General features: G+C 41.4%; 2 protein-coding genes across 3 annotated transcripts; both read left to right on the forward strand.

The window, feature by feature from the left end:
* Nucleotides 1-13,102: 13,102 nt before the first annotated feature.
* Nucleotides 13,103-92,886, forward strand: PLCXD3 (phosphatidylinositol specific phospholipase C X domain containing 3). The gene is made up of 3 exons (XM_059836551.1): nt 13,103-13,254; nt 59,514-60,222; nt 85,555-92,886. The coding sequence occupies exons 1-3, from the start codon at nt 13,152-13,154 to the stop codon at nt 85,709-85,711; spliced, it is 969 nt and encodes a 322-aa protein (XP_059692534.1). The 5' UTR covers nt 13,103-13,151; the 3' UTR covers nt 85,712-92,886.
* A 25,525-nt stretch (nt 92,887-118,411) lies between these two features.
* C6 (complement C6) lies at nt 118,412-141,945 on the forward strand. 2 transcript variants are annotated; one of them, XM_059836539.1, is made up of 19 exons: nt 118,412-118,785; nt 119,032-119,086; nt 120,327-120,484; nt 121,309-121,465; nt 123,691-123,835; nt 124,458-124,599; nt 125,456-125,594; nt 127,545-127,745; nt 129,404-129,644; nt 130,325-130,447; nt 131,425-131,591; nt 132,489-132,714; nt 133,898-134,069; nt 134,973-135,084; nt 135,521-135,653; nt 136,646-136,837; nt 137,359-137,449; nt 138,860-139,101; nt 141,029-141,945. In XM_059836539.1, the coding sequence occupies exons 3-19, from the start codon at nt 120,327-120,329 to the stop codon at nt 141,208-141,210; spliced, it is 2,823 nt and encodes a 940-aa protein (XP_059692522.1). In that variant the 5' UTR covers nt 118,412-118,785; nt 119,032-119,086; the 3' UTR covers nt 141,211-141,945. The 2 variants fall into 2 exon arrangements, with proteins under 2 accessions (XP_059692522.1, XP_059692521.1); XM_059836538.1 differs by lacking the exon at nt 118,412-118,785 and having other exon boundaries at nt 118,908-119,086.
* Nucleotides 141,946-144,179: the final 2,234 nt, after the last annotated feature.

Here is a 144,179-nt window from a genome sequence, read left to right on the forward strand (position 1 = left end):
GGAAGCTGGATTACAACTACTCTTCTGTATCACAGCAGAGTACTGCGTGGTATGCTCTGTGTAGAGCCTCACCTTTAATACCCCTAATGGCAGAACAGGCTATAGACTCCAGCTGACATCCAAAGACTACCAAAATCCCTAAAAAACAATGGTGGACCCAGAATACTGTTACTTTCAAGTAAGACAGAGGTGATAAAAAAAAATTAATTACTGGGCCAAGAAAAACTGTATTCAATTTTTGTATTGAACAACAGTTTTCTTCTACTCTGTACACTCTGTGACTAGGACTGCCACAGTGCAGAAGAGTTAGAAATTCAGATCAGGACCAAGCTGTCTACTGGCTCACTCACAGCACTGAAGTGCATCAAATTGTGAGATGTTGACTCTTGCTGTCACTCCATCATAGAAGGTCAGCAGAGTGGTCAGGCATGATCTGCCCTTTGTAAGGCCATGCTGTTTTGTCTCAGATCACCTCCTTGATCACCTGTCTTGTATGTGATTTAAAAGTGCTTCCATGAGGATCTGCAACATTAAATTCCCAGGTACAGAGGTCAGGCTAAGAGGTTTGTAATTCCCCACACCTTCCTTACTTCCGTTCTTAAAAATGGAGCAATGTTTCCCTTTTTCTAGTCACTAGGTACTTGGCCTTGCTGCCACCACTTTTCAAATACTATGACAAAAGTTTGCCAATGGCATCACTCAGTTCCCCAGCTCCCACCTAAATTTTAAGAACTTGAGAGATATGGTAAGCTGACTACAAGCCGGTGAACACTGAGGGGAGGAACTCATTGAGTAATTCAGCTTTCTCTGTATCTGCTGTTACCAGTTCTCCATTCTCACTTAAACGGGACAGTTGCTTCCTTGGCCTTTCCCTTCTTACCTATATCCTTACTAAAATTCCTTCTTGTTATGCTTCACATGTCTTGCCAAGCCCAGTTTCATCTGTGCCTTGGCTTTCCTCATGCTGTCTGTACACATCTGAGTCATATCCCAGTGCTCTCCCCAAGTCACCTGTCCCTCCTCCACTGGCTGTGCATTTCCTTCTTTCTTCTCAATTTGAGGAGCAGATCTTTGCTCAGCTGTGCCTTTTTCTTTCCTGCCTGGCAAGATTTCCTACACATCGTGATGGTGAGCTCTTGTGCTCTAAGAAAAATGGCCTTAAAGTGCTGCTGGCTTGGGTCAGCCCCGTGTCCTTAAGGACAGTTTCCCAAGGCATCTCATTCACTAACTTCTTCAACAGGTCAAAGTTTTCTTTTCTAACCTTCAGTGTCCTGACCATTCTCCCTGCCAGGCCCACGCTCCATGAGATGATGCATTTCACCAGGGCATGGTCACTACAGCCCAGGCAGTGTCCAGACTTAACCCCTCAAATGAGCTCATCCTCCTCAGTGAGCACCAGGCCCGGCCATGCTTCTCCTCAGTTGGTCAGGCCAATACCTGGACCACGAAGTTGTCCTCTGCACACTCCAGGAGTGTGCTGGATTGCTTACAGCTGGCTGTATTGCTCTCCCAGCAGAAGTCTGGGTGGTTGGACCCTCCCATCAGGATGAGAGGTGGTGAGGATGATGTGTCCTGCAGCCAAACCAAGAAGGCCTCATCAACAGGCTTCTCCGGATCAGCGGCCTGTATGTGACCTCGACTGCCAGGTATCCTTTCTTGGTCTCGCTGCCCAACTTCTCCTGTTCAGCCCAGTGTTGTCCACCACTGTTACTGCTCCTCTCACCAAAGGAAGATTCCTGTGTCACTGAAATGTGCCATGGTTGCCTGTGTCAACACCCTTGACACATCACCCTGCTTGAGAGAGCTGCGTCCGGGTCCCTCAGCTCTTCAGGGAACCACAGAATCTCCTGAGTTTGAAGGGACTTATCAGGATCATTGTGTCTATCACACAGCCCCATCCCGAGGATTGTGCCTGAGAATGTTCAAACACTTCTTGAACTCTGTCAGGCTTGGTGCTGTGACCACTTCCCTTGGAACCTGTTCCAGTGCCCAGCTGCCCTCCAGGTGAAGAACCATTTCACAACACCCAACCTGAACCTTCCCTGACACAGCTTCCTGGTGTTCCCTTGGGTTCTGTCACTGAGCAGAGATCAGTGCCTGCCCCTCTTGTGAGGAATCTGCAGGCAGCTATGAGGTCTCCTCTTGGCCAGGCTGAACAAGCCGGGTGAAAGCAGCTCCTTGTATGATTTCTTTAGGCCCTTGCTTGGGTGTCCCTGACTCCAGGAACCCCCTGCCCTGCTCATTCTCATGGTCAGCCCCCAGAACTTACTATAGCTGCCACTGCTGTCCCTGCTGCTTGTGCCTCACTGACTGTCCCTAAGCCTTCCTCATAACTTTTGAGATTTATTTCACACTTCTCAAGCTTTATCAGATGTAGCACAAGCAACACTTGTTCCCTCTTACAAATCATTTAAAGACACTAGATGGGCACTTAAAGGCCCATTGTTCATCCTTCTGAGAAGTTTTTCCTTCAAAATTCCAGAATGGAGTTGGGCTTCATAGGTTTGACCAGAATATCTTCCTTTGGGCAAAACAATAATGTTAAACAAGACAAACCTTCCCCAGTAACTCCTCCCCTCTACTGCAGGGCAAGGCCTTGAGTGGTCAGTCCTTGTGATGACTGGCAGAAGTTCTGCAGGTTTCCCCCCTAAAGAGGACTTTGAAGCTGTGGGAGCCACCAAGTTGAGCTGTAGAGATTGCAAAGCAAAAGCCCACCAAAGACTTCACATGCATGTTTAACCACATGAATAATAGTATGCTAATAATTCCTTCATGTTAATAATTTCTATTGCATTGATGGGTAGAGGTCCCTATTAGCATGTCACTGTGAACAATACCTGAGCTGAAGCATTCACTCCTTTAGAAAAAAAAGTGAACTGCAAGGAAATGGAAAAGTGAGGGAACAGTGAGAGTACTTATTTCTGCCAGAGCATCTGCCCAGTCATTGCAAGGTGTTTTGTAGGTGCTGTGCTGTAAGTAAATGGATTACAAGAATAATTTAAAAGAAATTACTGTTCTTTCTCCTTCCTCCTGCCCTCTTATCTCTTACAGACACAGACAGTTTTAGCAGAGAGATTCATTGCCTTTTCATACTAATGTTTTCAAACATTTTTTTATGTGTGTAAATGAAATGCCAGAATCTCCTTCGGCATATAGTAAGACTTCCTTTTTTTCAAGTATTGGGTGCACAGTAAAAGGGCATTCAGATTATACCAATGTACTTTTGTGAGGATTTTTTTTCCCGAAGGCATTATACTTCAATCAGCAAACCATTTACCTGCTGCTGGCACACACACAACTTCTGAAATCCTTTCCTCTCATATTTTTCCTAATTATCCTCCTTCTTTGTCCTACAGTTCCTCAGCGTGCAGCAGAAAGAAGGTGGCACTTCAAACCAATCTCAACTAAACTCTAATTTATTGAAAGTTGCTCAAACAGCTTCTCCCTATAAGGAGTATTTCTAGAATATTTTATAGAAAGAAGTATTGGAAAAGAGAGTTTTAGTGGTGACTAGTTATATCCTCTCAGAGTGTTGAAACCCATTTAGTGTGAGTGGTGAACTACATTCAGATGGGCTTCCAACTGCACGTGTGTGTGCTTGAGCCATGTTTCTCAAAATGCTCTTCCTGGGGGCAGCTTGGTTTCAAAGCTTTTCTTTAGTTTCATGTCTTAAAGACATCTGTCTCCCCACATGCAAGAAAATTTTCAACTGAGATCCAAAGTCTAGTTCGAGGGAATAAAACTGATGCAGATCAGTATTTCTGACTGTCACTTGCAATAGAAAAAGTACCTCCTGCTTTTCCTTCTCCTTCCACAACACTTGGTCTGTTTAGCAAACAAAATTATGTACAAAACCCTTGCAACATTGTAGGGAAAGCCAAAACAGCACTTGTGCAGGTTGCCTATCTCCCATCAACTTCAGAGGGGGGAGGATTTGAACCACTGTGACTCCTCAGTCTGTGTGTGATTCAAGTTATTTATCATCTAGACCATTCACAAAACTCCCACTGTTACTTCCCTTTCAGCAGTGGAAAATTCTTCCAAAAACTGAATACTAAAAACAGGACACAGTTTTGGTGTTTCTCTCCCTTCATATGGCTTGTGGAATAGCACATCATGTTTCTCAGATAGCATAAGCTTAACACAACAGTGAGGAGACTTCAGCATTCTATCTTTATAATTCAGCTGCTGCTGAATCATTTCCACACAGAGATTTCAAACAGAATACTTATGCCTAGAATCAATGTCCATTTTCTTCTACTCATACGTATGTGTTTTCTGATTTTGACATGATTACATATGTACAGTTACAAAAATTTGTTGATTTACACAGAACTGCACCACACTTTAACTGAAAAAGAATCCTGTGAAAACAAAGGACTACTTAAAAATCTTCAAATTGAATCTAGTACTAATTAAATGCAATAATAAATACTTTGTTATGTTCTGCCACTGTGCTCTGCTCAGAAAGATTTTTTCTTTAGTCTGCAGAGTAATGAAACTGAACACTGGGCTTTCATCTCCCGCTTCTTCCACTCCTACAAGTCCATCTAAGCCTTGTTTCACAGTGCCTTTGTAGGCACTGGTGGGTTACAAAGCTGTTAATCACCATGAGGAAAATGCCTTGGATCTCCCCTAGGTGAATTAAGACAGCATGTTCACTGGTTGAATTAAGTTTTTGTTTTCCACAGTAGCAGAAATTGGAAATCTGTTGCTTCACACACACAAGAAAGAATATTTCAGTGAAGTCTGTATGTCTGTGTGCAGATTTGTGCAGAATTCTTTTGCTTTTCATTGTCTTGTCTGGGCTGAGCCCCCACTAATCTCCACAGGGCCTGCAGCCAACATGAAGAAGAGCAGACACTGCACATTACAGCACAGTCATGCTCTGACCTGTCCAGCCCTTGAAAAGCACCTGTTAAAGCGTCTGGTTTGTGGATAGGACAGGGAATATCTATTTCTATAAAGAATTGCTTTTCTCTATTGCCCTTAAAACTTGTAAATAGAAAACTGAGTATCTGAAAAAACCTCACAACATCTCAGACATATATTAAGGCAAAGTGATGGCATGCTGAGTTCAGTCTATGTATCAAGGAAAGGAGCTGTCCAGTGCTATTGTGGGAAGAACTGGGGCTTTGTTTGATCATCGAGGTGATGCTCTGGGTTTGCAAGTCTCCACTTTTGATGAGTAATCCTCCTCCCTTATATAAATACAGTGGATGATCCACAGTGCTTGCAGTGGTTGTTGGGATAAGGCAGAAACAGCCACACTCCCCACTCCATGCTAGTCCTGCTGGCAAGGTGCAAGCACTGTTGTCTCCTCCAGCTGCTCATCTCAAATGGCCTCATCCCTCCCTCTACTGTGCTGCTGTGATCAATCTTGACTTAGTCATATCCAAAGACTTTTAATTTGACCAATGTGTATATTTCAACAGGACTCAGGACGTCAAGAAAACACAACCCAACTTTATCATCTTGAATCCCAAAAAGCAGGTGCTGAAACCCTCTTCGTTAGGATATAGCCATACTAGGTGCCTCAGTGGATGAAGGCATTATTCTGATTACTAAGCTACTGCATGAAATGAAAAAGAGTAAAAATGGTTAAATGGGAGAACATTGCTAAAGTACTGTCAGGTTGTCAGAGTCAATGTATTAAAGCTGCAACCTTTAAGAGCTGCTGGAATAGTGCAGCATATGCAGCATATTGGAGGATGAATTGCAGGCTTTCCTTCCTGCTGATGAGCAGATGAAGGAGCCCGGCTAGAGTAAGACTGCACCTTCTGTCCTTTCCATTGGTTTATGGTGCCTGTTGGTTACCTGGGGAAAAGCCTCTGATCCTATTTAATCCCTTGGCCTATGTAATCTCAATTTTTCCCCCAAGAAAATTAGGAAAATACTTTGTGGCCTAGACACTAAAATGTTTGAGTTTATATTGCAAAGAATAATGAATTTTAGTCTTAAGGGGATTGTACTCATATTAGGAATTCCTGATAGCTTTTATTCATTCAGTGTCATATGGATCATTGCAAACTTAATTATCTTGATAATCCTGAGCTGTGCTGCATTTAATGAAACTGTTTTTAACAAGCAGCAAGTTGCGATGAACAGGAATTAGAGCCCAGTCCTGAAGGCAGAGAATTCTTTCAGAAACTGATGTCTGATTTCCAATCTCTAGCTAGAAATATTAACAGATTTTTGGAATAGTCCACAAGGTATAGTGCAGTTGTGAGATTAAAGTGTTAGGTGCATAATTTAATTTGCCATGAAGTCCAAGGGTGAGGCAGCAATTCAAAGCAGTGAGATGTTGAGATGAATCCAGAAAAAACAGGAGATAGATGGCAGTGGAACAGACACTCTATAAAGGAAAAGCAAGACCAGCTCCTCCACTCCATTGTCCATGAGAATGAACGTTCAGGTGCAGATATAAATCCCAAAACTTGATTTCTAAGCTCTTGGTGATACCACCACCTTTGGATATCAACTTTCTCCATGCTTATGGGGGATTCCTTTCCTTTCTTTCCAATCATCCACATTTTCCATTCTGCTGTTCTATCTCCTTTTCTCTCTCACCCTATTTTCTTGGCTAGAAAAATAAAAATCCCTGGCTTCAGGTAAGAAGTTTTTGAGTAATGACCACTTAGTGTTCCATCATATCACAAAGTGGAGTGGGGAAGAGAAGACCATGCAAAAGTTTTCTTCTTTCACGTAATTGTCACCTCTCTTTCTCTAGCATTTGTACCAACTTGTTCCCCTAGAGAAGTCTGATGCACTGCCCTTTTGTCTGGGGTTGAGACACTGCCCTGCATCCTGTACTACCCAACCTGCAAAGGCCAGGCTGAAACAACAGCACTGCTCGCTGATCATGGGGTACGCGTAATTAAAAAGGAACATGACCTCTCATCCACTCAGCAGGCACCAACTGCAGCCTGTGAAATGTGGCTGGCATACTGATTTGAGTCATATGCTAAAAAACTTATCAGTCCTGTTGACTATTTTCAACACCATTTGGGAGTGCTTCATTACCATGCAAACAGCAAGAGCTTGTTTGGAAAGCCTCATCTGGGATGCAGACATGCATCTGTCATGTAACATGACTCCAGTTGCCAAGAGTAGAAGTGACCACTGTTAACACACTTTTCAACAGGCAGCTCCTGTTGAAAAGTCTTCTGTGTCATCCATCATCTTTTTTATTTAAAAACAGAAAAGACTTTTCATCTCCAGTGGCTTAGGATACAAGTGCAGTAGGCACATCAGCTGTTAACCAACTGATACTAGTTTTATATCCAGGAGATCCAAATTTAGTGGAGTATTTTCATCATCCCACTGATTTTGAACTATTCTCCAACAGGTACAGAAATAAAAATACTTATTATTGCCTAATATTCATTGCTTAAGCAGTCATTATACATTTATTTGCTTTCACAATTTTTTCATTTAATGAAGTTCCCATTTCTTTTAAAATGTTTTAAAAAACTCTTAGTACAGATCATGAACTGTTTGACATATGTCTACTCTTTTAAAAGTAATCATACAGCAAACAGATGGGAACTATGTAAAAGTATGTCTGCTGCTAGTCAAATCCAGGATCAATTACAAAATGCCACTCTAAATATCTTGATGGCAAAGAAAAAGTTGTAAAACAAGTGTTTCTTTTTATAGCAATTTATTTCCATACCTCGACAAATCAAAAAGTACTTTAATATCTATTTAGAAATACTATTTTCCTTTTTTCTCTCCTTTCTAAATACCACGCATGGTGGTTCTGAACTACATCCTAAATGATTTACGCATACAAGCAGATTGCATCTTCTGTTTCTGGTGGTTCACTATATGCATTATCTACTTCTGATTATCTCATCCATTTAATTCTGGCAACTTTCACTGATTTTTCTGTGTATGGACTTGTTGTTATTTACCACTATATATAGTCAATGAAAATAATTTTTTTTATTTCACTTGGTTTGGTCTTGCATTTTTAACAGTCTTTACCCTGCCTTGAACATTCCTTATTTGCCTGTGCTAGTTACAATGCCCAAGCAGACCTGATACCATCCAAACAGTCTTCTGGAATGTTTTGTCTATTATTACTTTTTAGGGAAGATTTTAGTTAGACTGTTCAAAATTTTATATTCATGCAAAGGGCTGTGTTTTATGACAAAACTAAGAGTCACAGAGTATCTAACGGCCTCAAAAACTTCTCATTCCTTTTTGACAGGGCTGGGAAACATAGCAGAAGAGAGGTTGTTTTGGGTTTTTCAAGCTTTTTTTTTTTTAACTAAAGGTAGATATTTTCATGTTGATAAGGTCTTTTGTGACCATGTCAACACTGCGTTGGGAGACTACAAGGACTATGATTAGCATTTATGCTTCTTTCTGCATTGCCTGTGGTAAACTAAACTAAACTAAACTATCTCATTTTGCTTTTGTTTTCAATAAAACAACAGTTTTCTACCTAGAGAATGAGCTCACATTCAAATGCTTGAATCAAGATTTCTCTGCAAGTTCCTAACCATGCCAAATGTGGGGCCTTCAAGTCTCAGAAACACTTATTCATATCAAAATGTTCATGAGCTTCTACAAAAACCTGTGAACATGGTCAAGTTGGTCTAGAAATAAAAAGCAATCTGTATCTCACCCTTCCCTGCACCAAATTTACATACTTTGCTGTGATCTGACAGCACTGGTTCTAGGAAAATAGGGGTTTTCATGTTCTGCCACTGCTGTTCTTGATAATGCCATTAGAGTCTTTTCAGTAACACAACCAAACCTCTTTGTTTTTAACCAGGTAAAAAAGTAGACTGTGGTGTGCTTTGATGCTAGGTGAGACATAGGATTCTGCTTGACAAAGTTAAAAAAGAAAAAGACAAAAGAAACCTTCTTCCAGAAACCTGATAAACACTCTTTCAAAAGAACTATCTAAGGTGAAACTGATTTCCACCTGAGGATTGGATACAAAGACTCTAATTTGCCTTTTATCCTGTTTGTTTCAAGTTTCCAGAATTTGGTTAACTATAACGAACTGTCTTGTTATACGTCTTGTTTAATTTTCTGTATATTTTTGTAATGCTTTTGCTTTGGTTATAAAGTATGCAAGTAAAAACATGTGTTGTACCTTTATATTAACCCATCATCTTCCCAGTCAGTGTAATTTACCACAAGAGAGTAGGGATAACACTAGCATCATCTTGATATTTGTCAGCTGCTTGGAACAATATTGTTTTTTAGATTCATTACTGGCACAAGGAAGGATGCTCCAGTTTTCTCAGAAGAGAATAACGAATCAGAGTACAGAATAAACCACATTTTCTTCTGCTTGAAAATCAGAAACAGGTTTATTTTTTCAGATAAAATGAAAAAAATACTATTTTCCTGTTTCTACAAGGTTTCTGACTACTGAGGAATTTCGTAATCTGTTTTGACAGGACAAATACTGCTAAAAAGAGATTGCTTAATGAATGCAGGATGAGGTTCTCAAAGTAGCCACGCAGAGTATAAAATGACAGTGAAATACCTGTCACAACTTCTATTCACCCTTGTGGCTATTGAATGAATTATCTAATTCAGTCAATCTACTTTGACTCTTTGAGATTTTATGTACTTGTCCCACTTGATATACCTGTTAGCCATGAGAAGTAGCAAAATTGAGAATATCATGGATCCACTGTCTTCCCAAGTAACAAAAATATAATTAGCAACTCAGCTGCAAACAACCGGAAAGGCTTTACTGCCCAAATGTTACCGATAGAGTCACTGAAAGCCATAAGAGATGCAAACATGGGATGGCAGCCAGGATTTGTTCTGAAAAACTTCTAATAATAGAAATGAATAGTAAGAAGGAGGAAGAAACCAACCTCAGAAGCAGAATCCACTGAAAAAGTTCAAGTATTTAAACAATACTAATTCTTCAGTTCCAAGACTCATTTTGAATTCATTAACAATATATTTAAAGTAAATAAATAATTTTTCTATATAATAGGATAGTCACAGAAACACAATGCCCCATTAAGTAATTTTTTCTTTTACCTTTTAGAGTGGAATGTACTTTATGTAACTTACAGAAAAAGATCCTGTAAGTCCTTTGTTATTCACATGATTAAAACAGATGCCAAGGACATATGAAAAAGCAAACTATGTAATGGCTAAAATGAAAAAGAGTAACAGTGAATGCATACTGTTAAAATGCTATTTTTTTAGGAGATAAAAACAACAGTAAGTATTTTTTAATAGTGTAATTAGTTTTGAATGCTGAAGAACATTCCTATTGGCTAAATTACTCTATTTTGCCATTCCATGGAAGCAGAGGTGTCTCTATTCATACACAGTGCAGACTGGAGAGAACACAGTACATGATGAACAGATAGCACAATTTCAATTTTCCGTCTCTTCATGGCATCTTCAGTGAGCTCAGCATAGCTGTGAATAAAAGAGCAAAGATGGTATTTTCTTGTATCTTGCTTTAAATTTTCATTTTACCTGATATTTTCAAGCTTTTAAATTATTTCATACCTGGAATCTACTTTCTTTAACAGTTCAGACTTGCTACGTGTAAGGATTTCAATAACATAGTAAAAAATGTGATTTTTTTGTTTCTTACTGTTTTTAAATAGGAGCAAAAGCTTGTACAGATAATCTGCCTTTGATTTACAGGCTATCATTGTTTATAAATCAGTGAAAATGAGTCAAATAACAGGTTCAAACTAAACCACAATAAGATGCTCTTTAATCAAGATAAATGGTTTGCCTTTTTTTTATTAAACACCTCCCAAGCAGATACACAAGTATGTTTTACATACCACTGAAAAGCTAAAAAAAATACCTTTTTATTTGAAGTCAAAGCTTCCAAGTCAGTGTTTCTTAGTTTGTTCTATGAATGTTTCTCACTTTCTATCCTATAAAAGTCTCCTTTCCTCTCCCACCTCCCTTCAAATTAAGCCTGCGATTTAAGCCTGTGATACCCAAGTTCATAGAGACTCAATGACAGATTTTAAGCCTGCTATCTTAGCAGTTACATTGCACTACAAACAGAGGCAGACCTCTTCAAGCATGATTTCTGTGAGCCACGTTAGAGTGGGCCAGTTTTCATGAAGCAGAGTATCCACGGTTTTAAAATCCAGACTATGAAGAATCTTACTTCAGGTGTCAAAAAAGAAAATACAAAAGCCCAAATTATTTGCAAAAGCAAATGCCAACAAGTTTCTAATCAGTACAGAGAGGAATAGTTACAAGTCTTCATCAGAGTAGAAAGCACTACTAAAAGGTAGACATTATTTTACATATTAATGTATTTTAAAGTGGTAAGCTTGCAGGTATTTGTTTTATTTTGCTCTGAGCTATCCCCAAAACTTCAGAGATCAACAACAGCACTAACAATGTTTAATCTTTCAAAAAGATGTATATTTCAGTTAAACTCAGAAAAGATAGGCCACATAGTGAAATGGATGAAAGCTCATCAGCAATTTTCCATGTGACCAGTGCAATTCATGAACAACTTTGCCCCTTAAATAAAAAATCTGATTTGATGTAATCATGTTGATAGAAACATGAATTGAGCCTTACTGGAATGCTGTTTAAAATCTTGAAATTTTTACTTAAATTTCTTCCGTTCTTTGAAGATGATGTAAGGTAACATCTTCCACCTTTATGCGAGTAATATCTTCCATGTTTTTAGTGAGGTTTATGTCTTCATACCCAGAATGTGGATTTGTCTTTTTTTCCAGCTTGCTAATATCAGTGATTTTGGAAGGGGCAGAATTAGCATCTTCATACACAGGAAACAGGACTTCAAAACCTTGACAGGCCTTGGTGACTGTTTGCTTTCTCCTTCTCCTTTTTCAAGTATTGTTCAAATCAGACTCAACATCTTCCCCAAGGTCAGCCATATGATCACATTTCCCCTGTCAAATACCTCCTCAAGAGCTATTTCTATTGCAGAAAGTGAGTCAGCAAAATTTCCTTTATTTAAATACCTCAGAAACAGTCACTCACTTTTCATGAAATTGTGGCCAAAGGATGAGTTTCTCATCATACTTGCTCTAGAAACTTTAGACAGAGAGAGAAGGGAGGGCTATTATTAGTTGTTCCCTGAAGTTTTATTTTCAAACTCAGCTGTTATGGAAGGGTTTGAGTAAGAACATAAGCTACAGAACCAGAGCTGACCCTCATAAGAATTCAAGGTGAACTGATAAAGTGAACCTGCCTCAATCATGGCTCTCTCTCTGGGCACTGTTTTTGACAGCTCCACCATATGAACTTCTACACATGTATAAACAACATTCACAAAAATGGGTAACGCTGAAGGTGAAAAGGCCACGTTTGTTCTAACAGTTCAAAATGGCTCACAGAGCTTTATAAGGTTCATTCATTCATCCATCCTGAGGCAACCATGCAAATGCTTCTTTACTGCCAACGCTAAGATGTTTCTCCAAAGACAGGCTGGAAATGATAATAGAATATACTACTTTGGATCATGCTCAAAGAAGAATAAAAAATTCTTGCCAAAAAATCAGATCTCCACGGCATGTTCAACTAAGGTGCACCGATTCTTTTTCGTTTGAACAAGTCATTGCAAAAAGAGACGTTCGTATCAGGGGCAGATGGAGCTGCCTGGGAGCCGGCTGCGAGGGATGTCGGATCTCGGCGCGGGGCATTCAGCCGAACCATCGCCAAGGTCAGGGAGGTTCTGCTGAGGCCCAGGGCCACCAGCCGCCAGCCGGGGCCCCGAGCGCCATCCCAGGCACAGACGCCCGGCCGGCGGCAGCCCCGTGCTCCCGGGGCGGGCTCTGCTGCCGGCTCCCGGGCAGGGCCGGCTCCCGGGCCGGGCCGGGGCGCCGGGGCCCGGGGCAGTGCGAACCCGCCACGACCGGGCCGTGATGCCGCTCCCTCCCCGGACCCCCGCGGTACTTGGGGTGGGATCGCCCACCGAGTGTCCGGGCCGAGCCCGGCGGTGCCGTCCGGTCGCGCCACGCTCGGTGCCGGCCCCGAGGGCTCTCACGCCGCGCCGCGGGGAGGCGGCGGGGGCTCGGCGGGGCGGGGGGAGGCGGTGCCAGGCGGGCGGGGCCCGGGCTCGGCGGGGCTGTAGCAGTGTCTGTGGCCGTGGCCGGGACTGGGCTAGTTGGAACGAGCGGCGGCGGCGGTACAGCTGCGGCGGCAGCATGGCTTCGTCGCAGGGGAAGAACGAGCTGCTCTTCGCCGACTGGATGGCAGCACTGCCGGGCAGCCTCCACAGCACCCCGCTCACCAACCTGGCCATCCCCGGTGGGTGCTCCCGGCTGCCCGCCCCGCGGCCGCCCTGCGCCGGGAAGGCGAAGCGCTCGGCGCGGTTCAGCGCTCCACGTTCTGGGGAGGCGGCGCGCCCCGGCCGTGCTGCCGCGGGGCTCCGCGCCCGTCCCTTACCGCGCTGCCTTGCACCGCCTGTGGGAGAGGGTGGGAGCGAGCGGGGCAGGTGCGGGCAGAGGCGCCGGCGGGACGCGGCTCCGGCGGCCCCGCTCTGTGAGCGGCTGTGGGGCGGCGGGTGCGGAGTGCGCGGCTGTACCTGGTGTCGGGGAGGGAAGGGAGCCTGTTCATGTACCGCCGGACTGGCGTAACAGCCCGAGCAATAAACCTCGCCTAGGACCTAAATGCCACATACTGCCCCTTTCCCCGTAAACTTGTGCGGCGAGATCGGTCGGAGCGGGGACGGACGCAGGGCTGCGGCTGCGGGAGGGGAGGCAGGCTGCGGCAGTGTGCAGCTTCATGTCATGTCGCTGTCAGAAAACGCTCGATCTCAACACAATTTTAAATAAGATGAGGCGTAGCAGGTGATGGTGTTCATGGTGTTCAGACTACGAACTCTTTCCTGTCCTGCCTCAGTATTTTTTTTTTTTTTTTGGTACGATATTAAGTATGGTTGTAGACTTAGGCAAAATACATGTTAGAATGCAAACCAGTAATTGTTTCAGATGATCTCTGGTTTGAAGGAGCACCTCAAGGTTTTGCAAGACCTCTTTACCAGCATCTTTCCTCTCTAAGGTGTCTAACTGGAATGAGATTTCAGAGATGCTGAAGCTCTAATGTCTTTTAAGCTTCTTATGAGAAATGTTCACTTCTTGCAAGTTTTGTGTAGTAGGTGCTCGTGTTGCACCAGTTTTTTTAGTACTAAAGGTACTTTAGGACAATGTAATAGCAGCTGATATTTGTGATTATGTGTTTTCTATCGTTTCATTTAGACACAGATGTGCCCTTCTGAAATTGTCTCTTAGTTTCTTATGGTTTACACAAGCCATATCTAGCATTTTACATGCTACACTGAGTGTTGCTGTTGGTTGAATATATCCTGTATAAAATTGTGTCCCTCCAAGGCATAGGAACCTGGCATCTGCAATTGTTCCATCAAATTCTGTTGGACCTGTAAAAATCTTCCAGTGTAATAACTTTTCATTAACCCACAAACTGTGGAACACTCTTATGGAGTATTGGCATGATGAGAAGCTATTCTCTTTGGGATGCATGGTGGTTTTTCAGGAGGATGCATGGAGACTTTTTCCTGGTTTGAGGAGATATGATGAAACTTAACTTGCTTCCTGATGCAAAAAAACTGCCTTTGTTATGCATCACCATTAAGTGACTTCCTTTACTGAAGGAGGTTGTTACTAATGAGGATGTTACTGATACATCTATCTCACCAACATCTCTCTGTTACTTTCTTACTGTCCACAGTTTTTCAAAGCGGACATTTCTCAGAGCTTTGGCAGTAATAATACAAGTTTTCACACCTTGTTAACATGTTTAAATTAAAAACAAATAAACCAATTTGCCGTGGGCTGTGCCGGTTAATCTCAATATAGCATTTAGCAGTGGGCAAGTTCTGCAGGCTGTAAGTGCAGAGACTGAGCCCTTACATTGGCAGAACTATTTTGTTCATGTAACAGCAATGCACACAGACTTGCTTTTTGTGAAATTAGCAGAAAAACTTACAGGATTTGAGTGGCATAGTATTAAGACCTTTGAAATTTGTCCTTCTGTTAGTGTAAATTGACACAGACCTTTTATCTCCCTGTCTCACTTTTAAAATGCCAGGTTTGGCAAACAGAGTCTTATGGGGAGGGTGGCAGTATAGTTCATGTGAATTTGTCAACTAGGGAGCATGGCACACAGACTATAGGTATCAGTGTAGTTTAAGCACTATCTTTTAACAGTTGATTTATTATTATATTCAACATACTATGTGGACATGCACAATATTAAGGAAAAGGGCTAACATGGGATTGGTTTCATCCTTTAAGAATAAATAACCTTTTGGACATTCATAATATTTATATGAAAGTTTTCTCCCATATGTCTACATCTGAGCATTAATAACGTGCATATTAGCTGTTAGCATATTGCTAGTATTCAAGTAGTTAATGCAAGGAATGTGTGTAATCCAAACCTTCATGTGTCAAGGTAGTGTTAACTTGTGAATTTTTCACTGTTTTTGAAGTTAATGTTTAAGAATGAAAGTATTCATAGCATTTTATTTACATTGTCTTTTTTTTTTTCTCCATACCAGAAGTTAACAGTACATTTATTTTTTTTTCCCAGCAGGATTTAAACTTCCCTTGCGCAGTAGGAATACTGATTTTGACCTTATTTCAACTGGATGAAATTCAGTTCTGGAGCCAGAGTCCAACAATGCTAATGTTGAAGAAAACAAACTATTAGCTTGAAAATGTTAGAATGAATTTTTCATTACAAAGGGTGTTCCACTGTATTAGGGGTGAAATTTTGTTTTAGAAACCATCAGAACATTTCTCATTGTCTAGAAAGAGTGCTTGGAACTGAGGTGATACACTCAGTTGTTTTTGCAGAGATACTTGCTTATATCATTTTAGCTGTTGCAAAGAGAAGCATAAGTCCCATAATACTCTGTCATGATTGTATTTAAACTATATTGTTGAAGGAATTTTCTGTTCATAATATGTTTAAAACCTTTTTATTGTTCAGTTGCTAAGCTTATGCAGGTACAAATTTATACTATTTACCATCCCTTATGCTTTTGTAAATTACAAATCTGTGCTGGATTTTTCTAGTATTTCAGTAAGTTCTTCTACTCATTTCCTTTTCCACAGTTCAAGCTAGGTCCTTTTGTTTTCCCAACTGCAGGAACCCTCTAGATGAGACAGAAATCTCTAATATAACTTGTGCCAGCTTTGTCTGTCAGAAACTTTTCTATTTTAATTTCTTCCACATACAAGGATGATGCATTTTCTATGAGGTTTTTGTCTTTCTTTGAACTGACTATATCTGTGTTCTCTTATGCTGCAAATGACAGATTTTCCTCAAGTGATAATGGTAGCAAAAACAGTATACACTCTTTGGAAATAAAATGATCTGGTAGTTCCCAGAAAATGCCACACAAATTTAATCTTTTATGACAATTAGAATAATGAAAGGATATAGTCTTAGAACTTTGGGTCAAGGTGTACATGTTCTAGTGCTTGCAGACTGTCTCTTGTGTTAAAGGATCTGTCTGGCTAAACTCTCAACAGTTTGTCTAAGAAAAAGGTGGAAGACTTGTTTCTGGTCTTTGGGGGAAGGGTATCTTTCAGTAGTTGATAAAATGTGGCTTTGCCAGTGCCTGTGCCTCTTTGACCCAGATAAGAAATAGGTTTTTGGAGGTATTGCATGTTTATAGGACTGAAATCTCCCAAGCTGAGGCTGAAAGGTGAGCTATGGAGAGCCTGTGTATTCTGCTGTGTCAATGCACCTTCCTTAATCTGAGCTGATCATATCAGTTACATGCAGTGCAGTAAATAGACATCAGTAGGCAGCATTTCCTTATGAATTGTTCCACTTACTGTTCCACTTACTATCTCATTGACAGTCTTCAAATATGTGTCTAGTTTAATATCAGAGTCTTTATATGAATAATTTGTGCAATCGTTGTTGCCTTTCCCCCTGCTGCTAATATTCCAAGACTCTGAGAAGTCCATGAGAATAATTTATGATTGGAAAGAGTGTTTTCTTCCATAAGTAACTCATCCCTCCACCAAAACTGGTACGACCTCAAGATTCTGCCATATGAGCAGTCATGATGCATGCTAGGGCCATGTCTGTAGAGTGTGGGTAAAATGTTCTGAATGAATTTAAGACCCAGAATATCTCTTGAGTGCATAACTTTCTGGAGATGTGATACTTCAGACTTTTGTTTCTGATTTCCTTGAGCAGATGAAACCTCTGACCTCAGCATGTGTTCTTGTTTCTCGAAAATGTAACATGAACAATACAATTCTCGTGGAAAGTATTTTCCCAGGACCTCATTGGCTTCTGTCATTTTTCAGATGGGATTTAAATTTTTTTTATTTTGACATATAAATTTCTTTGTCCATCAACTGGAAAGCAATTGCTAGACACAACAGAGCTAGCTTGGCTCACCTCAAATAAGAAGCAAGTTGTCATGTGGAATTTTTTTGTACTACCCATCTTTAGAAAAAGGCTCTGAGACTTGAAATTTCTATTTTCCACTATCATCATACTTTGGAAAGAAAGAGCAAGACCTCATAGGGAGTTATTTTACAAGGAGGAGGATGTGTGGTAGTGTCAAATGTCAAAGATGTATTAGGATATTGAAGATGGTAGGGGGAGACTTGGGAGAAGAAAGTTAGTGCAACCCAAATATTTTAGCCTTTTTTGTGAACAACAGTGCTGCTGCATTAACATAACAGCTCTGTTTGAAATATTTTAACTTCCGTTGTAATAGCTTGCAAATGTTGAAGTGATATTTTGTTTCTTGGACAGTCATTTCCCATTCTTGGCCTCCTGGCGAAATTCTTTCACCTTAAAAAAGGCTAGAACTTCTTCCTTTTGGTTATGTAGACACACGGCATTTTCACTGTTTAAATGTTATTTGGAAACTCTTTAATTTTGATCTTGAATAGCCAATGATTTGTATTTGGCTTAAGAGTGATGGATGATTGTCTTTGAGATGCGGGATCTGTTTCAGCCTTTTCTATCTGCCCCTGGTCAGCAGAATACCTCTGCTTCACTTGCCTGGGTCCAGTTCTGTACAAAATTAGCTTTGCCTAAAGCTCTAAACTGATGATGCAGTTTATAAATAAAACTTATAATTATAATGCTAGTCGCCCATTAGCTTTTGACGTGTATATGTACCTAGAAGAGTTCTTTCTTTTCTGCTGTGCCTTGCACTCAGTTTTCAGTGGTTTTCTGCCAAAAGTATCTTATGCTTTCTTTTTTTCTGATCAGAAAATGAGCAAATATCCTTATAACTTTTCTTTAGGATAGCTCTTTTTTAATTTGTTGACGATCTTTTTAAATCAATCACTTTTGTCCACAAAACAGTTTCTCACTGGCCTTGCATGTGCTAATGTGTCATTTCCAACCCTTTCAGAAATATTTCTGTGTGATACAGTTTCCTGTGGCATTCACCATTAATTTCTCCTGCTGTGACATATTTCTAGCACGCACAAAATAAAGCTCTTTGTTTACTCACACTGCCGTAAAAATCAAACAGTTCAAACCCTTCGGTTACTTGCCCATCTGCTACCAGAGGTAATTCGAAACTGCCTTTGCTTGGTTTCCCAACAGGGGCTGTTTATTAATCCAGCAATCTCTGTCCACCGTGTCTCCTGCGGCTCAGTTCCAGCAGAACTGCCTTCTCCAACCTGCCTTGCATCCTGCCACCGTGGCAGGTGTGGCAGAGGGAACAGCTTTGTTGCCATCTGGAATTATTTCTGTCTTTCCAACTCAATGAACTGCTGGGGTTTTTAATCTCTTGTCTGAAAATTTCTTGACTGTTCTGTGTATCCAAACTGCTCTTAACCTTCTGACAGACTTTAACGTTGTGTTTGGTCATTTCCTGTGGTTTGGTCATTTCCTGTGGTTTGGTCATTTCCTGTGGTTCTTACTATACTGCAACTTGAACTCTTGTCTTTCATGCAAAATGGATCTTGCTTTGAAGATGCTCAAATGTGTCACGCTCTCAACTGTGTAAGTAGTTTAAAATGCAGATCCTAGGTAGACAAAGTTTTGCAGACTGTAACTTTAAACCCCCTAAGAGTGCTGTGCAATCTCTTCTACTGTTCTGTATAGAAATAATAATTAAAATACTCACTACTTTTTAGAAATTAATTGTATATAATTTATAAATAGTATTCAGATTTAGTAGACAGATTTGTGTTTAACTGTTCTACTCTTCAAAGAGCAGACAGTTCCAGGGAGAATAACTTTCATTCCAATCTTATCCTTTCTTCAAAGTAGGTTCAAATTATAGGTGCTTAATTTGTGAACAGATCTCCTTGTGCAATCCCTACAGTATATCCCTTGGGACACCGCAAACAATATAATTGGGAAGAAATGTGGTTGAAAATCTGAAAGTTTGGATTTTAAATCTAAATTTTTGCTAAGTTGAATGGTTTTTCATTTGACCTGCTGTAGCAAATCTTGGTTTAATCTTTTCCATTACTTTGAATAGCCATATAGTGTCAGCTAATAATGATACATAAAGGCCAAAATAAAAAAATTCATTTTAGAAAGTCCAAGTTTCTATTTTTCTGTCTATTTTAACACCATCTCAGTTTTCACCATAATCTATTTAAAACAAATTGCTAAAACAGTTTTCAAATACTTTGCCATCTTTTGAAATGGTGTCTCTCTTCATATTAAAAAAGTTGATCTTTGGCTCATCCAATCTCTTACCTGGTTAGCTCACATACCTCATGCTTAAATACTTAGTGTTTCAACTGTGAAAATAAAATGTTGCAGAACACTTGAAAAAGATAGAGGATGTAAAGAAGAAAGGGATTTCCCTTGTTTTGGTTCCAGGTTTTGCTCCCTTCTGTGTATGTCGCTTAGGATGTTTCATATGATTGGAGATACATGACATGTGCTGCTGCCATCAAGGCAAAAACCCATCTATGATGTCTACTGCATTATCAATTTTGCTTGTAATTTAAAAAAGCCAGGATAAAGGACACTGAACTAATCTAGCCTTTAATAAATTCTGTAGCCATTTTTTTAACAACAAACTCCAGTGAGATGAATAGTTTATTTCATGCTTTACCTTGTCATGCTGTCATCCATAGTAGTTCTGTGTTTGAATAGAATTTTTTTTTTTAATCCTATTAAACACTTGACTTTTCTTTAGACATTGGCAGTCATGCAGCTTGGTTTTATAATTATGAAAGGTTGCTAAACTGGGATTTAAGTGAGAGTAAGAAAAATGTAGAAAAGATGAGTTATATGTAGTGTTGTGCAATCAATTTGATGCTTTAGAGCCTCAAAGGTTAATAGTTTGTTAGCTTTGCTAAATCCTGCTGTACTGTCAAGGAGACCACTGATACTGAGGCTGGCCTTGCTCTTAGGAGGAGAGCTGGGTTAGGAAATCTGCTCAGTGGGTTGTGGAAAATTTCACTGACCCCTAGTCTGCGCTTTGGAAGAAAAGGTGTTTGTTTTATACTGCAAAGCTCACAAAAGCTTTTGGTGGAGTTCTGCTTTCCAGCTGTTGTGCATGCTACCCAAAAGTTGCTTTGTCAGTGGGGAAGTTTGAGCAGTTGCTCATTCTAGGTGCTAGCACAGGAATCCCAAGAAATTTGCTATTTTAGGATTAGTCTTCTTTCTTTCTGTTGAAACTCTCAAATTTTGAGAGACTGTTCTAATTGTGTAGATCATGTTCATAATTACTGTATCAGAAGCCATGCAAGCTGGGGTAGTGGTGTCTCTTGTATTTCACGTGTGAAGAAGATTTTCATGTATTCCCATCATGTGGTCAAAAAATGGGAGACACTTGGATGGTTCCCTCAGACTTGAAGTGCCTGCATGTCCAAAGGGGCTCATCTGTGTGTGTTGGGCAGATCAGGAGATCACTTTGAAGCTGCTGCAGGAGGCAGTTGCCAGTTACTTTTTCCATTCTGGAAAGCAATGAAGATTGTGTTGGCACTCTGCATGGCATGACGGTAGGAGTAATTCATCCACTGGGGTAAACAGGCTGGATGAAGCTGGTTTTGGACAGAAATTCCCAGCTAACCTAAGCCACAAAAAGGGGGAGGATATTAAATGGAAGAGGCAAAGATCTAGCTTGGACACTGAGTAGCAGATGCTGTCTTTGTATTCATCTGCATCCTCACTGAACTAGAAAAAATCACTTTTAAGGGGTTGCATCAGTATTTTTTTTTATAGATTGGTATATATTTGGTATATATTTTGGTATGTTTAGATTTGGAACACGTAGACCATGTGAATCCAAACCTGGAATTGTCTATTTTGGGCCACGTTTGTGAGTTAGTTTATATGGTTTGGTTTGTTTTTAATGCTTTAACTTTTCCTCCACCTTGTATAGTTATCTCACCATTTCTGTGACTGAAGTGAAACTTTGCCAGTGGTATGGAAATACTCAGTTTTGATGAACTGTGATCTGCAAAGCATTGCTCAGTTGGAGTTCTGCCTTCCTCTGCTTCTGGTGCAAAATTGACAGCCGTTCTTTCAAATAGGAGAGATCACCTCAAAACAGGTGCTGTCCAGGATGGGAATGGGGAACACATGTCAAGACATGCCTCAAGGCTTATCTAGGAGTGCAGGCTCTTGCTGTGAGTGGCAGCTGGACTCATGCTGTTAGCCAAGTGATATTTAGTGCATGTGCTGAGTGAGTGTTTTGGGAAACACTTTATAAGTTGACAATACATAAGGAGAAAACAAGCCAGCTTCAGTAATTTTTGGATGTAAAATAGGGGAAACAAGCCAAGGGACACTGTGAAGGACATCAACAGCACATGTACAAATGAATGCTGTTGCTTCTGGTGTGCATGAGGCAGGATTTCCTTTAGAAATCAAAATGTGGAATATGGAGAAAAACTGGGATTTCTAAGAGCAGTTTTAATGAACTGGCCAGCAATGCTTCAGACTTTCCTCACTGAAAACAGTGTATGAACCAATAAAACTAACAGTGACTTCTTTGGGAGCTTAGGTTGGTGTGTTGGTGGTGCCGCAAAGAAATGGTTAGCTTTGTGCCATTATGTATTTGGTCCTGTCACATCCTCCTGCCCTGCAGGGGTCAAAATAAGTCACTGCAAGGTTGGGTGATCTGGTCCATGTGGGATTTCAGTTCCTAGCTGCTTATTAATATGCTTTGTACACCACAGAATTCTTACTGTTTTCTTTGAGGCTGCATTCTTCATGAAACCAAGAGTAATCTCTGCAATTAGAAAGTGACTTCCGTTTTGCAGGAGAGCCCTGTTTGTATCTGGATTGAAAAGGGGTTAAACTGGGTGAAGGTGGAGGCCTAGGACCAGGGAGAAATGCTGTGCTGAAGGGAGGTCAAAGGTGCAGTAAGTTCAGTGCCTCGGCTCTGGTGTCATCTCTGATCTACTGACAGAAGAGGCTCAAGGACCAGGTGAGAAAAAGGGATGTTCCCCTCTACTCATATCCCTTTACTCTTCTGGCCTGTGTACTTTTCAGAACTGGATTTTACCTTTTTTCAGCATGGCTCTCCCAGATATGCTAAGAGAGATAAAGCTTCTTAATCTTCAAACCATCTATCCTAGGCTGTGGATTACCTTGAATTTTCCCATTGAGAAGGAAGATGATGGTGTTTTGTTGTAATTTTTAGGGTTTATTAATTGGTTTTGTATTTCAAAAGGTATCCAGAAGTGCTGATAAACAAATTAAATTCCTTGAAAGCAGCTTCTCCAAGTCAAGTGAGAGATAATGCCTTTTTATTTTGAAATTGCTATTGTCTACATGAGCATGCTGTTCTTGCAATGCAGAAGCCAAGAAGCAAAATGCAATCCCATTTAGATCTCACTTTCCATCAGGTGTTACTTCAGCTCTGTCTTAAGAGTCGGATACAGGCCAGAAATAGAGGATATGTAAAACCAATAGAGATATGGAGAAGTATTCTAATTGGAAATGACACTTGAAAGTAAGTGGGGATAGGATAACATGCCTGTTTTTCTGCCTGCTAGATTAAAACAGTGCTTAAAAATTACTATGTAAGACAAAATTATGTGTTTTAAAAATTTGCACCAGCTCACAGACAATCCAGGAAAGATCCAGGGTGAAAGAAGGGGACTACTGTGTTTAAAGTGATCTTTTTTATAAGTTCTACTCAGTTCATGGTTCGGGTGCTTTTTTTTCTTTCAGATTAATTTTCAGCAGTTTATTGGATAACAGGATTCACTCACTAAGAGGTGAAATTTTAACATGAATCTAACTGAGTCTGGTTTTCCACTGCCTTATACCATGTGTAAATGCAGATCTGTATGAAATGTCACTAAATTAGGGCAGTAACTGTGTTTTTACTTTGTGCATTATGTAGGGTGGAACTGAGTCTGCCTCAGTTAGCTCTTGATGTATAAATTGCTCTGAGCAGCTGAAGAAAGCAATGCTGACTAGATGATGAACTTAAATATGGCCCTTTAAAATACCCACTGAAATGCGTTTGTCAGAAAGAAAAGTACTGGCTTATGTTGCTTATAGTCTTTAAGTGAACCATTATTAAATAGCTACATTAAAGAAAAAATAATCTGTCTTCAGAGTGAAAAAATCACAAGATTTACAGTTCAGCTTTATTCAAAAATTCCATTGTCTTTGCTTATGACCTAAATATAAATCAGGCAACAACAAGAGAAAAGCAGGTTTGGGGATTTTGCCTATTGCATTGCAATCAGCTGACACACTGTGATGACTAATGGTGCTAGATCAAACCCTTATGTACAGAAGAGGAGGAAATAACATATAGTCTAATTGATTATTTTGAAGCTGAAATATCACTAATATTTTGGGGTTTTTCTGTATTGTAATGGTGTTTGAGGTAGCAGGCCTTTCATAGACTTGCTCCTTTTTACTGTAGAAAATATGGTGTATTAACATTTATTTGTAATAATATGCTTTAATATTTAGACCAAAGTATTTCAAAGACAAGCTAACTTATTTTCAAAGTCTCAACATATCTTCTAAGATGTTGGCATATTTGAATTCTGGAGAACTCTTGGAACAAGAGTAAGTGAAGGTTGAAATTTCTGGGTGTTGTCTCCCAATGCAGATGTAGTGATTTTTTTCCTGGAATTACTCTGGAATTGAAATAGGCATTGAAACAGAAAATACTTTTCAAGAAAGGTCTTTAAAATTTGGGTTATTTGAGGCTGCATATGGTTCTTTCATAACAGCAGTATTGCTCTGTTTTCTGAAACCCTGGAACACCAAGGCTCATCATACCTCTTTTGAACAGCTTCTTCCAAAAGACCAATCGTCTTCCTCTGGTCTTTGATCTAGGCTGGATTTTCATGTTGCATTGCTATATGATGGCTTGAAAACAGATAGTTTAAATTATGGTGGGGAGAATAGAAGAGTAGCTGTCAAAAACACTGCCTGGATTTCTATGTTGCATTGAAGATAAGGATTTAGGGAGTTTTGATACCTGGACAGGGCACTGAGAAGAGCAGTAGTGCTGGAGACCCTTGAGACGTCACAGTGCAAGTGATCAGACTTGGTGACTTCGACATTAGTCCTGCCAAGTGGATACAGCCCTCTACCAGCATGTGAAAACACTGGTGACTGGTGGTGGGGCTGGTCTAGGGCAGGGCTTCTGACTTCTGCCTTTTGCTGATGCTTGAGCCAAAGACATAGGCTTAAAGCTTATCTGAAAAAAATGATCAGAACATGGAAAGTGTGTGCATGCTTTATCCATCTCCATAGCCTTCATGTTAGACACAAATTATAAAGGATTCATTTTCTCTATCATGACAGGATGTTTTCCATGTTTGTTGACAAGAAAACTAAATTACTTGATTAAAATAAGGGATGCTGAGGCAGGAATAGAAAATGAACCTGTGTTTTATTGATCTTAATTTAGTGACTTGACCTTTAAGCCATGCATTTTCCCAAGCATAGAGGAGAAAAGTTTTTTTTGACAGCAGATGCATCAGGTTTTTTATATCTTGTACATGAGATTTGTGTGCTTTGCACCTATATCACACCAGCAAGGAAAGGAAACATTTTTCACAGGAAAGCAACACGTGCATCAAATGTGATGGCATACAGAGCACTGCATTGCATCACCCACCTCTGAAGTGGTCTCTGAAAAGAAGGACCAGTCAGAGGTGAAACCAGGCTGTAAATGGTTTGGCAGATCTCCATGGATTAGAGGGTGAGCTGCAGGAGATAAGGTTTCTGGCCTCACTTGAGAATCAAATAAAGGGCTACAATAGCTCCAGCTAGATTGAGGTTTGCAAGCTCTGCAGCGCAAGGAAGGCCAGTTAGCAGCACATTCTGAGCTACATTAGGGGCTGCATGTGCTGTGTTGGCGTTATATGCAAGCACTGCCTTGACCCTGCACTGGATGTTCCCTAGTGGCATCTGGCAGCACTTCTTCCTCTTTCAGTCTGGGAACCACAGACAGGTGGTTTTGTCTGCATAGTGTGGAATTGTTTCCTGATGTGTAGGTTGTTAAGCAAGTTACATATTGCTGTAATCTTTAATGTATTCTAGAGGGGAGAGAGGCAAGGTGTGAGCTCTTGGAAGCCTCATAGGCATTGCCTGAAAGCATGAAGGCACCAGTAGTTTCATCCATGCTCCCAAAATGATGCAAGAGAGAGACTAAAGTGAAAAAAAGAAATAAATATTCTGAAGGATGGAGGGATGCAGATGAGCCATTTAGGTTACTACCCTAATCTTTGCCTGGAGATTAGGGTGTGAACACTGCCAGATTCAGCTCCATCTCTTTGCAAAGCATTGCTTCAGAAAGCATCTAGAGCATAGCCCAGGAGTCTTTTGTTGGCTGATTTTGCTTTGAAGACTTCAGCAAAAGTTAAGGAAAATGTGTGCTCAGAAAAAGGGACACAGGTATTAATTACACGGCTGTTGGGGAAAATAAGTGAAATTTACAATAACAAGGCCCACATTTTACTGCTAAATAATAGGATATACCCAGGCATTTCACCAGCTGCTAAGTTTTTTGTGGGCTCTGAAAAGACTATTTTACTTCTGCTGTTCTTATGTGTGTTCCAAACATACGCATTACTGCAATACCCCTGTCTAATAAATTTTGTACTCAGGACCCCTGTTTGGAGAAAACCATTTATATACCATTGCAGCCCAGACCTTACTTTAAAAAAAATGTGAGTGTGAGAGAATTTGCTGTGAAGTTTGAGTAAAGTGAGTAATAAACCATGCAGGTAAAAGATTTCTGCAAGCTCACAGCAGAATGGGGCTGTGTTCTGACAATTTGGTGCTGCGATCAAGCAATGTTGCAGTATTGAAAAACTTTATGAGTGCCAAGCTTGGATGTTTAAAGTGAAAACTGTTGAAAAAAAAATTTCATAGCTTTTATTTCAATCAGAATATCAAATTACTGAAACCCTAAAAGAATGTTTGCCAGTAGGCCTATGCCTACTGTTAGACACTTCCTGCTGCTCTTCTTGGCAATGAATTCATGATTTCAGAAAAATAAGCTTCAAGGAATTTCGTTGGGGATGAAGAGCGATGCTGATTAATGACTTTGTCGAAGCAACAGGTTAAAATTTCTTTACAGTGGTCCTGTTGTGTGCAATACTTCCTAAAAAATCCAAAATAAATCTTGGTAGCAGTGTTTGCATCCAGTCAATCTGAATGGCTTGCTGGTGAAGGCAGCACTGAACTGCTAAAACTGAGTACTGAACATGGCGCTTCTTCACTGCTGCTATGTTTGGGTCCTGTTTTAATTTAATTTTTTTTCACTAACAACCAAGCTGATAACAAGCTCATTATGGAAGTATACGAGGAATACCAATGTAAAGAAGCACATGAAAAAAGCAGCCTTTATTGCATCACAGGGAAATGGACTTGATCTGGATAAAAATAAACTGAAAGTCAGGCTTTCTTTTTTGAAGGGGGATTTTTAAACATGTTAAATTCAGAAAGAGACTTGGAAGGTGGCAGGAGCTGGGATTATGACAGGTGAGGCAGCTGGGAAGAAATCACCACTGCTGTTGTTGTCCTGTCTTGGTTTGAAAAGACAGGTGTCTGCTAAGGAAGGCAGGAGTCTCCCTTGAAATGGAAAATGTAAACCTCCTCCCTCCAAATTACTACAATTTTGCAATTAAGGCACTTTCAGGCAAAGATATGGGAGTAGGAATAACAGTTCTCTATTAGGAAAAATAAAAATAAAAATGTAGCAATACAAAACAACAGTGACAGAGTCAGAATACGACCTGACACCCTGTGGCTCAGGGTGTTGTATCAGTCCCATTAAATGGTGGCTGCAGTCCCTGCAAAGACAGGTGTGGCTCTGTTGAAGCAGTGATCCTGTAGAAGGGTGTAGTTTTCCTCTGAAGGTCCAGTGGTGGTGTAGACGGGCCTGGTCTTCCTCTGGGAATCCAGAGGGAAAAGAAAGCTGCTCCTCTGGGAATCCAGTGGGAAAAGGCTGCCTGTGGTGTTCCAAGGCTCAGATTATTTCCAGGTAGGAATGCTTGGCTCCTCCCCCTGGGCAGAGCATCTCCCAGTGGAATGATGGAATTTTATCAGTCATGCAGTGAGACTCAGTGGCCCCTTAACAGAAGATATCTCCCAAGAGGGAAGATTGTTGTGGAAGAGATAAAGAAAACTGCCCCACCTGGTTTTAAGAGGTGGCCCAATTAACAGAAGACAACTGCCCCACCTCTGACAGATAGCAATAGAATACACACCCCTAGGTATATCTTGCATTTGCAACCTAAGACAGCCACATGCTCAGAACTGTGGTGGTTAATGAAGAGGAGGTGGGTCTGGTGTGGTTGCAAATGAGATACAGCATTTACAGAATAAGCTAGTTGGGAGGGACTGACAAGGCCCTGCACAGGACCATCCCTGAGAATCACATGTTACACTGCATGTGGATAATGTCAGATGGATCCCAGGAGCACTGGTTGTTGTCTGTTGCAGCTAATGCACCTGTCTGCTGCACGTTGGTGAAGTTTACTTCTGAGGCAACTCTCCACAAAACACTTCCAGAAACTTCTTAAGAGATGAAAAATGTTCATCCATGCCTTGTTGATTTCTCTTGAATTGAGATTACTTTCTGGCAGAAAGCATTTAGAAGGGGTTTAGAGAGTAGCAATTAAAATGCTTTTATTATTCTTCATCAGGGACAAGTTTGGAAGGGTATTGTAAATTTAGAGACTTTGCTGCTAATCCAGACAATGGGTGATTTACCACAACTGTTGCTGTATAAAACTTGATGCTGTGAATGCCTTGGTAAATGGTTTTCCCATACCATATGAGAAGCCTGGGCAGGCATTGGAAGACTGAATTTTTGTACATGACTTGATTTGTTCCCTGAGCTCTTCTTTGCAGGGGGCATTTTAAGCTCTGTCAAAATGCAGTACTCTTTTATTGTGAAGTTTTGTGATGAGTATCTCTGTCTGGTAAAGTGCCAACATCTGTGACCTTGGAGCCCGTGTCTAGGTTGTTGTTGCGTGTGTGACAGAGTCTGAACCAATTGAATTACAGCCTGATGATTATGCAGAAGTCACTACTTAACAAGCAGCAAATTTTGGATTCTTTTTCTCTTACCAGTGAGGTGTTTTACATGAACCAGCCTGCTGATAGGACTGTTTATAGTATAAGAAACCTCTCCTTAACTGGAGGATGGCAACCTCCAGTCGGGCCTTAATTAGTCATTGCTGTAACTCAGTGAGAAGTAAATTTATATTTTAGTTATTTGCTGTAGTCAAAGCACATTCTATCCTAGAAGAAAATGTAAAGCAGGGAAGACGCATTAAAAGTAAGAAGACACAAAAGAAGCATTAAAAGTAATGCTACTTTTCAATATGCAGATGTACTTTTAGGTTAGCTGTCCCTGACCGATGGGACACACCTGACCACATAATGTATCAGCTATAGCTGTTGTCTATAGCTCACTTCCCATCAGATCTCTGCTAGGCTGCCTCAACTATTATTTTTGGGTACTGCCTACACTGTTGTTGTTCTCTGGCAGCATTTCATCCTTAACATCTGCAAGATCCAGACAGAAAATTTGATCTCTCCATGAGTTGTTCTGGGGTGCTAGTCGCGTCTTGTGTTGTAGAAATACTTCCATAAGATGAAAAATGAAAGGTCTGGTGATGTGGAAAAAATGACTAGTGTCTCCCTCTCTGGAGCTTTTCTTGTACTATGCACAGAAAAAAAATCCTGTTACTTTAAATTTGCACAGTTTCTAAATATGTGTGTTAAAATGCTGGAGTACCTACTGGGGAGTCCACTTGATACCAGACTATCATCTTCTTTTTTAGGCAGTGATGCTGACTTTCTGAGCTGTCTCTGTATGTGCAAATGAAAGAAAGAACCAAGCCAAAACCCCACAATCACCACAGTATTTGTTACTCTGTTCATTCTGCTTGAACAGCCCTTCCAGCCTCAATGCAATCCTCTTTTTACCCTCATAAATGCATTATGCCTTTCAAAGTGTATTCGAGGTCCAAGTATGTGACCGTGTAATTCTGTATAAAAGTATGTTTTCTGCCTATGCTGTGCTCCATAATCATAGTTCTCTGGTTGCCTGGAAAGAGGGTATTGCTGTTTAGTATGTCAAAGCTGAATTTCAAAGCCTCAAGAAGAGCAAATGGTGAGAAATTGCTTATCCCGGCTAAAGGGAAGAGGAGGAAGCTGGGGATACCAGGAGAAGATGTTGAGATCTTTGGCCTGCCTGTGCATTTCGACCTCTGTATCCTTGGGTGTCAGTTGAAGATGATGTCCTGTAAATTGTTCCATGAGCTCTCCTTTTAAAGCTTTTAATGACACATTTTATTCCGATACTAGAAATTATGAAATCCTGAAGAGATCATTTGCTACATCAAGACCATGAAGAGAGTTGGTGTTAGAGACCCGGTGAGAGTCATATTTTTGATGGAGCTGTCTCTTCCTACAGGGTATGAAAATGTTTCTGAGTCTGATTAAAGAATATGAGCAATGATTTTTCAGAATGGCTTTCTGGTAGGATTATAACTATCACAGCATACTCTGGGGGTAGTCAAGAAGTGAAATATAAATGTCATTTTTCTCCATATATATTCAGCTTGAAATTAAACTGAATGTTTTTACCGATGAGACTGCTAGAACAACTGATAGATTGGGAAATCTGTTAAAAGTGAGATCAGAGTTCTTTCCAGAAAAAGCACTCCCTCTTAGTATGAGGTTTCAGAGTTGCTGTAGAGTCTATTGAATTGAATTATTCCATGGCTTGAACTGATTTCTTCCATGCAAGGCAACAGTCCAGCATCAATAACCATTACCTATTGTGGCCTTAGAGGTAAAGCAACCTTGATCTGAAATGCCCTTACTGTTGTTGTCCATTTTCCAGTAAATGCTGTATTGTGAGGAAAACAACTTGGAAAGTTACAAATGCGTTTCTTTATCCACAGCTGATGAAAGACTGCAAAAAATGGATACTCCATTTGGGATGGATTGTAAGCATTCCCTAATTCAAAAATGAAAAATTTCTTGTTGAAAGCTTCCCTGTCTGAAATACAGATTATTTTTTTTTAAATTTTTTTTTTAACTGCTTATGTTACATATTTCATATTTTTGTGGGTATGGACTTAGATCAGATATAGGAGTTGTGGTATGGAAACTCCTGGCAAAGAGCCAAGATGAGCTGGAAGTACTCAATACTCAAGAATTAAAGTATATTCCAGCCTCCAGTGTTTTAAAGCTACTTCTCTTGTGGAGCTAGCTGTTGCAATCTATGTTTGTTGAACAGCCTATTCTAATATGATTTTGGTGGGAATCTATTGATATTGTTAGGTAATCCCCTTGGGTTTTTCTATTCCGTAAACCAACCATGTAAAATTACTTTCCTCTAAAATACTACCTTTCAGGCGCTCTTGAACAATAGAATGCATAAGTGTAGATTGATAGTTGAACACACATAAAAAATTAACGTTATTTCTTAGCGACGTAAATAATATAGGAAATATTTTATGAAATGACATGTTGTGTTAATTTAGGTCTAACAAAAGTTAGACCTATTTTCTATTACCTACATGTCCTGGAAAGTATGCTAGTCTCACCTCTTTGCAGAGACTTCTGTAGAAATCCAAACCATTATCACCACTTTTTATTAAAAAAATAAAATTTTTAAAAATTCTTCAAGAGACAGAGGCTACTTCTGGCAAGATTGTGAAAGGATATTTCACTGCAATGCCAATTTTGCTGTCTGCTTCAGGAAGAGCATCACCTGGATGACTAAATAATTGCTTCACCTGTACATGCCCTGAAGCATGGAATCATTTTTTGGCTTTTAGGAGCAGAAATTGAGTTTTTAGGAGCCAGAAGCAGGCAGTGATACCTGAAAATATTCACTTAGACATTATATAGAGAGTATGTAGGCTGGGACAATATTGCTCTCCAGACTGAACAAGGAACAGTAGTTGTGGAACAGTTAATCAAGGACATTTAATCATGGCTTCAACAATTTCTTATAAGTAGGTTTTTTTCTTACTTTATTTCTTCCCTTCATAGTTATTAGACTTAATTATTTGCTTTGGATAACAGATAGTGTAATCACATTGACTTGTAGAATTTTTGTTTTCCTTACTCTTACTGTCTTTTCACCTTAGTTGTGATATTTTTTCCTCTTCAATATTGTAAAAATCAAACTTATATTTTGTGGCATTGGAATTGGGTGCTTTATCTTCTAATCCTTTTTTGGAAGAAAAAAGTAATGTTTGTTAAGGGTTTTTCTTTGGATTTTTGCATTTCCCGCAGCAGAGTAAGGTGCCTAATATGGACTGTTTAGAATGAATTTATAAACATAGACCACGGTGGGTTAGATGGGGTTAGACAGAACAAGGTATAGCAATAAGGAAACACATTGTTTCAGCAATACTTTGTATTCAGTTTTTCTGTCTAAACTATAATCCTTTCATCATCAGAATTGCCAGGTAGAGCTTTGTTCTCAAAATGTTTTATAGAAGTTTAAATTCTAAATGTTTACCTATATGCTCAAAACAGGAAAAGTCAGAATGTGAATAGGGTGCAGTGTGGCTGTGACCCTGGTTCAGTAGCTTACAAACACTTGGGAGGTACTAAATTAAGATTACAAAAAGGTCCTCCTTGAATGCACTGACCAAGTGAACTTCCCTGAACACTTGCCTAACATTTCTTACACTAAGCAATTATGTGTGGGTCAACAATTAATGTGAGTTTACTTACCACTGCTCACAGGAGAATAAATTGATGAATCTGACTGATAAATAGGCTGCAAAGTTCAGACAGTACTATTAGTCCCAGCCAAATTCACTGTTTCAAAGCAAACTGTGGACTAAGATACATAATATGAACAGTGAATCCTATGCTGGAGTGTGAACAGCTGAGCTTTAAGATAATGAATAAAAGCACACAAGCCATATAAAAACAGGGAGCCTTTTTGGTAGGTGATCAACAGAAGAGTAAAGTTGATGAAAACATATTTAATTCCTTGTTTATGACTTGCACTGGCATCAGAAGAAACAAATATCTGTATATATTTTCAGGCTTCCACATGTTTAATATCACGTGAAGATTAACAAAATGCAAATATTTTTTTGTGAGACGATGTATTTAACAAGTGCTCTTTGGCATTTTGGCTGACTTGTTCAGGTAACGTGGATATATAATTTCATTTTCATAGGAACTGGTATAAGTTCAAATTTGAATTTCTAAATGCATCTGGAATTAATGAAACCATGCTCTCAAGAAGTCAGAGTTAGGTCACTGCTGAGGTCCATGTACATGTTGCCCTAAACTGACCCACCTGAGGCAAAGTGACCCCATTCTGTGACCATGTTCAGGGTGTTTCCCTCTTCCTAATGCAGGGCAGACTACAGTCTGTCTCAGTCTGGATGTCTTGCTAATTTCACCATGTGTTCTTTAATTCCTGGAAAGGACAGTGAGTGGGATTAGATTGTAACAAATGATTGCAAGGATCTGTCCCAGCCTTTTGAAGTTGTCTGTACATGTTGCAGGTGTACTCTTTAGGCTCACATTCAAAGGAGTCTTGCAAACTTTTAAATTCATATATATATATATATATATGTATGTATGTATGTAAGAGGATTTTTTTAAAATTTGTGTATGTGTATATATATATATTTATGTGTGTGTGTGTGTGTGTGTGTGTCTGTATGTGTGTAATTCATTCATTCATGGCTTTTTCCAGCAGTTGAGTTAGGCTTTCACCCATAGTGATCTGTGCAATTCATTATCCTCTGTGTATAGTTCTTTAGGGTAAAGAGGTTAAAACACAGTAGGGCTTTTCTTCTCAGAGTTCATCACTACTTAACTGATACATTGGAGCTGGCAATATTTGGGTGTCCTCACCCTTGTGTCAGACACCAGCTGTGCCACTGATTTGAGAAGTGAAACCTGAAAGATTAACCATCTCTTTCTCAGGTATTGTAACCAGCTGAACACAGAGCTTTGTAGCTAACTTATCTCCTTGAGTCTGAGTGAAAGGACTAGTATCAGTCATGCCTGGGCTTCAAGACAACTTACTCACTTTTACTACAAAGAGATGCTTCAGTCACTGGGGTTTCTTTCTTGATTATAGAAGTCAGCTCTTTGAAAGACATTGTTAAAAATGGACCCACAGGACCAACCTGCCCCTCTGCCCTCTGTGCAAACCTGAGTGTTCTCACTTGGGTGTCTTACTTGAGGGCTTGAAGATCAAAGATCTGCGCTGGACTTGGGCACAGGCCTTGTGTGCTGAAAGGAGTAGTTATGTGCTATTTTAAGTCTTGTTGAATTTGTGCAGCTGCTTAGAATTGTAGAGTCACAGAATAGTTTCATGTGGAAGGGACCTTGAAAGTTGATCTCATCCAAGCCCCCTGCAACAAGCAGAGGCATCTTCATAAGCAAACACTTGCCAGAGATGAGCATGGTCTTACTTTGAGTCAGGTCCTTGTTAAGCCATCCTTCCATGCAGGAGAGCTGAGGACGGTTCCTCTTCCTGTGGGATACAGGAGGCCAAACCAACATTGACATTAATAGGGATTTGAAATTTCTCTTCATTTTTGACTGCCACCAGTAGTTTTCTTTCTCTTCCTCTGCACTTTTTTTTATCTGTCGATCTCTTCTCCTTGTAGACTGTAAGATATCCAGAGCGGACACCACCTGTGGCTTAGCTAATTTAAGTTCTACAAAGGGGTAATTTTAGTAAAATTTTTAATTATTTATAAAAACCCCTATAAACAACAAAACAAATCAAAACCACAAAAACTCCACAACACAAACAAACAAACAAACAACCAGAAAAACCCCACTCCAAAACCAAACAAGATAACGAGCCACACTTGGAGTTGGACTGGCTGCTGGCCTTTTTTTGATTGTGTGAGATTGCTAGTCCTGGGCCAAATCCTGGTGGTTTCAAAATCTGTGTTTTTGAAGACACAAGAAAATTTTCCTCCCCAGGAACGCAGATTTCCCCATCAACTTGTAAAGAGTAAGGTTTCACATGATGTACACTAATCATTTGGTTAGTAGATATAATAATTTGGATGTGTTTTAATCATTGCATTGACTCCAGTGTCTATGTGTGTATGGCTGTGTTTGCATATGTGCATGTATATTTTTCTATCTTCTTTTCCTTCAGGTGACAGCTCCTTGTTGAAACTGTTAAGGGATGAAATTAAACTCTATTTTGCAAGACACACAAAGAATATGGGACAAATCAAGTGATAGATGAACAAGTTAGAAAAGGAGGACCTGTTTATGTCTTTGTAGGAAACCCTCATAAGTCCTTTTACAGAGTGAACGTTGCCATAGTTTTCTGCAGTTCTCTATTCCTCTCTGTTCTGTGTGTGTGGCAGTTGCACACATGGGTGCCCTACACCAGGTAGTGCAGAAGCAGTTGAGCAGCAAGAACCCATGTAGAACCTCTCAGAGAACATGTGTAAGTTGTGTCTGTTCAGGTATGTTATAGGGATTCCTGTACTGTTTGCCAGAGAAAAACAGCGTATTTTTTGAGGCAAATTATATTTATTCACTATTTAATAGCTTGACCTCTTTACCACTTGTAAATACCAGAGAAGTTAATTTAAATTGCCAGATCACATAGTGTCTGGACAACTCTCATTTAGAGAGCTAGATTATTGTTGTTTCCTTTCTCTCAATTTATTTTCCCCCCCAACACCTGTACATGACCTGTCTTATTTGGTTGGAGAAATCTGACAGAGGAAAAAAAAACTAGATACAGGAATTGTGTTTTGCTGTGGGGGAACTTTAATTCCCCAGAAGTCCTTTGTGTGAGAGGTACAACCTACTTTCCTTCTGCAGATGGGTACCAGGCACTTACAGCATCCCCATGCTTTGAATTTACATTTTTTCAAGATTGCACTTCATCTCAGTAACCCTGTCAGGGACATGTTCTCTGTGAGTGACTTGGAATTGATGCTTTGTCTCTTCTGCTAAAACTGTAGGATTTAGGGCCAAAGATCTAATGCCATTTCTCTGCCTTCAAGCCTCTTTAGTAGCTAAAATGTCCCTAGGAAAGTACTGTCTCTGTGTGGTCAGCAGAGCAGGGTGAGCTCCTTCAGGACTTCTGACCAACATCAGAGGGAACCTTCTATGGAATGCACAGATTTCATCTGTAGACTAACTTGTGTCATCTGAAGCAATGTATCTTTTAGCAATGAAAAGGGCCATAATTCTGTGCCCTTCTAATTTCTTCAGTTAAGTGCTTGTCATCCTCTCCAGCTTTGCTGTGATTGTTTTGTAAGGACATGTGCTAAGGACATTCTCTACTGAATGGAACCTAATAGGCCATTGAAATATTGATGAGTAAAAGGTTAATTTTTAATTCCCCATCAGTCTGGACTGCTAGAAATTCAGTGTGCTTCTGTCTAAGAGACTTGCTGACATTATATGGTTTAATGCATCTGCAAGTTAAATGAGCATGGAGCTACAGGATTTTATTTTGCCCAAGACCAAGGTACTTTGTGCAATAGAAGAAAATCATAGAATCATTTCAGTTGGAAAAGACCTCTAGAATTGACAAGTCAACCATTAACCTAAAACTACCAGATTCACCACAAAGCCATGTCCCTCAATGCCACATCTGCCCATCTTTTAAATACCTCCCGTGATGGTGACTCTGCTGCTTCCCTGCGTAGCTGGTTCCAATGCTTGCAATCCCTTCAGTGAAGAAATTCTTCCCAATACCCAATCTAAACCTTCCCTGGCACAATTTGAGGACATCTCCTTTTCATTTAATTTGTCACTTGGAGAAAGAGGTGGAGGCCCCACCTGGCTACACCCTCCTTTCAGGGAGCTTCAGAGAGCAACGAAGTCCCCCCCGAGCCTCCTCCAAGCTAAACCACTCCACTACCTCAGCCGCTTCTAACAAGACCTGTGCTCCACACCCTTCTCTTTGTTGCCCTTCTCTAGACATGCTCCAGGACATCAAAGTCTTTCTTACTGTGTGCTACTGTTTGTAATTGTGCTCATGCCCCAAATTCTGCTCTTGCATACCCTTTGATGGTCATCATGTAATGCTGCGCCCATTGAGCTAAACCAGCCATAAGGTCTTCAAAAGCTCATGCCAGAAATAATATATTAATACATTATTATATCTGAAGCATAATCTGAAGAATTGTATACCTGAGCATATCTGAATAATAATATAATGTAGGCAGAGATGCAAAAGGTACATAATTGCACATTCCTTCTTTGTGCCAGATCAATGGCTTCCAGTCTTGAATACTTGCATTTCTGATAGTGTCTTGGGAGACCTGAGCCTGCTAGAGGGATAGTTGTCTCATTTCTGTCCTCATTTGTGTTTTGGTTGTTTGATGGTTTTGCCTGATTAAAATGCATTAATTTTTATTATGTTTGCATTTTTAATTACATGAAGATGGTCACAAATCCTGATTTTTATTAGTGAGATATCACTTAAGAAAATGTAATGGAAAAGAAATGCTACTACCAGCTTTTCATGGTCAAATGTCTCATTGAAATGGATGAAACAGAGTTAACATATTGGAGCCTCTTCATGCTCCAAGATTAAGCAACAGTTCAAGAAAAAAAGACAAAGAACTTCAGAAGGTAAGGAAATGTTTCCTACTGCCCCAGGAAAATATATTATTCAGTGACCTCCCCTGTGCCTGACTGAGCCAAAATCCATCAGAGTCGGTGCTCAGGATGCATTTCTGCTTGAGAGAACTTAGATTGCAATTGCATGAATCACAGATTCTCAGTAGGTTTGGCCACAAGGAGAAGTTGCTAAGGGTAGGTCACCAAAATATCTGCTTCACTGGTGACTGTCCAAAAGATTGGTTCCATTTATGCATTTGCCATCAAAGCATTTAAGTGAGGCCATCTCTGGCGTTGTAAGCTTAGCTTATAAACCTTCACTGCCACAAGAGACAAACTTGGACTGTTTCGCTCTTGCCTCCTTAATGTTTTTTGTGGGTTTTTTTCCCTGCAAAACCGGGGAGATGATTGCTGGTATATGCACAGTAATAAAGCTTGTCAGACACAGACAGTCAGAATTCTTCTGAATTCACATTTAATTTATTCACAGCACAGCACGCAGCAGAGCTGATGGCAAGTTAATGTGCTGCACTTTAATGAGATAACTGTTTCCCTCCCAGGTTTTGAAGTTTATGCTAGTTTTATTTGTCAACCTGGCTAAAGCCATACGGAATCACAGCTCTATACTAAAATATTTTATTTGCTTAGCTGATGCTTTTGCCAGAGGAGAAAATGGTGAAGTAATTAAATAGCACTGCTTTTATTTTAGAACAGGAATGTTTTAGGGTTTTTTTGAGTTTACAATATGTCCTTGTCAGAGTTCTGGCTCAAAATACTACCTAGATAAAAATATTCTATTCAAAATTTTCCAGTTTTGGTGGAATAAATTTCCATCTATCTTTTAATTATGTCCTCTTCTCTTTTCCTTTATAGTATACATTTCTGGGGAGGGGTTGCAGGGTGGAAATTTCTGGGGAGGAGGTGCAGGCTGGTGTATCTGTAGTATCAAATAAATGTACAAACTTCAGTGTGACAGAGCTGCAAAGTCTCCCATTAAACAACAGATGATGTGGCTCCACTCAGATTTTGAAATGTAGTTCATGCCAATTGGGTTCTTGTGTTACAACTTTGCCTTTCAGCTATGGCAGACCCTCCTCTTTGATTAATTTTTGCATCTGTAATGAAAAGAAGATGAACCCTAGTCAGGAAAAATAAAGTTAGGATGTATCATTAACAAAACCATTTCTGTGGCACGGAGGGGACACGCAGGGGTTGGGAGGCACCCGGGTGGATCCCCTGCAGGTGGCTGTGGGGTGCCAGTCCCTTGCAGGGTGGATGGAGGAGAGCAGAGTGTGTGGACACAGTGTCCTGCAGCAGTCCCACAGTCCAAGCTGCATGTGTCAGTGTCGGTGTCCTCTGACAGGCTTGCATTAATTTGTCTAAAGCCACTTAAAATGTCATTTTAAGTCTTGCTTGTGCCTGTGCCTGTCTTTGGTGGGCTCGGAGTCCAACAATGAATGTTCTTGGATTCGATGGTCCTGAAAGTATTTTCCAATGCAACTGATTCTGTGATTCTGCATAGAAACATTGTTTCTGTACACAAAAGAGCGCTTGGAAAAGGGGCTTTGAGACAGAGCTAGCATTTTCTGGGTGTATTAACCTTTAATGTCTAAAACCTGTCAAAGTGAAGGTCAGATTGACCTTTCAATTCACCATTGTACCTTTGCATTATGTTTTCTGCAAAGCTACAGCCACCTTCTGCAGGAGGAATGCAGCCAGATTAAGAAACTGTATAGTTATCTGTCCATTTTGTGCACCTTTGCATAAATAAATAATTAATGGGAAATAACCAATAGATTTATGGAAAAATGCTGTTACAGGCTTCACTTGAAATGTACCTCATGTTGGTTATAATTTCCCCTTGTTTCTTTGCTGGAAACAGAAGGTTGAGAGAATTGAGAGGCATGGGGCGGGAGTGTATAGGAGTGGATATGCCACTGAGCATAATCAGTTTTGGGAAGAAGGAAAATCAAATTTTGTCCAGCCCTTTGCTGAGACTGTTCAGAAAAATACATGCAAGGTCTATATTTGGAAATACCAAACTGTGTTTGGCATTCAAGTCAGGTAATATAATCCATAAAAATCACAAGATTGAGCCGACCTTCTGTGTGTTTCTTCAAGCAAATTGAGAAAATGTTAATTTCCAGTGCTGTGCAGGTGGGAAGATGCACACAGATGAAATATCAGCACATTTGCCAATGTGTAATGCTTTTTATTTATAGATGTATTTCTTTTCTGTTGGACCATGAGCTGCCTTTCTGCTGCCTGTTAGGCTGTGTCTCTCCTCAGATGTCAGTAGCATATCAAAGCAAATATTCAGTCATGTTGGTAGGGAGGGCTGGTGGAGGTGACTGGGGGAAAAGGGCTCTGCCTCCCAAAAAGTGCCACCTCTGTACCCTGACAGTTCACACATCTTCTGTAGTTTCTTTCTCATCTGAAAAATGGAGCCTTTGATATCAGATCAGTCTTAGTTCAGAGGTTATGTACTTGGCAGAGGGAAAATGTAAACTTCTAGCACAGCTTCTGGGTGTTGTTGCCTGTATTGTTAGGATCTGGCAGCCAAGTTTATTGACCAGGCATTACAGGGATTAGTTTACTGAATAATTTAGAGTTAACAAAAAATATTAAAGGGTTAAGAGGTTTGGGTTTTTATTAGTCTCCTTCTACTGAAGAAATTTTTTAAGGGCTTAACTTTAAGTTTGTGTCCAAGGGTGCTGATAATGACGTTGTTACTTCTTGATGCATTCGTAGGGCTTCCAGGTTAATTTGTTGCTGGCAGTGGCGTGTTTTCATCCTAATGAGATTTTTCTCCCCTTGTTTTGTCTGCTACCAGATTATTTTGGCAGTGTAATAGGCTTTGCTATGTAGTGCTTAGTTTTGTTGCATGAATGTTTAAGTGTTTGGGAGCACTTTTCTTGTTTCTGTTATTTCCTGAGGAGTTGAGTTCTCTGAGTGAAACAGATGATTTCTCAGTGTTTGACGTTCTCTACTTAGTTGTATATAGTAGTTAAAAATGAGTAATACTTAGAGGTTTAGGGGTATAGGTCTTCTGGGCATGGTGTGCAAATTTGAGAATTAAGTGGTAATGTGACTTCATTTTTCTTCATTTTGGGCCGTCTCCATTCAGACACCGAATTCAGTGTTTTCCCATATTGCAGTAGTTTCCTTATGACTGTGATGGTCCCAGGCACATAGGAAAGGTAATAACTTTTGACGACCAGCAGCTATAATTGGAAAAAATTGGATAAACTTTTAGATATAGAAAGCTTTCTTGAGGCCTGAAATGGAAGCAGCAGACTTCAAGCTATATACGAAAATACAACCTGACACTAATACTAGTGCCATCTAAGTATATAAGCAGTCTGAATAGCTCTGTCTGTGAAATCTGAAAGTGTTACTGTCTGGATATTGAGTGTATTCCAGCCTGGGTTGTGCTGACTGTGTTTCAAAAAATGCTTTCCTTCAGTACACCAAGGACTGACCGTCTGGGCACTGTTCTTGTGTCATGTTGGGAGAAATACCAAATTGGCTTGTGTAATTTTAGTTTGTCAAACAGAAAGTGTTATGGGGGGTATGCTGTTTCTCCCAATAGGATTTCTGTCTCTCTTGCAGCTTACAAGAGAGCTGGATTTCTCTGGGCTGTCTGAAGCCATGTGCATTTGTGCCAACACCACTCACGTACAACAAACAGGCAGAAAAGGGTGTGGGTCCCAGCAGGTATTTCTGCAGGACCTGTAGCAGCAACTCGGGTCTTGTAGGCTCTCCCTCTTTTGTCCTTGTGCACACCTCCCTGCCCACAACACTGAACACAGGGTGCTCGCACCTGGTTTCAGAGCCCAGTTTGCCTCTGCCCATCTAGTGAGTTCTGGTAGCTGTGGGGAGTTGGTTCTTGCCAGCATCCCTTTAGTAATGGCCTCTACTCTTGAACCTGAGTCAGCATTTCCCACAAAACACAATCCTCTTTTTATCTTTTATGCTTCTGTGTATTACTGCAGTGGAGAAACACTCTTTTGGACTGGGAGTCCTATTCCAGTCTGTCACGGTTTAACCCTAGGCAGCCACTAAGTACCACACAGCTGCTGGCTCATTGCACCACTAGCAGAATCAGGGAGAGAACTGGAAGAGTAAAAGCTGGAAAACTCAGAGATAAAGACAGTTTGTTCGGGAAGGAAAAACCCATGTGTACAAAAAAAAACAACACAAAGAACTCATCCACCACTTCCCATGGACTGTCAGGTGTTTAGCCAGCTCCAGGAAAGCAAGGCTCTATCACATGGAGTGTTTACTTTGGAAGACAAATGCCATCATTCCAAATATCTCTCCCACTTTCTTCTTCTTTCCCCCTACCTTATATCCTAAGTCAGATGGTCTGAAATATCCCTTTGGTCAGCTGGGGTCACCTGTCCTGCCTGTGTCTCCCTCCAGCCTCCTATGCTGGGTCCTTCCTAGCATGGCACTATAAAAAACAGAAAAGCAGAAAAGCCCTTGGCTCTGCATAAGCCCTGCCCAGCAATAACACAAGCATCCCTGTGTTATGTCTCTGTGGAAGTTTCTCCAGCTCCTACCTAAAGCAAAACAGACATGCTTCTTGTTGAACCCTTCAAGCTGTCCTGTACAGGTCTAACTCCTATAATTGGACCTCAGTGAGACAGAAAAGAGGTAAGACTTTCTATTCATTACCTGCTGCAGAGGGGTTTTCAGGGTTACAGTTTTAGACTTTAATTTCTTTGAAAGTACAACTTAGAGCCTCTCCGGACCCTAATTTGCCCATTAGTAACAAAGGGATGATATTTCCCTCCCCTTAAAGACTCATTCATTAGTAGCAGAGATATGTATGCTGGGATACATCTCACCTAATTTCAGCTGACTGAAGTGAGCAGTTTTTTCCTCATTCAAAAAGGGAGAAAAAGAATCACCTTCACTAATGAAGTGTCCTAACTTACATTAGTCACAGATATGTGAACAAGGTAAATAGACACCAGAGGTCTTTCTCTTTCACCTCAGAAGGAATTTAGATAACCCATGTCAGTTTAGGCAAGAGGCTTCATTTCTACCTGGTTGCAACTTGATGAAGTAGTTGGTGTGATAAGCATGGGCCCGCTAAGTGAATGTGCTACTGTGTGATGAAATTAAATACCCAATAAATGGCTGCTTCTGCATACAGAACTTCTTCAGCTGAGGGCAGTTTTAATGCTATAATTTTGTAGTGATTTCCAAATTCCTGATTTCTAATGATGAGGATTCAAATCCATCCTAAAAGTCTCTAGGTCTAAATATCACCGCACAATTGTAGGGGCAAAGTCATAAAAGCATATCTTTCCTTTGGCTTCGTTTCAAACAGGGTGACATAATTTTTATCAAACTGCCTCTATTAATGCTTTAATTCAGCTGAGATTGCTAAGTAAGGTTCCTTTTCTAGCCAAAATGTCAATCAGAACTATGTGCTCCACAGAGTACTGTACAAATTAACATTTAAACACTGCTAGTGTAGTAATTATTTTGAGCATCTTTTTTATGACACTCAGAAGAAAAGGGATGACTTTTTGGTGAATTTCCAGACTCTAATTTTCTCCCTATATAAGTGTGCTCTGCTGACATGTCTTTCCCCTCTGGCTGTGCAGTATTTCTCTACTGCTGATACCCAGCTGGGAGCTCCCTGTCTTAGTTATTGAGCTGCCACAATAGAGGCAGGAAGGATCCAAACAGCCTTTGTGTATGTGGTTTGAATGTTCAGGGGATTTGATGAATAGACAAACATATGATCTGAATGCTAGGGAGATGATTTGATGGCAAACAAAAGGTCACATACCAGCAAAACTGTTAAATGGTGCCATGAGGGTGGGAACTGCTGTTCTGCTCACTGTTCCTTTTCCTCCTACACTGAGGGCCAGATTCTGCCTCCATTGCAGCTGCTCTTGCTGCGCAGGATGGGGGAGCCTTTTGGGTGATGTGCCTATGTGCAGCCACTAAAAGGAGCATGCAGCATGTGTGGATTTCAGCACAGATTGCCTCCTATCCCTCCTTATGGGCTGTTGATGTGCAGCATCATACACAAACCCATGTCTAGCACTTACATTCACACTTGGCTCGTTATCCTTGAATGTCATTAACTGTCCAGAGCATAATGCCCTTTTGTGCCTCTCTTCTGCTTGGCTGGTGAAAATCAGTCAGTGTCATGAAAGTTGGCTCTTTGTCTGCAAATAATTGAACTGTCTTGTTTCTGGAGTTCTTCAAAAGATGCTGACTTGTGAAAGAAGGAAACAATTAGTGATTAATGTAGATTTATACCTTGTCACAGATGGGTATGGAAGATGAAATAAGGCAAAAGGTGGAATGTATCTTCTGCTTTCCTGGGTAGCTAAGCTCATGGAGCAAGAAGTTCCTGTGCTTCAAGTGCACTTCAACAAATATAGAAGGCATTGTATTGCCAGTCTCTTCTCAGACAATTGCGTTTGCAATCTGAAAGGCTTTCTTCTCAAGACTTTGTGCTGATTATTCCTTTGGCTCGCACTTACCTGCACCATGTTTGGTTTTCATTATTAGTGCTTCAGGAAGATTACATTTCACCTAGAACATTCAGCAAATGAATAAAACTCTGCACTTGAAAACTGAGCTCAAATAAAACTGCCTGGAATAATGCTTGGAAGTCAACTGTGAATGTTGAAGAACTGTATGAGACCTGAACTTCAGTAACACCATCAGCTGTATCACTATTCTACAGAGTTGAAATCTTTCATTTCAATTTTAAAATTGTGTTTCTTCAATAGGAGTATGGCTGCATGTTTAGTTAAACACCAGCAGGCTTAAAACTGTCTCATTTGGAAGAGCCTAGATATCATTGACTCACAGCAATAGACAGAATCCCACAAGTCAGGGTCTCAAAGGTCCTTGGGAGCAGAAAGATAGAACGATACACCCAAGAGTTTTTTTGTAAAGAACCGATGATTGGTTTCTGTGCCCTTTTGAAATGTATTTGAGAAAAGGACTAGTCCCTGTAGAAAAGGAGTGATTTTTTTTTTCCTTTTTGTTTGATTGTTTTCAATGAACAGAGATTTTAATGCTTTTAGCTAGTAGTTTGCACACGATTTTTAGAAAACCAGAGCACTTAAGTGGAAGACAGGTATGTCATAATTCATGATGGGAAAAGGAACCTTTTTTTTGCATTAGTGAATTCTGTAGGAATAAGGTGACTGCATGTTGATAAGGATGCAAAACTGCTTCATAAAAAATGTGTCACAATTTTTCTAGACAGTGATTATAATTTGTGAATTAGAGCTAATTAAAGTATGGCAGTAACCTAATGTAAAAAATGGCTGACTGCCAGTTGTAGAAAAGATTTTGGAGCTTCCTACAAATTTTAATTTTGATGAATATATTTAGATCTAAAAACACACACTCTGATAAGAGGCATGTATTTTTTGTTTATATGTCAATGGTATTGTTAATAACAGAAGATTTATAGACTAGGTGCTTTCATAGGTGATAAACACTGCCATGCAATTATTTTTATATGTCCTTTTTAAAACACGAAACATTTTAACCATTCGCAAGGTTTAGTGTCGTGAGCCCAACACAAAACTGAACCTGAGTGAAAAGGCCTTCTCTGCTGTCTGATAGCTCGTGTTGCTCCCAGGGCAGGAGGGGTGGACAATGTCCTTGCAGCACCATCTGGAGCACCGTATGCCTGCAAGGGCAGAGTACAGGCTCTGCAGCTGCCGTGGTGGCTGGTTTTGGCTGGATGAACTGGCAGCAGAGCTGAGGGCTCCTGGCTGCCCGTGGTGTGCAGGTTTGCAGGCTGAAGGGTGGCAGTGCAGCTGCACTGTTGTGGGCAACGCAGATACTCTTATGGTCCCTGGTTGGCATCAGTGAGGATGTTGTGGAGACATTGACTGTCTGTTTGCACCAAAGTGCCCCAACTGAAAATCCAGCAATACCCAGTTCCTGTGTGGCACTTCTTACTAGGACATTACTGTAATGTGGGACAGTGTATTACTAGCTCAGTATTGCAGAAATGACTATTTAGTGATTAAGAGATTTCCAAGAGATACCAAAGCCATGTCCTGAATTTGTCTTTCACACCTCCCTCTGGATCACAGCTGTGGACTGGGGGAAGGAAAGGTCCTGGGAATGTCAGTTTCATATGCTCCAAAGCTTCAGTGATACCCCAGCAGGAGGGCAGTTCTAAATCCAAGAGAGAGATTAAAATTGTGGAAAAGGTTTTTACATAGTTACATGTGAAGATCTGAGTCTTTTGCCAGTTGATCCTCTTTAAGGTAACTGCAAGTTGCTTGCTGTATTGTTATTTTACTGAGTAGAGCTCATCCTAAAATGAGTAAACAGGACTTTATTTTTCAAAATATCTCAGTTGCTCAAAATTTTTCAAATTGCTGAATTAATGTATTTGTCTGGAGGAAAGGTAGAGAGACATAACTGGAGGAAAGGTAGAGAGATTTAAAAAAAAGCCACTGATCATGGTGCAACTTTGACCGTCTCCTTGAAAAACAGCACGAGCAGCATTGTGAAACAGCTGCCATTTTTGTGTTTGACTATGAGGTGCAACTGTTGAACAGAGATACTGTCTGCCAGTGTCGTTTTGAAGAATTATTTAATGATAAAAGGAAAAGGAAAAGGAAAAGGGAAAAGGGTCTCCTTCCTTGCAGGCCACTCACATTCTCATGCAATTGGGTCAGAAATTAGCAAGTCCTTGCAAGTACCTTGAAGATATTCAGGATGACATAGAGCTAAAAAGTGGAGAGAAGGAGGATGTTAAGGCAGTTCGATCTGTTATATTCTTGACCAAGGAATAAAGGCAATCTCTATCCAGAAGAAAAGTATGATGCATAGGTTGTTTGAGAATTTAAAAGAAGCATGAAAGAATATGTGTTGGCATCATGACCACATTGTAAATGTCAGCTTTACTAATACCCTCAACTTTACCAGTATCACCAGCTGTGGAATTATTGCAGATAACAATATTTTGACTTCTAAGCTGTGTGTCACACTGAAGCCAAAACAATGTCAGTCTAGGTGGAGTGCAGTCATTGCCATTATGTTCAGAGAAGACACGGCTTCTTTTTTGAGCATATGCAAGACTGAAAACATTCCATTTACGTTCCATTTTAAGGACATTAGGGAAATGTCCTTACAATGCATTTACTAATTTTAAGTTTTACTGAATTAAAGTTAGCTTTTGAATCCTGGAAAACAGCTGAAATTAGTTAGAGCATGACAATAGTATGCAATTACATGTTAGGAAAATATTATGAAATTATGGTATTTTACTTAGTGTTAGTATGAAACAGCTAAACTAATAATTGCTTTTGAAGGCACAAGCATATCCAGTGTAAATTGGTTGTATCCTGAGTCTGGAAAAAGGACAGATCATCTGTCTGTTTTTTCAGTTAATCAATAGCACCACCTGTGCTTTTTCATTGACTTCTTGATGCTAAAGTCTAACACTAACAGCCAGATCTGCAGCAGTCTAAATTGGCCTAATGGGTCATTAAGAGCTATACTGATAAATGCCAACTGGGGATCTGGTGTGGACTGTAGGCTGGAAACTTAGGAAATGAAATAACATCAATACTGTTTTATAACTGGTTTCATTCATTTCTTGTAGCCCTCTGTATTGTGTAGTGGCTTATTTGATTGCTGTGTTGAATCAAGCAGGGATAATGTTAGCAGCAAATAATGCAAGGAGAACTGATTGAAATTGGATTGCTAGGCGTTACAAGGTGTCTGACAGGAGTCTAGGTTCATTGATCATGCAGACCTTTAAATTCCCTCTTTAGTGATGTTAGAAGAGATGTGTAGAATACAGGTATTGACAGTTCAAGTTCTCTCTATTCTGTGTGTCTTGTCTTTGTTCTGATTGCAAAATGAAATTAAAAGAGGTTTTGTGTTACTGGGCTGGAAGGATATAGACCAGGTGATGAGGCAGGTAGATACATTTTGCAATGTTAGCTAAGACTCTTCCAAGAGTGGCACTTGTAATTCTTTCGTGTATCATAGTGTGGTGGTTTGTTTTGATTGTTTGTTTTTTATTTCATCTGCTGGCTAATTAATATAGCATGCAGGTGTGTCCTGTTTCCTGTCTGTTGATTTAGATTGATACCTCTGGTGTTTTCCTGTGTTTTCTGTTCTTTTTGATATATTTTCATGGCTAAAAAACCAGCTCACCTTAGCTTATATTTCCATTTAGCAATGACCAAATAAATATTTTATTGAAAGGTGTTCTCTGGGTCCTTCTTTTCCCGATGGGTACATGTCTCTGCTGCTTCCATTTTTAAAGCCTCTTGGCTCATTGTCTTCCAGTTTTGGTGCCACCTCACAGGGGGAGGCTGTTTTCTGGCATTGTTCCTGTGTTTTACAGGTGTTGTAGTTGGTTTTCTTCATTCAGGGTGTAGCAAGTCACATTTTTATCCTCTGCACGTGCTCCTAGAATGGATAGTCTACAGTGAGTAAACATGACTGGAGAACTTCTGAGGGAATCTGAGCAGCAGGACGGGACTGTCTAAGGAGGACCTGCCATGGGCTTGGGGTGCCAGCGAGCTCAGAATGTGGCATTGCCTGATGGCTCATGAGGCCTTGCAGCTGATGATTAGGAAAGCCACAACTTGAATGCTCACGTACAAAAATTTTTGGATGAGACTCTTTTCCTTGTTATGCAGTTGGATGTAAAGACAAATACTGATTATGTGGAGGAGACAGTGAGGCCTCCTAGAAAGGTTTTTTTCTCTGTAGTTACTTTCTGAGGCAGACAAGCAGTAGTGTACGTAACAAAGCTGAAGCTGTGCTGTTATTTGCAGACCTCCGGGCTTGAGAAGGCCAGTGACACCATGGTGTGGTAACTTGGCAGAGAGGTTATATTTATGGCCAGCTGAATGAGCCCGTGTGCTTCCTTGTGGTGATACTGCTCCACTTGCCCATTCCTTTTTCCAGTCTCTTGAGTTACAGTTCCTGACTGCGTGGGAACCCCTGGGCTGGAGGGGTGCTCCATTTGAGCATGTGTAGCTGGTGAATTCCTAGTTTGGGCTTCAAGCACTTAAGGATGTTTCTCTAGAGTTTGGCAGGAAAAAAATGCTTTGGCAGAAAGGATACAGATGTTTTCCATCTGTATCTCAGGGTCTTAGGGAAATTGCTTCAGTATTTTCCTCTAGGCTACGTGAAGTTGAACATTACAATGTCTTTGCTTATAGTTGAGAGGACCTTGGATGAGAGATTTCTTTTAGAGCACCTGGTCTCAGAGGACGAGTCTTGCATTCAACAGATTGGCTTAGGGAGTTTGTTTATTGCTCTTTGTCAAATCTCCCAAGCAGTGCACAAAAGTAGAGATATGTCTAATGTGAACGTTTGAGGCAACCAAATGGTAAGGAAGGGTGCCTAACAAGGGCAGTGGTCAAAATATAAAACACCTGACAAGCATCCATCTTACCTCTTCTTACTTTGCACATTTTACATCCTTTTGTTATCTCTCAGGCATGGTGTGGTCAGTCAGCTAAGTATTTATGCACAGGTTTTTAAAATTATACTTGCAGAGTGTTTCTTTGTGAAAACCTTTGCAAACTGACTCAGAAAAGGGTATAATATTTCTCCTATCACAGGCTATAATATTTTGCAGCTTTTCTCCCTAAGCATCAAGTGAACTGCTTAGATTTACCTCAGTTTTTCAAACTCAGTGACTGAGAAAAGGAAAAGAAAGCTAGCCTGGATTTCTTGTGTGGTAATAGAAATCTTTATCCATATTGTCTTTAGGCTGTCCCATTCTAGAGTTCTGGTAAACTGACTGTCAGTGTACACATTACAGTACAGGAAGAGTCCTTCTTCTCTGCATTGCAGAGGTTCTTGCAGCACAGTTTGATATTTATAAAATTGAAAAACCTTGCCTTTTAAATTTCTTGTGGTGATCCATCTCAGATCACAGTGCTTGTCCTGTAGGGATCTTAAAATTAACAGGAAACCTGATTGGAGTGATCATTCTTCCCAATGGCTTTGCAATGCAGTTTCATTTTTTCCAGACACACCTCTTGTTGTCCTTTTCTTGGCTTAAAACTATGGGTAAAGATATGCAGAAACTATATATGCTGTGCAAGTAGTTTCTGTCAGCTACAAGATCACTAGAACTGTTTGGAAGGGATGCTCACATTGAGTAGAAAATATTGCACCTTTTTCATTTTGTTGGGTGTTTAAAATTACTGTTACTGATTTTTAAATAGAAGGAAGAGCTTAATGAAATAAGAACTATACTGAGGCTAGTAGATGTGTCAGTGCAGTCGTGAGTTAGGAAAAGGCTGCACTGTGTATTTCAGAGAAAAAAAATCAAAGAAGAGGTGAGGGAAAGGCAAAATCAAGTATCCAAAACTTTCTGTGTTGCCAAAAAGATACAATAGGTGGCAAGAGATATATCAGTGTAATCAGAGGCAATTATTTTAAGGGAAATTTCTCATGTTTCAAAGTACTAAAGAATGTTTTTCATGACAGTAAATCAAATAAAAGCTTAAGAAGCAGAAGTTGTCTGATTTGACAACTATTTTAGAGTGTGAACATTGAATTGCCTGTGCTGTTTGTGTGCATGGAGAGAAAGAAATATGAGCATTCTCTCTTTTAGGAGCTTTCTCAGGTGCATGCTGTCCTTCAAGGCTTTTCTCTCAATAACAGCATTTGGATCATGAACCAGAATTATGGTTGGAAGGTGTTCACTGTTGGCAGATGCCATTTCACAGGCTCAGCGAAGCTGCCTGGGATCATCACAGCCTCTCACTAGTCCCAAAGCTATTGGCTCACAGTTCTAGTGCTTGTGATTGCCCCAGGAGATATGACTAGGATGCTGATGACATGCTCAGACAGACTGAGCTGGTGCTGGAACAAAATATGCCCCAAACTATTCCTGGCACATTAATTTTATGCTTAGAATCAGATATACCTCTTGCTATTTTTTTCCTCCCTTTTTCTTTCCTTCCTTCACATTCTTGTCTGCTAGTCCCTAAATCAAGATGAAAAATAGCTATTACAGTACTTCTGAGACTAGTCTTTAACTAAAATGTGAGATCTGATAGAGATCTCTGATGCATCTGAGCACACAGCAGTGAGCATGCAGAGTGAAAACAAAAGGTGTAATACCAGATTTGTTTGCACAGTTCACAGAAAAGCAGAGACTTGAAAGAATTTTCATTTGTGGAGTTTGGGTAATAGACAGTAGCTACAGCTCTGCCCCAATGAATTTTATTTTCCAGTGATTAAGTAGTTAATTTGTCTTCAAATTTTAGTTGGGCATAAAATACAAGGTTATATGTGATGCTAATTTATGTGATCTAGAATATTCTATACAATCTCCATATATGCAGACACATAGACAAGAAGACCATGCCACTCTGCAAACCACAGCACTTGACCTGTCCCATGCAAGCTGTGGTGGTGTGTCCAGTCTGCTGCTGAAGGTATAAATTCTGATGATCTTAAACCATATGTTTTAGGTGCTTGGTCAATCCTGATGTAAAGATTATTTTTACAAACTGTTAGTATTTTTTTTCACTCTTGCTCTGCCAAAAATGAGGAGCTGATTTACTAAGTTATGTAAGTTTAGGTTGAAGTTTTTCCATGAATTCTTCTGTGTTTTATCCTGATAGGTGAAGGGAGCCTTCTTCTATTACAGAATTTGTGCTTTGGTCTGCTCACTAAACACTGTGAAATCATGTTTGCAGTTTTTCTTGACTGAACAAATAAAAATAACTTTTTTTAGTGGCTTGTTGTGGGCAGGTTTTAAAGTTTTAAACCTTTTGCACCTGTTAAAATTTTCAGTGCAGTGCCCAAATGTTCAAGGAGTTGTTTTTTTTAATGTGGTACATGCACAAGTAGTATCACTGCCTTCCTCCTTCACCTTTTCTTCTGTGTACAGATGAGAAGTTTGGAACACATTTGAAAAAAAACAGTGAAGACACACCAGCTGAGTCGCTCAGTCCTCAGCGTGATCCTTTCCACTTTTACATCTATAATGCAAAAATGTTCCCCACACTTCTGTTTGCCTTTGAGTCCCTGCAGGAGTTCTGGTGGCCTGACTTGCTCTGGATGAGCAGTGGGGAATGGCTCTGGGCATGGTTCTGCTGCCCTGAGCTGCCCTGCTGCCCCACAGCTGCCCCACTGCTCCTGCAGCACTGGGCAAGGGCTTTGCTGCGCTGGGCAAACAGGAGAAGGAGCCTTCTCCACCCTGTGCTGTGTCCTGGCCTCACTGCCTTTTTTCTGGTTTCCAGCTGTGTTAATCTTACATTTGCCTGTGTAATATCTGCCTTGTTTAGAGCCTGCATTTGATTAACTAGTTATTCACTTAAAGGTGAGCTTTTAGAAGACATAGTCTGGGACTCTTAGAAAGCCCCTGCCATCCATGTGCTGCTGCACCATGCTGCCTTCTGAGTGCTGGCTGCATGGAGCCTCCAAGGAAATCTGTCAGGAGGTGATTTGCCTGGGAAGAAGTGGGAGGCTATCTGCACTTGGCAATGTCTCAGAAAAAGTTACTTCATCTCATCCTACACAAACAATTACAGGACAGTAAAGAAGTTAGTAAGTAAGAGGGAAAACTCTCAGGAGGGCAGCATGTGCTAAACTTCTGTTAAAGAACAGTTTCTTTAGCAAAACTGAGCTTGTGATGGCTGTGATTGTGAATGTGCTCACACAGTTTGGAGAGCTAGAAATATAATTACATATTGGGTTTTTTATTTCTCTACTTTTCAACACAGTATTGAGGATTTGAAAAATGGAATTGACTGATACAGTGTTCTGAAAGGAACGGGAGCTGGTCTTTGTGTTGGCAGGAGGGAACTTTGAGAAATTGCATGTGGGTACTTTTCTATACACCAAACATATTAGCATGAATTGAATAATGAGTAATCTAATCAGATTTGTAGCCAAGCTTGTCTGTCATACTGTGATAATTACTAGCTACCCAGGACCTTAATACCAACCAGATCGCTCCCCACATCCCAACCTGTTTAATTTTTTAGAAGTGAGTTCTTTATAGGAATGAAGCAGTGCTTAGGCAAGGCACTGATCTTGGCTCAATCCAGTGACCAGAAACACTTCCCAATGCAGGCACTGCCATATTTCATAAGCTGTTTCTTAAGAGCTTCAAATGGTAACAACTTTAGCCTGAGTGAGGAGCAGTTCATCATGGTCATGGAGTACTGGCAATATCAACAGCAGCAACCTCCCCATGGAAGCAATTATAGCCAAGTTCAAAAGTACAAACCAAAATTATTCTCAAGAGTATTTCACAGGTGATAAGGACATGTAAGAGGAACAAGAGCAAATAATTGGTTAAAATCCTCTCTTGCTGCATGAAATTTTTCTTTTTTTATAGGGAGGGCAAAACAGAGTCATTCCAGGTCTGAAAGTTGGTCATTACCTATGGAATGCCATTTTGGGACTGATGGCCTTCCAGTTCTGCTTTCTTCCTGGCTAATGAGCTGCTTCAGCAAGGTGTTTTGGGAAGTCTTCAATGATCTGCTGTCAAGTCTGCATATTTTTTTTTTAAATTTCACTCAGGAGAAGGGAGGATTGGACCAGATGATCTCCAGAGTTTTCTTCCAAACTGAGCTGTTCTGTGAATCCTTGAAAATAAACTCTCTGTTCTGTATTACACTGAACAAGAAGCAGTTGCTTGGTGCTGAGTCTTGAATGTTTGGTATGTGCAGTTCTAGGCTGTGTCCTAGGTTGGTCCAGTAGCTGGTGAGTCTGTTGAAGTTGTGCTTGAACATTTGATATGGACTGAGGGGCTCCAGCTGAGATGCTTTGGCTGGGAAATGCTGAGTTTCACGCATGGCAGAAGTAGCATTAGAAACCCAGATAGAAGTTGCAAAATACAATACAAAGTAGTTCAGCTCACCCTTGCAAGCAAACCACGTTAAAATGTTTGCATGGTGGTTTACTGTGCTCCTGCCTGGTTTCTCAGCTTGTCCCTTTTGTCTGCAGGACAGTCTCAATAAAGCAGCACAGTCCAGACTGCCAATGATGTATTCCCATGCATAGCACCAGAGTCCAAGTTACATTTCTGTGCAATTCCTGTGGCTGGTTCAGAACTCACCTGGTGGTGGGTGGTGGAGAGAATATGCAGGAGGAGGCGGGGGGAGCTGTCACTTCTGGGAAGTGATGGGGCAAGAAGGAAGCAAACCATTCCTTTCCTTGCTGTTTCACACATTGTAACCAATGTCTTCAAGGCAGAATGAGATACAAGTACAAGAAGAGGGCAATTTCTTGGAGGACACGAGCGTGTATATATGTGTATATATGTATATATATATATATATATATGCTGTATACATGTACATGTATGCCAATTTTTAATGTCATGCTAGTATTCCTGTTTTCAGGACTTGTTCACTATCTGGATTTCTGGATTTTTGCTTTATCAGAGGTACTGTGTACTTAGATTGTGGACTCCTGAGTGAGAATATGGGACTAAGCCCTGTGACCTTCAGGGACACACAGCTGATGATGAACACTGGAAGAACAACTGGAAAGTGAGGCAGTTACGTGTACGGACACTTGGACACTGGGCAATCTATAATCTCTCTGTTTCTCCCAGTTTTGGTTTTGTTTGCCTGTTTAGTGTTTTCATCAAAGCTGGTATCACCCAAGCATTTTGCATGCTAAAGGGAACTAGACTTTTAAGTCTGAATTACATTGCTCTTGGCAGCACCTTTTGACTTCCTGAGATGTGCTGTGGCTTTGATGAAGAGAACAGTGCTCAGCCATCTCAAAAAGAAGGCAAAACACAGTATTGAGGTGCATTAATCTAGTGTTCATGACTAGGCTTTACTATTGCTTGAAATGGCAGTGCAACTAGCTGACAATTCCTAGGGCTTCTCCCTTGACTGATTTTTAAGGTCAAAAAAGACAGGGAGAACAGACCAAATGAGATTGTAAGAACGTTTGTGTTGAACTCCTGTGTACCAGAGGTCGTGGGCTTTGTCCTAGCTATTCTCTGCACCATCCAAGAAACGTTTCCTGCTGTCAGTCACTATAGAGCCTTCATTGATAAGGATGTCTTTAAAGAAATTATGTGGCGCTGCATGTGCCATTTCAGCAACAGTCACAAAGAGGTGACATCTCCTAAATACAGAAAGCAACAGGTAAAGCTTTTAATGACACTCAAAGCACTAGTAAAACATTCCACTTCCAAAAGCTTTTGGATGACTCCTAGCACAGAGACAAGAGATCCACGGAAGAGCAAAACATGCTAAAACCTGTGAACTCTTGCTTCTATTTGTGTTTTTTTTCTGGTACTTGTGGATCATCAAGGTGTGATAGCTGCTGTCAGAAGCATATTGGTCAGTGCTGTTCAATTCTAGGTGCTGTTTACAAGGCTGTATTTGCCAAGGGATGGCCAGAGATGACAGAGAAGCAAGGAAAAGCATGGCAAAGTTCAGCTACACTTGTCAGCTTTGTGAATGATTTATTTAAATTTAGCCACCAAAACCAGCAGATTTGCCATGCCTCTGTGTAAATCTCCAAGAGACTGAAGAAACAATTCTGAACTAAAATGTATTCATCCTTAGGGACTTCTTTCAGCACCAAGTCAAATCACTTTTTAAATGGGGGGGGGGGTAGCCCTCCAGGGAAGCCACAAATATGTCCATAGTGAGTGGTAGTGGGTTAATTATTCCCAACTGCCCTATTACAGGAATCCAGTAAAGAAAAGAGTAGACAGTTCTCCATAGTAAAAATACTAGCAGGTGATTTCTAGCAATCTAAGATACTGCACAATTTATTCTTTAATATCTAGTTTACGAAAAATTTAGTGTCTCAGTGGTTGAAACAGGCCACTTTTCTTTGAGTCATGGCTGGTGTAGACACTTTAAGTGCCTCTTGATAATTTCTTATGGAATAATGGAATGGTTTGAGTTGGAAAGAATCTTAAAGATCATTTGTTCCAACCCCTTTGCTGAGGTCAGGTACATGTTTCACTAGTCCAGATTACAAATGCTATCCAGAGCTTGGCCTTGAACACTTTCAGGGGTGGGGCATCCACAACTTCCTTGGGCAACCTGATGCAGTGCCTCAATGCCCTCTGAGTAACACTGCCCTCTTTTTGACATCTAATCTAAATTTCTCCTCTTTAATTTAAAACTTTTCTTCCTTGTCCTATGGCTGTCCATGTGAAAAGTTGCTCTCCCTCTTCTAAATAAGACCCCTTTAGGTACTGGAAAGCTGCTATTCAGCAGCTTTCTGTTCTCCAAGCTTAACAACCCCAGCTTTCTCAGCCTGTCCTTGGAGGAGAAGCCCTTTCATCATCTTCATGATCAGAGGCACTGCTCTGGACTCAACCCAGCAGGTCCATTCTTTTTTATGCTGGAGCCCAGCTCTGGATGCAGTGCTCCAGGTGGCTCTCACCAGAGCAGAGCAGAGCAGAGCAGAGGGGCAGAACCCCCTCCCTGCCCTGCTGCCCACAGGGCTCTGGATGCAGTCCAGGACAAGTTTGGCTCTCTGGGCTGTGAGTGCCATGGCAGAGCATGTGCAGCCTCTCACCCACAGCACCCCAAGTCCTTCTGGGCAGGGCTGCTCTGGGGCTGTTCATGCCCAGCCTGTGCTGATACCAGGGGTTGTTCCTACCCAGGTGCAGCACCAGCACTTGGCCTTGTTAAACTTCATTTTATTCTCATGGGTTACTTCTCAAACTTCTCCAGGTCACTGTGGATGACATTCCATCCTTCAGGTCTCCTGCCCTGTTCTGTAGTGGACCAGCTTTCTCTGTGCTTTCTCTTGTTGTTGATATGTCAGCAGAAGCTGTCTATGCTTTTCCCATCCCTTGCAGGTCTCCCTTCCCAGCTGTACCCTTCCTAACTCCCTCTGTGCCTTTGTGCTCTGTGCCTCCCTGGCAACCTGTCCTTGCTAAAACCTTCTGTAGTGGCTTTTTAAGTTTGATGCCACTCAGTAGTTACTCCTTCAGCCAAACTTGCCTCTTGCCTTACCTCCTTGTTTCTTCAAACTCTATTCATATGCTTTAGAGAAGTTGCTTTTCAAGTTCAGCCCTTTCTGCTGAGTCTCTTGGCATTTAAGGTAATTGAGTTCTTCCAGGCTACCACTTACCAATTTCCTGAACAAGCTGAGACAGTTGCTCTGAAATCCAGGATTTTTATTCTGCTTTTTCCTTCATTGCTTTCCTGAGTATTTCAAATTCTTATTTCTCCTCGTAGTCACTCAGTCTAAGGCTGTCATCAGCCTTTATGTTCCTATCAATTTCTTCCTTAATTCATACAACATCCAGCAGTGCAACTTCACTACTTAGAGGAGTATCTGCAGAAAAAATAAGTCTCTGATGCTCTCTGAATTTCCTGCACTCTGCTGTTCTGCTCTGCCAGCAAAAATCTCAAAATTCCCCCACGAAAACATATAATTATGAAGTTTCTTCCAGTTCTTTATAGGCTTCATCCACTTTCTCTTCTTGAATGGGCAGTCCTTAGTATGTGCACACCATGTTAACTCCTTGTTTTCTACCCCCATCATGCTGATTCATGAGCCTTCATCCTTGAATTCTTGGATATGCCGGGTTGTTGAAATAGTGGGGAAGCAGTGTGCAATATTTTAAGGAAATTTTAGACACTAAGTAAACTGGTGAGAAAATATGTTTGCACACAAGCGGGATATCATCTTTTGCTCCCTGAATGACTTGGGATGAGTAATTTTCCCACTTTGCTTCTCCAGGTCTCAGACTGTGAAGTCTCTGTGGTACAGACCTGCCATACCAGAGACAGATGATGTGCAAGCACTGCCACCTTCCAAAGATTGCAAGCCTCATTGCATTTGTGTTCCTAAATGTAACTTGTGTCCTCTCTTCATGGAAGCTGAAGTTTGGTGATACAGAGAACCTACAAGAACACTTTCCAGTGAAAATGTATTGGGGGGGGGAATGTCCCTAAGCACAAAAGAAAGATTTGGAAGGAAACATGGTTGCCAAAAGCATGTTTGTACAGGATTCCCTTATTACCAGGAATACAGTGATTTTGGGCATGACAGTGGAAAAGGTCATACCCCAATTTGCTCTGCTAAGTGTAAGGATTTTGAATTTCTGTGAGCTACACAAGTAACCTATCTGAGACAGCAAGGCTTGATTAAGGCAAAAGGAAATGTAGATGAGTGCATGATGAAAATTAATATGTAATTGATCTGTGCCAAGTAGTTATACATATGGGAAGACAAAATATTTGCTGTATTTTTTGTTCAGCAGGAATGTTTCCATACTTTTGAACAGCTGACTGCTGCTTCATTTTGCATCAACCAAGTTAAGCCTTATTTCCTTTTTGTATTATGCTGTAGGGCTTCCTTGTTTGGGTTACAAAACATGAAAATTCTCAGAGCACTGTGCAGTTTTCTCATTACTGTCCACATAGGAAATACCTATTTTTAGGCTCAAATATGTGCACAAAGACTTTAATAAGGAAAAAGTATTTTTCTGACCTGTCCTCCTTGCAGTGTTCAGGTATTTCACACACACAGATACACACACACACACACACACACACACACACACACACTTACTTCCCTGTGCTTTTCATCACCAGTAGCTAAAATCTACCTGTTGACAGGTTGTTCACCTTAGTTTTCTGCTGTGAGAATTGTGCTTCCTTTCTTGACTATAGTAGTTTTAAGAAAGTATTTTAAACCAATATGTGCCTCCTGGCAGTGCTGGGGTCAGGTTTAGCTACTACCTTTTCTGCAACTTCGGGTTGCCCATGTCTGCAGATCAGAAGATAAAAGACAAATGGTTTAATTAGTACCATTTTGAGCCTACTGCTCTAATCAGTTGATCAGGTTTACACAGGTACTTAATCTGGCATAAAACTCTACAAAAATAAAATGGGCTTGAATGGACAAAGGGGGGAGAGGTTTATAAAATCCATCCCTTCCTAATATCAATAGCTGTGCCTTGTTTTAAACAAGACTGGATTTACTTTGATTTCTAGGTTAGTGCAGGTTACAGTGAGCAGAACATTTAATGCATCTCATTGATTTTCCCTGTAATAGTGTTGATACACAGGTCACGGCTCTAATAATTTGTTTTACCATTAGAATTCTGTATGCAGATGTAGTCCCCAAGGATATCAATATGTAACCAGATACTGCGTGATCTAATCAGGTACTGCAGGAAATATATTATCACTTCAACACCTAGCAGTAGAAAGCTTCATCAAAATGGAAAAGTTATTTAATATTTAAAGCAAAATGCAGCTCGAAGAGACAACCATGAGAAGCAGGTGTGTACAAAATTTAAAGAGATTTCTCAGATTAAACAAAGCCAAATCCAAGCCAGGGTCTAGGATGATTTGTCATAACTCCATTTGTTGTTAAAGAAGAAAATGTTATAGCTGCTGCTTCTGTTTATAGGGTTTATTCCAGTTCAGGTAAAGAAGCATCACTCTCAGAAATGACTGACTAGCAGAATTTCGTTAATGTGATACTTACTTGCTACAGCATGCGTGCTTTGGAAAGCAATTTTGAAAAGCACCTGCAAAAGCATTGGTGACAGACAAGACCAGTGCTCTGAACTCATTTTGATGTAGGATCTGGATCTCTGAGCGCCTAGTACTGCAATCCATTTCCAGAATACAAGTGCTGCTGACTTTGAAGGAGTTTTGCAAGCAGTGTGTCTCAGGCTGAGCAGCAGACCTGCTTGCTGCTGCGAGTCTGACCAGAACCATCTACGGCTGGAACAGCAGGAGTGTGGCTCTGCCAGCAGCTGGACAGTGTTTCTGTGTAACTGCCAGGTGCAAACACCAGGTGTTCAGCAGGGTAATGGTTGGCAGAGGTGATAAGCATCTCCTAGGGTCAGCTCATATCGCCATGTAACTGCTTTCATGTTGATGTCTGAATGCTGAGCATTGTTAATTGTGGCTTTTGTCTGAGCTCCTGAATTTTATCAGTGGAATGCAATGCTATTCTTGGCTCTACCTCTTGTACTTATTTAGCAAAGGAAAGTAAAGAATTTTAGAAGTAAATTTAAGAAGGAAAACCATTCAGTAACCTTGTGTATGACCAGATGAGACTTGATTTAAGATAAAAAATAAGACATTTATGTTCCTTGACATTTTTCCAGCTCCTATTTTATCTGGCTATAATGGTGTGTGTGGAAGGATATTGGTTTGCTTTGTTTTTTTTCTTTGGTTCTACAGACTAGACAGTGAACAATTCAGTGTGCAGGGCCAAACTCTCCTCCTTGGCTCAAGGGATTTATTGTGTGACTAGCTTTGCTACCAGAATTGCTTTGATCTTCAGAGACCACTGGGTTCATTGAGCCTAAGTAAGAGCTGGAAGAGAGTGACTGAGCATCTAGACAAGCAGTGAAACAGACTTTTTTTACAGTTTCTACAGTGTGTTGTTGGGGCAAATGCTGCCAGACAAATGTCAAACTGTTGTTTAAGGAAAGGGTGGGAGAGGTGGTTGGTGGGTGTTGGTACAGGTCAGAAAATTATTTTCATTGAGAAAAAACCCACTAAAGACTTTTAATATATTTTTTATAATTTTTCTCTCTTGTGTTTTAGGGTCTCATGACTCTTTTAGCTTCTACATTGATGAAGCCTCTCCGGTTGGGCCTGAACAGCCGGAGACAGTCCAGAATTTTGTGTCAGTTTTTGGGACTGTGGCTAAAAAGCTGATGAGGAAGTGGCTGGCTACACAGACCATGAACTTCACCAGCCAGCTGGGGGCAGGTATACGGTACTTTGATCTCAGAATTTCCACCAAGCCCAGAGACCCAGACAATGAACTCTACTTCGCTCATGGTTTATTCAGTGCCAAAGTCAAGGAAGGCCTGGAGGAGATCAATGCGTTTCTCACTGAGCACCCAAAAGAAGTGGTCTTCTTGGACTTCAATCATTTCTACGGGATGCAGAAATGCCATCACGAAAAGCTTGTCCAGATGCTCAAAGACACTTACGGAAACAAAATGTGTCCTGCTATATTTGCCCATGAAGTCAGCCTCCAGTACCTGTGGGAAAAGGAGCACCAAGTGCTGGTGTTCTACCACAGTCCAGTGGCCGTCGAGGTAGCCTTCCTGTGGCCAGGCCAGATGATGCCAGCTCCCTGGGCAAACACAACGGATACGGAAAAGTTGATTCAGTTCCTGCAGGCATCAATCACTGAAAGGAGAAAGAAAGGCTCCTTTTTCATATCTCAAGTAGTGCTGACACCAAAGGCTAGTACGGTGGTCAAAGGGGTTGCAAGTGGTCTCAGAGAAACGATCACAGAAAGGTGAGTTTGTGGCTGGTAAGGTCTGCTGACTGTGCTGAATGTGTATTGGTAGTGCTGTTTTTCCAATTCCTTTTAAAGGCACTCTAGCAGATGCATTTCTTCCATGCTACTGTGGGCTAGTCAGAATTTGGAATAATCCTAAAATATTTAAAGAGAAACACATTGAAGGACAAGCTTTTGCATCTTGAAAGAAAATCTGCCACTGAAGCATAATGAGATATTAGGGGATTGGCTTAACCTTCTCTTTTTTCTGAATGCAGGTTTTACTAATTTTCCAAATGTGGTTTCTTTCCATAAGCACTGAACATCATGTCTAGAATTTCCTTACCGGAAAATCTTGTCTGTATGATCTAGACAAATCTATCTGTATGATCTAGATAATTTTTTATTTGTGCATCAGGCTTAGATATTGGATAAAATATAAATTTTTCCTTTGCTCATCAGGCAAAGCCTGATGCTGCAGGATTTGTAATTACACACCTCAAAGATGCATGGTTTCTCTGTCTCTATACCATCACATTTTGTATCAAAGACAGCACGACACCATTAGAGAGAATTTGACTCCTTAAAGACTTTCTTCATTTACCACACAGGAAAGAGATGGCAGACCATTGTATAGCTTCTGTATATGGAGCAGCTTGTTGATAGGCCATTAGTTGTTATATTACAAAAAAATATAAGTGCAAGACATGCATTATTTATACCATTCTGACTTTGATAAATCACAGCCAGTTTTGAGCTTAAAGGCATATATTTGTGACTATGTTCTTGACAACTTGGTAGGAAAACTGAAATTTAATGCCAAGACAAAAGAGCTATTTTATTTTTTTCCTTAAAAATAAAGAAGGGTTGCAGAGTGTAAAAAAAAATTACAATGAGGGTCAGTGGCCTGCTAATGTTTTGCTCTTTGCACGGATGTGCCTCTGACAGGAAGGTCTGTTGGGAGCATATCCCGTTCTATGAAATGGAAGATGCAGTGTCTGCAAAGAAAACATGCCTCATATTTGAGAAGGGTTGAGCTGGTTTTACAGCAGCTTTCCAAAGCAGCTCTTGACTAGAAAAAATAGGTAAAAACTTTACCTGACATGGTAAAACACTGACATAGAAGGTTTTATGAGCAGTGGAACGTGATTTGGAAGCGCTTGTGTGACTGCACTTGCAGCTGTTGGTATATCCTTCATCTGTGTTTTAGGGGCTCCATTGGACTGGGGAGTCTCCCGCTCTCCTGAGTATGAAGAGCACTTCTCTGTACTAAAACACTGCTTTGTTGATGGATTTTACTGATAAGCACCTTGTTGTTAGGGAACTTTTTCCTCTGGTAAGCATCTTCCTGAGTGTTCTTTAGAACATGAGGTAGGACGATCAGGAAACTAACAAGTTGTTCTTAAAGCTTGTTGTACCAATAAAATAGCCATCAGACCCCATTTTCTTCATCTTTGGCTTATAATGTGCTTTTTAGAAGCTGCTTATAAAGCAAAGACTTGAAATAAATGCTGAAAACGTTTGACTGAGTTTTGAATGTCGTTGGACTCTTAATATGCCTTTCCCAAATCTTGAAATTATAACTACCTTCGAAATTAATAAGTAAGTAACTGGGCTGAAAAACCTGGAAATGTTGCTTTGCCAGATTTCAATGGAGACTTTTCACATGATTCCAAAGTGTGTAGTCATGTTTCTACATGGAAAGTTGTTTCCTTTTTTGCATAATTCTTTTAGCCATTATGAGAAAAATAGATCTTCAAAATAATCTCCAAGGTCAATATTTAGTCTTCCAAGTATGGCATCTCGTTTTTAATTTTTATTTTTAATACAAAAATATACTGTAGGAAGAAATGAGCTTGGAATTTATGATAATGTTGATAGAAACTGTGCCTGTATTTTGAGTTAAGTGCTTGAAAAGTAAACATCAAATATATTCAGAAATGCTCCTCATTTTATGGTGATTCTGTTAAAAATAAATAGGAAAGCAATTAAAAGATGAAGTACAATTTACACAGTAGTATTTGCACAGTTGTCTTCAATCTCCCTGCCTTGATATTTCAGTAGCTTAAAAATATATAATCTACACCAAAAGAAACAAAATGTACGTTCCAGCTGTGCTGTGTTTGCTATCTTGAACCATCACTCAGTAAAAATATTATTTTGTCCTTTTCAAAATAAATACTCAGATCAAATCCCATCTTTGTGTCCAGGTAGATAACATATGTGCTTTTGTTGCCAGTTACTGCATAGACTTATACATTATACTGTTTTCTCCTTTTTAAGAAATGCTGGTGAAGAGCCTTACATTAAGAATGCAGTTATCTTGCTTTTGGAAGCGTTTTTGTAATCATACTTGGATGGGGTTCTTCCCTGTCATTGAATTTTAGAAGTATTGAAGGCAAATTAATAAGGTTGAATTTTTCAAATAATTCTGGTGTAGGGGTTTGTTGTTTGGTTTGGTTTGCTTTGGTTTGGATTTTTTTTCCCTAATTAAGTATTACATTTAAGAAATTTTCCTTTTGCATTTTGAATAAAACATATTTCTTTTCTTTTGTTTCTCCACCTGCACAGGGGCGTTTTACATATTGACTTTTAGTTTTGAAAATAGGGCAAAGTTTAGACTCTCTCAGATGCAATGAAACATGCCAGGTTTTGATCTCTGAAGTTGTTTTTTAATAATGAAATTGTTTATGATTTGAAGAGCAGTGGCTGCCTTAGAAGGAGAGCATGGTTTCCCTCAGTCACAGCATCTGTAGGACTGGAAATCTGTGAGCAGACTCCATACAGCAATCCCATCGGGACTCCATTCTGCTGTTTTGCAGCTTTCTTTGGGAAAGAGCGCATGAAATATTCCTCTTAGCCAAGATGGTTGGTTTAATGGCTTTTCATCGTGATTGCCTGTGGTGGTGGAGGCCCACACGCACACTGCAGTAGAGCAGCCTTCCAAGGCAGCATATTTCAGAAGGGGAAGGGATGTTATTCCTTAGCCTGTTCCCTAGAGCACAGATATGCAAGCTGTGAGGCCCAAAATAACCTCAATTAAAAAAACCCACAAAAAAACCCAAAACATTTTCATGCTCCTAAGACTCAATTCAGTGAAGGTATGTCAGGAGCTTTCTACTGATAATGCTTGCTCAAGGTTTGCTGTCATAACAGGTAGTATTCTGTGGTACAGTAATTAGGATGAAGGAGAAACTAAAAGTTTTGAAGCTTTTTGTCCTGCACAAATACGTGAGGGCAAAGCTATTTCTTGTAAGGTCTTCCTAGGACCACAGTTCAGTGTAACAAAACTTGGTAACACAGATTTCACCTTCACTACTTGAACGAGGAGAATTGTTTGCATGTGTGCACATTATGTTTCTTGGATTTGATGAAAAACTTTGAGGACTATCAATGTGTTTCCAGGCTTAACATTCCTTCACACACGCAGTTTAGATGCCAAGAAATGCTCTTTGATTAGCAAACAATATATGCCAAATGAATTACATTTGCTGTGCTCATTGAATTAACTTCACAGTGAAGCAGCTGCCTTCAGTATATCTGAAAGGTGGTTCTGAGACACCCTTTTGATTAGTGTAGAGCTGTTCCTAATAATCTAGTTTGCTTTCTGATTTGCAGTGAAATTACTAAATTTATCTATGACACTTGAGACAAGCGTGATACTCTCTTTGTTGTCTCTGTCATTTATTAATGTACCAGAAAATAGATCTCCTTCAGAGGATGCAGAAACCCTGTGATACTTGTAAAGCTTTCATAAAATAGAAAGTAAACACATACCCTGCCAATTGTCACTTGATTTCCAAATTAATCTCTAAGGATAATGTTCCCTGTGGCTCACATATGACTAAATCCTTGCCTACCATGCTAAAGCTTCCTCCTTAGCAACCAAACCAAATTTAAAAAAAAAAAAATATCCTGCACATGAGAATAAACCTTTTGAAATGGAGGCAAAGCATCCAATTCACACTATTAACAGAAGGGATGGTAAGTAGGCCACAGAAACTGTCAGGAGAAAATCCATCTCTGGGTACAGTCATGAACTAAGCAGAGTCAGATTTAGCTAGAGTATGGATATTAGATGATTAGGGGGATATTGTATGGAGAATGATTCCTGAAGTTGCAAGAAGTAGGATTTTTCGAGTCAGTTACTGATGGTGCCACACCTCCCTCAGCTGAATTTTTGTGTTTCTGTGTGACAGGAAGAGTGGGAATTGATCATATTTTAATCCGCACTCCATATTGACTGATGCCATTCTTAAACTATTTTATATGAAAAAGAAAAACCACGGAAATGGCAACTGTGTTTTCCTAATTTTCTGCATTCTTCTGGATTGTAACCTTGATGTCTGTCTCCATTATAGATTTGCAGGAGAGCAGCAGGCTCCAGTGAGCTGGTTCCAATTTTAGGACTCGAGAAGCTGATGTGTCAGCTCTTTAGCTGCTGAGAGGTGAGGGGAGACTCAGTCCCTCACTAATGTGTGTGGTACAAGCACACCTGACCACACATGTTTGCTTTGGGATGCAGCTGTCTTTTCCTTTTCTTCTGTTGTTTTTTTTGATTGTTATTTCCTGACCACAGAAGGCACAAAATGGCTTTCTGGTATATTAGCAAGCTATTCAAAAGAGTTCTGGGCAATCCAGACAAATCCTTAGTATTTCTGTTCTTCCTCAAACTATGCTTAATTACTTTTCCCGTCTTTCTACACAACAGACAATCACTGTGCACACAGAACAGCACAGGGAGATTTCATTGGAAGAATCTATCCACCACGTCAGCTGGCCTGCACAATGAAACCCCCCAATGGGCTGTGTATTTGTAGCAGCATTTCATCACGGACCATCTGTCTGCATGAGAATTTTAGTATAGCCCTCCCACAGGAAGGGCTGTGTGGCTGTGTCTGATGGCTCTGGTCATGAACTTGGAACAGTATTGAATTGTCACAAAATACAGGAGCACAGGTTTTTAATGGCTTTGCTAAGGTATTTATCTACGTACCCAGTAGTAGCCTGTGGTGAAGAAAGAAGATTGGCATGGTGATCACCATGGTGACCTCTGTGATCAGTGGCTTCACTTTTGGGTGTTTGTTTGGGGCAGTCGTTCTGATGTTTTCTTGTGGCACGTATGGGTGTCTCATAGTTTCCCCCTCTGCTTGGTGTGCTTGTGAGTTTTATCATGTTGGCCATCAAAACACCTGCTTACAGTTACTGTGTGTGCTGTGTGACTGTTGTAAATATACTTTATGTTTTCCTGTCATTGCACTCTGGGCACGGTGTGACCCTGCACATACAGACAGCAGCAAGTGCTTTTCATCACAAAATGTTCATTCTCTCAGCTCCACTGCTGTAAGCTCTCTCTAACATCTACTTGTCTCAAAGATTTCACACTTCACTCTTTATGGCTGCTGTAGTGAAATTGCAAATGTCTCATTAAGTCGCTTGGGTTTTCTTTGATCTTTCTGTATTACTCAGATCACTAAGGAAACTCAAAAGCTAGTAAATGCTAACAAGTGCTGACCCCAGGGAAAATGCATTAATAATATACAGACCCAGGCCCAAATAATGTTGGGCCTGGGTCTGTGTAGCTGCCTCTACCTCATTGGAAAGGAAATGGATCCTTGATGGGTTGGTCCTTCTGCTCTTCATTTATAAGGTACAAAATGAGCCCAGAGATTTACACAAACAAGCTTTTCCACATATATTCAGAAGGTGGTGTTCATGTTGGTAATAATTTTCTGTAAACAAAGATGTTTCACGCAAACACAAGCAAATACAAACTCAGTAGATATGGCAACGTCCATGTCTCTGTGTTGTGTTAGCTCTTGCATGCTGCAAACCACTGCTGAAACCCTTGCTAGTCTACTTATAGGACTATACATGTAGATCTATATGCACATCCTTGTCACAGTTTAAGCAGAGGACTGGACAGTTCTGCACGAACTAACATGCTCATTATATGTTTGGATCAAACTTCCAAAAAAAACCCTTCCATTTTTAACCTTCTGATGCTGCTCCACTGTCCTAGAGGGGTAGGATGTGAATAGAAATGTCAAAACAAAATCCCGTCAGCTTGTAAAACCATGTTGAACATGCTGTATCATTTTTGATTGGTTTGAGAAATTATCAGCCTCTAAAACCTTAGAAGGCTTTCAAATGCAATCTGGAGAGAGTGCATCCACACTCTCCCTGGAGAAGTCACCTGCATATCCCCAGCTTCTGCAGTGGGTATCTCCACTTGGCTGGTAGGAAAGATTTAAGACAGGAAGAGGTGGTAAAGGAACCTTAGCGACAGAAACCCCTAAAATCCATTTTCAGGAGATACACCAAGCCTGCAATTAATTTAGTTAAATGCTGCCCTGTGCTTACAAACAGGTAGCCTTTGTGGGCTGAGTGAGCAGTTGGCCATGCAGGCTACAACCAGAGAATTGTTGGGTGAAGCATGCAGAGGAAGCAGTAGGGATTCTGGCACACAGCTGCCACAATTGTACAAAGAGATCACTGCATCGGGGGGCTGGAAATAGTGAAAGCAGGCAGGCCAAATGTCTTGTTGATGTATGATGCAGAATTTGCATAAGCCGTAAAAATGCTCATGCTTTTTTTCTGTTAAAGCAGAGGTGATAAGGTTTTTTCCCTAGGAATTTGGTAATGTCTGTGGGTTGCAATGAAATTTTTTCTTAAGGAGCCACTGTCACTGTGAAAGATGCTGGTTTCATGCGTAGAAATCCTCCAAATATCCAGCCTTCCTTTATTGATCTTTTCTTTACAACTTTCCTTTAGGGCAAATTTTTAATGACAATATTTTTCTCCGGGAATGATTTTTTTTTTTTTTTTGGAGGAGGGGAGGGCTAGGTCTAGTACACCAACTTTATGTAGTCAAAGTTTATAATAAGAATTTTACTGTAATTATAATGATATAATTGCATGTATTGTCCTGGGTTGTATAGTTGCCCTAGAGAGCACAGCCCGTTTTATTAAAATGTCTTTCAGTATTTATTTCAGACACTAAGAAAAATAATAAAAGACATATCTATAAGATGCTGAATGATCATACAATGGGATTTGACCTTTGGCAATATTTTAATACTGTAGCTGTTGATCTGAGGGTTTTTGTAGCTAAGCAACTGTCATCCAGAATGTATTATATCATAAAAGAGTATTAAGATATGAAGGAGACTAAGTAGTTAGAGTGAAATAGGAGCCATGGTGAGATGCAGGCACTTTCCTATTGAACATTCTTGTTTTCAGAGGTATAGCACAAAGGATGAACCTTACCATGATTTGTTCCATGGTGGAGTGTTGAAACCTGCACCTGCACTCTCAGTTCTGTGAGCAGGCACTGTTGTGTAGTAAATCAAGTATGAAATTTGATCTTGGGTAACAGACACATTAATTTTGCTGCAAGACAGCAAAGAGGGACTGCCATGGATCTTTATTCTCTTCTTCCTTGGATTTAGTATCAAAAAGCTTGGAAGAAGTCTCAAAGATCACTGAGTCCAACCTTTGAATACCATCATGCCAAATAAACTGTACCACAAAGTGCTGTGTCCAGTAGTTTCCTGGACACTTCCAGGGATGGTGAATCCAGCACCCCTTTAGGCAGACAGATCCAATCCCTATTGACCCTTTCAGTGAAGATGTTCTTCCTGAACCTCCTAATGTCCAACCTGAACCTCCTCTAGTGCACCTTGGGCCATTTCCCATGTCCTGTCTCTGGTTGCCTGGTAGAGCAGGTCAACCCCACCATGTTGCAACCTGTACAGATATGCAGAGAGAAAAAAGTTGACTGCTGAGCCTCTTTTTCTGCAAGCAAAACAACCCCAGTCACTCAGCCACTCCTCATTTGACTTACTCTCTAGACTCTCAGTTCTGATGCCTTTCTCTGGACTCAGTCCAGCACCTCCCTGTCTTTTTTGGAGTGAGGGGCCCAAAGCTGGACACAGCACTCGAGGTGTGCCCTCAGCAGTGCCCAGTACAGGGGGACAATCCCTGCCCTGGCCCTGCTGGCCACACCATGGCTGATCCAGGCCAGGATGCCATTGGCCTTCTTGGCCACCTGGGCACACCCTGGCTCATGTTCAGCTGCTGTCACCAGCACCCCCAGCTCCTTTCCAGCCACTCTGTCCCAGCCTGTGGCACTGCCTGGGGCTGTTGTGACCCAAGGGCAGGATCTGGCACTTGGCCTTGTTGAGCCTCACTCCATTGGCCTCAGCCCATCGATGCAGCCTGACCAGGTCCCTCTGCAGAGCCTTCCTGCCCTCCAGCAGATCAACACTCCAACCCAAATTATTTACATACTCTGATGTCTGAAACTGGCATCTTTGCTTTTCCAGTGAGACCTGTTCAAATTACAGCTCTGAGGCAAGGCTGTAATCCCAAATTATTCCTGTAGGAATGGTAGTGCACTGTGTTGCTTAAATAATGGGAAAGTGGTAATTTTGTCCAGAGTGTTCATTGCTGTTTCTCAAGGTTTGAATGGATATTGAAAAGAAGCTTGCCTCCTTGTGAGCAGGCTTTTTCATCAGAACTAAGTTCATTAAGATTTGTCTTGGATTTGCGCGTCTTACCAGAGAAAAGCAACTATAGGACCATCTCTCTGTTCCCTGCTTTTGGCTGAGGAATACGCTGAAACAGTGAGGACTTGGCTCCCCACGACTTTCCATATTCTCTCAGCTGACCTCCAGCTGTGTGGGTCTTGTGCCAACCACCCGTGTCAGGAGGAGGATCTGTCTCTGCTAAAGGAGCACTGTTGTCACATCCTTTCCTTAGCCCCTTTCTTCACCTCTCTCCTCCCACATGTTGTTTTTACCTAGATTTGCTTTCTTCCTCTAAACTATTGCAAGTAGTCACCCCAGCTGCTTAATTTCTGCTTCAGCTGCATGTGAGGTGCTGGTTAGGGTTTGGGTGATTAGGGTGAGAATAAAAACCTGAAGCCAGATTGTTACCAGCCTTTAAAGATGGTAAAGATTTAGGGAAGGATGTTTCGTAGGCAGGGATGCTGTTTCAGGCTGTTGTCAGGTGCCAGGAGGGTGGTCCTGAAGCTCATTGCTGGAATGTTATCAAGGTACTTGTGTGTTGTCCAAGACGGGTGCTGTTCTGTGAAGAGTAGGAGCACATGGCATGGGGAGTGTCTGTGCCCAGTTTGTTAAGTGTCCTTCTGCTAGAGGCAAAGGATAGGACTCAGCTGAGAGATGTGAGCAAGGTCCCTGCAGTGGCACTGCAAACAAGAGCAGTGCCGTGCCTCTTGCCCTGTTTTCACACCAGGCACAATGAGTTCTTCTGAGCCTGTTGCTAATTGCAGCTCAGAACATTTGGCTGATAATGATCTGTCTTGCCTAGTGGCATTTGCTGCTGGCTTCCTCTCTCCATCAGACAGCATTTCACTGCTGTTAATGTCTGGCTGTGCTGGAACAGGAGAAACATAAATCCAGATGAATGGTTTTCTCTTGGTGGAAAGCACCCTCATTTGAGCTCAGCAGTCTGAAGAACATTTGTGGAAGTATTAATCCATGTGATGAACACCTGGTTTGTTCGGTTTGTTTTTTTCTTCTTATCTATTTCTAATAAGAAATACAGATGGACTGTTTGAAAAATACATTTCAGCTCTGGAAGGATACTGCTTTTTCCTTTAGTAACTGGAAATATAAGTATCCAAAAGAGAGCTACAAAGATGCTGAAGAGTCTAGAGGAGATATTGTATGAAGAGTGGCTGAGTTCACTTGGCTTGTTCAGCCTGGAAGAGACCTCCTAGCAGATTGGAGATTCATTGCGAGGGGAAACAGAGAGGCAGGCACTGGTCTCTTCTGTCTATTCACTGTGACAGGACCATGGGTACGGCATGAAGCTGTGTCAGGGGAGGTTGAGGTTAGATACCAGGGCAACTTTGTTTACCTGGAGGGTGGTCAGGCACAGGAGCAGCTCCCCAGGGCAGCGGTCACAGCACCAAATGTGACGGAGTCCAAGAAGAGTTTGGACAATGCTCTCAGGCACATGGTGTGACTCTTGGGGTTGTCTTGTGCAGGCCAGGAGTTGGATTTCGATGATCCTTGTGGGTTCCTTCCAAGTCAAAAGATTCTATGATTCTATGAAATAATGCATTGGATGGACTGATATCCAGGGTCAGTTACTGTAATTTTCTTTTCAGTAACTTTCTTGATTCCTCTCCTGTACCAGCTGCCCAGAGAGGGTGTATCTCTGGAGATACAGATTCACATCTGCTTGTTGAAGTGGTGTGTGTGTTTCTCCAGGCCACGCTTTGTGAACTCATGTTGTCTCTTAAATAATGTCTCTGTTGACGCACATTATGCCAGTGCACTGGGTGGCACTGACAGAGGTTGTGCTGTCCAGCAGAGCTACCCCTCTGTCTGTGCTGAGGCAGAGGTGTGCAAGGTCTGTCTGCTGGCCTTTGATGCAAGACAAGTGCTTAGCCAAGGCTGACCACCATTAGCCTCTGGTGTGAGAAGTTTACTGGAGTAAGAGGACTGCAGCATCTCTGTGGTGAATGTGCAGCTTGGTCTGCATTCCAAGAGACGAGCATGAGCCGCTGCAGGGACTCTCAGGCACCATATATGGCTGAGGTGGCAGGTCTGCTTTTCCTTGTGCTGATGAAGCAGCATGGCTCAATGCTATGATGATGGAGAAGGGAATGACTTCTCTGGCAGCCTTTCTTCCCAGATATCTCGAGTGAATTGGCATTAAAGCAGGGAGGAAAACCACTATAAGAGGGAGATCAGATATGTGTTCTTTTCAGGAACTTGGTAGTATGTAAGTGTATGGGACCTGATGAGATGCATCCTAAAGTCCTGAGGGAATTGGCTGTTAGAGCACCAAGCTGCCGTCCATGGTGTTTGAAAATTCATGGCTGTCAGGTGAAGTCCCAGGTAAGTGGAAAAAGGGGAATGTTGTACTCATTTTTAAGAAGGGTAGAAGGGAGGAACTCTGGGAACTCTGACCTGTCAGCCTCCCATCTGTGCCAGGGAAGATGATAAAATACTTCCTCATGGAAGTTATGTTAAGTCACTGGGAGGACAGGGAGGTGATTCAAGACAGCCATCACAGCTTCACTGAGGGCAAGTATTGCCTGGCCAACCTGCTAGGCTTCTATGATGGAATGACCACAACAGTGGGCAGGAGATGTCATCTGTGTGGACAGATATCTGTGTAAAACCTTTGACGTGGTCCCCCACAACACCTTTCTCTCAAAATCAGAGATGGATTTGATGAGTAGACTTTGGTGAATGAGGAATGGCTTGGACAGATATCCAGAGTATAGCTGTTAACAGCTCAGAGTCCTTCTGATGGACATCAGTGACAAGTTGTGTCTCTCAGATGACTTTTAAACATCCATTTTAACCCAAACAGTTCAGTTATTCCATGACCTCTTTGCTGAAGTGTTTCTCAACCAAGTACCTCTCTTCTCTTCTCTCCTTGGGGATTTTACTTTATTGCTGATGCATCCTCTGTAGTCCCTTGGTAAATTTTTACAAGATATATAATGTATTTTTTAGTCTGCCTTTCCCTGTGGTTGGTAACCATGGTTCATTGCTGTGGAGTTCTTGTTAAATAAAATATGAGATCAATTCAAAAGTTATCAGTATTACTGGAAACATGAGACTTCTCACAATGTCTGCCTATTTTTAGTGCTGATCAGAACAGTAAGAGTGCTCCAAGCCACCAAATAATTTTTTGTTTTTAAAGGTAATTTGAGATCACATCAGTGGCATATTGTTTAATATTTAATTTCCTTTGTAAAGAGTTTGGTCTACAGTTTTTAGTTTTCTAGATGTGACATCAAGTGCATGTTTCTGTGTTTTTTTTCAACCCAGAGATTACAAAGCCATTTTTTCTTTTTCCCATCAATGCTGCTTTTTATTGACAACTGCCGGTATTTTGAAGTCTATTCTTTTTTTTTTTTTTCCAAGAATGTTTCTTTCTGTGTTTTCCCCAGGGAAAAGACTATTTTAGCAAAATACTTGCTGTCAAAACATTTCGATTTTCACTCCTATTAATTCAGTCTTGTCTTTAGATTTATGTTACACTCTTAATTGCAATATTTAATGTTGTTTCTATATTCACAGCTTTTCATTTTTTTATTCAGAAATAGGTCTTGAACTTTGTTTTGTGGAATGGCCAAAATTTTTGTTTTGCTTTCTAATGTGAAACAAAACCGCATTTTGAAATGCTGGAGCTGCACAGAACAGCAGTTCTTGGTTTCAGAATCTTGGTTGCACATCTATTTAGTACCACAGTGGATGTCTAGCACTGAAGCATCCAGCCTTCGCCTGCCCCTTTGTATCACAGTTGATCAAGTGACAGTCTTTATGTCCCATTCTCAATATCCATTTTAACTTTACTCATGACATTTAGAACCTACAGTTTTATCTGCTATCTATAAGGTGAATACCACCAGCCAAGCAAAGCAGCAGTATTATGTTAATATTAATTATTATGTTAATATTAATTAACATGGTGTGCACAATCATAAGCACTGTAGAAGGATGGAGTTCTTCAGGGAGACTCTAAGTAATCCTGTGGGACACTTCAGGATCCATTCCTTTTTGCAGGAGACATGAATCAGAATCTGTCCTTAATTTTTCTCTGAGAAAATTCAACTGCTTTATTTTGGATAGAAGTTCAATGACCAAACTGACTTCTCTAAAATTTAAGATTATTTGAAATCAAGGCACACAGCATTTTGGCAGATGTAGTCTAGAGGTAGTGATTCAGGACTATGGAATGTGGAGGAGTCTGACTTAGCTTTTTGACTGATCTGAATTTTGCAGTCTGTCATGTTATGATGCCGGTGATGGTAGCATATCGACTTTTCAAGACTGTTGGCTAAAAGGTTGAGTTAAAAGAAAAAAATAGTCTTATTGTTTGATTACAAAATATGCCAGTAATGAATGTTAGAAAGCGTTGCTTAGAGGTCAGCAGAACTATCTAACAGAATGAAAGAAGCAGATATTGTTTCCTCTAGAGCCTCCCCAAAGCCTTCTCTAGGCAGAATAGCCCCAGCTCTCTCCTACTGATCGAGGTGCTTTAATTCTCTGATCATCTTTGTGGCCTTCTCTGGATCCACTCCAACAGGTACATGTCTTTCCTGTGCTGAGGACCTGAGAGCTGGACACAGTGCTCCAGGTGAGGTCTCATGAGGGCAGAGGGGCATACTTACCTCCCTTGACCTGTTTGTCACACCTGAGATGGCCCGGTGCAGCTGGTAAATAATGCATGATGCAGTTGGTAAAGTGTTAAGGAGTGTATTATCAACTGAAATGGAGTTTGGAAATCAGAAATTAAGTTGGACTTGTTAGAAGTACCAGACTGTAGAAATGGTAGCTTTCCTCAAAGACCCTGGTTTTCTTTAATTTTGCCAGTAAGGACCTTACCTTGAACTCTGCTGTAAATAGGGAGTTTGCTGCTGACACAAAGTAAGAGTCTGTCATTGTAACTGAGGAAAGCTGAGGGTTAACAAGACCTGGATGCCTGCAGAAGAACTGAGATGAAATTCAGTGGTATAAAATGTATGGTCATGATGATGGCATCATGCTTTTGTAAGGCAGGATCTCATCAGCTGGGATTGCCAGGCAAGGTAGCTGCTGTAGTGTCACCCATCATTGGCTAAATCTTAGCCCTTGGTGGAAACCATGTAGAAAAAAGGGTGGTACCCTCATATTATGCACCTAGACATTTACAGCATGCACAGAAAGATGCTGACACTACCATCTAAGGTATGATAGGATATCTTTTCAGATGTTCAATGCAATTTTGGTCATCCATGTTCTGAGTAGATAATACTGGCACAGCTGAAGAGAGGGACTACTAACTAGGATAAACAGGGAGTGAATTGATGAAGACGTCAAGAAAACGCATCTTGTTTATCCTGGCACAGTGAATCCTGAGAGGTTCTGTGATTACCTACTCACTGTAAATATCATGGGAATAAATACCAGTGAGGGAAAACAGTTTAGGCTAAGGGCCAGCATTCTTAGAAGAGCAACACTGACTAAATAAATTTAAGCTGGAAGTGAGAGAAGGGCTCCCTGCAGTGAAGTTTTCCAGCTGGAAAAGTGGGAGTGAGAAAACTGACTGCTTTTAAGATGAGCTTCATCAACTTTTGAAAAAGGAACAAAGATCACTAGTTGGCAAGTTCCTCCCGGACACCATTCTACAAAAGAATGTCATGGCTGCTCAGCTGCCTTACCAAAGTGTCTCACCATGGCACTTGCTTTGTCACTGGAGATGAGAGGACAGGACCTCACTCTGCTCTGCTCCCCACTGGTCTGCTTGTGGGAACCCTGGGAGAACTCTGGTCTTGAGAGGTGGGATGGGAACTCTCACGTCGGGGTGGGGAAACAGGTGCTCTTGCAGTATTCATTCATCACCCCACTGATTATTGAGGAGTCAGGGAAGTCAGCGTTAGGGGCAGAGTTCCCACCTCAGCAGAAAGATAACCTGGTGAGCCTGTCTCCACCAGCTGTAACCAGGACAAACATTTCTCACTGTAAAAGAGCAGTGACTATTTTGTAATATCTCCTGGGTACTATATTTTAGATAATTATAATTGGCATAGTAAAGGGTTTATCATATGAATGCTTTGGGCTTGTTAATTCTTGGTTGTGAGGAAAGTTGAGCAGAAGGAATGAGGAATAGCTCTGGGAAGGCTGCTCCTGGTAAATGATTCACAGCAATGCCCAGGATGCTATTTAGGAGGATAGTGCCTCTGGGATCCAGCTGATTAACAAAGATGGTTTAGCTGTGGGAGTCCAGAGCTAGAAGCCAGAAGATGTATAAATTATAATAAGCAGCTTGATCCTTCTCTGTGGTGAGGTGAAGCAGTTTTTGTGGAGGAGTTAATAGGAGAGTGCCTGTGGTCCAGGCACCAAGCTGGGATTTTGGGGCACCGCTGCACTAGAGTTGGCCATGACAGCAGTGAAATAAGCATCCTTATTATATGTGCTGTGAATCCTTTGGTACATGCCTTGCAATGGAAATTATAAAGCCAGCCTTGCAGGTGAAGGCTTGGTGAAGAAAATAAAAGAGATGTCAGGAAGAAGAAGTGATGCCTCAGGTGTAGAGAGGTACAGCAGAGAGGATTTTGTGGGCTAATGAAATGTACTGGGAAAACAGAATTGTGAATGTTGATTCTATTTGTGAAATGGGAACAAACTTGAAGACTAGTTGTATATGACAAAAATATGTAAGAAAACATTTACATGTGATATTTTCAACCTTAGTGTTTTAGAAATATTGAAGTGTTTTGACAGTTTTAAGAGACGAAAGAGTGAGAAAAGAATGTTTAATTGGCTGTGCTGAACATGAGCTACACATTTAATATATTTTTAATTAACTGAAAAACTGTGTGTTCCTATGTCATTTTGTTTCCACCATCTAATTTTCTGACTTGTTTTAATCACAACATCATTCAAATCAGAGCTGAAATTATGCCCAATTTCTGTTACTTGGATGTGCTGCCTGAAACCTTTACTATATTCTTTGCTTCTTGCTGTCCAAATAGCACTAGGGATGAAAAAATACTATTTCCTTTCTTTGGAGGTAATTCTTTCTCTTATAATTTCCCCTTTCAACTTTATTAGGTGGATTACTTCATCATAATCTGTTTGCTGAATGTTTCATGAACAAAGCACATTTTCACCTTTATTCTAAATAGTAAGAAAGTATTAAACTCCTGGGAACCATAAGATGCATCTCTTTACTGTAACTTTCTCTTATTTGAATACAGTTATTTTCCTTGCAATTTTCAACTTTGCCTTCCAAATGAATTATTCTGCATATGTATTTCTGAATAACATATTGTGGAATATACTGAATAAGGTACTATGGCAAACAGTCAGCTGCAGATTTTTACTTTTTGGTTGTCTCTGTATTCAATAGTAAAGAATTAAAATATTGGTGAGATTCACTTTCATTTAAGGTATCTGCAGGAAGAAACAGTTTTTCAGGCTACACTATTAGCCTGAAAAAACGCATGTTTTATCTAGTTACTTAAGTAATTTAGATTTGTTGTAGCAACGATGTCAGTGGAAACTGCAATAATGTGTGAAATTCTGTTACAAGTCATACAGCAGAGAAATAGTGCTGGCAGTCAGAAGTTTCTTAAATAAACCTTGCCCTCCACCTAACTGCTCTGCTTTCTCTGCTAATGTTACCTACCTTTTTACTAACTTTTCCTGTTACTCAAAAGTGGGATTTTCATAATCACTCTGCTAATTCATCTCTGTTTCAAGGTCTGGGCAGGGCTAAATGCTTGTAAAAATCACCTCTTCTACTTTGTTGTGGTAGATTCTCTTTCATGTTTCTCCACATTAAATTTCAGAGTATTTCCTCCATGCACTACCTTCTACTTTTTTTTCCCCTCTAAATCTCTGTCTTTCTTGAATCATTCAGATTTTACATTTTCAAGATTTTGAGTTTGTAACAAGGAGATGAGCCAGCAGCAGCAAGTGAAACTCCAAAATAGGGGATAGCTGAACAGTTCTATGCCTCGAGTACCCAGTTAAGTTCCCCAGCAGGACAGCTCTTTCAAAGATCCCAGACAACACATGGTGGCAGCTCCTGGAGAAAACGAAGCCCTTGGCTGAGTCTGGTGGAGGAAACCTTGGCTGTGAATGGTCTGGTACTGGCTACAACATACGTCTGTGTCAAAGGAGTTCCAGCTCTGCTGTCAGATTCTAACACCTGATCTGGATGCTTTAATACAGTAATTCAAGTGTAATGGATGTATGAATAAATCATATCTCCTTTTTTAAAGAACTAGAAGATAGGGGAGGAAAAAAAAACCCAAACTTGTAGCTGTTCCTTTGATTGGTGACAGATATTTTCTTCTGTAAAGCAGAGGTTTTCTGTTTCACAGAGAGTGGAATAAGTTCCAATTCCTGTTTCCATATTCCAGGCATATAGTCATTTATGTGAATTTTTAAATGTTTTTTTGAACACTCAGATTTCTATGTGGAATTGGGAGCAGGACTGGCTGTCTCACGCAGATAAAATATACCTCATCCAGGTACCTGTGTTAATGAATGTTCAAGCTTTGTGTTTGTGCTACAAGAGGTTAAAAGGGCTAATGACTGAACACTGCTCTGACCTCCCTGATCACCACTCTGTGATCTCCAAGAGATAACTGATTAACGTAGAATCATAGAATGTTTTGTGTTGTAAGAGACCTTTTAAAGGTCATACTATGCCAACCCCTGCCATGGGCAGGGACACCTTCCTCTAGATTTGGTTGCTCAAAGCCCCGTCCAAGCTGGACTTGAACACTTCCAGGTATGGGGCATCTGTGACTTCTCTGTCTCATCACACTCATGGCAAAAAATTGCTTCCTAACATCTAATCTGAACCTGCTCCTTTTCAGTTTGAAGACATTCCTCTTGTCTCGTCACTCCATGCCCTTGTGAAGAATTCCTCTTCAGCTTTCCTGTAGGCCTCATTTAGGTACTGGAATGTGCTCTATGGTCTCCCTAAAGCCTTCTCTTCCTGCTGAACAATCCCAATTCTCTCAGTCTGTGCTCACAGGAGTGGTACTCCAGCCTTCTTCTTCAGCCCATCATCTTCATGGCCCCCTCTGAACTTATTCCAAGATCCATTTCCTTCTTTTTTTGGGGGCTCCAGACTTGTATGCAGCAGCCCAGGTGGGGTTTCACCCCAGTGGAGCTGAGAGGCAGAATCCCCTCCTCCAGCCTCCTGGCCACACTGCTCTGGGTGCAGCCCAGCTTGGCTTTCTGGGCTGCAAGTGCACATTGCTGAGTCATGTTGGGCTTCTCATCCACCAACACCTCAAAGGACATCCCTGCAGGACTTTTCTCAATCCCATCAGCCCCCAGCCTGGGGATTGGCCTGACTCATGTGCAGGACCTTGCATTTGACCTTGAACTTCATGAGGTTTGCAAAGACCTGCCTCTCAAGCCTGTCAAGGTCCCCCTGGATGCCATCCCTTTCCGCCCATGTGTTGATTGCCCCACACAGCTCAGGTTCATCAGCAAACTTGCTGAGGGAATCCTCAATCCCACTGTCCGTGTGACCAGCAAACATGTTAAACAGCACCAGTCCCAATACCAATCCTTGGGGAGCACCACTTGACACAGCTTCCCTCCTGGACATTAAGCCACTGACCACAGCGCTTCGAGTGTGACTGTCCAGCCAATTCCTTATCCACCAAGTGATCCATCCACCAAATCTCTGTTTCCTCAATTTAGAGACAAGGATATCATGACCATGTCAAATGCTTTGCACAGCTCCAGGTTAGAGAAGCAATTGATGAGATTGTCCTATTTGATCTGCTGAATCACTGAGAAAAAACAGCCTTTGAACAGAGACATCCTCATAGCAAGTAATACTTCTCCTTTAAATCCTTTGGCTATTGTCTATTTTCCATACAAGGGTAATTACATGTTTTACAAGCCTTTTTCAGTCATAATGTAAAAGCTAAACACCATGGTTTGTATGGCAGCAGCTCAGACTTTCAGCTCTGTCTTTTCTACTTCAGTTCCCCACTGCAATAACCAAGAGAGTAACCAAAATATTGCAGCTGTCTACTTAAAGACAGCTCTTATACTACTGTGTCCACTGAGTCCTTTTCCTCCTGCCTGCATTCCTAATGCTACTAGTTAATGCTCTAGATGCAATGGCTGAAAACAGGGAAAAAGGGAAAAATGGGATGTTGAACATTAATTACCTCCAGAAACCACCATTTGCTGCCATTAAATATCCCATTACATTTTTTTACAAGATGTAGGTTTAACGAATTCAGCTGAAACACTTTTTGAAGGGAGGCCAGGAATATTCCTTTTGAGCTCACTTCTGCCTCCCTTTATAAATGAAACCCAGAAAGCCAACACCAGTTCAATCTGTGAAGGAAGACATCTGGCCCTTGGCGACTCTAAGAGGTATGCTGCTAAAATAATTACATTAAAAGATGCATCTGACCCCAGCATGCTTGTCTGTGGCATTTGAATAGATGCATTTCCAAATTGTATAAAGCAGTTGAGGGTGACTAAATTACAGACAAGCTTTTCAGAAGAATAGATTCAAAGTTGTTAGATATTAATGTAGGTTGTTCTTGCAACATGGCACCTCACGTGTAATCTTGAGTAACGTCCACTCAAGATCCAGGGAAAGCAATTCCCACTCAATGTTGCCCAAATTTTGTGGTTTGAGTCAATCTGACCTTGGTGGTGCCAGGTTTATGACAATGCTCCTGCTGCCTAAAGAGGATCCAAGAGGTGTGGAAGTGCATCTGAGGGGTTCCTTTCCAGCCTTTTTGTGCTGAGCTCGTGTAAATCTCTGTGCTTCTGTTAATTTTCTCCTTGTTTGTCACATTTCAGCAGTTAGTGAGGACATGTTACAAACTAAAATTTGTCAATGAATCAGGGACAGAGGGAGAGCCAAACCACTTGTTCTGTTTCTGTTGATTCAGACCATTTCCATGTGCTGTGTTAATTTTGTGTCTACAGGTCTCTTAGCACAACTGAGAGAATTGCAAATTTTGATCAGGGAGTGGAAACAAATGGCTAGAATATAAAAGAGGAGGACCTTTTAAAGAGGTTTTGCCACAGAGAAAATTCTGGTAGAATTTTCTGGTGTAGTGTGGAATGGAACCTCAGGCTCATCCTTTGCAGGGAAACTTATTTACAGATGCAGAGTAAATCTTCAAAAGGAGCAGAGTGAAGGCATGGTGAACACTCTTGAGCAGCCTGCCACAATGCCATTATTTCTAGGTACCCCAGCTGAAGCAAATGAGGATGTATAAGGATTTCTGTATAGGGGTGCTCTGACTACACAGAAAGGTTGTGACATCTCCCTCACTGGGGGCTTATAAATAGATTAAACTGAACCAGGAGTGGTTTGTATCACTGATCTTAGTGCAGTTGATCCTGTTGAAGGTGGGCTGGATGAACTTGGATGACTTTTCTAAGTTCTTTCCAGTCGTGATTTTCATGCTTCAGTGACACACAGGAAATCTGCTGCTCCCACTGGAGCGATGAATTCTCAGCATCCTTGAAAAGCCAAGGTGAGCATATGCTGAATTATGGCTCTAGAATTCAGTGTTGTTGCAGACAGTGGTAAAATTGAATGGAGAGTAGGGAGATTAAGGAATATAGGGATGCTGAGTCGGGCTTGTGTAAGCACAGCCTCCTGCAAAAGGGTGCTGGTTTTGTTCAGCCATAACAGCTATTTGCAAAAGGCTGCAGGAAGCAGGGTGTGTGCTTCACTGGAGAGGGAAGAAATGCCACATGTCACTTTGCCCTGAGCATGGAGACCTGCTGCAGTTCTCACTGGTGTTACTGGGAATGGGCACTTAATGCTCGGCAGCATCACACCCTGTGAATGGGACCAATTTCTCACTGTGGATTAGGTTGTACTGACTCCCTGCACTCCAGAAGAAAACGTGTTCTTTGCCTTTAGTGATCAAACTCTCATTAAACAGTGAATAGCCATTCTGTTTTGTGTTTGTGAAGTTGCTTTTCCTTCTCCTCTCCTGTGGAAGCTCTGCAGAGAGGAACGGCTGTTCCGCCACGGGAGGTCCTGTCTTATAGCACTGCTGTCATTAGTCTTCTGTTGCACTCTCAGGCTTTCATGACTCAGGCTTTAAAAAAACCAAATAACCAGCCTTCTCCCTGAACTAAAATAGCCTAAGAACAGTATTTTAAAGACAAATCTTAATACAAATAATTAGGTCATATTTTCTTTCTGAAAGCTTTTAATGGGACTCATGATTTTACTGCTTGAACTGAAGCAAGTTGAATGCTAAATTATTATTTTTGAACAAAATTCAATGCCATTGAAGTCACTCGAGAGCTTTGATAGATTAAAAAAAAAGAAGAAAGAGGTCTTGAATATTCAGTAACTTTAAAAAGGGCTATGCCTATTTTGTAGTTGAGGTCAGTATTTCTCAGCAGATCTCTAATGCATCAGAAAATGTTTCCTGAAAGAGGAGAAAAACTTAAAAACAAATATGTGCACATTCCTGCTTATATAAGCAAGCAAGCAGAACAGGGAAAATAGAGGTAATAAAATAAGTGTCAAAGCTGAGCCTAGATTTTACTGTCTTGTAAGTGAAAATTGCTGTAGAAATGCTGTATGAGAAAGTACATGGCCCCTCAAAAAAAGCCAAAACGGCTGAGGATGGTGATGTAAGGCATGCTTGCAGTCCTGATGTAAACCATCCTGATACCCAGTCATGCTCAAGTTATGAGTACCTACAGCCAGATCTCCTCCACTCTCCCCCTTCTCATGCAGTCTTTGGCAAGTGGAAATGCTGCTCCAGAAGGCCGCTGGCCATCATGGGTGGTGGATCTGTCTGCTTCTGTGGAGGTGCAGAGGTGGTGGCTGGGGCTGGACCACAGCCCTTCCCATGAGGTCCTTCCACATCAGTCAGTCACATGGCTTTACTCCCACCATCCTGGCAGTGAGGGGAAGCTGTCTGGCACCTCCTCCTTTCCAGTTTGTGAAAAGAAATGAGATACTCTGCACGTTCCTTCAGGCCAGAAAATTTATCACCAAGATTACTGATCTCAATCCAGGGTCAAATCAAGGAAACATGCCATTCACCTCCTTCCCTGCCAATACTCATGCCCCCCAGCCGTGTGTCTTTGCCCTCCCTAGACCACTGTTTCCATTAACCCCTCTGCTTCCACCGGAGATGTGGAAAAGCTAATTGACTTCAGATGCTGGTATGTGGGGCAGTGCTGCACTGGCCTGGCAGGATCAGATCTGGCCAACTCCACCCCAGGTCAGAGGAACTGCAGCAGAATGAAAACAGTGCCCCAGGAAGTGAGGTAAGAGGAGAGGACTCCTCTCTTTCTCCTGGCACAGCTCTTGTGGAGGAGCACACCTACTCTCCTCCCTGGCTCTGTGCAAAGACAAGCAGCACCTTCTGTGCACATGGCTCTGGGTAACATGGTGGCTCTGGAACCCATAGGCATTAGAAATGATTCCTTGTGAGAATTGGGATTGTGGCCATAAGGGCTGGCCTGTATCAGCTGTGGGAGGCGCCCTCTCCACAGGAGAGCCAGGACCTGCCTAACACAGAGGCAGTGATGCTTCTAGGAGTTTGCAGGCTGAGAGGCTTCTGCTCGTGCATAAAATAATTTCTTACCTACCCAGCAAGATGGGCTGGGTTTGAGTAGCATGGTTTTGGAAGATGGGGTTACTACAGGGGTGGCTTCTGTGAGAAGTTTCTAGAAGCTTCCCCCATGTCTGACAGAGAACCGCATAAGAATATCTATGAAGATTATGGTACATACTGGTCTTTGGTGAGCTCAGTCATGTAGCTGGTTTGTTCGCCTGAGTAAAACCTTTGGTGAGAACAATCACTAGTTTGAGGCCCAATTTGGAAATTACAAGGCAGGGTGAGCAAGGTTTGTACTACTACCACAAAGGCACCCCGAGGAATATTAAAGCAGGCTTATTCCAATAATTACTGTGAGCATTTGAGATGAACACTGAAACTGAGCAACATGTGGTTTTTAGAGTCATTGGTGTAATCCACTCTCAAGATGGCACATGGGGAAGAGATCATCTGTATGGTTTTTGTATTAACTTTTGTCATAAAGAGAGCTACAGAGCCTACATCAAATCTTTAAGGTCGGTGGAATGTTTTCTTTGAATACCTTTTTTTTAATAGGATTGTGTTATTTGGCTTTGCTATGCAAATAAGCTTTTTGTTTGATAATGTGATTCATTTCTGACTTATCTTTAAATGCTTTCTAGTCTCATGAACAAAAGATTTCCGTCACTTTATCTAGCAATTTACGTATGAGCAGAGGGTCACACATTCCTTTGTGAAATATCAGTAAAACAAAAATAACCCATTCAACTAACCAAGCCAGCTGTGGATGAAATGGCAAGGCAGGCTGACTTTAGGATAAAGCAAAAGGAGGCATGACTTTTTGGTGGAGTCTAACTTACTAAGAACACATCAGGAAAAGGAAAATAGTATTTTGGTCAATATGGGTCAGTGTATGGACAGCAAACTGTACAGTGTGAAGAAAGAATGACATCAGAACCAGCTTCAGAACAAGTAAAAGACACCAAAAGAAGTTAATTATGCCTTGAAGGAGGAAGGGAAGGAGGGAGGGAGAGAGGAAAGGAGGGAGGGAGGGAGGGAGGGAGGGAGGGAGGGAGGGAGGAAGGAAGGAAGGAAGGAAGGAAGGAAGGAAGGAAGGAAGGAAGGAAGGAAGGAAGGAAGGAAGGAAGGAAGGAAGGAAGGAAGGAAGGAAGGAAGGAAGGAAGGAAGGAAGGAAGGAAGGAAGGAAGGAAGGAAGGAAGGAAGGAAGGAAGGAAGGAAGGAAGGAAGGAAGGAAGGAAGGAAGGAAGGAAGGAAGGAAGGAAGGAAGGAAGGAAGGAAGGAAGGAAGGAAGGAAGGAAGGAAGGAAGGAAGGAAGGAAGGAAGGAAGGAAGGAAGGAAGGAAGGAAGGAAGGAAGGAAGGAAGGAAGGAAGGAAGGAAGGATGCCTACAATGAATTAGTCAGCCTTTAAACCTCTAACTCTTTGGGCCTAAATAGGATGGTATTAAATAAAAAAGCAACATACTGCCATCTCGTAGGTTCGACCTTGTATTTGTGCTGAGTTCAGCATTGCCTTTCACATGTGAAGATGCAGTGGAGTTTACAGCTGCTCTGAGCTGCTTTTTGTCACCTTGGTGGTCTATGCTGTTCTGCTGAAATCTGTCCTTGTTCTGGTTGCTTGCAGATCTTTTCAAGCAGTCCAGGCATTGCCAGGTATTTTAACGCCTGACCTGTGCCCTGTTACAGTTCTGCAGAGTGCAGCTTTTCAGGGTTACATAAACTTACAGCTAAAGATGCTGGCTGGGCTCATAAACAGCAGAATGCTTGAGTCTGGTTTTATGAGCTGGTGTGCAAACATACAAGTGCTTCAGTCACACTGAATCAATGACTGAAATAAAATGTATTGCTGATATGTGGATCTTACAGTAGATTCAAGTATATTTTGGTGAAATAAAACCTTGGTATTCTCCTGTGAAAGCACAGAGGGGAATAATTTTAGCTGCTTGGGTTTTATTCTGTATTAAATTATTTTTAAAACTGATACTAGTAGCCATTGACAAGTCCAATCTCTGCTAACAGTTCTCTTTTCTTTAGACCTGTTTTCCTAAAACTTTTGAGAAAAGATATAGGTTCAACATGTTCACCTTCATTTAAATTACTGTCAGACCAAAATTTTCCACGTACCTTGTGTCTGTGAAAAAGGCTGCATAACATGCTGGTTTAGGGGACTCACAGACTTATAGATCTTAGAGCAAAGGGAGAACATGGTGTTCATCTAAACTGACTGCAGCCCTGCCCAGACTTTAGGTTCTTTTATTTAACTCAACAGCTTGAGGTTGACCAAAAGTATAATTTTGGAACAATACCCAGGCTTGATTTAAAGACTGCTGCAGAGTCACAGTCATTGGGATTTTGTACCAATGGTCAATTACCCTTTCTCTGAAAAATGCCCTTTCTCTGAAAAATACCCTTTCTCTGAAAAATGTGTACCTTATTTTTTTGGAACTCTGTTAACTTCTTTCTTCTAAAACCTGGATTTTGCTGCTTGACAGCCTCAGGAGGACTAAGGAGCCTTTTATTTTTCTCACAGATGTTTCTTGTGATTGTTAGTTTGTATTTGCACAGAAAAATGTCAGAAAAATTTCTTTATGTTCAGAAGCACAGTTAGGCAGATATCCTTTAGACTCCAGTATTCCTGTGCTAATGATCTGACATAATTAAAATCTGCCATCTTAGAAAAGAGTTTATATGACTGTGGTGCTTTCTATTCCAGTTACCAACCACTGGTTTATTATTAAGTCTAATTAATTCATGGCTTGGTTATCAGTACTTATGAAGAAAGGGTCTTTGGTATATGCTGTACTTATACTGTAGGAGTCATGGTTGTTTCTGTGTTCCTTGAAATACTATTTTCCTCATTTCCTTGAGTCTATCAAACATGCTTTGCAAATGGCTTGAGTTCTCTGTTAGTGGTTTTTCCATAAGCAATTCCCTTGGAGTCGTATGGCCAGATGATATCAAAAAGTGTCTGGTCCATGGTCCAATTTTGTCTTGTGCCTAGGCAAAATCAATAGTTACTCTAAGCCTGCACTATCTTCCTTCCATTCTTTTCCACTGAGAAGTTGAAGTGCAATCAACATATTATTTCCCCAGAGAATGAAAATTAAAAAGAGTTTTTAAAAAGCTTGAGCCGTAACCTGTGTCCTCTCTCACTTGGTTTCTTTCCCTTAGAAACTAAGTAAGATCGATGGGAGGCACTGTCAGTAGATCCTGCCTTGATGCATTTGTCTCACTGATTTATGATTAATTATTGTTCCTCTTTTCTCCTTAGGGCTCTTCCTGCAATGATGGAGTGGGTCCGAACTCAGAAAGCAGGAGAGAGTGGTGTGAATATTATCACTGCAGATTTTGTAGAACTTGGTGACTTTATCAGCACAGTCATAAAGCTCAACTATTCTCTGGATGAAGGTGAAGATGACACTACTTGATAGTACTGTGATATGTGTGTTGTTGCGTTATTCAGAATTTAAAAAAAAAAAAGAAAGATTGTACTCTAAAGGGATTACATTGTAAAACACTCATCTTGTAACACACTGAGGTGTTTAGGGCTTTAGTGGGTGGGCATAAGGGAAATGTTTTCATCATTTATGATCATTTTTCATATTTGTGTTTAGTGTGAAGAGCAAAACTAAACATGTTTACAGTGTTTGATAAAAGAAGGCCATTTACAGGTTCTCCATGAGGTACCAAATGTGATTCATGTGTCTTCTGTGGTTATGAACAGTGCCAAGAAATTTGTTGTTTTCAGAGCAAGGGGATGTGTATATTGTCCTTTTCCTGCTCACAGCAGGATTCCCAACGGTGTGAGCATTGCACCAGGAGACTGAGGACAGTATATCTGGCACACAATTTTAAGCTGCTACATTTCATCTGTTAGGTGGTTTAACTGATCATATTTATCAATGAGCTGCAGGTTTAAATGCCTTTGTGATGTAAATCCAAAGTCATGCTTCTAACACATGCATAATCAGTAGGCAGTAAACATGACGTGCTATGCACCATAATCAGTGAACAGTGAACATCGTGTACTGTGTAGCTTGCACAGATGAAATCCTGCTTGCTTTTCATTCTCAAAATGGGGTTTTCCAATGTCTCTGCCTCAGATCAAGCCAGCAGGTATGTGATACTGGCCTAACTCTGTAATCACAGAATGGCCTGGGTTGGAACCTTAAAGATCATTTGGTTCCAACACTCTGGCCATTGGCAGGACATTTTTTCACTAGACCAGGCTGCTTCAAGCTCCATCCAAAGCCTGGCTTTACACACTTTCAGGCACGGGGCATCCACAGCTTCACTTGCCAACATGTTCTAGTGTCTCATCACCCTCACAGCAAAGAATTTTTTCCTAATATCTAATCTAAACCTACTTTCAGTAGCCATTCCCCCTTGGCTGTCACTACATGCCCTTGTAAAAAGTCCACCTTTCTTGTAGACTCCCATCAGGTACTGGATGGCCAAAATTAGGTCACCCCAAAGCCTTCTCTTCTCCAGATGGAACAATCCCAACTCTCTCAGCCTTTCTTCATAGGAGAGGTGTTCCATCCTTCTAATCAACTTCATGGCCTCCTCTGGGCTTGCTCCAGCAGGTCTGTGTCCTTTTTATGCTGGGAGCCCAGAGTTGGATGCAGTGCTCCAGGTGGGTCTCACCAGAGCAGAGCAGAGGGGCAGAATCCCCTCCCTGCCCTGCTGCCCATGGGGCTCTGGATACAGCCCAGGACACGTTTGGCTCTCTGGGCTGTGAGTGCCATGGCAGGGCATGTGCAGCCTCTCACCCACAGCACCCCAATCCCTTCTGGGCAGGGCTGCTCTGGGGCTGCTCATGACCAGCCTGTGCTGGTACCAGGGGCTGCCTGTGCACTTAGTTTTGTTAAACCATATGGAATTCCCATGGACACACTTCTTGAGCTTGTCCACATTCATCTGGATGGTTTCCTATCCTTCAGGTGTGTCAACAGTGCCGCTCAGCTTGGTGTTACCTGCAAATTTGCTGAGGGTGCACTTGATTCCTTCATATATGTCATTAATGAAGATATTAAATAATGCTGGTCACAATATGAACTCTAAAGAACAGCTGCTGGTCCATATTTTCCCTGGTTCCATCAGGAACACAGTTAGGCCAGCTTTGAGCGCCACTTCTCCCCAGGATTAATCTTATGTAAGAGCCTGATCCCGTGTCCTGAATATGAAAACAAGTGTGTTTAGTGTGGATTGAGCACATGGTGAGCTGTGCATACTCTAACACAGACAGTATTTTGTCCCGTGGTGGAAACCTGATTTCTGCAAGACTGAAACTGCACTTAAAAATAGATGCAGTCTAAGCTTCTCTTTAAGGCAGCTATGAGCAGAACACTTTTCCACTGATTACAAAAAATCAGTGCCAGTTTCATCAGTGAAAAGTTCCTGTACTAAAGAATGTAGTAGTTCAATTCTAGTTAATAGCAGTACTCTATAGTCCTTAAATTGTCTGTGGGATATAATACTGCATAACACAAGATTGAAAATCTACTGAATGGCACTGTTCCAGGAACAAAATCATTGATCATTCTAGCTTTAAAGAAATGTATATAAAAAGGAAATGGAAAATTTGGTAATTTATAAAATGAGAGCTTTGCAACTGTATGACACCTAACTGGATAAAATACAGGCAGTCTTATCTCCTGGACACATCAATACAGACATACACAACTTTGGAAAGTAAAATGTCTCATCTGTACAAAACAATAGATGCTATAGCATCTTACAAGGAAATGGACTTTGAAATATTGCAAGGATTTATGGGGTAGAATTAAGGTCAAATTTCTGTTGATATTACGAGAACTTTTGGTTGAGTAAGAAGAGAGAATTGATCATACAGTCCATTGCTCTTTTCTGTCAGATGATAATGACTACTATCACCCATAAGAATTTAGAAATTCAAAAATGGCCATATTGAACAGATGGGCAACAAGCATTATAGGGGGTTTGTTGGCTTTAGTTTAGGGAGTGAAATAAAAAGAACACTTCCTGCTGTTTTGTACTGAGAGGGTGCCTTGGAAAAAGTGTATGCACATGTGAGTGTAGAATAAAGAATAATTTAAGTGTATGTGTAGTATAATGACACATTTAAATGTGTGTGTATAACACATGCATCCTTGTACACTTGCATAATGATCTTTGGAGTTCTGGACAGGACTACTGTAAATTTGTTCAAAAAAACCCCATGCAGCTGTTATGAAATCATGATGGCTCTTTCAGCAGCATTTTCTTCTGTATAGCTTAGGACTGTACAAGTCATCCCAAATGAAATCTGTGATCTAAGCTAGTTAGGTTTTTTATGGCGTTTAAACTTCATCCAGACCATGTCAAAAATTTACCTAGAGTCACAAGTCATGCTTTAGTTGAACAAGGGGTATGACTTTAATGCTTTCACCCACAACTAAGCAAGTTATAGAGTGGCTTGATAGTCTTTGTTTCTAGTTTCCACAGGCTCTTCAAGTAAAATTTATGTAACAGACATATAAAATGAAACATGAAAATAAATTTTGAATTCACACCTATGTGGGTGTCCTACATAAAAATGTGAAAATGTTTGCTTATTTATTGGCAGTGTAGTGCAAAAAGCCCTTTTTTCCATTTAGCTGGAGTTAGTTGTTTCCAGACTCCTCCTGTGATTCTTCAGCTGCTCAAATGTAGCCAAAAGAGGTAATCTATCATTCTAATACAGTAAAGTGATCCGAATCCTTGGGTGGAGTGAAATTTAGGTTTCTTTTTTTTCTTTTTTTTTTTTTTTTCTTTTCTTTTTTTTTTTTTTTGGATTCTGGCTGAAATTCGGTTGCATCTGAGACCATCAACACCAGATTTCTGCTGGTATCCCTGCTCAAACACACACCAGACACACCAGGCTTTTCGCTCGCTCAGAGGTGTACTCAAGGCAAATGCTTTGCTGTATTTTAAAAAGTGTATGTGTGTGTGCCTGTATATATGAATAAGTATAGAGCTATCTAGAGTTTGTTACTATTGTTATGAAATGTTTGCTTACTGTCAGTTTTATTCTAATTCTCATTTGGAAATTAATAGAAAGTAAAAGCAAAGCAAAAAAAAAATCCTCTGACAAGAAACAATAATAGACAAATTGTATCATTTGTCCATTAATGGGGAAGAATACTAGCAAAATCTTAAATTCTGGTCAGAAAAGATATGTTTTCATTTAGCTGTCGATCTTTCTATTGGAGAAGCACAGCACTTTATGGTAGGAACAGGTAAACAAACTTGCCTTAATTACTAAAAGAAAAAAGTGCATGTGGGGATACACTATCCATGCTCTTCTGAAGACTTCATCTGTGAGGGCCTAAAACTGTAAGTCCTGATAGAGATGCACTCCCTGTTGATGTTGTTTGGGGATCTTGCCAAAAAAGAACAAGCCAGAAAGTACTATGCAGCACAACTGGACCATTCAAGAGCCCAGTTTTGCCACCCATATGCAGCTAAAATTGTCTTTGATTTCAACCAGAAATATCCTTGCAGGGTTGGGTCAGATGTGTTTTTCTGATCCCATGAACTTGTAAGGTTTCTTCACATGTATTATGAGGAATCTTGCATGGGAAATTAGTTGACTGTAATCAGCCCATCAAGGAAAAATATCTGTCTACACTATTGATCTGTATAAGCATCTACTTAAACTGTCATGTCATTCACTGCCAAAACATTTTTTTCCTTCTTCTGCTTATTTTCTCCCTCACTATGTTCACCATGTATACATGGAGTGCTGTTGTTTTCTGGCAGTTTCATGTGATTACTTGATCCTTTCTTTTCACCCGTACTTGAAAAATGGCAACTGTGCTGCAGAAACAGAATGTCTCAGCTGTGTAAATCCACCTGGCTCCATTTTTCAGTTTACACATGCTGAGACATCTTTGTTCCATACTGATCTAACCTGCAGAAATCCAGTCCAAACAGAAGGTGGTTCCTGGAGTGCAATTCCTACCTTGTATGGTGAGGGGTGAATTGGAATCAGACCACAGGAACGTAGTTTTAGAATTAGTGGGTTATTTACATTCTTTTGCTGTTGGATACATTACGGGTTTTGTAGGTCCTGCTGTTTCAAAACATTATTTTGAATGTACTCATGTATGTGTATATAAATATATATGCATGCATGGCTGAGAGGGAATGTACGATCCTGTATGCTGGGCTCAATCTTTCTGTCATACTGATACAAATCTAGGCAGTTTCTACTAACTTCAAAGTAGTTACTAAGCCTTTACCCTGAGATGAGAGTGAGCAGAGAGTCACTGTGTAGTAATTATAGGCTGTGTTGCAAATTGAATTTAACACTGAGCTTAAATTCACACAATAAAAAAAGAAAGCAGAGTGCCCTGAAAACACAGTTCCAGTGCTGTTTATCCTCAATTTAGTAGATGAAGCACTAGTTATTAGCAATTGATTAGGCCATTTGGTGATTTCAAGAGTTCAGGTAACACTGTTTCAAAGTTCTAAATTCTTTTCAGTGAAGTAAAAGCTAATAGTGTATGATGTATTTGCCATATCTCAGTGGTAGCTTCTGTGTTACATACAGTCAATGTTGTTCTGAATTGTATATGTTTACCCAATGATGAGGTTAAAATATGCTGTATAGTATGTGTAATTTATTGATTACAAGTATTTGGAGTTTGGTGGTCTATTTAGTTTTTACTGTGCTGCTGTTTCGTAGATATGTGTGTAAATGGGATTATGGATTGTCAACAGTGTACAAGGAAATAATAGTTAATCCTAAAGGAAAAGGGCAGTTATGTGACCTGCCTTAATGCATTAGGATAATATTGTTAAATCTCATAATTATCGGTTCTGTTTCAGATGTTACCAAGGGTTGTCCGTAGAGCTGACTCCCTCACTTTCTGGCACGAAGGAGTTAAACTTGGAGCTCATTTACAGATTTGTAAATACAGAATAGGATGTTTGCCTGATCAACTGCCTTGACTGTACAAGGTGGCACAGACATGGTTTCCCGTGTGTTACAGATCAAATCACTTCTGCGCACACACAACCCCTGCTGATGTCAGCAGGAATTGTGATCATGTAATTGAGTGGCCTCAAATTCATCTTCTGGAACATAGTCATGATAGGAGGATGGGGATATCCTGGCTTTAAGGAAGTGCCTGGATGCTACGCAATACTGCTCATGTCCTGTGTTGGAACATAGCTTTAAATTTGCAAGAAGAGCTTTGAACTTTGCTCCAGTGTAGGTTGGACCTATCAAAAAAAAAAAAAAAAAAAAAAAATCCTTATGTAAAGATTGTGAATGCCATAGGCTGATCAGCATGGCCTGTCCTGCCCATGTACAGCATTCTGCTTTCAGGAATTGTGGCAGCTTTAAATAAAAAAACTCTAATAATTCTCTGTCCCTGCCAGACCACCTTAGGAATCTCCGCATTGCCTACACTCCTGTACTGTTCCCACACCCGGGTCTAGCTCTCCCTTCATGGTTCATATTAAAGATGCCTGATGCCAAGAGTAATTAGGATAGAGGTACTAACCAAACACAGGGAGTGTCCACCTTGTGCCTGGCTGGTTGGAGTAGGGTGCCTGCCCTCCAGCAGCACGTTTGGTATGAGGTCATCTTCAGTCAAATCCACCTGAACAGTGACTGAGGGAAGGCACAAGTCTGATTTCAGAGCCTCTTCAGCTGTCCAGTTAAAATGCAGCATCTTCCCAATTCTCTCCTTTGCCTCTGCTCAGTGCTGCTTATCTGGACTTGTGCATACACATCCCTTTACCTGCCAGCTGTGAATATCAGATATTTGTCAGCCCCAGTGCATCATAGCAGTCCACATGGTCGTAAAGGATGCTCAGTGTGTGGGGCTAAAATCTGGAAGTGGGCCACATCTGATGTCCCAGGGTGGTTTATGCACACACATCCTCTTGAAGAGGTGTCACCTTGGCCAATGAGTATCTCCTCAGCAGGAGGTGCAATTAGGGGTTTTTGTTTCTGCAGTAAGATTGTATGTACTAATCTCTTCCTTCAGCCTTTGGTCCTACAAAAGTCAGTTTGATTGGAAGAAATTCCTGAAGTACCTGCAGTTAGTTTTGCTGTGAAGCAGGGATCCTTAAAGCAGAATCCTGGAGTTATTTGTAATTACTATTACTGAAAATACAAATACGTGGTTAAAAACACAGTTTTAAAAAGTAAAAGAAAAATTATATGGGCTTGCCAGGACAGTTAAGTTTTTGAATGCCTCAGTCATCAGTAGTTTAGTATCATCTAGGTGATGATTTTTAGCATGTTATTGCCACACTGCCTCCTGACATCGTTCAGGGTCTCTGTACAGAAGCCTTATTATTCCCAGTGAGCATTTGAATGACTTGTCTCCGTTTTGGTGGGAAGGATGATTGTGTAACACTGAGAACATGGAGCTCCCTGTGTGTTGTGCCCACAAAGGTTCACAGAGCTGCACCTTCTCGTTTTAGGATCTGTTTAATGGTACTTTAATAAATGTTGTGTTAAAAATGCCTACAGTTCTGTATAGCAAATGTGAATTTTTATGACAAGAATGTGTATTTAGAGTAAAAAAAAGTAATATAAAATCCAGTTTCTTTGTATCCAGTGAAACATCTAATAAAGCTCTGGTACCTGTATTCTTGTTTTATGGCTTCATTGCTTCATTTAAGGCTTTTCATGTGGGAGGCTTTTTTAGCACAGTTTGGGGTTATGGGGTGGAGCCATATATTAGACACAGGCTGTGCTGTTATGTTAGGGAGTGCCTTTTTAGAGCGTTGCACTGGGAGTGCCTTTTTTACTTGGTTATTATAGGGACCCTGCAATACCACAGGAGACTGTGAGTGTCCATGCTGTCCATAGTGTATCCATGCTGTCCATGGTGTGTCCATGGTGTGTCCATGCTGTGAGTGTCCATGCTGTCCGTGGTGTGTCCATGCTGTCCATGGTGTGTCCATGCTGTGAGTGTCCATGCTGTCCATGGTGTGTCCATGCTGTCCATGGTGTGTCTCCATGCTGTCCATGGTGTGTCCATGCTGTGAGTGCCCATGCTGTCCATAGTGTATCCATGCTGTCAATGGTGTGTCCATGCTGTCCATGGTGTGTCCATGCTGTGAGTGTCCATGCTGCCAGGCACACAGCGGGCTCTTGGCTGCCTCTTTTCCCCAGTGGGGCTCTCCAGCCCCAGTCTGCCTCAGGCAGCAAAGCCAAGACCTGGCATTGCAGCCTGCTGGCTCATGCCCCTGGTGGTGTCTGGAACGCAGGGGACTGCCCTTGTGAAGTGCCACCTGTCTCGTTGTCCCCCGGGCTGTCCCTCATTGCTGCCCTGCTCAGCACTGCCCACCATTGAGGCAAACCAAGCCCTGCTTGCCTGCAGGTGCAGTGGTGCAAACTGACTGCTGCCCCAAGTCTGGCTCCAGGACACACCAGTGAGGAGGGGAGTCCCTCCAACTTCTCCCTGGTGTCTCCTGTGGGGTGCAGGGACCCCCTTCAGAACCAGGCATGGGCAACTTCCCAGCAAGAGTGCTCTATACACAGGAGCAGGGCCAGCAGCTCAGCTTCCAGCCAAAGTTGGCTGTGGCATGTTAAAAGCTTAAAGGCTTGCTGCATGGCTCAACCTTGAAATTTAAGGTTTGGGTTGCTTTTTCTCCCTAACAAGGCCAGAAATTTTGTTTTCCAGGACAAACTTCTGTTGCTCAGTTCTCCTACTGTGTCACAGGCAAACCCAGCCCAAGTACAGTGCCCTCCTACTCTTTGTGACCTGTCACTTGGCCCAGGTGAAGGCTGCAGGGTTGCAGTAGAAGAGGCCATGAACGATGAACAAGTCTGTCAGTGTCTCCCTGCAGAAACCCATTAATTAAATTTGCCTGCTGCTTAAAATGTCTTCCTACTTCTTCCTACCCCACAGGTACTTTCTGAGCAACAGAGGAGCCTGTTAATTGGTCAGTACACAAAATAAATTTTCAACATGGCTAAAGTGGCTACTAAACAGTAAATGTAGCCTTTACTTTGGATCAGTATCAATCAACAAAGCTTCAATCTCTTCTTTAAAATGTTGCAAGTGATACCAAATTTTCATATGGTCATTGAAAGCTAGCCAAAATGCACACAGAGAAGTAAAAATCTGCAGCTCTTGGCAGTGTAGTGCTACTGAACTATAGCATGTGGGGGGTGGCATGAATTGCAGCAGGAGCTGGTCAGCTGGAAGGGACATCAGACACGAGGTTGAGTTTAGCATGATGGCTCTTAGAGTTTTTACTCACACATCCAATAGCAGGCGTTCAGTCTGGATGAGATCTACGGGCATCCATGCTGGCAAGGGGCAGGGGGATGTGGGGGTGGGGTTGCAGAGGAATATGCCCACAAAAGCTGCCTGCAATCTTGGAAGACCCATTCGTTCCAGTCTCCAGCAGCATTTCATACCCTTGGTGCCCGAAAGGCTGGAAATAAATCCCCATAGTCCACTGTCTATAGAGCAAGTATTTGTTTATGGCAGTGCTGGTGGTGAGGGGCATTTCTCCTCCTAACTCACTCACCTTTGTCTAGTCCTGTGGTTCATTTATACAGTAAGTGTTGCTCAGTGTCACTATGTCACTACAACATCATGACATATGTGCCAGAACTAATTTACGTGGCATGAACCCATGGTTATACATCGTTCTTTTGCACTGCACTTGTGCCTCCCCACTTCAGGGGTTGTCTGGGCTCTTTGATGAAGGCTTCCAAGGTTGTCTTCACATCCGAACTTTTCAACTTTGTCTTCAGAGCATGTGCAGTTATGATGTTCCTTGGTCTGTCTGGTCCTAAATTCTTTGTTTTGTGGCTAATTGGCTTTGCACTTGCCAGTTTCTCATTAGTACTGCACTTATCTATCTAAAGTTATCCACCTGGCAAGTTTTTTCTTCTTTTTTTGTCTATTCAGCATTAAGTAACTAGATAACCTTATACTAGCCATTACATTGTATAAAAAGTTATTTATATCAGGTTAGATAGGTATAAAAAGCTATGAGTCAGATTATGTAAGTATCAGGTTATACAGATATATAAAAACTCATGATTTAGGTTATACTGATATCAGGTTATATAGATATATCAGGTTATATTGATATCTTATAATTCAAGCTATATAAGCACCTTGTAAATTTGATCTAAGCTACATAGGCATCACCCTTCAGCAGGCCAATGTGAACCAAAGTCAATAGAAGCATCTCAGCTCCCTCATCTCTGGAATATATTGTGCAGCCACACAGACAATTCCTCCTGCAATACCCACCTTGGTGTTCCTGTCTTAGACAAACTACACTGAACATCAGAGACCTTGGAAAGGGAGAGGGGGTTTGTTGGAGAGGGAGAGGGATGCACTTGAAGACCCGACCCTCTTTTGTCTCTATCACATTCTTGAGGTTTAGGGCCCAGGGGTGATAAGCTTTAGAAGAAAGTGCTACATGCTTTTTTGTTGTTGTTGTATAAACAACTATTAGCAAGTCTGGTTCTTAGTTTGTAGGCCATACTTTTAGGTTGGGATGAATGGCCTACCTGAGCACCTTCATCCCCAAACAAAAATATTTGAGCCAGATGAAGCCAAGGAAATAAAGAAACTTAAAGACTGAACAATAATCTGCAGGCAGGTAGGAGTTTGCAGTGCTTCTTGCTAACCATTGCTCCCTCACAGCATTCTGATTAAAAGGAAGCAAGTTTTAAAAATCTCCTGTCTGATCTACAGGATACACATGCTCCTTTCTTGTTAATGTCATGCCATCTATCCAGATACATTTTGTTTCCTTGTTCCGGTACAGTTTCCAGGGTTGCAAACACCACCCTCATTAGCAACACTATTGTCCGAACAAACCACTTCTGTTCCCTGAGTAGCCATCACATTTCTGAAGCTTGTAAAGTTTTCAAGGAAGAATTTGAGGGCATGAGCTGGGGTGTGTTTTGTAGGTGTCAGGTGTCACACTGGTGAAACAGTCAGGATAGATCCTACCTAGGAGTGCCAAAAAAAAAAAAAAGCCTGCAGTCTAAGTCTTCTGGCTTTGCTTTTCTAGAAACTCAGAAACATAGAACCTGTCTCTCAGTTTGCATTCAAATCCAAGAGGAGGGGGAGTCATGTTACTGGGTGATACCTGAATTAATTCCTTGTTCTCAAATTTCCAAGCCCTGCCTGCCCCAGTGCAGATGTGAACTGCTGTGGCCAAGAACACTGACAGCAGTCAAGTTTTGCCACTTTCACCTTTCCCTAGTGCTCTACTCATCAACCTGGCAGTCATATGACACAAGTCATCAGAGATTCTGTAAGAGGTTTTAGAGGGTTAGTTTCTTAATAAAAAAATCACCACGTTATTTTCCTGCAGTAATGGGAAGATTTGCCCATATTCATTAAACACTTGACACAAAATCTGAACAAACTTCTTTTCCATTGTGTCATGCAACCCTATAAAATACATCTCTGCTTTTCCTCCAATTAAAGCATTGAGAAAGAAAGCTGTCGAAAAGAAAAAAAAGGTAAAAGTACACTCTTTCCAACAGTGAAGGCTAAAAGAAAACATTCTGAGTGTAGTTTTACCTACTTTAGACCTTGTTGGTCATATAGAGTCAACTGCATGCTCCCAAAGTGGCCAATACATTTTAATAATCCCATTGGGATTGCTTCAAGAGTGGCTGGTTTTATATTCTAACTGAAATGAAATACGCAATTAACAGTGAATACAAACAGTAAATGTCTGCAGTCTATTTTCCAGGCTATTGAGAAATGTGGATTTGTCATCTCACTGTCTGCCTTTCAATCCTCTATTGACCGTTGCCATCAGCACTGAAACAAACTTTAAATAATGAAGCAATAAAGTTCATTTGCTTTGGCAGTCAAGAAAGCAAACCACAGTAGGGATCATGGGGAAAGAGACAGGAACAAAGCAGAGCACATCCACCAACACTAGTGCAGTTTGGTTAGCCAGCACTAAGGAGCATGTGACAGGCCTAAAAAGACACACAGGGCAACAAGGATGAGCAAAGCTACAGCAAACTTCCAGCTCAGGAAAGATGAAGTCAGCACTGCGTGGACTGGAGATGAGGCTGGTAGGGGGAGGTATTATAGCTGGCTATCAAGCTGGCTATCACAGCTGTAAGTGGTGTCCCACAAGCAATAGGATGAGACATTACCAGAATCTTTCTAGAGGCATGTCCAGAGAGACATAAGGAGAGGATTTCCCCTGCTGGCTAGTTATACCACTGCCCTTCTTACAATGGGATGCTAGGAAGGATGTTGAATGTTTTCATTAGCCCAAAGGAAGATTAGGTAGATTCATGAACAGCAAATTTGTTGAAGGTTGCTAGTACAGAGAGTGGATTCATCTCACGAAATTTCTATGCTGTGAGTAGTTTGGTGCTGGGAGAGTGCTTAGAAGCAGTTTTTTCCTAACAGAAAGAAGCAAATACTATTTTTTATACTAAATAAGGTAATCTTTCACACAAATCAAAATCTGATATCACTTATTCAGTGATGAATAGAAAAAAGTTAATTAATATTATTTGCATGTGATGATAAGCTCTGCTTGGATAGCGCCCCCTTGAGCACCCTTCTGATTTGTTATCATAGGGTCACAGAATGCTTCAGCTTCAGTTATTTCCATATTTAATCCTTCCTAATACCCTTGGCTAGATGGGATTATCAGGGGCTGAAAACACTTCCTGGGAGGAAAAGATTTTGCTGTGTCTTCGTTTGTCTATTTGATGTACTGATTTTCATAAGACTGCCTGGATATTTTCCCAGTCCACATTTGGGCGACAATAGTTTTGTGGGATAAATATTTGTGCTTATAATGTAGAGCTGAGTGGAGAGCCAGGAGTACTTCATTAGCTGCAGGCACAGCTTGTCACAGAGCCTGGTATCAAACTCATCCACATGCTTTGCCCCACAGTCCAACCTAACAAGCTATTGTGTCTTCCCGCTCCATGTTCAAGGAAACGAGGACTATGATAGCCTTTTCCAGATCAAAAGCAAACTTCCACATGGAATGCTTTGGGGTGATTAACTAGGTAGTTAAGCAAACAGGTAATCATAGCCACAATTCATTGACTTGTGCAAAATAGCAGCGCTGCAATTAATCAAATATTTTGGAGATGAATTTGTTGCCTACTTGAATTACTGCATCTCTAAAGCACTAATATGGTCAGATCAGGTGCTTTTTTGGTAATATGAGGATTATTACTCTGTACATCTGTTTGTGCAAACAACACAGCCTGCAAGAAAATCACATAATCTATATTCTCCTTACTACAACAGTTAAATGAGCAGGCTAAACCTGGCTGGAACTTTTTGTACATCTGCATAATTGGTCTGTGTGTAGTGGGGAAGGCAGGAAGAAGCTTTTTCAAAAATCTTGCAAAATCAAAGAGTACCATTGTAAGAACTGACCACAGGGTCTGAATATTGTGATTTTGAACACTGTCATTTTGAACATTGTGATTTTGAGCCTGCAAGCTCAAAGCTGAGTGGGAGGTGCGGGGTAGGGCCATTAGCTGCCCCTCTTTGGCAAGCAGCAAGGCCAAGCTTGTGGATGTCGAGGCTGCTGAAAGCTAATGGGGGCTGTTATACCACATGTTGCTAGCAAGTGCTGAAGTACACTTGATGTTTCAGCAAGGACTAAGGCTAGTTACATTCACGGCAGAAGAGGAGCATGAAAAAACCAGCCAGCCATTACTGAGTACTTAAGATACAAGAAATGTAGGCCTTTAGCTTTTATTTGCAATAATTTATTAAGAGCTGGTGCCCTGGGCTGGCTACCCATCCACTCTGTCCAGTGGAACACACATCAGGTAGGATCTCAAGTTTCTAAGGGTTCAGCTAAATGGTTCAGACTTCATAAAATTTGGCTGCAGTTTAGCCTGATTAGGAGGAATCGGTGATTTTAAACCAGAAATAGAAGCAGATAAAGCAAATGCAAATTTGCTTTCTGGGCTGTTTGCTTGTGAGGGGGGAAACATGGCCACTGCTGCTGCTCTCAGACGTCTGTCATTTTCTCTCTGCTTTAGTTTTAATTAAACCTTCAGTCCTCAATTAGGGCTAAAAGGACTTGACAAAGAGAAATGTAAATCAACAATTTGTGATGAAGTTGCTTTTCAGCTTTCAGGGCTGTTCTTTCTGTACGTTGAAACCATCAGATGTGCAAAGGCTGCAGTTAGCAAATATGTATGTGCAAAGAGCTTTAATTTGCCTGTAATCATAATGTTTATCAAAGGAGAGCTCTGAGGAGCTTTTCCTCTGATGTTCTCTTTGTGCAATGAAGATAAGATTTTGGATTAAATAAATACAACTCTTAGAGTAAAATAAAGAAGCTTAATTTGAAAAACCAAGTCACTGCTACTGAGAATTTTACTAAATTACTCAGTGTACCCCCTGCTGCTTTTTTTTTTAATTGGTCCTTTTCACAGACGATCAGATGAAATCTCTTGACCTTCAAGAAAAATAAAATAAATAACTTGGAGAATTATGCTCACAATTTTTGTAATAACTTTTAGTTCCACAGCTCTGAGTAGAATAATAGAGAATTGGACTGGAATGTCTCACTTTTCATATCACCAAAATGCATGGACCTGCTGCTGTTGCAGGGCACTCCTTTCTTCTCTTTCTTGGGCCTGAAGGACAAAAACAGGACAAAACCCTTATACTGTTAAGCAGTGGTGTGTCATGGCAATGTTTGGCAGCTCCTATTATGGCATTTTAGGATTGCTTAGATCAGGTGAGTGGAAGGAAGTGTTTCAGTGGAATTCCATGGGGCAAAATATCAGCATTAACTTTTGCTCTGTTTTATCTGGTGGGACCCAGTGCACGTTCAGAAATTGTTTATTAAGAAATACAAATGGGATTTATTCACAGGTTTGTAGAAGTTCTCTCTTACCTAAAGGCAAGTGATAAATACTGTATCATTAATGATCTGAGTGCCATTTAGGTACATTTGGAATTTATCCTCCCGAGTTGCAAGAACTTTGTCCATTTTTTTGAAAAGCCATGAAAAGGAGCTGAACCAAACTATATTTACAAAGATTTCTCAGTAAATCCGTGTATTTTTATTTTCTATATATTTTATTGTCTCAGAAAATGAGAAACAGTGATTCTGCCCCATTGAGTGTCATGCATGCATACGTGTGAGCACTTTCGTGCACTTAAAGGATAGAGAGGACCTACTTCAAAGAGGAATTGTCCTGTGTTTTTATAATTTATAAGATTATGTATTATTTTGGGGTTGGGGTTTTTTTTCTCCTGTTTTGAAGCCTTTTTCCAGAAGTACATGCTACTTCAACACAAAGTTGCTAACATGTCTCATGTTAGAGAAATATTTTTGTGATGAAAGATCACTGGGCTTTAGCCCCAGGCAACTCCCCATGAAGAGATCTATATGCCAACTGGTCTGAAGCTCTTCCATTCTCTCCTCCTGGGGCTCTTTAATGTTGTGTGGACCACTTAAATACTGATAGACACGGAAAATAGAATATCTTGATTCTAGTCCACACTCTCCTAAAAATTGGACAAGTTGTAAGGGAACAAAATGATTTGGGGACTTTTATGTTGTTATTTTGTGATTACAAAGGGGATGGGTAGCTTCAGATGAGTAAAAGAGAAGAGAGGACAAAACATATTGGTCTACTGTTTTTTTCTCATACATCTTTCCTTGAATTGCTGTAGAAAACCTCTGGGGCAGATGGTTCAGAGCACCCTGACCTTCCAAACAGAAAACCCTCTACAAACAGATGCTGATTCTGTCTGGGGATCATGGGCAATTTTTTAATGGGTAGTTGTCTTCTGCTTGCCTCTTACAGCATTTCTGGTGTAGGGTTGCACCCTGGTAATTCCCTTTTGTCTTGGAGCTTCCCTCATAGGCATTTATACCTCTGCAAAGTGCATAGATAATATGGGAGCTTTAATTTGCCAACACTTTGTATTCACTTGGAAAAAGCATAAAGCCTTGGGGATGGGAGCTTCTCTGTGGATTTTTCAAACAGCTGGGGACAGCAGTGGTAGAGGCCTGTGGTCCCTCACATGCCCAGCTGCCCAAGGGTGAAAAGAAGAAGCCTCCCCATCTGCTGGGGGAGGCTTTGCATCATTTTGCAAAGGATACTACATTTTAAAGTACAATATGACTGTCAGTTTCCATGCCTTCGAGCTGTTTTTAAAAGCAGCATTTTCCTTAACTCACTGTTGTATCTAAGCTGTGTTATTTGAGATCCTGGTAATTGATTATATTTGATGGAGATGGCTCTTCTATTTTTTCACTGCACCTCAAAGTTTGTCTTCAAAGGGGCAGCTGGCTCTTGTGTCTGGGTAACACCTTCCTGATAGCTCCCAGTCATGTCAGGATATCAGCACGGCTCCACAGCAAGTCCAGGTGCCCCTGTGCTGCTGCTGTGTGTTCAGATGGCAGAAAGAATACTTCCTTTGAAACACTGTCTCCATGCTACACTGATCCTGTTGCTTTGAAGGTGATGAAGTGTGCAACTCTGAGCATATTTGTGTGTCGCTGAAAGAATTTCCAGGAAATTCAGGAGAGACATCTGACTCTGTAATGAGCTCATTCTTCAGACTAAGCTGGGGCTTGTGCAAACCTCATCCTTTAAGGACCCACTTCATAGTAATTATATAATCCATGAGGTCCTGCTGCTGTTACTGAAGCAGCACATGTATTAGCTTATTGTCTGGATCTCATCTGTGTTTATGTCTCACTTATGTTTAATCAAACTGAATCCATCCCCTTGGGAATCATCGGTGGTCCAAAACACTCCATGTCAGACTGACCTACATTTTCCATGAAAAGATTGTTTTACTGGTATTGATAGTTTTACAGGAATTTTGCAGTGGCTAATTGTGAACTTAGCCATCCTCAGACATCTCTACTGGTTCTTCTATTTTCTTCTATTTTGCTAAAGTCTAGCATGGACTTTTTTCTTCATGGGAAGGGACAAGAAAACATCTGTTTTCAGGACAGTATCCCATCCTTCTCCATCCTCTCCCTACACAAAACTGTGCTTGTGAAACCAAAATGCACGGAATTCTGATAGCACTTAGAGGATCTTGGTTGCATCAGTCTGTGATAATTCCTTTCACAGGTTGCTCAAGGATCAAATCAGGTGAAAAAGGGCTTTTGACAAACAAAGAATGTGTAATGTGAGCAGTTGTGAGGCTGTGGGCACAATTTACCTTAGTACCACCAGCCAGACATTGAAACCTGTTTGTGTGGTACTCCAAACAAATCAAGACTTAAATCAAGATGAGTTTCTGCTTTACAGCAGTCAGCAACCCTCAAAATCCGACATTAAGGACCCAAAGGCAAGACATGCTTGTCTTGTCCTGAAGTCCATAACTTGCTCTACAAGTGCTCACTGCATTATTTCCAGTGCCACCCACTGTTAATGGTGGCATGACTTGTTTTGTTAGCTGCTGCTAGATTCAGCAGTGTTGTAACCTAAAAGTGATATTGCCATATCCTACAAAACACAATGATGCTTACACTGATCCATACAGTCTGACCACGTGTTAGCCCTGGACTTAGCACTGAAAACTAAGGCACTAAATATTAGTGTTTGCTTCCCCTTAGGGAATCAGGGAGTGGTGGTGGGTCTGCAAATCACACTCCTGAGTGCAAACAACAAGGTTCTGCTGTGACTCCTTACAGATCTGTCTTTCATGGCTACCCCCAACAACTTGAAAAAGATTGGTTATTGCTCATATTTATAAATTCTTAAGTGAAAAGTGCAGTGAGACTTCAAGTGACGCTTAAGAAACTAAATCAATATTATAGTAGCACATCTTCAGCATTCTTGTCTTGTGTTAGGCAGTGTTAGGCAGTGAGCCTGGCTATAATAAACACGCATGCATGCTCAAGGCTATATTTGTATCAAATAAGTTGTGATTCCTCTTGGGAGGATATTCAGCCCAAGCTCCCTCTTGTACAGCACTGTGCTGAATGTGTCTTACAAATGCACCATATATAGTTTGGGTTGTATCTTGCTTTATTTAATCTAGTAGTCCTAAAACTCCTTCTGTACTATATCATCTTTCCTTTTAGTCAGATTGTGAGGGTTCTAGAAAGGGCAGTCTATATGCACAGCTACTATGAGACATTAACTGGTTCATGTATAAATAGATAGCTTGTATTTTGGGTAATTTTTTTTCTGTAGGCCACGGCTCCTTCCTTTCCTCAACTGTACTAATGCTCCCACCAGGATTTTATGGTCGTCAGACCAGTAAAACCAAATTCCTGTCAGTAAAGTTGAATGTCAGCTAGTTCATTCACAAGGAGAAATGAAGCTGAGTGAATGTGGTGACACAAAACCTTTTTATTGATGTATCTCATTCAAGAATAAATAAAATTCCTTCATGAGCTTGGTCACACAGAATGTGGCCATCTTTACTGTCATAAGCTTCTCCAAACTTCCAGCTCCTACTTGCTCTTCTAATCCCTCCTCTTCATAGTTGTGTTTTGTTACACTCATTGAGTCTGACAGAAAGAGAGAAGCTTCTCATTTGATTTGCCCTTATTTCCTTAATAATAATAATAATAATAATAATAATAATAATAATAATAATAATAATCCAGCCAGTATTGTCACAAAATTCCAAAATCATTTTAAAATGAAGAATCCTCTACTGTTCTTCCCAATGTCTGTTTATGACCTTTCTAGTCAGCCTGTGTGGCGGGCTGACCCTGGCTGGGTGCCAGGTGCCCTCTCAGTTGCTCTGTCACTCCCTTTCCCACTGGGACAGGGGAGAGGATAAGATGGAACACAACCAGCAGGGTGAGATAAGGCAGTTTTATTACAGCACAAAGAAAGAAACCAGCAGAGATGTGCGTGTGCAGGAGCTATAGAGGAAGATCAGTCTCTACTTCCCATCAGCCACGATGTTTGGACACTTCTCGGGAAGCAGGGCTTCAGCACACCCTCCTCCAGAAGACAAACACTGAAAACTCACTAATGCTCCCCCTTCCTCCTCTCTCCCTTATCTTAAATATCTGAGCTGGCATCATATGGTATGGACTATCCCTTTGGCTAGTTTGGATCAGCTGGCCTGGTTGTGTCCCCTCCCAGGATCTTGCCCACTCCCACCCCCTTTGGTAGGGGAAGGGATGTCAGAGGGACAGCGCTGCTCGGCAGTAGCCAAAATACTGATCTCTTATCAACACCCATCCAGCTACCAGTACAAAGCATAGCACTGTAAGGGCTGTGAACTTTACTTCAATCAGACCCAATACAGCATGACCTTTCTAATCCTTGTCTGAAGGAACAGCCTGTTTATACCCAGAGATGGAACTGACCTTCGCTGCAGCACTGCAATTTCACTGTGTTTATGCAAAATTCAGGTCACTGGCCATTTTCTTACCTCTGTAGACCAGAATTAACACTACAGTGTCAGCTTGATGTTAATGACTCAAATTGCCTGAAATGAAATGAAAGATATTTTGCATGACCTTGTTAGCCAGGGTGAATAGCAAAAAAAAGAAGGCAAATCTGTGATTTATGTTGCCTCATTTGTTTCTACAGGTTCCCTTGGGCTAAATTACTGCAGTCAGCTTTCTTCACCATCATTAGCAGTGCTGAAAACCCTCTCATTACTACTATCTTTAAGGGGCAAAGGTGGTGTTGAGCAAGTGTTCATGTAATGTTCTGCGTGGCTGACAATTGCAATATGCTGATGCTGCAGTAAGTGTTGAGCTTGTTCCAGATTTTTCACCAAGACTGACTTCAAATTTTGAAATGGGAACCTGCAGAGCCAAACCCACCATCTTGGAATACCCTTTCACAGTCACCACTGATTCCTTAAGGTTTAGTTTTTATATTTTTCAGATCCTGTACTGCATTAGTGTATAACTCTGAACTTCATATATTGTAAGTTCTCTTCACAGTTCTATCAGACAAAACAATCCTCTCTCAGATGGGATTTAAGGTCATCATCTCAGCCTCAGGCCCGAAAAGTATAAACAAAAGTGAATTGAGGGGAGCAAACTGGGGAAATGTGACCTAATTATTTGAAGCTGTAATTGGACAATTAACACCTGATATGCAAGTAGACGAAACTTATATCTGAGAAAACTGATGACTGTTGTCCTTGTAGCCTCTAGGAGGCTCCTGCGCTACCCAAGGTGTATCCTTTGAAGGCGTTTCAAGAAATACCTACTTTATTTTCTAACTCTGTCTAGCCTCTGTTCTAGGTAGCCTCTGCAAGGCATCACCACGAGGCTTCATGCAGACTGTGGTGCCATGATGGCAGAGTGGAGCAGGCTGTGAAGGAGAACCCATAGCCAGGGCAGCCCAGGGGGGTGCCAAGGCTCTGGGCAGATTGGATGGGGTGGCTGCACGGAGGGCTGGAGAGAAAGGGATCCATGGATGTCAGTGGCAGCAGGTCATTGCTGCGTTACCCTCTGGGCAAGGAAAGATGAGGGCTATAGCTGTGCTGTAGCAGTGTAGTTACATACTGTGAATGTATAAAGAACCTGGGAGCAGGGCTGTCCATGCCCAAACACTGGGAATAGGTGGATTTAGAGGAGGAGGTGTGGGTGGGAAAGCAAGCCTCAAAATGCCTGCAGTTAGCAATGATGATGCACCAGGAGCCTGAGCGTGCTGTGTTAGTCATGAAACCTCCTTCCCGAGGGGTTAAATCCCAGAGGGCACTTCAGGCTTGAATCTTTACCAGCTTCCTCCATCAGCAGATTTCTTGCCTCCTGTGTCCCTGAGGTTTAAAAAGCACAGAACAAAAGCCTTCATGGTATATTCCCCTTTCCTGCACAGCATTGTCTTTTGTCTCTTGTGTGAGTTCATACAGTTGCAGGCAGTGAAAAGGGAAGTCAAGGCTGTTCCAAAATGCGTGATGAGAGGCAGACCCGGCTGTCAGTGATGTCTTTATCCAAGAAAATTAATAACTTGAAGATCATGTAGGGGACACAGAGATGAACAGATCTTTTTTTAAGTAGGTGAATAAACCCCTGAGTCTAAAAATAGATGAAGAAAAGGGCAAGAAAAGTGAGTGACTTGGCATAATCCATAGAAAAGGAGGTATGGGACTGGGTGTTGTAATTTCTAGCTCCTGTAATTTCTGGTGTTTGGTTGTCTGGACTACACTTCCCTCTGCTTCCCTATCTTGAATTTCATTAATTTAATTACTTCAATGACAATAGGAGCAAGACATTAGATTAGGGTTTTCAGGAACAGTTGAGGGAGTCCGAGACTCATTGCTGGTTTCTGGAATGATTTTGTTGGTTTTGAAACCAATTAGAAAGGTCAAGATTTCAGTTACTTGAAAATGGTATTTTGGGGGATTTGAAGTTCCTTTATTTGCCTCCTGCTTCTAAAGTAGGAGGTAAGAAGAATTATGTGGATCCTGGTCAAGCTGTCAGTTGATTGTTATGTTTGTTGGCACTTGCATATAACCACTCATACAACAGTTCCTTTATAAATATATACATAAGCCACCTGCAATACATTTTTAAGACAACTAAAAATAAATGTAAATCTATGAATCATGTGATGGGAAGACACACTGTGTCTACCCATTTTAAACAAAATCACAATGTGTCCTACTGGATCCATGTCTTGAACACCTCAAAATGTGTCAATACAGGTAAGGCCAAATATCAGAAACTCAAAAAGGACTCACTGAGGATCTACTGACACCTTGGGCAGGGGAAAGGACAGCCTGTGACTGCATGAATATTCACAATGAGGGACAAGGCAGAAGCTGGTTTTCTCCCTTCATCAGTCTAACTGTACAGGTTTCCACCTATGTCTGCTGCAGAGGAAATAGCAGCATGAGCAAGCACAATTTAGATCCCCCTTTATTTTCCTGGCTATGGAAGGCTTTACAGCAGAGCTCAGAGGTAGCCAAGCTGGGGTCAGTCTGGGGGTCTCTCCACTCTGAAGGAGCTTGATGGGAAGAGTGAGAAGGTGACTGCCTGAACCATAAGACGTAGTGTATCGTTTTCTCCTCCATCTTCATACACGTGTTCAAGCAGTCATGCATGCAAATTTACACTGCCAGCTGTGTTCTGCATGCAGGTCACAAGCAGATAAATGCACATGCAGCAGGTTCAGAATGCAACTCTCCTTCAAACATGCAATGTCAGGGTAAAGCATGAGAATTAGGGACTCAGAGCCGGAACCCTTGCCATTAGCATGCAAAGGAGTTCCAGTATCATCAGAGTTCCCTGCGCTTTGTCTTAGCATAAATGGATCATGAATAAAACATTCTGAGTCATGGAGAAGAGTGCAGCTCCCATAATTGCAGGTGAGTGATGTAAAGGTGGCATGGCAACACCAGCAGCTTCATCCTGCTGTAGAACACGAGAGTGACAGAGAAGCAGTGATGCTGGCTCCACCAGCAGACCACCTTGAAAACCTGTCTGCCTGCTGAGGCACGTGTGCACCTGCAAACATGCCAGCTCTGCTGGGATGTCAGACTGGGAGTTTAGGGCCATCCCAAGACTTGGCTGGAGAGCTTAGGGAATGCCTTTCTAATGCAATTCCCCCACTGACATGTGTCTTTCATCAGGAAGTTCTGTCCAGCATGGAACAGATTTGCCTCAAAGCAAAAATTCATACATATAAACATTAATTCATCTTTGCAGAACTGCAACTGAAAAAGGGACACAGCTGACTTTGAGAAAAAGAATCCTCTCAAGATTTGTGGAAAGCTGTGGTCATTTGCCACTTGCATTGTGCCCATGGCAAAGATGTTACTATCCAGCAGGAACTGTGGCAAAACCCATCACCTCTGAAGATTTTCCATAGGGATAGGGACACTAATGGCAGAAGAAATACATCACATTTATGAAAAGGAAAGCAAAACATCATTTTCAGATTTGCCCTTTGTATAGTTTTCACTCTATAAAGAAAAATCTTCTGCTTCATCCTCTACTTCTGTTATGGGTGACCTGTAAGAGAGGGACACTAATACAGCATGCACACGCCTGTCACTCCAGCTGCAGCTTTCATTACAAAGATCTAACCACATACTTATTCAAGTTACTTTCTAAACCATCGTGATTAGTATTGTGTCATGTTTCTTGGAAGCAGCCCGCTTCAGGTCACAGAGTGTAATTAAATGCAATTAATGCAATTACTCACAACTATGCTACTGATAATGCTCCAGATGCCATTACAGCACTGTGCCTCCTGCTACTGGTCCTCACAGGCTGTGCCTTTATGCTCTCCTAGTGTTGTTATTGTGGTTAAACCAGGGGGCTGAAAATGGGAGTACAATTTATTGCTCCTAACTCCCTTCTCTCTGAAAATTTCAACTGTGCTAGGCAGAGCCTGAACTCATTAGCTTATTCACTGACTGATGAAGAATAAGAAAGAGAGACGACTGAAGATTGCTATGGAAAATGATCATAGTTGAAAGGTTATTAAAAAAAATATGCAAAAGTGTGTTTTACAGTAGTCTGTTCTACAACTAGACATATACTAAATGTGCTGATTTCTTCTAATGAGCTTTATAATTATGGAGTAAATTTTCAAAGGAACTATAACTTTAGGCAGTAAAATCTGAAAGACTTTAATTAGCTGTGAACTTCAAACTTTTCCTTTGCAATCCAGCCCTGCCTTTCCCTTTTGTCTCAGCCACTGCCAAGTAATTTACAGTTCAAGAAAGGCTAATGGAGCTATAAACACAGCACAGATGCCTCTCACATTTCCTTTATTGGGCTGAGGTATGAAAATAGCCACTGCTTCCAGAGAAGGGCACACATGTAATTATAGAATTATCTCAAGTCTTCTGCTTATCTGCAGAACAGGTACACCATAAACCATCTTTCATCTTCAGTGGGGTTTGCTTAGGGGCCTGAAACCTACCTGAATTCACTCCCTGCCCTCTGGGTTTATTTTTGTAAAGTGAGTGTTGGTTTATTGGGATGATTGTTAAACTCATTAAGTCTCTAAAGAAGGATTGACTTCTGTAAGCTCGATTTTAAAAGCTGTCTCAGACAGATAGTGAGATATCTTTGGATCCCCTTGTGAGCCTGTCAATCACTGCAAGTACATTAGAGTTCAACATTTCCCACTTGCACCAGCACGAAACAAAAATATCTCATCCGAGCTGAATGGTGTTGAAACAGTTTTATAGCAATGCAGTTGTGACTGAGTTCATTAGCACCAGGTCAGGGTTGCCTCCTGTTCACCTGGGCCTTTCTCAAAACGCAGGTTCAGCAGGACTGGAGCCTGGGCAAACAACACTGTCCTGCAGCAGCTGATGTCTAGAAACACAGCCTGTCTCCAGGACCAGATCCTCCTGCTGCTGCTGGGACAGGGGCTTGGAGTTGTCCAGGAGAACTGAAAGCTTTGGCAGACTGCTTAGTCCACTGCTTCCCTTCTTCCCGTGGGGGTGGTTGCAGTAAAGGGGAGCCTGTATCCTTGGAAAAATGCAGTAGAATGCATATATGCTTTGTTTGAAGAAGGCTAACTGTGAGCAGATGCTCTAGCTGATGGTCAGAAGCACTGCAAACAGGGTGTGTTGGTGCATGCAGGGGTATTTCAGCACATTAGTGGAGATGAGCAGAGATCAGCAGCCTGCATGTGCACCTGGCAGTTCACCCCCCATTTGCTGGCTGTGGGGACCTTGCAGGGCAGGCAGTCCTGTCAGACACAGGCTCTGTGCAAAGCTGAGGCTGATCTTCAGCTCTAGTAGCTCTAGTGCCCTGCAGTGTGTAAGCTGGGTCACATCTGTACCAGCCAGAAGAACATCTTCCCAAAAGAGTGTTCACGAGCCCTGATAATCATTTGCGTCTCAACTGACAAGAGCTATGGTTTGATTTTTAGGTCTGCTCAGACATACCATTGGTCAAATCTCAGCAGAACTGTAACAGAGACCTTGGGACCCCTCACAGCTCAGGGCTCCTTTCATGCACTCCTGCCTGACACTAAACTTTGTAGGTTTGTTCCACTGAGAGTGTGGCTCACAAGAACTTTGGAGAGCAGACCTTTACATGGGTGCTATGGCTGTAAAGGCAGGTCAGCTATGGCTATAAAGGCAGGTCTAAAAAACAGGAATTAGTAGTTCTTGTATTAAAAAGGAAGTATCACCTGCCAACATAGGGCATTGTTTCATTTCTGCTTTCTGTAGTCCATACAACGCCCAGAAACCCTCAAGACTTTCACCTTCTGTATGATTTCTCCTATCCAGCTTTGGAGAGTGTATCAAGCATACTGCCCCACTTCTTCTTCCAGTCCCATTTGCCTCAAACCCACAGTCCTCAGGTGGATTAAGGCATCCTCAGCTGGGGCTGGCACCCCTGGCCAGCAACAGCAGCACCACAGCAGAGAAGCTGTCCCTCCATATGTGATCATGGATGTCACCTTAAGCATCATTGCAATATACAAGTGAGAGGGAGCTTTCCTACTGAATTCAATTAAACCTTCTTGTGATATTTAGACCACATTCACTACAGTGATGTGACTATTGGGAAGGACAAGGTAAGAAATAACATGCCACTGATGAAGGTGAGAGCCTTAATCCAACTGAAAATGGGCTATCCTGGCAGGTTTGATGAATGCAGGCTAGTTTCCATGAAATAACCACTACAGCTTTCACAAGAGTGCTCAGAGTGCCATCATCCACTGCATCAGGCCTGTAGGGCTTTTCATCACCCATCTTTTGACAACTATGGCACAAGCCTGTTTGCTTGGAGAATGTCCTTGCAGCCATGCCTTCAAACACAAAGGAGATCCTCTTTGAGCAGTGGCTATAGAATAGCCTCCATTTGACCCTCCTCTGTTTTGTGGGAATCGGTCTGAGGTATGCCAAGGCTGTGTCTCAAAGGGTGCACATCCGGCTTGTTGGGAAAAATAAAGACTAGGATGACTGGCAATTTGAGTAGTTCCTGAGTACCTGCATGATCAAACCTAATCCCATCTTCTAGTGTCAGAAACAGAAGATAAGACTTGAAATATTACCTTAATGATTGGTTTATTTTATGCTTTGATCTCTATCCACAAAACCATTTAGTATCAAAGTTCTGTTGACTTGAGCCCTTGTCTTCATTTCATTGTTGTGAGGCCCCTGAACACCATAGTGCAACCTGGCTGATGGAGCATACAGATAAAGCCAGAAGAGCCAGAGCAAAGTCTGACATGTCCTTAATGTCACCCCGCTCTGCACAGGTGCTTGCAGCAATGCTGATGTTTTGTGTCCAACTCAGAGAGAAAGAGAGGATAAGGAGGGCTTGTGGTGCTTGGAAGAGGAACTGGAGGTGTACAGGGTGAGCTATTAGCAAACATCTCTGGTCAGGCAGTTCTGCTGTGTGAACTGGGATTTCAGCTACAGCTCTGAATTTTCTTTATCTGCCTCTGAGTCACTGCCAAACACTGACAGACACCTCTGATCTTGATTTGCCACAGGAAAAACAAGCTGTATGTTCTCTTGGCTCTGTAATGTACTTTGGATTTGACCAGAAAGTTCATCTCTGGTAGAGAAAGATTTCTTCATTGCCTGGTATGTGTGGGTTTTTTATGATGATAAAGTTACCAATCATACTGAAACTTCAAAAAAACTATCCATAAATTGCAGAAATGAATCAGCAGAGCTCTTGGTAGGTGTTCATTTGCAGGACTTGCCTAGTGATCAAATAAACTCTCTTGCCCCATTAATTCTGATTCATCTAGTTTCTCAGTGGGTAGTTATAAAAATTGCAATTTAAAATATTTATTGTAACATTGTTAAATGCATTTTGTAGTTTACAGTCATGGTTTGATTTCAACACAGAAAAGCTCTAAAAACCTTTGTCTATTGGTGCTCCCTAGCGGTGAAGTTTGCCTTCAGTAGAGCTGGAGGAATTTCACTAGTTATTGTGCAATTCCATATCTTAATTGATTCAAGTCACCCAAAAGCCTCTTTGTAAATGTAAGGCCATTCACACATGGCAGATATGCAGGACTGAGCTTTCACAGGGCCTCTATAATGTGAGAAATGTACATTGCAGCAAAGAAAATCCTTTTTCCCTCCTAGGCTTTGTTCATTCCTGTCCTTAGTGTTAATGTGCTACTGTCCCAAATAAGATGAGATACCATTCTTATTCTTTATCTCACTCTGTGTCTGATAGAAATCCAGGCACCCATGCAGTGTGCCTGGCTGCCTTCCTGTAAGAGTGCCAGGCTGGGGACAAAGCACTTGTGGAAAGGGCTTTGATGAATGCCAAAGTGGCCCCACTCATGGGCTGAACTTCATGAATTTGAGAAATATCTAAGAGAAGAGGAAACCCCACAGCACATGTCAACTCCTTCCTGCGAAGCAACTGTACAGAGCCACAAACCACAGCTCTGTCCCGCATGGAAACTGCTGGTAATCCTGGGCAAGGCTGACTGGTTCGGATCCTACAGAGAAAGGAAGTTTGTCCCAGGATAGGCCCTGGAGAAAACAGCAGAGCCAGAGAATCCCAACTTTCTGCACATAGTCTGAGCTAGGAGTGGATGCACTGGGGAAGGAGCCTGGGTTAGGGGTGCACCCAGTTCCCTTCGCCTCTTCCCAGTGAGGTGGCTTTCAGATGCTGTTTTAATCAAACCAGGTGACTTACCTTGACTGATAATTATCAGGCTTGTTTGATGATAGTTATCATTTTTTATCAAGGATCCTTATTGCTTTGCATTGTTCTTTTTGAAGTCTTTCTGTCCCTTTGTTTTCTGTCAGGCTGGATCTTATCTTCCAATCTATCCGTGTTTTCAGCAACATTACCTCTATCCAGAAGCCGAGCTCTGCCAGCAAACTGTCTGGAAGTAAATTGAAATAAGTCTGTGGAACCTGTAAATTAAAATTTCAGTTTCTAATAGTTGCCTTATGTAGACACATTAGTAGATCTTCTGTCCCTATGCAAACAAGGCCAGCACAGCAGATGGTCCCTGCAGTTGCAAGGTGTATTTCCAGTGGCCTGGAACAGAGCCTGTCCCAACTTCTGAGAGGTGGTTCCCAGGGAGCATCCAAAGCCTGTGGGCAGGCAGTATGCAGCTTCCTTGCTGCTGACAGATGTTGCAGCAAGGAAGAAAATTGGGGAAATCAGCTGTGGCACAACCTGCTGCCTCCTGTGCTCTAGGTATGCCTGCCTCATGATCCCACCATCTGAATCCAGCTGAGTTAGTTGTGTGAAATGACAGGTATTTTATCCTGTGTTTTATCTAGAATATCTGTTAAGCTATGGGGTACAAGTGCCTCACAGCTCTGTTGTCCCTCCTGTTTGACAGCACTCCAGTAGTGCCATTCCTCACAGAAGAACTAAGCACAGATGCAGTTTCCAGCCTGTCTTGCTGGGTGATGTTTTGCGGATTCCAAATCTGATCTTGTTCACTGTCTCAGACCTCAGCATCCCTCTCTCACTCCAGTGCTCCAGTGCCTATGGGTACCAAGAGAGGGTTTGCCAAATGACTTCAACAGTGATGGAAGTAATTTAGGCAGCGACTGCAAATGGGAGACTGGTCTCACATTGCCATGTGACACACACTTTAGGATAAAGTGGTGGTAGCAGCTCACGTGCAGTGATGCTCATGGTCCAGCCATGAACTGTGGACCACGCTGATAAAGCAGAACAGAAGCATGTGGCCAAAATGCTCCCATCCCTCCCCTGCATTCATCCCTCTGTGGCCTTGCAGTGGTGGCTGCTGCAGGCTCCTTGCTACGGCGCAGGAGGTCCTCTCTATTACAGCCAGCATTATGGAGGATGAGTGACTCTCTTCTGGGACAGACCAGCTCAGACTCTTCTCCAGCTGGTGCTTCCTTCTCCCTTGGAGGCTGGTTTGGAAAGCAGGCTACTGTGGCATTGTGTGTTTTTAGAATCGGTTACTCCTTTTGTAACTCAATAATGGTTCGGTCCTCGGCTCCCCCCATGTACTTCCCTCACAATGGTTTCTCCCTATTGAAGCTGCCCTGCCTGCCGCCTGCCCCCCGCCCCTGTCTGTCATGGTAACCACCCCCCCTTATCTCGAGAATTCTCTGTGTCAGTCATCCCTTATTCGATGTATGATTTGCCTCTGGGGTTTTTCCCCTCCCCTGTGTGATCCTCAGTGGCTTAGCTGTAACCCACGCTCCTCCCTGGGTCCTTGCTATTGGTAAGCTTTTTGTCTCCTCCTATCACACCCACTCCCTTTATAAGCCCCCTCGCGGGCGCGGTCCTGGTCCCTTTAGTCCCCTGTCTCTGAACCCACCGGAAGGAAGGTTAAAAGATCCTTGGTACTTACACAGGCGTTCCCTCCTCCTTCCTTTGCTTCGGTACCTCGTAGCCGAAGTTCCCGCCTGCGCCACCCAGGCCGCAGACGGTACCCACTACCAGGGTTCCGGAGGGGATCCGGGAGTGGCGCTTCGTGTGGCCATCATCGGCCGGGCCGGGGGCACCCAGCCGGGCACCCGCACAGCCCCGCGGCCGCGGGAGAGAGGCTACAGGCTAGTGTGCAAAGGGTGGCTGCCTTTCCACCTACCTTTCATGAGTAGGTGAGGGGGCTGAGTAGTGAGTGATGGATGCCTGTATGCAGCATTTCTGATTGGTTCCAGTCCCTTCTTCTGCTGCTCAGGTGCCTTGCAAGATAGATGAAACCCACTCTTTAAGCATTTCAGGCCCTGGAAGAAGGGTTTTTTGGTTCAGGGGAATGTGTTTTTGCTGTAACTGTACTGGGGTAGGCCTGTAGCCATGCTTCTGTCTGCCTCAGCCATTGCTTGGCACTCAGTGGGGATAAAATCCAATGTGGTTTCTAGAAGTGAGAAGCTTTAAGTTAATTTCCAGGCATCCTGTGGGCAAAAGAAGTGATGAGACAGTGTTCTGAAAACGAAGGTGTTGAGCTGGGATTTCCATCCTTAGCTCCAGGCCAACCATTACTATGGGTTACAAGCAAGAGGGCAGAAACTTAGCAAAAAGTGTTTGTGCTTGTATCATTTCGTGGTGGTGCAAGCAGTGAATGTGCTTTTCAGAGCTGAATACCCTTAACTGGGCCTAATCCAGAGCAAAACATCCTGAACATAATTTCAGAAGTGATAGCTAGTTCTCCTTCCTGCTGCCCTGAAATCACCTTGATCAGACTCACACCGACACCCACACTCCCCAACATGATGAAGTCCTTAGTCCTGCTGCTGATGCTCCAAATACTTCTGGATTATTAATTAAACTCAAGGAAGCCAGAAATTCTGCATAACAGAAAAAATGCCAGACTTTATTCATTCAACAAAGCAGCTGAAGAGGGAAGCTGATTCCAAACTCACCCTCATAAAAGCTGAATCTTCTTGTCCAATCCTTGGACATAAATAGTTTTTCTTCACAGGTGCTGCTGTTCCACAGAATCCCCTATGCTGATTCAATCCCCCTTCTCCAAGTGTTGAGTCTGGTCTTCAGTCCCACACCTCCTTCAGCTCTGCAGTGGCAGCCAGGGAGATGGCAGAGACATGGGATCCCTGGTGAAGCAGAGCACAAGTGACAGATGCCTGGCTGCATGCAGGGCTGCCTACCACCACTGTGCCATGCCAGTGGCACTGCCACCCCTGTCCTCAGACAGTCCAGTGAGGGACAGAGGATATAGGATGTTCTGTGGTTCACTTCTCTTATTGCCACAGGATGTGTCAGAACAGCTCAGTATTTAAGCCATTCAGACAGCCTTTGTGCTTAAAGGTGTCTCTTTTTTTTTTTTTTTTTCTTTTTTTTTTGTTTCAATATCCCTTCTCTTGGGGGTCATATATGGAGGAAAAACAACTCTAAATTATTAAATTAAATGCAAGGGTTTTTTTCTTCCCGCTCCATCCTGATAGTAAATTTTCATCTGCTGTGTAGGGGTGAAAGATTTCTCTTGTGCTTTGTTTTCAGGAAATTTTGAGGGGAAAAAATGTCTAGTGAATAGTATCACTTTATGCTCTTAAAACTCCAGATTTTGTCAGAACATAGCTGAAGCTGTGTCTGTAAGATCAGTGTGAGATGAGTGATGTAGTGCACTAAACTCTTATCATACATTTTCTAAGAGGGGAGTTAGAGGTTGACTTGGGAGAATAACACAGTTTTTCTGAGTATGAGGAATTAGATATAGGATGAAATAGATGAAACATGACCTTGTGAAACCTAGCTAGAAATGCTACACTTCCAGGCAGAATGCTCACTGAATTTCTTTGAGGTAATATTTCCACATTCTTTGAAAAATGATCTTTTATTCAGACATTGCAGCAGAGATGAAGAGATGTGTTTGTTTTCCCGGATAAATAGTTCTTGTAGAAATAATTCAACTGAGGCCATGAATATGCACACAGACATTTCCAAAGTCTGGGGGGAATAAAAAGGCACCTCCACCCTGACCTCTTTGGGCTGCTCCCAGTTTCATTCCAGTGTTAGTGCTTTGGTCCTTAGGGAATACTGCACCAGAACTTGAGACCAGAGGCTCAGTAAGGCACATCTTTCCATGTTGATGCTTTTCTGTGTGAAAGTCAGTTCTAGCAGGTAGCCTGGTTTGTACGAGCCATCATTTGCCATATTGCTGACTGAATTTCTAAGTGCTTCTGTCTCTAGCTGACTGTTAGGACAGGAGGTGAACATGAACATAAACTGTCCACTGTTTAGGATGCCCTTGAACATCCTATGGTTTAAGGGAAAGATGCACTTATTCAAGTGCTTACCTCCATCCAGGGCAGAGAGTGAGATAGTTTTGAGGATAACCTGTAGATAAAATCTTTGAGAAACAGGTGTAAAATGGAGAGCAGTCCTTCAGCAACAGACAGTGAGCTGCCACACTTGTGAAAAACTCTTTAGTCCCCTTGGTGACAACATGAGTGCCTACTTTGTTCTGGTCCAGACCCTTCATTGGTCTCGTCACCTTGCCAGGTTGCAGATGAGCTGACAGCCAGCTGGGGCACATCAACAGCTGTATGCAGCTTTGCCAAAAAGTGAGTTAGCCCAAGCTGTACTCTTGTTGCCATGGCCTCTGAGTTTCAGGCAACTGATTTACATGACCTCCCATCTAAGCATTCAATGCAGATGCAGTCATGCTGTTCTCAAGCCCTGGCTTTGGTGTGAGGTCTACCTGTGCCCATCTCCACCAAACATTTCTGTTAATGCCAAGTGTGGTGCTAGTCTGTGAGCTTCTTCTCTAATTGCAAATGGCTTTTCTTATAAGACTACTTTTGTAAAAGCCTGCTTTTACACTATGTGAAGTGTCTTTCCTTTGCAATCTTTTAAAATTTAATAACTTTGGTAACTCCTTTTTATCCTGATACGAAGAAGTGAAAAAAATAGTGTCTCAACTAGAAGGTTTTAGCCATCTGCATTATGTACTGTGAACACTCATTTGCAGTTCACATCTGTGGTTTGTTACTGCAAGGCTGGGAGAAACCAGGCATCTTCTGGGGTCCCACTGGGGCTGCCCTCAGTGAGCTGTGAGTGCTGAGGTTTAGAAGATGTTCTCTGGAGGGTAGAACACAGTATTTTTCACACAACCTGAAAAATCCCATCCAGTAGCAATGACAGAGCCAGTGATGACTATTTTGATTTCCTATGACAAGTTTACACAATGTAATAAGGATCTGGCAGAACATCACTTTGCTAATTTTGTGCTCAAGTTGTGTAACAAAAATTCTTGGCAAGCTCAGAATTAAAAATCTGCAAAGGCAACTGCAAAATAAAGCTATGCAGGAAACTCTGAGGTTTTTTTTTCAAGGATATAGATGACCTTGGATCTCAACAAATTGGGAAATAAGTTTTGAGGACTCTGACATCTCGGCATATTTCTGCCAGTCCAATGGAATCCAGGGGATCCAACACAGGATTGCCCTCTGCGTGGAATCCTTGCTGGGTATTTGGGAGGTGAGGGATTCTATTTCATATTGTGATTTTTAGAGCAAACTACTTCCTTGTTTTGTACTTGCCATTGCTGTTTCTGCTCTGCATGTGTGTATTCTCCCATTTACCATTTCAATCCCTGCCTTGGCACCTCAGTTGTGAGGTGGTGCCCGTGCTGCAGGGCAGAGGCTCACAGTCCTTGTCTGCTGGCAGTACTTGCCCAGGATCAGAGAACAGATCTCCCCATTGAGGGCAAAAGGCAAACAAATGTATTTGAACTTTTGCTTTCTCTGGGAGCCTCTCTTTGGTGGAGATGGTGTAGCAGCAGACAGCTATTTTGCCTTAGCCTGGACTCTGTCTCCTGGTTCCTTGTGAAAGCAGTGATGAGTTACAAGCCTGAGCCTTCTTACCAAATTCTCACTCTCTTGCAGTCGGACTGAAGGCAGAGAGGTTGTGCAGCTCTCTGGGGCAGCACAAGAGACATGCAGTGCATTGAGCTGCTGTGGCCAAATGCAAATGTACTTTGATTCCTCTTGGCTCGTCCTGGGCAGCTGCATTTGTACACAGAGGGGGTTCTCCACACTTCTGTAGAGCACATCTCCCTGGGGGTGCAGGTGCAGAGGCCATTTAGTTCTGAGCGCTCCTGCCACGAGATCAATTTGCCGTCATTAAAACATAACCAAACCAAACAAAGCCTCTGGCCTTTCATTGGAAAGGCTGCAGCAAACCACACCAGGGTGGCGTGAGTCTGCAACATACACTGACTTTTCAGGTAACAATCTTACAGTAAGTTAGAAAGGAGGACTTTTTTGGCTGGCTTCAATGCACACAGGTTACAAGACCTATGAAAAAGTGTTCTCTATTTCTTTAAAATGTTAATTACTCTCTCATGGGCTAATATTTATATGGCTTCTGATGCACTGTTGGGTTGGTGTTTTTCTCACTGATGAGAATAAAGAATGTTTCTCTATGTACAGCACAGTGACGGAATAAAGCAAGTTACTGCTTTGTTGTGTAGGGCTTCATCTCTTTTTCCAAGCTGGCATTGTTGGTGCAAGAAGCCAGGAAATCAGGTAAGGAAAAAGAAAATATCTCTTCTCTTCACTGGCAAGACTGCTACTTCCTCTATCTTATCATATTTTGTATTCAGTTATACTTAAATATCTCTGAAAAGCTTGTTCATTCATAGCTTTCCATGTAAGTAGTTCTGCAAGTTCTCACTGCACAATAGTGTAAAGGCCTACTGCCTTTCTTTGCTAAGGGAGGAAGCAATGGTTGGATTTGATGCAATTTCATTTTTTTCAGCAAAGTCTAAAAATCATATTTGCATATGTGGCTAAAAACCTTAAAGAAAAAAACAATTGAGCAATTAATTTCAAACTTTTTGAAACTAAGTATTTTGGAGTATTGTTTTGAAACAAATACTTTGTTTTTTAAATGTCCTACTGAATTTGGGGGGGATTTTTGAGGTAAACCAAATTCATAATGGTCTATTGTAACAGCCTATCAAATTTAGTGTTGATTCAAGCTCATTATGAGGTTTGCATTTTTTAATTAATGTGTATTTTTTCTGGATTTTTTTTTTTAATTTACCAAGTATTATTACTTCCTAAACACTGCCTATAACCTTCTGTCTCAGCAAATAAAGTTTGATTGATGACTGGAGTGAGAAACAGGCTAGTTGTTCTCTTACTACTGCGGTGGAAAATTCAGATGAGCTTTGAAAAGTTATGGTTTACAGTTTCAACTGGCTAGTCAAAACTTTGAGAAGGGAGAATTCCCTGCAATAAAATCCTATGCAAAGATTGTTTATAGGCATGTGAAAATTAACTGGTAATAGGCTAATAGATGGGTCTGCCTAGTCTTAAGGTCCTGTTTGTTGTTTTACATCCTGTATAGGAAAAATGCTCATATTTTTATTCCTATCTCTTGAAAATATTTTTGGGGATACTTCTAAGCAATGAAGAACAATAACAGATCTTTATTAGTCACATTCAAAGTAATTTATAAGCAAATTCTGAAACAGAAATAATGCACCATTGTGTTAGTACTCCTTATAAATAAGTGGCCAAAAATCCATTGTGACTTCTGGTTCTCAAAGTATTGACTGAATTACTGCTATGTCTATCATGCATGATTCTCCTTTTCTAGGTGCCCTGCTTAGCACCTCTGTATTTTGAAGCAGATTTATAGATTCTGCATTTTAGAAGTGTCATCTCTGTAACAACTGTGGCATAACTAAGTGGTTGTTCCTTGAGCTTTTGTTGCTCAGATTGTTTCTTGAGCTTTTGCTGCTTTTGCTGTGTGATGTAGATGGACACCTTTGCCATGGGCATGACTGTGCCAACGCTTCTGGTCCTGCTGAGCCTAGTGATTGGGAGCAGCCAGGGGTGCTACTGTGAACATTACCCATGGGGGTCGTGGTCTGCCTGCTCACAGACCTGCAATTTTGGCACACAGACCAGGCACAGGTAGGGCCAAGCCATCTCACTACTTCTATGTTTCTTTTCTGTGAAAAATAACACTTCTGGAGAGTGGCACCATGTCCAAACCTCCACCTTCCACAATACGTATAGAAAAATTGTCACTCTCAAGTGTTTATCAGATAAATAGATCATCTTTTAATTGCAATGCTTTAAAATTACAAAATTTATTATCTAGAACATTTCTGCCCTTGAGGCAGGGAGGGAGGGAGACGGCTGGAATTAAATGATTTTTGCGATCCCTTCCAATTCAGACCATTCTAATCCTAGGAGCCAGTGCCTCCAAACAAACCAATATCTGCTAATAGATGTAATAAGTGAAGGACAGCCAGGTCCTACAGTGTCCTTGCTGGCAGCGTGCTTTGGGTGTTCAGCCCCTGCAGACACATGGGGCTCTGGGGGCCCTGCACTGGCACAATGCCACAGGAAGAGCAAGCTCCAAATTTCCTCTCTGCACCATTAGTTTTATGACAACAGATGATGTCTAATAAAGATTCAGCAGCATCAAATTTGATGCAGCACTGTGGTATAATCTAAACTTGTGAGAAATCCCCTCTTTTCCTTCTGGCTCTGTCTGTAGCTATCCTCTGGGATACCTGAAGTGACATGAATTAAAAAGAATTGCTTTTTAAACTTAAGGCATATTTGGATTTTTCATGTACTCAACGTTCTGCAAATGTGTATTATCTCTCAGGGTTTCTTAGTTGGGTTCAAATAATTTTGTCAGACTTCACCTACAAGTAGAGAACACCTACGGTCTGTCTATTCTTTCCTAGTTTTTTTTTTTTTTTTTTTTTTTAACTTTTTTTTAGGCAAATAAGGATGGATGAATATTATAGCCAAAACTTCTGTGACCAGTTGTGCACAAAGCAAGAATCTCGTACATGTAACCAGCAAACATGTCCTATCAACTGTCAGCTTGGAGATTTTGGCCCTTGGTCAGAATGTGACCCATGTGTTAAAAAACAAGTAGGTAGAAAATGCATTATATGGGCTAAATGCAAGAAATTATGCTAAGGAGATCTCCTTGTTTCAACTTTACAGCAATTAATCTTGAAAATGAGACTTTAAGTTAACAAGGGAAATTGGTTATGAATTATACAGTAAGAGGTGGAGAGAACAAGTTAAAATAAACAGATCAAACCAGAAAGGGGTTTTATAGAGTAAAGCCATTTATGAGACTGCTTGTGATGCTTATAATAAATTTGCTTCAAAGTTTCCACTGCCATAGTCAAAGTTGAATTTTTCACATAAAGAATCAATTAAACTGCAAAGTGTTAATGTCAGCTTAAGCAGGAGAAAGTCACAGAATCTTTGCTTATCCATAACATTCTGTATGTTCTAAAAGAAAAGAAAAATAGAATCTTGAAAACAGTCAACAAATCCTAAGTGCTGATGGCTAGAAATTCTCAGGCTCTATCTTACACTGATAGTCAGGATCAGTTGGAGATTGCTATTAAGAAATAAAGAGCACCATTCCTTGAACCTTCATAGCATGTACAAATCTCTGCACCTCCACAAGGAGATATGTGGGACAAACACCCAGGATGGTGCTTTTTCTTCTTGGGCTTTTCTCTGTTGATGGTGGCACATTTAGAAGTGAGACAGTAGAGGGGAAAGAAATGAAAAATCAGGTATTAAGCAAACTTGACATAAAGAAACCAAGGGCTGTCAAATGTAAGGTTGCAGAGGATAGAGGGAAGTGACAGCAGATTGTGTGGGGTAATTGTATGGCTGGTGGGTATGAGCTTTGAAGCTGACCATGAGAGCAACTCTGAGGTTCTGTACAGACACAGCCCTGCATGTAACCCTTGGTTTCAGAAATCCATGCCTGAAAAGGAACTCTGAAAAATCTGTCAGACATCATAAGTATATCTTTACATATACATCTAACTTTCTGATGCCCAGATAGGGTGAGAAAGACACACAAAAGCTGTTTTACATGTGAGAGGTGAACCAGCCTGTGGGGCTGCAAGTAGGATGGGCAGTATGAAAGCAAAATCAGGAGACTCAGTGAGACACTGGAGACAGAAAGCCTCAAGAGGTGAAAGGGAGTGCTCCTCTCAACTGGGCTGATTTCAATACTCTCTTATAAGTCCAAGTTTCTTACCTTATATTACTATATAAATGTATTAATTTTTACTAATTTTAAGTATTGATGCAATAAAAAGGTGCTTTTGTGGACTGTGGTCCATTTTCCCCTACAAACTATAACGATCATTGCTTGTGTCATTTATAAATAGGAATAGCCAACAGAATGAATGGAGGGCCTGGCTTACAGTGTAAGAGTGAAGACTAGTGTAAGCAAGTTCCCATTGATGGGGCGGGATAAAGATGTGGAAGCTCTGACAAATAATATAGTGAATGTTATGGAACTAAAATGGAGTGTAAGGAGTGGTTTTCATGAGCTTGAAAACTTTTTGGTGTTGCTCTTTGCACTCTCCCATCAGAGTCACTTAGTTACTGATTTTCACTAGAATCTTCCTGCCCTGTTTGTCTCCAGAGTCTGTCTACAGGGAGGGAAGTCTGCAAGGGACCGTACTTTTCCAGTGGGAAAAATTCTTAGAGGAGAAGCTGTTCAGGCACACGCAGACATGTCTCACCAGAAGTCCTTTGAAGTGGAGTGGAAAATATATCTGAAGTGGTTTATCTGTCACCCTCCAACTTTACTGCATTGGTGGAGGGTGCTGCCTCAGGGAAAGAAAACTCAATGAGCTCCCAGAAACTTTCAAGAAAAGCTTTTTTGTCCTCTCAAGTCATCCAGTTCTCCTCAGACAAGGGGTCCCACATGTAGGAGTCAAGCCAGCTGGGTTGTCACTGTCAGGGTATTTCTAATTCAATAGAGATGGTAAAGAACAGGAAAAATCTCTGTAAGCCTGTTCTCCCATAATTTCCTACTGTATATATTGAAGATACAGGGATGGAATGTCTGATTCCTTTGGTGATGTAGATCAGGTAGTCTGCAGTTTAATCATTTATGCTCCAGGACTAATCTTGGGTACCAGTTCCTTGCCTGCCTCACCTGGGCTGATGACATGGTAGAATGGAAGGACAAGAATGACTGATTATTTCCTTCAGGGCTGTGGTTCTGATAAAGCTTCAGCAGCACTGACGTGTGTGGCTCTGCCTGGGGTGGGACTCAGCTACAAATAGCTCACAAAAGCAGCCCTGGCTTTGTTTCTTCTGCCTTTCAGTTCCGTACCCGCCCTCTCCTGCGACCATCCCAGTTTGGGGGGCAGGCCTGTACCCAGCCACTGGTGGATTCCCGTCCCTGTTTCCCAGCTAAGCTCTGCAACATTGTGGAAGTTGACTGCAAGAATAAATTTCGGTGTGAGAGTGGTAATGATAATCCCCATTGTGTAACTGCAGCATTACCATTTAGTCAAATTTTAGGTACTGAGACAAAAGACATCCATACATTCCGTGCATAAATTCCAGGGAAAATGGACCAGAGAGAAAAGTTTATGTGAGGATTTTATATGTGTTAGTAACAGCTTATCTTTTCAGTTTCTTCTATAAGTAATTAAAATGCAGTCCCTAGCCAAGGGTGTCACTATGATCATGATAGCTGGACAGTAGCACTGTTCCAATTATATTTCTTTGCACAAATTTTTTCATATACAGACATAACTGTAGAGTTTGTCTGAACATGAATTCTCACTATTCTTATTAGGTTTGTGGCTATTTCTTTTTTGCTTCAATTTAAATATACCTGATTAAGCTTAATAATTTTATCCACATATCCTTTTGCGAAACTTAAAATTAAGTATTTGCGGCTTTGAAACAAGGCAAAACTCACAGAACTGAAATAATAATTTCCTAATTGGAATAATCCTGGCTTTATACTAATTCAGTGTTAACATCTATGGCAAGCTCTCACCTTTGCAAGGGAAAAAGACAAGGCTGCCCTTTCTGCATTTAGACATGATGAACCTTTGCTGCTGCTGTTTCTCGGGTGCAGGTCGCTGTATTTCGAAAACACTGGAATGTAATGGAGAAAATGACTGTGGGGACAACTCTGATGAAAGAAACTGTGGAAGGAAAAAGACTGTGTGTAACCGAAAGTATGAGAGCATCCCAGGTGTGCAATTAATAGGCAGTGGGTAAGCCAATTCTGCTAATCTTTTTGTAAGCTTTAGTTGTTACCTCACTAATTTACATGAACAAAATAATTCCCAGTAAGCATGTGAGAGCATTCATTAAAGCATATAATCTCTCAAATTAAAACTGGCAAGAAATTATAAAAATACAACAAAAAAATTAGAGAAGGACTGGCCTGCTGCATCTTCCAGTCCTGCTCTGCTCTGCTGGTCGACCAGATGAAGAGGTGTCAAGGAACACTGTCCCCAAGTGATTTGCTCTGTCCCAGAGCAACCAGAGCATGTATGGGCAACTTCCAGCTCATGGAATTACCTACCTGTAATTACCTACCTACATCGTGCCAAGTGCTTCAGAAATTTTTAGGATACTCCTCTACAGATGTTTTGTTTGTGTGACATTTCACAGGATACCAACTACTTCCACACTATTAATTAAGGCAATATAAAGCCTAAACATGGGATGCCTGTCCCTAGCAGACTTGCATTTTTTAATTGAATTTTGAACCCAGTGTGGTCCAGTAACATCACTTATGGTAGACATAGAGAACCAGTAGTTCATTTTCCTGGAACATTTTTAGGCTCTCCACTTAAGACTGACTGCCTTATGCTGACTTTGGGGTTATCAGTAAGGTTAGGCACTGCTGGAAAGTAGGAAACTGGATTGATGCTGCTGCACTTTTCAGGTGAATTCAGTGTGAATGAGAAGTTCTTGTAATTCCTTTCAAATCAGTAACAAGACCCAGATGCTCATGCTCTCAATCAAATCTACAATACCTCACTGCAGCTGTGTACCATGACATGTTTCGAGTCCATATATCTTTCTGGAATCGTTTAATCTCTGGAAATAAATTTTTGTTAGATTTCACATTCTCGCAGGAGAGAGCCGAGGGGAAGTTCTTGGCAACTCATTCAATGGAGGACGATGCACCACGGTGAAGAACAATGAGACAAGGAAGTTGTATCGTGTTCCTGCCAATCTGGAGGCTGTCAGCTTTCAGGTACTCTAAAGCAGCAGCTCCTAGCTGTTAAACCCTTGCTGTAATCACAATCCAAGTTAGTGTTAGGTAGTATGGTATGTTTTAGAAGAAAATTTCTCAACCTGGTGAGGCTTGAACATGCTTCAGTTGATGTGTGGAAAATGAATGAAATAAATGTTCATGCTGTACTCATGCTTTTCAGATCTGTGTTAACTCAATGCACCATATATCAGAGTCAATACGATTGATTTGAGCTTCTCCTGCTTCTAGTGGCTGCAGCCTTATTTTGTTCCATTTGGTACCAAGGTCCTTCTCCCAGCCAGACATCATCTAGGCAGAGGGTTGTTCAACTCCAAAGCTTAGTCCAGCATCACTTCTGTGTACTTGAAGAACCAATGGCTGCAGCTTCTGACTCCAGCTTCCTTCCTGTCACCTGCAGCCTTGGGATCCAGTTCCTTCCTGAGCCATTTCAACCCCTCAGTCCTTCCCGTTCCCTGCCCAGCCTCTCCACAGTGCAGCAAGGAAAGGAGGCAGGCACTGAGCCTGGAAAGCAGGAGGACAAAATACACACAGCCTGGAGAGGAGGCTTACAGGATAGGCTGGGGAATGGCCAAAACGAACCTGGAGTGTATCTTATTAAAAAATCAAAGAACCATTAATACCCCTTTTATGGACACTAGCATTCAGAAAATGCTTTGAATACCATGATTGGGGCACAACATCTGGCGGTGTACATATGAGCAGGCCCTGTTTGAAGCCTGTAGATGCTGCATGGGGAAGAAAAGAATGCAGGATGTGAAAAAGCTCAACTAATGGATGAAAACTTACGATTTTTGCCACATGTATTGTGAGATTTTAGGATTCCTTTAACAGAGGCAACTGAAAAAAGGATACCCTGCTACATTCCTCAGAAAGTGCAATTGAATTGGCCATGACATGTAGGATTTTTCAACAATGGTGAAAAATTGCTGTCTGCAGAAATATTCAGAGGGGAGAACCAACCTTTGGTTTGCCCAGGTCTCTTTATAGCCAGTAAAGTTCATTAAATAACTGATGTCCATTTGCAGAACTGTTAAACTTACCTTTAGGAGTGCATCTTTATCTTTTAACATTTAGAGCAGCTGCTCATATAAAAGGGTTACTGGATTGGGCCTTCTTGGAACTCCAGTCTCTTTTCCTGCAAAAGCAGAGGACTTCTTGAAAAATGGAAGGTGGGGGGGGGGGGAAATGGGCCACATTATTTTCCAAAATTCTTAACAGCCCTGTTAAGTAAATGGGTCTAGAGGAGAGGAAAAATATCTCATTTTTCAAAAACACACAGGGACTTTCCAAAATTTTAGGAAATAAGTAATTTCCGATCTGATGCTCAGGTTGTCCTGGTGCTTTTCTGAACACCACCACTAGAGGTTTACCAGCTCGATCAGCAGGTTTGGTCGCAATTCCTCTTCATCTGCCTTTAATCCATCATGCAGTATAGGTGCTAACAGTCCAAGCATACTCTAAGACTCTCCTGTGGAATTCTGTTCATTCTTCTACCTGGAAATTGAGAAGAAAGGTCAGGAAGCACTAAACTCTGTCTTGTACAATATAGAATCCATGGGGTTGGGAAGTAGTCATGATGTGGACACAACATGTATGTCTCGAATTCTTTTAAAAGTATGTTGGAACTTGTTGAAAAACATTCCTGAGGTTTAGGGCCCAGGGGTGATAAGCTTTAGAAGAAAGTGCTACATGCTTTTTTGTGGTTGTTGTATGAACAACTATTAGTAAGTCTGGTTCTTAGTTTGTATTCATTTTGCCTCTTAGCCTTTCTCAGTCTCATTTTTTGTGTAGCTCACTTTCACATCTCAAATAATCAAGGCATATTTTTTCCATTAAAAAAACATTAAAAAATCAAGAATTCTTTGCTTAATAGTTTTCTGTTCCATATTATCATTTATGCAAATGCATTTTGCTTTACTGAATTGCCAGGTAACAGATGAAGAGGATGATGTAACATCAGATTTCTACAAAGATTTAACTCCCCTGAGTCACAGTGCTTCTGACAGTAGTTCATCCACTCATAGTGGTAAACGTTCTTCTGGTATCCCATTTTTATTCTCAAAAAAGACACGGGTCCGGGTTACATCATCTTCCTCCTTCAAGAAAGCTATTGAAGCCTCGTATGAAAAGGTAATTTAATGTTGCCTTCAGTTTCTTTCTTTCTGTTGATTTGTGTCTGCTCATTTCAGAGCTGAGCTGCCAAAGGCTACTTTCCCTATCAAGACATTGACCCACTAGAGTTAGCTATTGAAAAAATCCTCTTCTGATACTACATGTTCCTGGTTGTAACATACCTTTTGTAATGCGTCGTGGTTTTCTGCATTTAATACAGAAAACATAGGCTTATTCCATTTTTAAAAAGCATAGAATTGACACTATCATATTGGGTAAGCCACTCCTTCCCCTATCCTAATTATAGATTAAAGGGCATAATACCTAACTGCAGCAGACCACTCAAAAAATAAAGGAAGCGCACTAAAGAATGTTATTCATATGCAGGCACTGGGTATGAATCTACATTATTTTTTTATTTGGTAGCTAACTTGCATATTGGAGTCTCATGTTGGAGTCTCAAATGCCAAGATGCATTTGGTCATAAAGATAATCTCAGAAATAGCACACCCACAGAAAAGTTTCTCAGAACAGATAACATTTTTCCCATAAGATTTTGTGCTTTCAAAACAAATGAATACTGGTAGGGTAAAAGATTATGCATTTTTATAACTTAATGGCAGTAAATGATGGGCTATTGTTTGCACTTCTGCATGGAAAGGCTATAGGACAGAATCAAGCAAAGGTCTGTTGAAACCCAGGAGTTCTAATGCAATTACACTGAAACTTTTGTGGAAATAGTCTTAACTTTAAGATTTCCTATGATGGAAGTTTGCTGCATGCCTTGCTCAGTTGTCCTAATGGTTAAGCAACTTGATTGCTTGAACAGATCATTGCTTCTAGCTTGAATGCAACTATCCTGAAGTTCCAGCTTCTGGAAACCTGCTCACTTTCATGCCCATGTACACATATCAGGCAGCTCTCCTGTACAATTGGCAAGTTTATTTTAGGAGAACAGTGGCTTCGTATTGGCATAAGCCCAGACCAGAGCTAATGATGAAAATGTTAATTTAGGCTAAACTTCCAACAGAAAAGTTATTCTGCACATACATTGGTTTTCAGCATTGTTGTCATGGAAGGTGGTGAGGTTGCCCAGACAAGCTGTGGATACCCCATCCCTGGAAGTGTTCAAGGCTGGGTTTGATGGGGCTTTGAGCAACCTTTCCCAGTGGAAGTTGATTCTGTCCACAGTAGTGGTGTTGAACCTAGGTGGTCTTAAAGTCCCTTCCAACCCAAACCATTCCATGATTCTATGAAATCACAGAAACCCACCAATAACTTAAGCTAAAGATGACACGGTTTAAAATCCTTTCCTAATGAATCCACAGCAGGACTATTACCTTGGGTCTTCCTTGTGTTATCAACTGTATCAGACAGGAAGCCTCTATTTTTATCTCTGTCTCCATAAATTGTATTACTGAGTGTTTGTAGGTAGATGTGTACTTGTGTATGTTTGAGAGACCTACAAGACAATTTGCAGCACTTCCTTATATAGTGAAAAAGAAGGCTATATTGATCACTTAAAAGGAGAGAGGGTTTTTCCTGCGCTTTGGGACGTCTCATTCAGACCTATATGTTAAAATATGTATGAATAAGATATTAATACTCTTGGCTCCTCTAGTTTCTGCACTTACCTCCCTCTGAAGGTGCTAAGACTCCCCTTTTCTTATTTCTAGAATTCCAACTTTATTAGAGTCCATAAAGTAATTTCTGTTGCAAACTTCACAATGAAACAGTCAGATCTGCAGCTGTCAGACGTCTTTCTAAAAGCACTTAACCAGCTGCCCCTGGAGTACAACTATGCTTTATACAGCAGAATATTTGATGACTTTGGCACTCATTACTACACCTCTGGGAAGATGGGTGGTTCCTATGATATTCTTTACCAGTATAGCTCTGAGGAACTGCAGAACTCGGGTATGTAATCTTTAACAAGAAAATATCATTATTTGTTTAACAGCTTTTCTTATCCCTGTTTTTAGGTCTTACACCACAGAGTAAGTTCTCCAAGAGCAAAAAATTCTTTAGACTTTCACAGACTCATTAATTACTCACATTGCTTACATATAGAGCAAGAAGAAATGTTTGCTCTACACTGCATTTGAAAAGTTCAGGAGATTCCTTATTTGGTAAATGTCACTGTGTTCAGTGAAACCACTTAAGACCTTCAGACCAAGACCAGGTGCCACCAGCAAGAGTTGTTCCAGTTGTTCCTATAGCATGGTACTGAAGTCTGAGAGGTACTTTTTGGGATGCAGTCAATAAAGCCGATGGTCTGGATTAGAAATTACTTTAACATTTTCCCATGACTGCTAGACTCTCAAAATGAAAAGACACCACAAAAATGGAAATCTAAAGTTAAAAGCTGTGATCTTTAATGCCACTGCTCTTACTTGCATGGGCGTGGGAGGGTAGCTGAAGCATGCATGTGTCCAACCCTGCACGTGGGGCAGCACGTGCCTGCTGTAGTGAAGTCTCCAGTGGTGGGTGAGGAGCATGGGAAGCTGCTGGCTCACCTCAGTGTGGGAGCTTGGGGCACGGTGCCTGCCATGTATCATGATTGTGCTGATAAAGATGCTGCTCTGTGGTGTTTCTAGGCCTGTCAGCTGAGGAATCAACAGAGTGTGTCCGAACAGAAACAACCAGGCGTGTGCTCTTCTGGAAGAAAAAGAAAGTCAGTACCAGATGCACCACAAACAGGATGACTGTGACACATGAAGGTGACCATGACGAGAACAGGGCCATGTCATGTTACTTACCCTGAGATACCATTTCCCTCAGCTTCCCCAGGTGACCTCTCAGCTTTGTTGAACTACAGATGCTCTTCTACCACTGTCAGAGCAGCCAATGTTTCGTTGTCAGGCTCTGATGCAAGCACTGAAATCATATTCTCATTTGCAAAAGAAATTATGATGTGGGTGTGCTATTTCTCTGTTCTGGAGTGCCATCACTGGGGATCTGGTATCACTGGCTCTCCAGCTGGTCACAGATCTGCCAAATATTACCCCTCACACTGGGTCCAGGGCCAGGATTGCTGAACTGAAAAATGAGAAAAGCTAGAATTTTGTGTCTATGACTCAGTCCCTGATCTTCTTTAAGGGTTGCTCAGAGATCATTGAGAGAGCTGGGCTGCACTAACACACTCCCTGACTTTCCCTTCCCACCTTCCTCATGGCAAGCAGACATTTAGGTACCGTGGTGCCAGAAATGTGTATTGGAAACTGCAGAGGCTGGCGCATTTTCCATGAGAATCGCAAGAGTCATGTTCTGCATCACTAAGGATAGGAATTTCATCACTTCCACCATGTTTTTGTCCTCAGTAGTTGATTAGTATCTTTTACTTGGATGTTTTCAGCCAGGACTAAACCTGCCATTCTGTGTGTTCTAGAGGTATCCTCCTACCATGCTGTGTGCTCTAGAGGAGGCTACTGCATTTTCCTCTTCTGTGTTACACTCTGGATATCCCCAAAGCTCAGGTCTCAAACACTTTAATTTGAAATATTATCACAGGATTCTGTCATAGCAGGCAGGGGTTGTTCTTCTGAGCTTTGACTTCATTCTTTCAAGGATAGTTTCAAAAAATTAATCTTAGTATATTCTTTAATATCCTTTTATACTTTTTCTTATAGTTGTGTTGTCACATACACTGTCTTTGGAAGCCTATGTCTGAAAATACTATGATGAAATCATCTTTCAGGTTCTATTTTGGAGTCATCTGAACGATCAATTTCCCTGGTAAAAGGTGGCAGGTCAGAGTTTGCAGCAGCTCTGGCCTGGGAGAAAAAAGGGGCTTTTCCAGGACACAGAGTCTTCACAGACTGGCTGGAATCAACAAAGGACAATCCTGTGGTGATTGACTTTGAGGTAAGAGAAGAACAAGAAAAACACTGAGATAGCAAAGACTAACTGCTCTTCATAGAGCTGTGCAGATATTTCTTTCCTGTAAACAGGGATGATGATATATGTGATATCAATGTACATAAATATGGGCATAACATAAACATACAGAACTTTTATTAGGACAGCTTCTTATGTATGTTGGTTTATAGGGCACACTGGTTTTGGATTGTCCATGGACAGTGGGATTAAGAGTGAGGAATGTGAATTACTTGCTCTGGCACCAGCAGGAGCTCAGGCATAGGCAGGGGTTAGTTACTGTGCAGGAAAACAGTGCATGGTGTCATTCCCTTGTCAAGCCTACGTTGCAAAGTGTGTCACAAAGCTAAACTGAAATAAAACAGCAATGCCCTCTCTCTTTGTCCTGCTCCTTTAGTGCAGCGTGCCAGTGCTGCTGTGAGCACACTGAGCTGTTTCCCTCCCCAGCTGGTAGAGCAGCTGCGCAGCAGCACTTGAGGCAAACAGCAAACCCTGCCTGAATGCAGCATCCACTGAGGGATGGGATCCATCCTACTGCATCTGCTGAACTCCTGAAGGCAACATAGGGATGTCTCATGTGACAGGGTCTGGATGCAATCAAGCCCTAAATCACATAGTGATGTGGTATAGAGCATCCTGAATTTAGGACATAGTATCCCACTTGGTTGATTCTCCCCTGGCTCACAGAGTCCTAAACTGGGGACATAAAAGCATTATGAACAGGGTAACTTACACACATAGCACTGCTGTCCTCCTTTAAAACATCCATCATTCCCACGGGATACAGCCTCCTATGTAGGCTCTATCTCCTTTAAAATACTCTGGCTACCCCGGTGAGGGCCCTGCTGTGTTTCGGTTCCTGCTGACTGAACAGCTCTCTGCCAGGTGTCCCCCATCGTGGAGCTGGTGAGGAACGTGCCATGCGCGGTGACCAAGCGCCGCCACCTGCGGAGGGCCCTGCGGGAGCAGGCGGGCGCGCTGGACCCGTGCCGCTGTGCCCCGTGCCCCAACAACGGCAAGCCCGTGCTCTCGGGGACACAATGCCTCTGCCTGTGCCCGGCCGGCACCTACGGTGACCACTGCCAGACGCGGGCTCCGGGTCACACTTCAGGTACTGGGGGCCATGGCGGAGGCCTGCAAATCTGGGCTGTCCGGTGTCTCGTCGTCGGGTCTGATCTGCCGTAACCTGCCCTTACTAAATCCACATCCCCGCATAGTGATGTCCAAAAAGCATAAAAATGAATCTAGGGATTACAAATAAAGAATAGCCATGACTCCAAAGACAGTGTAAGACATGGTAAAATATTCCTTAGCTACGTAATTAAGGTAATCTGGAATGAGCTATTCGCAATAAGGGTGAAGCTGAGATCAGAGATAATTGATGCAAAAAATTAAGAAACCCATAGCTTAACATTGCTAGTTTTCCCTATAGCCTATTATGCTGAAGACTAGATGGCTAATGAACATAAAAATTGTTGATTACAGTTTAGAAGGAAAACTCAGTTGTCATAAGGAGAGAGAACATAATCACCATTCTGGAAAATTTAAAGAGCAATTTAATGCAAAAACATTTTTGAATTAAATTTGTACTAGTGCCATACATAAGGGAAACAAAGGAGACATTATATGTATTTATATTCCTCAGTCTAATGGGAATATAAGTTAAAGTCACTCAGGCAGATACAGTTCTCATTATCTGACCCTGATGGAGGAGAATTTTGAAAAAAAAAAACAACCAAAGACAGAGATGAATACAGACAGTCTATTGCATGCAGAAAAGAAAGGGTGTGCATGGAAAAAATTATGCATGTTTCATGCTGGTACAGACAATAGATGCCAGGGGTTAAGAGAAAACAGTAACAGTAATGTTTTAATGTAACTGGCATAGGATGTAGATTTGGAGTTTAGACATGGTGCTAGAACTCAGATTTATTTAAAAACTTATTAAATAATGACCTATCTCAGAAACTTGTAAGTACCATGAAAACACACACATCTGTGAGTGCAATAAAGTATAAAATATGCTGCTTCTGAGTTTTAATGTTACTTGCAGCCAAAAATAGAAAGGTAAATTTTTTGGGGGGTTTTGTCAAGCAGCTGGAATTTGAGTAGACACCTTTTGGAAAACTGTACATTCCAGATGCAATCTATTCCCTTAGCCTTTACAATTTTAAATTTTCTGAAAATTGCTAATATGAATTTACCATCATCCCTCTCTTACATGGCCTTAAAAGAAATATGGTGTATGGTACCGGTCTGCCAATAAAAGATGGTGTCTCTTTTATTCCTTGCAGTTGCTGTTGATGGCCGATGGAGTTGCTGGTCTGAATGGAGTCCATGCAATGCTTCCTTCAAAAAAAGAAGGACCCGGGAATGCAATAACCCCTCTCCAATGAACGGTGGGAAGCCGTGTGAAGGGCAGCGGGAAGAAGAGGAGGACTGTTATGTCTCTGTGTTCACAGACAGGTAAGAAGATCAAAAGGTCTCCTTAGTCATGGGATAGTTAAGGAGCAGTCCAGAGTGGCTCTGTGACTACCAAGGAAAAATAGCAGACAATTTTCCCCTCTGAATTTCTTTGGTGGAGCACAGAAAAGGCAAACTCTGAAAATCTCTGCAATTTGCTTCACATTTGGATTTATTAATTTTTTATTCCTAGAGAATTGCTCATGAATTGCACACTAAAGTATGCCTGCAGATCTTGTATGATGCTTTGCATGGCTTAATTTCCAAACCCAAGGAAAAAACTTTTCCTTCTCTTCATTGGAGTTCACAGTTTCTATTTTTTTCCCTATCCCCTCTTTTCTTAGAGGTTTAGATCTGAACTCAGTCACAGAGAGAATGAAGCTACCAAGTTTCTCATATTTCCATTTCACGTATGACTGATGTACCTTTTTAGTAACTTCAAATCCTAACTCCAGACTGGCTCGGTTTTTTTCATCTTCAAGCCCAAGGCTTTAGGCTTTTTTTCCTCTCCAGAGTGAACAGGAGAGGATTACAAGCAGTGGGCTCCACAGTTCTTTGTTACTCAGACACCATGAGAGACCAGTCACATTTAACCACTACCTGGGGGCAACAGGAATTATGTGGATTATCTAGAGATTTTCTGTTATGTTGTTCTTTGCTGCGTCTTTTTCTTGCTGTACAAAAACATTTAATTAATTATGTTGATAGATGCATTGAGCACTTTTTTACTGCCCTCATGCTCTCCCCCCTATCAACCTGCAGTTTTGTCCACCATCTTTTATTTAACAGAATAAAATTAGAGGGAGAGGATGACACGACACACTTGCAACTCTCCTGACATTCTGCCATTGTCACTTGGTGATATGAATGCTTAAGACAGTCTTACAGCAAATTTTCACTTTTCAGAGGTGCTCCTTGTATAAATGATGATGAAGCCAAGAGAGAGGAGAATGTCTTGATTGGTGAACCTGAGTCTGGATGTTCTAGGCCAGACCCACCAGAATACGGCTTTATCAGGGTGAGCATGAAAAATAATACAGAAGCAAAGTGTAGTAGTAGGGAAGTTTTGCAGCTTCCCTGCTGTATGTGCCTGATACCCAGTCTAGCTACTGTGCTAGTTAAAAGTGCTGTGTTCAAGGAATGCTGCAGGACTCTAGCCCACCACACTACACCAGCAACTGAAGAAAAGTCAAGGTAAAATTAATTTCAAGTGGTCCTTGAATCCTTGTTTGGTAACCATGACATCAGTTACTGCAACTGGAAAAAGTTATCATTATATTGGTGAGTCGATGACTCATATTTCAGAGTAGGAAATGCATGCATTCATTACATCTTATCAGGATTTTGCTATTGTTTCCTTTGACAATGCCCAGTCTCGTTACCATAGATCCTTGCAGAACTTTTTGGTGTGGGTTTCTTAAATTTTTTTTTTAATTTTTTTTTTTTTTCTTTAGAATGAAAAGAACCAATATGCTGTTGGGGAGGAAGTTGAAATTGCTTGTGTGAGTGGGCATAGCCTCATTGGCTATCAATACCTTCGGTGTCTGCCAGATCAAACCTGGACACAGCATCATGTTGAGTGCCAACGTAAGAATGAGAAAATGAATAAATGCACAGCAACAAAATAGAAGGGGAAGAAAATATACAAAAAAGATTTTATTAAAGGTTTTTTAAAAATGAATCTCTAACATATCTGAAAAGATAGCATTTTAAGAAGGTATTTAATGTAGACATGGCAAAAACATCATGAGTCACTACATCACTCCTCTTTCAATTCAGAAGTGTTACTATTATGTGCTTTGTAAGGAAATTGTAATATGCAGTGCATTAGAAAATCCTCAGATGGATGCTGCGAGATCCTTCTCTTTTCTAGTTTTAAATAGCTTTAACAAAAGAACTCACCTTTTGTTTTCAGACTTACATAGCTATCTTTAGGCTGATGCAGTTATGAAGAAGAAATCATTCCTGCAAAATTTGTCTAGTATCTTTTATATTAAATGATAATGTGATAGATAATGTGTTTCTAACCATGACCTCCCAGGCTGCCTTGAAAATCTCTACTATAAATCAATGCCTTGAAGGATTTACAGGTCAGTTAAGAATTAAAGATCAGAATTGGTCTGTGTTTGCTAACAGAGAGATTTCAGTAAAAAATAAAAACTTGGTATAATTTCATCGATTTAGTCTTCATTTTAACAAAAAGAAGTACCTGAATATACTTACGAGTTTTTTATTACCGTTGACTTTCTTCCAATTACAAAAGAAAAATTACAATATGCTGTTAAATGCCATTCTTACTATTTTTAAACAGCAAAATTAAATTACTTATATTAGCATACATTAGAAACATTTTGTCATTATTTAGTTATTACTTGAAAAATATTTTAGACTATGACAATGCACTGAAAAGTTCTAGACTTAATTATGTTAAATTTTTATGAGTTTTGAATGTCAGACAAATGTTCAGTATTACTGAGTGTCTTTATATGGTTCTTCAGATAAAACATTGTGACTTTCTTTAAATATCCACAGAGCATTAAACCAACAAGAATTATGCCTTTTTTTATTGTTTGTTACAGCCTCAGTATGCCTCAGGCCACCAATATCTGACAGTGTCACAATTTCCCCATTTAAGCAACAGTACAACATTGGTGAAACAATGAAGCTGAGCTGCCAAGCTGGGTTTATAGTCACTGGTCACACAAAGTATACCTGTGGGAAAGACCTGTCCTGGACACCTCCTATTATGAGGTCTGTTACATGTGAAAAAGGTTAGTATGCCTGCAGATGCTTACTGCTTCCATATTGCTGGTATTAACAGTACTGTTTATTTCAGCTAGCTAGAACTAGGAGGCTGATGGCTGGGTTTAAGACATATAGCAGCTGTTCATTAATTTTAGTTTTCCTTTGTGTCTCCCATGGTGACAGAATTTCAGCTCTAAACTTCTGCATAAAGTTTAGAATTTTTGGATGCAATGTACTGTAAACTTTAATAATGAAATTGAGACCCTGCAACTGTTTGCTTAAAATCAAAACCAAATCAAACCAAACCCAACAAGGGTTAATGAAAGCAAAGTAGGAAAATGCATTCTATTGAAACTTTAGCTGCTCTTGTTATTTTCCAGTGATTTTTACAAAGACTGATGAAAATTGTAGTTTGCCAGCCAGGGAGATTTTGAAAAGAGAAACTTAGTACAAATAGAAATAAATCCATTTTAGCTTTTATGGTAGGAATATAAGATATTTCTGTTCATTCCTTACTAGTTCCAGTAGTTCTCACTTGTTGTTTCAGATGTGCTAACCAAAATGAGAGGTATTTGCAGATCAGGACAAAAGCAGGTTGGATCTCAGTGTGTTTGTATGTCTCCAGAAGAAGATTGTGGGTAAGTGCTGTAATTAGAAATCAAAGTTTCTCTAATGATAGACCAAGAGGCCATTGTGACACCGAACAGGAAGAGCAGGAAAAGACAACTGCAAATCAAGACTACTCTTGTTCAGATATTAGCTAGCTGTTCCTCTGTATTCAAATTACAGTCCTGTTTGTAGCCTATGAAATAAATGAACAATGGGTCAGGTTAGAGGGGTCCCCAGTGGTCTCCTGGCCTAACCTCTCTGCTCAAGCAGGGCTATCCCAGAGCACACGGCACAAGATTGTGTCCAGACGGTGCTTGGGTGTCTCCAGTGAGGGAGACCTCTCTGTGCATCCCTCTTGCACCCACAGTAATCCACTTCTTCCTCATGTTCACATGGAATTTCCTGTGCACCCCTCACTGCCCGTTGCCTCTTGTCCCATTGCTGGGCAGCAGCGAGCAGAGCCCGGTCCCTGCTCTGACCCCTCCCTGCAGACACTGACAGACGCTGATGGGGTCCCCTCTCAGTTGTCTCTTCTCAAGGCTGAACAGGCTCAGCTTCTACAGCTTTTTCTCATAATAGAGATGCTCCAGTCCCTTGATCATCTTTGTAACCCTTCACTGGACCCGCTCCAGGAGTTCCATGACTCTGTTGTGCTGAGAAGCCCAGAACTGGACGCAGCTCTCCACGTGTGCCTCACCATGGCTGAGTTGATATGCAGGGTCACCTCCCATAATCTGCAGGCAAAACTCTCTCTAATGAGCCTAATTACTGTAATGAGACATCACAGCGTATGCTTTTAATCTACACTGCTCTCTGCTCCTGGAGACCCCTGGAAACTCCTGGAAACTCTTCTCTTTATTTCTCTAATGTCATCGCGGTGCACAAGGAGCATGCAAGAACTATGAGCTCTAAGGTTCCTTCCAGTCCAAACCATTCTATGATTTTATGATCCTCTTTTTGGAAAATGACTAAGCTCCACAAAATGATGCTGCTTGGAAATGCATCCACCTTCTAGGAATGAATTCACTCAGTAACCGAGAGCAATACAGAAGGAAGGAAACTACAAGCCACATGACTGTTTTTGCCTGCCCTTGGTGCCAAGACACCTGTGTGTCAGAGAGAGTTGCACACACAGCTGCAGGGATGCATTAACTCAGAAAAGCCACCCAGGCCCAGTGGAAATTTCACATCCTTGTGGAGGTAACAGCCTCTCCTTTTTTCTGTACAGACACATGTCCTTCACCTCCCAATGGTTGGACAGGACCAAAGCTTCCCATCTCACAGCACTTGTTTTATGAGGTCCAGGTCCTGCAGCAGCAAGGGCAGCCTTAGGTCTTCAGGTCTCCAGCCTGGTCATGGCTTTGCTGTATGTACTGTTTAAAAGTATGGACTTCTTCCATAGCCTGTTAAAATAATTTTTCTTTTCTTCCTTTGGGTAGCCACTACTCAGAAGACATCTGTGTGCTACATGCTGTTTCTGAACAGAATGTGACCAAGCCCAGCTGTCAGTACTCAGCTGAAATGTGCCTTGGAGTGCAGTCATTTCATTTCTTGCATGCCGGCCCTTGCCATGGTAATTCCAACCTAGACTGGGCTATTGAGAGGGCAAAGCTCTCTACAAATAGCTTGAAGAAAGTGCCCTGTGGCTATGACACCTGCTATGACTGGGAAGATTGTCAAGGTATGGCTTCTGAATGGTGAGATTCAGCCATCTCTTTGGATCTAAAAGTAAAATGCACTGGCTTTCACTGCTCCAAGAACAGGATTTACAGATATCATGATCCCTCTGGGCACACAGAATGTGAAAGTGTGGTCAGTTCTGGGTCCCTGCTACCTAGGATTACACTTAGATATGTGCTTTTTCCCTTTGCTCAACAACTAGTGTAGTGTTGTTACTTCCCATTAGAAAGGCACAAGAGGAACTTGGAAATTAAGAGAGCTTTTTCAGGAGAATTAACATTTGAATTTTTAATCACAAAAATGTAGTTGGTAATATTTTCACCCATTCCTTGTAAGGCTACTAGCTCCTAGTCCTAGTTTGTACTTCAGGAATTAATTTGGGCCACACCTTCTATAACATATAATTAAATTGTGAAATTAAATCATGATACTACTTCAAAAGCAAGACTGGGGCCATTAGGCTTAATGGGATTTTAATGGTAAAATTTGCAAATATCCATATGTGAAAACTGTGTTTATCAAGAGTTTTAATGAACTAGCTAAGCTGGTAAAAAAACCTAAGAGGATTATTTTCTAAACAATATTGTGCAGCTTGGCTGTTTACTGTGTAACCAGGTGATGAGAGCAGTAAGTTTTTCTGTAAATGTCTGAGGTGCTGACTGGCTCTGCTCATATCAAGTGTTTTCCAGGTAAAGGCTGAGTGACAGACATGCTCATTCTGTCCCTTGCTGCCAGAGACAAATCTGATTCTTATCACACTTGTTCTACATAATGATAAATAAAGCAACAGCTGTGCAGCAGTCCTAAGCCTCTATTTTGAAGATGCAAGATTTCTGCAGCAGAGAATTTGAAGTAAATATGGCTCTGAAATTGCTGCATGACCTGTTGTCCCTTGTAGGCTCAAGCAGAGGGCATGACCAGGTGTGTCCATCAATGGACATGCTCTGGTGGAACCTCTAGGTACCATGGGCTGGCTCCTGGAAAAAAGGTGGTAATTTTTTTTAAATTACTTATTCCAGAGCCTCTAAGAAGCCTAGTTCTGCTTCCACAGTGCAAGTGTCTTCAAGCTGGATCTTGTTCTAGCACTTCAGTGTTTTTCTCTTGAAAGCCTACAGAGAAGCTCTGTTCAGAAAAATAAGAGAAAGAGGAGAAAAATATATTAGGATTAGTTGTCAGTGTTGTGCTCTAAAGATTAGAACTGGACTTTCTACCATCTCCATAGAAGTCCACTTTTCATGAATGTGCACAAACATTTATGTGCACATAAATGAATGTTTTGTTTTTCCTGAACGTGAGTAGTTGGTATCAACAAAGGGACAGAACATGCTGCAGAGAAGATACTGCAGTACCATGAAAGAAGCTAAATGGAGGAAAGCACACATTTTTCATGCTTTAAAAAACTGAAGGCAGAAACTCTGCCTAGGGAGTTTCTGGGAAAGAATATAAAGAGTCAGAACCTGATTAGATCAGAAATAGGTAATGAAATAACCAGCAGGACTGAGCTTTACCACAGGCCAGCAGTAGGTAGCTTAGTATTCATACAGTGAGCTTTAATGAAATAGGAGCTGACACAATATGGACCTTAAGACTCCATTTCATAGCAAGATTGTGTTCAAGGATAATTGGCAAAAGAAAGTCAACTCAATATATCTTTGTTTAGAAGAAAAGTCAGGGAAAGCCAGTGGATAAAAACAGATCAATTCTGCTTTTGTATGGGCCATTGCTGAAAAAAACTGTTATTTAAAGCTGATTATACATCTATTCCTAATATCCAGCCATCCAGTGGATGCACTACAGGCTTTTCATAACTAATATATCACAAACATCCACTAGTGTTTTTCCCTGTTGGACTTTGAAATGTCATCAAAGTATAAAATCTGTTTTTTGTCATCTCATTTGCTGCTATATTTCCACACATTCATTCCCAGATACAAAGACCCAGTGCTCCTGCCTGATGCCTTACCAGTGCCCCAAAGGAGAGATCCGCCCTCACTGCATCCAAATGGAGACGACAGGGAGGAGGAGGACAGTCAGTCACTGCATGCTGGCAGCCATGAAGTGTGCTGGCATCAAACTGCAGGTGCTGGAGCAGGGGAGCTGCCTACCATAACCCATTTGCTCTCTGCACACACTGTGATCATTGCATCAAATGCAAACTGAGCCACCCACGGAAAAGCTTGGTTGGTTATGAAAGGATAAGCGGATCAAAACAGAAGGATGTGGAAAAAAAAAAAAAAATCCAGCTCGTTTAACAGCTTTTTGGGAGAAGGATGGCAGTGGCTTTTTTCTGTTGGAAAATGACCTGGGCTCAGGGATATAAGGGACAACTTGTCATTGCTGGCACCTCTGGGGATGTGCAGAGGAAGGGAGGGGAACAAATGGAAAGGGAGAAAAAGAAATATTGCCTTTGGTCTCCCGTAGAGCTGGATGAGACTTTTACTTTCCTCAGCCATTTGTTGTTTTGTCCTTGTGCTTGTGACTGCTGTTCACTTTTGTCTCACTGTCTGAGCACCTGCTGTATCACAGGCAGAGAGAGCAAGCACTTCAGCACCACTTCTGACATCAAATGGGGAAGGGGTAGCAAGAAGCTACAGTACAAATGGAAGGAGCAATACCAAACACTGAAAACCACAATTATGCAATGAGTGCATAAAGTCATCAAAATGATGTGATTTTTAATTGGAGTAGCTGAAGGGAGCAGGTGTTTACTTTCTGTGTTTGTTCACTGGGTTTCAGTTTTAGGCAGAGAGCCTGAAGCCTAAAAGAGAATTTCTATGGTACCCCTCAACATGAATTAAGAATGTTTGTAATTTAAATATAAAATAAACAGTTAATGAACAATGCACTGGGCAGAGTCCTACTGCAATATGTGGTTCTACTTGGAGTGGTTGTATTTGGAGTCTGCAGAAATACATCATAACAACATCCCTTGCATATACCTGCATCAGCATCAAACCTGAAAGCAATTGTATTGGGCGCCTCAGCCCAGCCATGGTCCATGCCCCCAGCATTCCTTGGTCACAAATCATTACTTCTGAGCAGTTGCAACTAGAATTTTCTCTTCAGCACTCAGAATTTCACGAATCTGAATATAAATCTGCCTTTTAAGAAGGGGAAAACTGAACTCCACTTCTTTACCAACAGACATTAGAACAATGACAATCAGGAAAAGAGCCCCACAGATTTATAGAAAAGAATCACAGGATTTGCTGAGCTGGAAAGGAGCCGTATGGATCATCAAAGTCCAACTGGCCCTGCAGAGGACACCCTAAGAATCACACCATATGCCTGAGAGCATTGTCAAAATGCTTCTTGGACTCAGTCAGCTTGATGCTGGGACCGCTGCCCTGAGGAGCCTGTTCCAGTGCCCAACCACCCTCTGGGTAAAGAACCTTCTAACAACCAACCTAAACCTCCCCTGACACAACTCCAGGCCATTCCCTCCTGTCACTGTCACCACAGAGCAGATATCAGTGTCTGCCCCTCCTCTTCCCCTCACGAGGGAGTTGTAGCTGAAGTGAGGTCTCCCCTCAGCCTCCTCCAGGCTGAACAGACCAAGTGCCCTCAGCTACTCCTTGTATAGCCTGCCCTCCAGACCCTTCACCATTCTTGTTGCCGTCCTTCGGACATTCTCTAATAGTTTAATGTCTTTTTTATGTTGTGGCACCCAAAAGTGCCCCCAGCACTCGAGGTGAGGCTGCCCCAGAGCAGAGCAGAGCAGGACAGTCCCCTCCCTTGCCCGGCTGGTGATGCTGTCCCTGATGCCCCCAGGACAGGGTTGACCCTCCTGGCTGCCAGGGCACTGCTGGCTCGTGTTCAACTTGACATGGACCAGGACTCCCAGGTCTCTTTCCATGACGCTGCTTTCCAGCCTGTCATTTCCCAGTGTGTCCATACATCCAGGATTGCCCTGTCTCAGGTGTGGAATTGAACATTTTTCCTTGTTGAATTTCATAATGTTGGTGATTGACCAGCCCCTTCATCAAGGATTTCTCCTCCCGAATTAGTTTCATCTGCAGACATAGTATCCCTTCCAGTCCTGCATCCAAAGTTGGTTTTGAAGATGCACAGGGCCCATGATGGAGCCCTGAAGAACTCCATACATGACCAGTTCTCTGATGTGACTCTATTCACTACAGTCCTTTACATCTGACACATCAGCCAGTTGCTCACGTGTCGCATGATGCCTGAGAAGTATCCATTACTGAACAACCTGCCCTATGTGTAAGTGTCACACCCTGCCAGAGGCTGGGCAAAGTCATCTGGGAGCTGGGAGTGGGCTGGATGTGAAGTTGTTATCCTTCCCTACAAAGAAACATATTTGGGATGTTGTCAAGCTCCCTAAAGCAGCAGCTAGTTTCAACTTGGTGAAGCTCAAGAAAAAGAAGAAATTAATTCTACTGCTAAATACAATAAATGTATGCTTTCTTGCTTAAAATTTATAGTAAAAATTATTATAAAAGCCTGAGTTAGGGTTTTCTTTGTAGTTCTATAGCTCTTTCCTCAAGCTGAAAATCTATAGTAATACGCTAGTGGTGACCTCAGAGTGAGTTGCAAATTCGATTATGTTTAGATTGGTTTTTAGTGCCCTTGTTTCTTCCTGCTAGTTGCATTCTGTGAAGAAAGAATCACTCAGAATGGTTGTGTGTGCTTGCTGCACCACCAAAAAACAATGAAGATTTCTTGCTCCTGATCCTCTGACCTTAATACTAGCCTTTCATTACAGGGTTCTGATTCCAGTCTAGCAAAATTTCTGATAAAGGGAATTTTTTATCCCTGATACTTTTCACCATGATAAATTGTCAGATGAAGTTATTTCCTGGTAAACAGAAGGCAGCCAGGTGCTCTCCGACTGCTCCCACTTCTCCATCACTGCTAGTCTCAGAGTGGTTGTGTGCTGTGCAAGTGATTGCAGTAAGACTTGCTTTGTTCTCTCTTTGCAGTTGAGCTTTACAGCACAGAATGGAGACATCACCTGCCACTCACTAATAAGGGGATGATTCTGCCACATACTGAATCCAGAGGATTCAGCATGCTGAAATAAGTGGGATTTTTACTGTGGTGTAAATCCAGTAGGGT

Source organism: Haemorhous mexicanus, chromosome Z (genome assembly GCF_027477595.1).
Source record: "Haemorhous mexicanus isolate bHaeMex1 chromosome Z, bHaeMex1.pri, whole genome shotgun sequence".
Lineage (NCBI taxonomy): Eukaryota > Metazoa > Chordata > Aves > Passeriformes > Fringillidae > Haemorhous > Haemorhous mexicanus.

Bases quoted from the DNA above. Each gene is read 5' to 3' on its own strand.
- C6 (XM_059836538.1), top strand. From the start codon at position 118,973: ATGTTTCTCTATGTACAGCACAGTGACGGAATAAAGCAAGTTACTGCT. The intron at 124,600-125,455 runs GTAAGCCAATTC...AATTTTTGTTAG, and splicing joins GTGCAATTAATAGGCAGTGG to ATTTCACATTCTCGCAGGAG. The intron at 136,838-137,358 runs GTTAGTATGCCT...TTGTTGTTTCAG, and splicing joins GTCTGTTACATGTGAAAAAG to ATGTGCTAACCAAAATGAGA.
- PLCXD3 (XM_059836551.1), top strand. From the start codon at position 13,152: ATGGCTTCGTCGCAGGGGAAGAACGAGCTGCTCTTCGCCGACTGGATG. The intron at 13,255-59,513 runs GTGGGTGCTCCC...CTTGTGTTTTAG, and splicing joins CACCAACCTGGCCATCCCCG to GGTCTCATGACTCTTTTAGC. The intron at 60,223-85,554 runs GTGAGTTTGTGG...TTTTCTCCTTAG, and splicing joins AGAGAAACGATCACAGAAAG to GGCTCTTCCTGCAATGATGG.